We start from the raw sequence: 144179 nt of genomic DNA, 5'->3' as shown, positions 1-144179 counted from the left end.
ACTTTTAAGTTCCTTGAGGTGGTGTTGTCACTTAGCAAGAAATAGTATTTGAGGGCCAAGCTAAGATTTTGAGTGGGAATAGAAATGGCATTTAGAAAAATATTCTGTTAGTGCACATGGTAAAATGTTGACTTTTAATTTCTACATATAAGATGGTAGAGATCGATTGTTTTTACCTGCCATACACTCTTTCCCTCATTTGCAAATAGCATGCCAATTTTCCTTTGGGGAACCACTCCTCCCCCATACTGGACTCTAGTGGTCTCTGAGGGGCCACCTCCATATCCTGGCTTTATGCATAAGCATGTAACCTAGGCCAAGACGACAAGAGTGACACATCCACCTGTTCCAGTGACCTCAGAGAGGAACATGGGTTCCAGTGGGCCAACCACAGTCAATTCAGGACTTTATGCCTGTGCTGTCAGTCAAGAAGGGCTCTCACTTGCAGGGTTGCTCCACTGGGGGGTGTCAGCCTGAGCTCAAGTGGCTACTTTGCCTTGAGGAGGTCAATCCTGGGCAGAGAGAGAGGGAAACACTTGGGTAACGATGACATCATTTGCTCACAGGAGTCCATCTCCACCGGAAGCTATCCCTGGAATTCTCCATCGATGCCAGTTTCAATAGAGGTCCTGTAACTGACAATTGAGAGGCCAGTATCCTTTTAGCAGCTGCAGTAAAAATGCTGTTTCTAGAAAAATAATTGGTGTCGCAGTCATATTTTGTTCATCCTATGTTGAATTTATCAAGATATATGAATATATGAGAGGGCTAGTTCTAAGGAGTCTGAATGATTGACTGTACAAACAATATTTAGAATTTTTAAGCAACAGTTGGGCAAGATAATTAGGAGGAAAGGTGGTTTCCACGTAGTGTCTAAATCATAGGGAGAACACCTTTGGTTCTTTAGACAATTAACTAACTCAACTCTTTAGACCAAAATACAAAAATAAAGGTGGCAAAGAAAGGAAGTCTAGCAGACTGCTGACATGTACATGAAACTGCAGTCAGGAGGAATGCTGCCTTTCCTCACACAGAGCGGGCACGTCGCTGCCAGCTCTTGTCCTGTTGAGGGGCTGTCCACCAGCAGCAGGAGATGGCTTGGCCTGGACTGGCAGGCCAGTTCCACACATCACCTGCCTTTCTTTCCTGAACTCCTGGAGAAATGCCTTCTCTGGTGTGTGTCTCAGTCTGATGTGGTTCTTAAGTCTTCAATGATGGACAAGTGTGACCCAAGCCTCAGACCAGGAGACAGGGAAGCCCAAATTTTAATTTCAGGTATGACACTGAATCCCTGTGTGGCTTTGAAAAAGATACTTACCCTCCTGGCCTCAGTTTCCCTGTCTTCAAAATAAGGCTCATAATCCAAATTTAGATGCCTCACCAGGCTGCTGTGTACATTAATTATTGTTTATAGTGCAAGTGGAAGTTGAGCTGTGTTAATTATTATTATCATTTCTGGGTCTTCTAGCCAAGTTCAAGCCAAGCCCTTGTCTTGCTTTCAGTTCCTGAGATCTGACAAGATACAGCCCTGGGCCATGCAGAGGGCCATAAATCCAGGCTAATCAGCAGATTATGCATATCTCACTGCAAGGGACTGGCCCTAGAAGACTCTGTGAGCCACGGGCAGTCATTTCTGGGGCTCCAGGGCAGCCTGGGGATGCATAGGCTTTATTAGAACCCCATCCTAGCAGCCGGACTTGTGAAGCCGCTGCCACACTCCTGTCCCCTGCCTCTTTGTGTACCTGCCATTTAATTTACTAAGAAGTCTGGAGATCAATAAGAGGAGCTCACCCTGTCATTAGACAAGGCCCTAAATTGCAAGTTACAGGTGGAGAAGCTTCAGAAGTATTGTGATCACTCATGAAGAAAGATGACTAATCGCTTTCTTCTGGTCACTTATTTGGCTTATGACTTTGGTTTCTACTCTCTAAGTACAACAGTTATCAGATTTCCATGTAAGTGGGCAGCTTCATTGAAAACACTTGTGGGTTCTGCCACTTCCCCTAGTCCAACCTGCTTGGTTGTATTTCCCCCACCATCAAGTAAAGTTCAGGAGGCGAGTGAAGGAGAGAAAGCTCACCTCACCAGTTGCCATCTCCATCTCCATCTCCATCAGCATCACTGTTGTGTGTCCAGGAGACACCGTGTGTTTAACCCTTTGCAGGGAGGTTAATCTCTGGGTATACAGTGCAAGTTGGGTAAACAGTTCCAGCAAGTTTGGATCTTGGCCGTACGCAGAACCCCGGACTTTCGAAAACAGCACCCAGATACATGAACATTCTGAAGAGCAGGAAAATCCATATTTTGCAGAAGGTTTCAAGTGAACTGTCCAGGGCACAGAGGCAGCCTGTTTCCTGTATTGGCTCACTTGGAGCCATCTGATTTTAGGGAAATTCTGAGCCCCCTATGAGGCACCATCCTTACCCACCCAGGACTGGAGCCAGTTGTTCAAGGGCAGATTGTGTCCCTGCCTGTGTGCTCGCCATCTTTGTCCAGGAATATAATATATTCACATCTATTTGCCCTAATTCATAACTGTCTCCTTCCAAATTCAGTCCTTGATGTTAATATCCCCCACCAACACACACACACACACACACACACACACACACACACACACACACACACAGCCTTCACCTCACATGCCCTAGCCCTCACTTTCCCCAGCTCTGTAATCCCCTGGCAAACAGTCAGGGCCCGCCTGGCTCTTTTGTCTGCTCAGCACAGCAGGCAGACGGCAGGGGGGGTGTTGGTGAGTGCTAGTTAACTAATTAATGATTGTAGAGCACTTTGAAAACATAAAGAACTAGATAAATGCCAACTATTATTGTTATTAATGATGAGGAGGCTGGTTAGTCACCCTTCGCTGTGAACTCAGCCTGCTGCCTCCTCTGTGGCCGCAGGGTGAGCTGTGAACTAGGATGAGCGCTCTCCCCCTCCCTGCAGGCGCTGTTTCACACTGAGTCAGTGACCAAGGTGAAGGCCAGGGGCCAGGAAACCTCTCCTCGTCTCCCACCTGCTCTCGAAGCACGGCCTGGTTTGTGGCTGTAATGCTAACATTTACCGAAAGCCAGGCTCTGAAACTGCCTATTTCCCATTCACCTGTTTAGTAAGTTCGCTGATGTTTGAGTTCTTAATTACGGTGAATTAGACTGCTCCTATCTCAGCTCAGGAGGAAGCCCACAGCGAAGACCCACTTTTCATTTTGCGTGTGGACTCACTCACACGCACGATCATTATCTCCTTTACAGGCTTTTAGGGCCTCCTCCCTCCCACCCCCACCCCCCAGGGCCCCTATTCACATTTGCTTGTTTGAGGGAGTAATTCAGTTGGCTTAGGGAAGGCAGATGTATTTTCCCCATTTTACAGACGGGAAATCTGAGGCTTAGGGACGTTAGAGACCTTGCCTAAGGCTCCAGGGCATCTAGCATCTGGAGACAGGGCCACAGTTCACCCAGCTCTCCTGTGCCAGGGCTGAGCCGTGCCCTCCAACACACAAGATGATTGCAACAGACTCCAGACACCTGGCAGGATGTGCAGGGAAATGTTAACGAGGCTCTGTGATATATTCAAGTGAAGCAAACGCGCTCAGGAGCACCTGGCCTCTGCACAGTCGTCTGACAGGAAGCCCCGGCCGCTGGCCAGCATCGAGCTCTCCTGTGTCCTGCTTGAGGCTTGCGCTCCTGGGATCTGACATTCTATCAGAGCCAGAACGACCTCAGAATCCATCCGTGTAACACGTTCCCTTCACCGATGATGAAACTTCGATCCAGAGATGTCAAAGTACTCATTCCAGACGACGGAGCAGTCAAGGAATGAGGCTTGAGGCATGCCGTGCCCCTCTGCTGCACGGATTCTTCTCAGTAGCCATCCCTGACTCAGCGCCCGGGGCTCTGTCACCAGACGGCGAAGCTTCAGGCAGCTTCATGCTCTTTGAACCTTTCTGTGTTTTCCAAAATTTCTTCTGAAACAAATGATAGAAATAATCAGAGAACAGATCATTGTTCCGTGTGTATTGAGCATGCACGCAGGTGTGGAGCACTGTACTTTTCTTCCCCAAACACCTAACTCTTCCTTGAATTGATAGATATTCTTATAATGGAGGCTTAGTTTAGGGTTCATCATTGCTGGTTGTCTTAGCTGTTGAAACGGCCGTTACAAAATACCACAGACAAGGTGGGTTATAAACAACAGAAATTCATTGTTTACAGTTCTGGAGGCTGGCAGTCAGAGAGCAGGGTGTCTGCACAGTCGTGAGGCCCTCTTCCAGTTTGCAGAGTTCTGTCCTCGCTGTGGTGGGAGGGGCCAGGGGGCTCTGTGGGGTCTCACTCGTAAGAGCACCGATTCCACCTAAGCCCCTCCCAATACCATCCTAACACCATCACATTGGACATTAGGATTCAACATATGAACTTTGGAGGCCCTGGGGACACAAATATTCAGTCCACACCACTGGTTATGGTCTCCCATTTTAGTTTCTAAAAAGGAGTCATTTTAACAAACCTACAACTTGGTCTAGGTCTAAGTCACCAAAGGTGGGTGACATGGGCCTGGGACAGCTGGTTGGCCTGAACCTCAGCCCTGTCAGTAGCTTCTCTGCCTCAGAAAACATTTCAAGGGCGCTTCAGTGACCATGGGATCTAGCTAACACCACCACAGGCCGTGCACCTTGACCAAGAGCTGGACCTGGCACAGTGGCCCAAGCTGCTGTGGGGTTTCTTTTTTTATGTAGTGAGTTTATGATGTAGCTACATTTAAACAGTGCAGCTTCAAAATACACCAAAGTTCAAACCTGCATCATGAATGAAACCTGGAGTGAAGTTAGAAAGCCCAGTGGTGCTTGTCAGAGCCTCAGTTCTGCCCTCTTTTGCCCTTTCTCAGTTGAGAGCAGCCCCTTGAGCTGCCCCCGTGGCTGCAACGCAGTGGGACCATGGCCCTCCTCAGGGGGGCAGGTGGATGGGCACAGCCAGCAGGTTTCTCTTCATGTACCTTTGAGCAGATGCTTTGTCCTGAAGAATTCTGGAGTGTCTGGAGAGAGCAGAAGAGAAAGAGAATCCAGCAGAGAAACACCACTGGGGAGGGTGAGTCAGTAAGAGGCATCAGACTAGTCAAGTGGACAGTAAGGCAAGCATGTCCCAGAAAAATCAATAGCCCCCCTTTGGGGTTTTCTGGCATGAGTATGGCATAATTCACATGGCCAAGTGATAAAAAAGAAAATTAGCTTCTGAAAGTTAGAATTTTCACCATCACAACCATTCCTGTCTTCCTAACATGGATTGAGCACTTACAGTGTCTCAGGCACTACACAGATAGTCTCTCATTTAAGTCTCATGTCTGCCTAGGAGCTCAATTTTACAGATGAGGAAACTAAGGCCCAGGGAGGTTAAGGGGCTTGCCCAAGGACACACAGCTCCTATATGGTAGAACTGGGATTTGAATTGTGTCGCCCTGATTCCAAAGCCCACGCTCTTCATTTTTTTGGTATTTAGACACCATAATCCCATCACAGTCTCTCTAATCCAGCTGCCCTCTCAGTCTGAGAGCCAAATGAGAGGGAAAAATATTCTGGAATCTCTTGTAATCCTGAAAAAAATTGCCCAAGAGATGTTAGAAAGGTAGAGGTACTGGCTGAGTCACCCGATGGGGAATTTCTTCCCAGGGCTGGTGCTCTTGGTGAAAGAAGGAAACGCGCAGAGGAGCTTTGCTGTTGGTCGAGCGGGATCTGGAGGGAGTCAAGCCGGATCTTGAGTGTGTAAACCACCTGCACAGGAGCGAGAACACCAGGCCTTCTCCACAGGGGGAGAGATTAGCTTACAAGTACTTTAGTTGCCCATGATTTGAACACTGCAGTACGATTTCCATTTCCATCAAAATCCACCTATAGATACTGTTTTAATGAGTCTGACTTTAAGCATAAAGGCGTAGGTGCTGGGAGAAAGGGATTTCAGATACACTACCTCCCTGTTTGAAACGCTTTTGTGTGGGCTGTTGTGTTAATACGCATGTTCTAGCAGCAGACATTGCAGCTCTGCAGAACCCATGCTAAGAATTTGGACTCTGCCCTGAATATTGGTTCTATTTCACAGGCAGCTCAGCAGCGTGGTAACAGTCTTCTCCCCGAAGAGTGGCTGACAGAGTGTGACAAGCAGGAAGCGACAGCCGAAGAGAATCATGCTCGTGACAACACTTGCCCCTGAAAGCCCCTCACCTGTTGCTCGCAAGGCAGCGCTTGGTAAGCGTGGCTGCCTCGTGTTTTACAGATTGGGACGTGGAGGAATGTGGGGCTGTTACATGACTTTCTTCAGGCAGCGCCTCCCCAAAGAGCTGGGACTGAGTGATGGAGGAACCCTCCCTCTACCCTGGGGGAACAGCAGAGAGACTGATGCCAGGTTCAGTGAGCAGAAGTCAGGCCCTTGTCACCTGCCACCTTCCCCTTTCCCTTGCACACGGTCCCCAGTAGCACTAAGTGTGTGTACTAGCAGGGAGAGGTTCTCAAAGACCCAAGAAACCAAAGTGGGGCTGAGAGTAGAAGAGAAAGAATGAAAAGCAATAAATAGCACAGAGGGAGGTTAGAGGTTCTCTCCAACTTCCTGTAAGTATAATCCTCCTGGCCACATGTGAGGGAAACCAAATGTCATGCAAAGCAGTGAAATTGTCACCCTGGGGGGTTTGGGCTTGTAGGCGAAAAGGTCAGAATAATCCCTTCTCAAGCAAAGTAGAAGTCCCAATACTATTTTTAGAAGCTCCTAGAATTTGCCACCTATTTTAGAAACTCCTAGAATTGGCCACCTCAACATGATCTGAGAACTGCCCAAGAACTACACTTCACCACCCTGCAGTGCGGCGTCACGCCTCCCTCCGCCGGGGCTGACTGGCTTCTGAGAAGCCTACGGGACAGATGTTGGGAAAGTGAATCACACCTTGAACGCGCCGGGCTCCCTAATGGTTAGGGCCGGGGTGGAGGATCGGCGCAAACAGTCATCACCCCACCTGCGCAGCTTACGTTTACCCTAGTGGTTAGGAGTGTGGACTTTGAAGTCCTGCACAGCCAAGCTCCAGCCCAGCCCTACCTGCCTCCACAGCCACGTTTCCTGGGCGAGCCTCAGTTTCCTCCTCTGTTAATGAGGGCTAGTTGTCCCCCCCTCCTGCAGTGGTTGTAAGAGCTACGTGAGACAATACTAGTTCCTAATAAGCATTCAGTGACCAGCAGCTGTTGTTACATCCTTAAGTTTTACATATTGGTTTTTCTTTACTGAAAGGGTATCTCTTCCTGATGGCAGGGGATGACCGGAGCACTTGGTTTCCTTAGGGTCTGAAACATACCACCCTGCACGCCGCTTTAGTGCCCTCTCGATCCGTGTCTGGAACACAGCTGACTCTGCCGGGCCTAGAAAGCCCTTGTTTCTCCTTTCCTGGGGAGGAGCACAGGTAGAGATGGCAGCCAGTGCGGTTCTGGGGCTGATGGTTTGTCAAGAGGGCCAGCATTATTTTTCTTTTTTTTCCCCAAGAGAACATATTCACTTTTATTTACTTACTTTTCAGTACCTGTAAATCCATGAGGGGTACAGCATTACACAGATGCTGTGTCCACTGGCCTTAGCAGGAAGGTTGCTTCAGAATTTGGCACGAACCATGCCCCTGTTTCCATGAGCACGAATTACCTTCCCCAGACGGCTCTGGTTTTGTTCCGTTTGCACTGTGTTGTTCTTTGCTTTGCACACATAAGCACATCTCTTGCCTAGACAGAATTCAGTTTCACCTCGAGCATAAACGCCTTCAGTTTTAAGAAGCGCTGCGTGCTCCCTCTGGTTCCGGAGACCCCACTTACAGCCAGCAAAAACGGCCTTGGGCCACAGCCTTCCAGACACGTTTGTCGTCCTAGAGGTCCCGTTCCCAGCAGCCTCCCCAGGCTGCAAGATGGCAGAAAAAGGAAGGCGAGGCCCATTATTTTTGTTCTCTTTCTTTCTTTCTTTTTTATTGTTGACACTATTACAGATGTCCCCCATGTCCCCCTCCTTTGTCCATCTCCACCTAGTCCCCTCCCCACCTCCTCTGCCCCTGGCCTTCATTGCCTGTGCCCATGAGCTATGCATATATGTTCTTTGGCTAATCTCTTCACCTTCTTTCATCCAGTTCCCGCCCTCCTACCCCTCTGCGATCTGTCAGCCTGTTCCATTATTTTCTTAGAAGGTCTGAAGCAATGATAGAACCTTTTTCAATGCCCCTTGAAAATTTGAGAAAAGTCATGGTCCTCTCCCTCTCAAAAAATGCAGACGCATGCCCAGTTCTTGCTGTTTGTGTGGTCATGTTCCATAAAGTCTCTGGGAGGGCTGACTTCACCAATGCTTAGCCACTGCCCCTGGGGAAAACACAGTTAGGTTCCCAGGAGCCTCTGGCCATAGCATTTTCATCAACTAATCAATGCATAACTCTGTGCTACATGTGTCTCTGTTTCAAGACACCCTATTTAATACATATTGTTGATTCTTTAACATTGAACTCACGGCCAACAGCACTGTAATTTATGCCCAAACAAATCTTATCTAACCCAAGTATGTATTCTGTGAGGCGTCACAGCCCTCTTGCACTTAGGAACACCAGACAGCACTTCAGCGGCATGCTCAGGGACTTTTAAACAGTGGAATCACTAACAAAAAGGACAGAGAGACAAATCACATGGAATTAAATAGACTGTGGAGGTCACTTGTTTACAGTGCAGAGCGTTGCCTCGTTCAACCTCAGTTGGGGATGTGCCTTTGGGTGAGTCAAAATTTTCCCTGCTCTGCACATGTGCGTGTCCACAAACGACTGCAAAAGTGCCAGGAGGATTGACTGTGGGATTACAGATAAATTTTAGCAAGTATATGAACTTGCAAATACAGAATCCGCAAATAATGAGGATTGACTGCATGCAAAGCCCATGGAAGCCACTCCGATAGGAGTTAGGCAGAGCAAAGTAGTTTATCTTTTGCGACCCTTTGGAACCTGTCTAACACGGAGCAAGTAAAATATCTTTCTGTAAAAGGGGTGGGCATCCTTTACCAGGCCTTTCAATTCTTTCCTTCTTTAATATTTTAAACCTCTGGTCTTTGCCTGAGGCCCAGCAATTTAAAACCTAGGCAACTGGGGAAAAAATGAGCCTGTTCTTATAAAAACTAAGAATATTTGGTGCTTTCTTACATGTATTATTACTGGCCTTAGCAGTAAAATGTTTGTCTTTCTCAAACAAGCCCGATTATAACTATTTGAAAGAATCTGCTTATGCAGAGAGATTGGAAGGAAACATGAAAAAAAAATAAAAAAATGAAAGCCGTTGTTGGGGTAGCAGAACGTGAAAATATTTTTCCTTCATAATGTGTTCTTCAGTGTTGGTGCTATGTGATCTCAGACATAAATAAACCTAAGGAAACACTTCAATTAAAACAATGTCTGGAAGTAGGAGAGAAGCAGGGGAAATATATTTAAGCACAGGGGGCACATTGGTAAAAAAGATTGAATACTCCAACTTCCCTGCCATTTCTGTTATTTCACGTTATTTCTCCCAGGGATGGGTTTTGACATTCTAAGTCCTTTATATGCTTTTGTTCCTACTGACACATGATGCTAAGACAGGAAATAAAAAAGCATTATAGTCAAGGTGTAAACAGCACAGTTAACTAGAGCGTCCTCAGGTGTCTCTGGGAAACGGGAAACTCAGCAACATGTGATTTTGTGAAAACTACTGAGGAGCAGGTCCAGAGAGAAGTGGCCAGCAGGGGTGCAGGCAAGTGGCTGTAATAAAGCAGACTGGGCACAGGTGGGGACTCCAGGCTTTGGGCACAGAATCTGATGCCATGCATGGGCCCAAATGCCTTAGTAAGACCCCCTCTCGATGACCACAGAAATCGGCCAAGCCGGGGTTTTTTAGTACATTTTATATGTCAGGCTGCGCTATATGTGGCAGGTACCGAGAAAAATCAGACCCAGCCCTTGGCCCCAATTTCCAGTCTGCTTGGGAAGACAGGATTTGGTCATCAAAGAAGCCTCTGCTCTCAATGGGCACACAATGCTGGGCCCCTGTTGGTGCCAGGCCTCTGTCTGGGCTCTTGGGTAAATGAGAGAAAGTCCCTATCTTTAGGTGCTCAGATTCGTGTGAGGGACAGACAATAAACATGGAAACAAATAAGTAAACAAGACCACGTCAGACAGAGATGGAGTGCTCTGACGACAACAAATGGCAATGTGATAAGGAGTGCTTGGCCTCTTTGGGGAGATCGTATTTGAGCCCTGGGCGAGAAAGTGAGCCAACTGTGGTAAGACCTTGGGGGAGGTTTCTGTGGTATGTGGCAGATCAGGAGACTGGTCCAGAGGGAGAGAAAGACACCCGTAAGGAGGGGATCCTTGATTTGATCCTGTAGGTCAGGGATGCACCCACCTCTGTTCCCAAAGCAGACACTGCTAACCTAACCCCGCACTGTCTCCCACCAGGCCCGGGGGCAACCTCTCAAGCAGACACCACCAATCAACTGGAGTTGATGTGTGAGTTAAAGACTATTTGCCTCCTGTACTATAAACAATGGGGAGCCTTTTAAAGGTTTTGAGCAAGAGACTATCAAAATAGAGGGAATGTTTTAAAGAAATGAATCTAACCTAGGTTTTACTACGTGAAATAACTTTATAGCTTTACTCATTTTCATCAACCTCAAAGGTAGGTATTATCTCCTTTGAGCAGATAGAGAAACTGAGGCTCAAAGAATGTAATTCATTCCGTTTCAAAGCCTCAGCTCATTTCTCTATGGAACACTGATGTTTTAATTGTAAGGCAATGGGAATTTGGATGGAAATATTGGACAGATGTGAAAAACATAAAGGAAAAATTAGTGGGAGTTGATGACTAATTGGATAGTAGAAGAAAGGCAAGGGTCGGGTCAAAGGTAATAATCACAACAAAAGAAAATATGTCTTGGTTGCAGAGAGAAAAGTCTAGAATACCACACCCAGACTGTAGCAGTGCTACTTCTGAGGAGTGAGATGGAGAGTGGCGGTGGGGGCAGCACATTTTTGTTACTTTATAAGCTTCTGCATTTTGTTTTGCAATAAGCATGTAATATGTAATTAAAGAATAATTTTAAGGTTTTTTTTTCTCCTGGGTGACTGAGAGATGCCACTGACAGAATTCAGCAGAAGCTAAGTTTGGGCTCAGGAGCAAAGAGAATACATGCTGACAGGCATGTTGAGTGAGTGCTGGTGGCAGAGCCACGTGGCAGCAACTGACAGCATTTAGTCGAAGGACAGATTCAGACGCATTTGTACTTCCAAGCTCTGACTCCAGTCCAGACCATCATGTCTGTCCCAGGCTGTCCCTACTAGGCAGGTCACTTAAGCTACGAGCACCAGGGACCATGCACCAGCTCGGCCCAGTGCACAGGAACAGGGCTGGACCAGAGGTGGAGCTGACACCACTCTGGGCACATTCTTCTTCATCTGCTCGCAGTTCCCAAGACTGGCCCTGGCCCCTGGCGAAACGCTAGCGCCCTGGTCTAGAAAATGAGCCCTTGCCAGGAGAGCCTTCCCGGGGGTGCCTGACCTCTCTGTGCCCCGTATGGGCATCACCCCACACTGTTTACCTCAGAGCAGTGGGGTTGTGAGCAATGGCTAATAAAAAGAGCTACTTGACAACTAGCAGTTAACATAATCACAGCCATAACAAGACCAAAAATAATAACATGTGCAGGAAAAACAACAGTTCACTAAAAATTTGAGAGTAGGTTCCTGAGGCAGGAATGACATGCCCCCATAATCATCTTACTTGAGATGCGTTTTAATAGAAGGTAATAACCAGAAATGAAACCGGCAGCACCATAGGAAATAATTGCCAGCCAGCCAGCCAGGCTGCCTGGAGCGAGCCTTCCTTGGCCTGCGCCTCTGGTCAGCCGTGGACCCCGATTTCCCCCAGCGCTCAGGAGCGGCCTGCCCTCCACATGCAGCCTTTCAGAGCTGGAGCCAAGGGAGCCCACTAAGCCCACACATATTGTCCCAGCTTCCGAGGGGCCAGGAAGCTTTGAACTCCAAGAGTGCGCTGTTTCCTCTGTGGGAGGGAAATGAGTGGGGCAGGCCCAGGACGGACACATTTCCCCCTGTTTGTTTACCATATGTGTGGCTTCGCAGCAATCTGGCCTGGAGTGGGTACACGGCTACCGCCGCCCGGGTGGCCTCTGTGCGGGACCCCCAGCACTGCAAGGCTGCAGAGGCAGTCTCCCTTGGGCTCTCAAGCAGCCTAGAAATGTGTAAAAATTCTCAGGCCTATAGAAATTGGCCTGAGAACAGACAGCTATCCAAATGTACCAGCTGTCCCAAAGTGCTCATGGTCCCCTAGGCACAGGGTGGGGGTGGGGGGACGACACCAGAGGAGTCATGCCCTGTAGGCTGCCCTGCATGTCCTCCTGGCAGTTTCTGGGCTGACATTTGACCCGAGGTGTCTCTGTCCCTGTGGTCAATGCCTCGTGACCCTGGAGCTCTACTTTTGTCGTTAAAGACCTGATCCTAAAGCTTCACTTCACACTTGTGGCTGTTGGCAGGGAAATTCCTCCAAGCGGCAGAAGCAAATCTTGTGGTTGTGGTGTGTGATGCAGCACTTTTACCGGCCTCGAGATCCCTGGCTGAACCTGTGAGATTTGGGAAAGATCTCAGCTCTCTTTAGGAAACGGCAGCCCGAGCGCGGCGGCCCTGCCCTGCATTACTCAGAGTCTCGGAGCTGATTCACGTCAGTGATACAGAGACTGGGGGAATCCACAGCACTCTCTGTTACACACCTGTCGCAGTTAATCACTTGGAATCACCTGACATCAAAGGGATTGTTGTACAATGTGTTTTGTCAAAATTTATTTATGAGAGCTGGAGGGGAGGCTAGACCCCCTTTCCCCTCTCCCCGGGCCTAGTCGCTAGGACAGGGCACTGGGCGTTTTGGCCACTGGCTGCCTGGCTTCACCTGCACCTTTGTGTCTCAGGAAGCCCCTGGGATTGTTCAGTGCATTCCTTTCATCCGTCTGGCGAGTCTCTCCGCGGTGCGGTTGGTGGCTCCTTCCTTTCCTGGCAAGCTCCTGAGCCCAAGGTAGACAGGATCATCCCAAGGGAGGCTCTGGAGTCGGTAATCCCTCCCCCCGTCGTTTCCTCTTCCTCTCCTCATTCTGCCCGGGCCTGCCACCCTCATCCCTGGCTGCCCAGAGTCCCACTAGCATGACTTAGATCCGCAAAACCTCTGAGTCCACAAAGGGCCTTTACCCCTCTTCTTTCCTCCCTCTGCCCCAACACTGTCTCCATTGTTGACCCTTCCCTACTCAAAGAGAGTTTATTCTGCTCAGCTGGTACCAGGAGGGGCAAGTATTGGACATTTCTTCTTATTTTTCTTCCCACTACTAAATTCCTATGGTTAGTGCCAGGAAGTGTGGCTGGCCTGCAATGTTCCTAGCAGAGTGACATGCCAGCCTCTCCCCAGAGGGCTCGGCCTGCACTGTCGCTAATGGCAGTAGTAGCCACACTTGCAAAGTGGCCGCTACACAGAGAAATGCTCTCTATGTGTATAATACCTGCCAGATTTCTATGACTTAGAACTCCAGCAACAAAAGGATCTCAAATATTTTATTAATCATTTTTATATTGATTATATGGTGAAATGATATTTTGGATGTATTAGGTTAAATAAAATATTAAAATTGCTTTACCTGTTTCTTTTGACTTTTTCCAAATTTGGCTACTAGAGAATTTAAAGTTACCTGTGTGGCTTGCTTGTATTCCCATTGGACAGCACTGGTCTAGGGTGAAACACTAGTCATTACTTCCCAGGCTAATTCCACTGTTTAGCCTTTTTGAAATGGCTCCAGAGAACATGGCCTTCAGGCTCAGCCTTCACATGGTGATTTCCACCCACACAGTGAAGATGGGATTAAGGGGCGAAAGTAAAAAAAAAAAAAATTCTTCCTAGTTACCTGAATAGCTTTAGGTTATGTTATTGCTATCAGTGTGGTGGCCCCCAAGAAACATGTTAGTTACTGTGGCTACTGTTAGACCCAATATTTATACCAGCCATAATAATCATCTATTGAGCCAGAGCGAGCAAATATTCCACGAGACTGAAATGTGTACTCTTTAACTCAGCACTGGAGCGTGTGTTTGGAAAATTAGTTCTTCCAGGGACTAAATGGTACCCCAAAGTTCTGAGAGAGTTAATGGGGAAGGAATGCCCTGCCAGGTGATGGCTTCCTTAACTCCAGGTGGCTGTGCAGAGACACTCATCTATGGATATAAAATTGCTGTAAATGTATCTATGAATTTTCTTTGGAGAATCAAAAACAGCTCCAGTATATTATCACTTCCAATGCAGAAGTGGCTACAAACCCACCTGTGTGGCTCACATTCTGTGATAGTTCCTGGAGCGTCAGGCAGGAGTCCCAGGTCAGGGCCTCCCTCCTGGAGTAGCTGCCACTGGCCGCTCTGTCTACAGACCCTCCTTCTTCCGTCCGCAGCCTCACTGCGTGTTCATCTTCCTGAAAGGAGGAAGGCTCCATGTGACTCCCTCGCTCAGAAACTTGCAGCGAGTTTGTTGTCTGCAGGATAAATACCAAAACGTATAGGACTCAACGCCCCAGCACTCTGGCCCCTGATTCTTTCTTTCACTTTCTTTTCCCCCATTTCTATCTCCTGGAGTCTACTGTCTAGTGAGAAAATAACGACACAAACAATTGTTTGGAAACTGCTTGGAGGGAGAAGTCCAGGGGCGGGAGAAGCACACCCTAGCTTTCCTTCAGCCTCTGCTCTCCGCCTGCAGCGGATACTCCTTGATGAGAGTCATGTCTTTGCCTCCCCAGGGGGACGCACATCGTGGGTGCTCAGGGAATTCCAGGCAGAGATGATTGGTGACACAGAATGAGAAGTGGGTAGGCTCCTCCAAGCCGTGTAGTCAGTGTGTTCCATGTCTGTGCCCAGTGGCTCAGGTCTCAGAAGTGCCTGGTGAGCAGCAGAAGCGAGCCAGGGTGTGGGCTGTGCCCCTGCCAGGCTTTGTGCAAGGCCATCAATGGCAGTACCTTCCTGGGAGTTTTACCTGATACTGTAGAGGTGATTTTATTCTGTTCACTTTGATTGAGGAGCAACATGTTTAAAAGACATTTTACATCTTCCTGCAAGACCCTCCCTGCAAATGGAGGGCACTGAAAAGGAAATGATGGCTCTTTCACTTTGTGTGGCTCAGACCCCACCAGGAAGGTGTCCTACCGGGGGAATGTGGTGGGTGATGCCCATCAAAGTCATCGTGTCCCGCCCTCGGGTTGTCAGCCAAGGCGCGTGCAGAGCAAGACCGATGTGACACCATCACCCATCGAGACAGCATTATCTCATCCAAGTTCATGGGGAGTTTCTGTGGAACCAGAACCAGTGAGTTTCTTGCTCACTGCCATGAGGTGTCTCATGAGTGGAAGTGAACACGATCTTATGAAATCATAACTTGCATTTTCTTCCTGTGGACTCACTGGGCCATGTGGCAGTTTTTAAAGTGAGGCCCTCAGGCTACTTTCAGGCTAGAGTCATCTGGGAATTCCTACGCCTCACCTCAAATCTTCCAAACCAGGACTAGGGTGAGCCCCAGGAATCTGCACCCTGCCTAAGCTCCCCAAGGGACTCGTGCAAACTCACCCGTGACCAGCCCCGACCCTGCCCTCAATTCCTACCTCTTGCTTCCCTCGCTGTCAGTGTTGCCTCCGGATCTGCCCTGGACGTGGTGTTTTGCTTTCCGTGCTCCTCAAAAGTTACTGCCTGCCATCAAAGCTGCCCACCCTGCTGTCGCCCCGAACTTTCTAGAGTTGTTGAAGTTGATTGTTGGTAGTAAGTGCCCACACACAGACACACACAAACATACACTGTCACTCCCCCCAGAGTTCCGATGCCAGGCACAGGTTCTAGCCACACTCGTTTTCCCTCGAATGAGACAGACCTGAGTCTGGGTCACTGGTTCAGACTCCTCACTCATGGTGAGTTTTGATGGCCAAGGGTAGGGTGGGCATGGGGTGAATTCTAGGACCCTTCTTCACCAGCTCACCTCAGTCAGGCCTACACAGTCCTTCAGCAGTGTTCTTATGTTGAACCTCAAAGAATAACCGCTAAGAACTCAGCCTCTTTCCTCTTCGGCAGTCCTGACACAGGGTCCACTTCCTGCTGCTCGGACACCCTAAAGTATATGGAGAGGGCCATCTTTGTCAAGCAAAAAAAAAAGGGTTCTACTAACTTATCCCTTTTCACAGAATGCGTGAAAAGGACCACTGGAAGTATTCTTCCTAAAGTCACCGACCAGTTGTCACAGCTACTTAAAAGAGAGGCAGCTGGAAACTTTTGAATATCATCTTAACTAAAAGTTATTAAAAATGGTATGGATTTAAACTCTCTTTAAAAAATGATAAAAGGACTCTCTACCGTGTCCTTTCTACCACTCCCAAATCCTGAATATTGGTAATAAAAATGTTTCAATATAACTTTTTCCCAAGGCAACCTCTTAAAGGAAATACTTCTGAGGCTAATCCTGGCCAGCGCTGTGAATTTGACTTTTTTACCTCCTATTGTTCTGTTCCCTTCCCCTGTTTCAGGCTCTGTCCATCCCCAGGCTACAGGGATGTAGGCTGTCTCTCCCAAGTCTTCTGTTCTTGAAGAAATAATTTGATAAAAACCAACTTACACTGATAAAAAACAACTATTGGCAAGATTTTAGGAATCTTCCAGCAGAATAACATTTTTAAAAGAGCTCTAGAGAGAGCGAGTAATGGTTAACACCAAAAATGAATCACTAATGATGGCATTCATCATCCGTGGGGTAAACAGCTTTGACATACTTCCAATCACATCTTATGTTTGGGTGCCTGGCTGCTCTGCTGGAGGCCAGCCCTGAACACTCCCAGCTTGCTGGAAAATAAAATAGGAGTTTGGTGTGGGCACACTAAGGAATACTATTTAAGACAGACAAATATCCATAATAGTTGAAGCTGGATGATGGGTGCATGGAGGTTCATTATATATTGTCTCTACTTTTGTGGTTGTTCGAAAATTTCCATAATAGAAAGTTTTTAAATGCTCTTTAACCAAAAACTAGTGGTGATTATGTTGGGTTTTTGACTGTGTGTAGGTTGGAAGAGTGAATAAAAAGATTCTGTTGATTTTGATACATATCATTTCAATTAGTCAGCTCATAGCCAACAGGTTCATTTTAAACATGGGGAATTAAGTTAAATCATTGCACAAAAATATGTCACAAATCCAGATTCTTTCTTGTTAGTAAAATATTATTTTTATAATCCAGGAAGTAAGGTTATGCAAAAAGGGAGGGATCTTTGTACACAGTCCAGGCCCTCCAAAAAGATTATGAGAGTCATTGTGTATGCAAAATAACCACAGTCCTAGGTTGGCTACTGCTCTTGCCAGAATCAGTCATGAAACCTGTGCTTGCAAAAATTCAGTGTCTCCTGAAATAGTCATACATGTGTTGAGGTTCATGAAGTTAAAGCTGATGAGTGTGTCATAATCTGAGAACTTGTCACTGGATGATATAAAAGTATGGTTAGCAGAAACTAATAGTGACAGTGTGACTTATCTCTGGGATGACTTGTATGTCAATACACAAAATAAAACTTGGCCATCTAGAAATCTTGGAGAATGAGTCATTTTTGCTATCTTGGGGTTACTGATATTCTTCAGGCAATAAAACTTTAACCATTATTTATAGAAATTCTTTGAAAAAGTTGTGAACCTCTTCATCTTGTCTTGTTACTGTTGATCATGGTCTGTCCTTGTCTTGATGACTTGGGGACAGGGTGATAAACAAGCTGCCGTATTTCTCAATGTCAGGGAAGCTGTGGGTGGGCTGCCTGCTCCCGCACTAACTGCTCTTACACTTGTAAAGCGCTTCTCTCTTTTGTCCAGATACCAGTTACCTATGCTACGCACTCTCCGATGAAGGTTTCCAGCATCTTTTCCTCTGGCTCTGTCTTTTGATTTGTTGCCTCTAGTCTTCTAGGGACTGGAAAGAAGATCCATGACCCTTTTTGAATTGTGTAGAAAGTAAGAATAAATAAAATGGAAATAACTCTGAATGAGGGGCTCAACTAATGAGCCAAGTACTGGATTTTAGGACTGAACTTTTACAATACCCTTTCTGGTGGATCAGAGGCCAGTATTCTGAATGGATAAGGTTTTCTTCGAAATAACTTATATAGTTTTGGTAGGTATAACATTTCTGTGTTATATTTTGAGCTCTATGTCATCTTATTAAAGGGAGTTAATAGTCACAGATCAAAATTACATCAGATGGATTATTTTTTAATTTAAGTGTGTGTGTGTCTTAATTGGCCAAGAAACGATTAGGCAACACATAGGTGGCGAGAGGCAGAGCAGCGCAGTATTAAGAACCAGGCCACCTCCATGGTACTCTGGGGACGAGCATACCGTTGTTGGGTGTTATATGAGTTGGTATTGATAAAGCATTTGGCTGGGAGAAGAATGACCAGGACAGAAGGCTGGTTCACGATCAGAACAAGAATAACCCCCTTCCACCTTGGCCAGTGTGGCTCAGTTTGTTGGGTGTTGTACTGTGCACCAAAAGGTTGTCAGTTCGATTCCCAGTCAGGGCACATGCCCAGGTTTTGGGTTTGGCCCACAGTTGGTATGTGTGCAGGAGGCAGCTGATCGATGTTTCTCTCTCCCCATCTCCTTTCCTCTCTCAAATTAGTAAAAGCACATTTAAAAAATATAATCCCCTTCCCCCCACCTTCTTTCTGCTTCAGGGGAAGAGAGAGAGAGAGAGAGAGAGAGAAGAGGATAGTGAAAATGGAGAAGAAGCCATGGTACTGGTGACTGTGTCTATTTGTAAAATGACCATTACCTAAAACAGAACTATAATGTAAATACTGATGATAACTCGATGATCTGCTCATATCTGGCAAGTAAAAATGTAGAAAAGACAAAGATAGAGTGAGAGGATAGTGAAAATAGTTATGGGGATGAATCAACAAGGACATCCAAAGGTGACAGGTGAGCAGTGAGAACTCGTTGCCCCTTCCAGATGCCTTGTCTACAGGGACATCCTAGAGAGAGGGAGTCAGGAATGAAAGTCATCAGGGTCGGGCCAGGGACAAGGACTGGTGAACAGTGAGCTTGGCAGACTTCTTTAATTTTATGATCTCATGAAACAGAAACTCATCTGCAAGGAAGTGCAGTTTTGAATTGTTAATTAAACACTGATTCAATAAATGAAAGGACAAAGCCTGAAGATTCGGCATAATTGATTGAGTGGCTCTGTTTTTCTCCCCCATCTGTTAGTTGAGTCATTTCCAAAGACAGAGAAGCAGAACCCCTGAGCTGTGGCTGGAAATGAAGAGTGAAAATTAGCTTAGATGCTGACACTTTTTTATCCATCAAGACCTGGACACTGGTCATAGAACAAAACTTTCAAAGCTTTCAATGAAAGCCAAACAATAGTCAAGAAAAGTCTCTTCTCAATAGGAATGGAGAGGCCCTCTCCCTGCTGCTCAGTTTCCGGGATGTCAACACATGAAAAAACAAGATGGTTGGTGGTTTTTGTTGTAAACAGTCAGCTCCAAACAAATACCTTAACTCGTCAAGCAGTCGGACAAGGAGGATGATCCATTTTGACTCATGCTGCCTAGGTGGCGGAAGTCCTGCTGAAAACAGCAGGAGGAATTAGATGAGACTAAATTAACTCAGGTGTCTGGAAATGGGTGGGAAGAAGCAGTGATTCATGGCCAAGACAAAGATAAGCTGCTTCTTGTTCTCATAAACTCCAAGTCCAGAGTCCATTTTCTTAAGTCATTATAAAAAGTAAATTCATTTTAGTAAATAGAAAGTCAAAGATGTCAGAGTGACAGAGTTGAGACTTCAGCTGGGTTAGAGGTCACCAGGAGTGATGACCTCATTTACCAACCTGACCCAGTGAGCTCTGATGCCCAGAGGCTTGATTTGATCCCATAGACATGGGGGACGCACACACATAGCAAAAAGAGAGATGGTATTGAACTTCACCCTTACCTTTTTTGAAAGTTAGGGCAATTACTGAGGTTTTATTATTATCTTACTCTACAGAAAAGAGACAGAAGTTGTCTATCTTCCTTATTGCTTTAGTCCTGAAATATGGTTTCCAGAACTGAGACTGTAGGAGAATTTTTTATAACCCATCACTGATAAAAATTGATATGAGATGCATTTGGGGGTGGAATTTTTGATGCTGAAACTTCTAGGTTGGACTTGATCTATGGTGGGGGTTGGGGTTAGACATCCTGAAGATTACTGGTCCTGGCTGTTTGCTGGGAAGTCTGTGTGATCACCGCCTTCTCTCCAACAGGAGGAGAGAACCACCTAGTCCCCCTGATCCCATCCCAAACTCTGTCTCAGAGTCCTGGACTTAGGGAAGCCCTGAGCTCGACTTATTGACTTTTGCCCTCAGTGTTCAATCACTTTTAGAGGAATAGATGTTATTGCCTTAGTATTGCCCCTACTGAAAATCCAAGGGGACCATGACTATATGTAACATCATAAAAAGAGCACTGGACTCGAGAGTCCAAGGGTATAGTCCCAGCTTTGCACCCAATGCCTGATGTGTCTATGGGCGGGTCACTCTTCCCCGTGGCCTTATGTAAGATGAGGGTGCTGAGGATAATTTCCAGAGTCCTTCCTACATCTAAGATTCTACTGGTCTATGAAGTGCTATCATTGATGGTAACAGAGATCTTGATAAACTGCCATACCGTCTGGGAATGTACAAGGGAGAACTTAGAACCAAGAAAACATGACCCACCTTATGACAAGAGCCGCGTGTCCACATGACAAGAGGACACCCATGAGTGTGACAGAGCCAGCAAGGGATCTCAGGGAAGGAAGAATCTTCTACTCAGTACTTCTGACTTGCTCTCCTGTGTTCCCCAAATCCCCTCCCTCAGTGCTGTCCCACATCCTTTTGAAAACTCATGTTGAAACAGTGACCTAAAACCTCCATCCCAATGTAGTGTGAGGTTATAGAAACCCCCCTTTTGCTCTCCTCCATGTGTCAGAAGCATCAGATTGGAACTGACTTGAAAGGCACAGAATGATTTCGTCCAGTAGAACCATTTCAAAAACCTCTTGCATTGCATTCACTCTAGGTGTGAGACCTCCATGAAAAACTCTATTTTTCTCTCACTTAATGTTTACCAGCCCTCACTGTGGAGAGCTGACCAGAAGATTAAGGCACGTTTCAAATATTATTTTTCATTTAAGAATTTTATAATATAAGTACCTGGCACAAAATTCAAAAGAGACTAGAGAATATTAAAGGTAAAGCAAGTCTTCCTCCTTCCCCATTATTTAGCCTTCCATCTCTTCCCAGATATTCAGTTTTTTCAGATTCTTGTGTATGTGCTCAAGGATATTCAATGCATATGTAAGATTTTGCATACATACTTCTATTCTTTTTCACAAATGGGAGCACAGTGCACACTATTACACACTTGTTTTTCTCTTGAAGCTATATTTTGGAGCTCTTCCATTTTAGGACATGTACAGACACCCCATTCTTTTTTAATAGCTGCATAATATTCCATTGTATAAATGATCACAATGTGTTCAACCAGTCTTCTATTAATAGATGTTTAGATGGTTTCTAAATATCATTATAGCAAACAATGCTGCACTGAATGTCCTGTACAGATAACATGTCTTTTTGGCATCGTCATATATTGTAATGTGCTGTTAGTTTTATTTTCATGTATAAATGTCTATCTTTTCGCCCAGACGGGAGTGGCTCAGCGGTTGACCATCGACCTAGGATCCAGGAGATCGGGGTTCGATTCCCAGTCAGGGTACATGCCCAGGTTGGGGGCTAGGCAGCCGATCAATGACTCTCTCATCATTGACGTTTCTCTCTCTCTCTCTCTGCCCCTTCCTTTCCTCTCTCTGAAATCAATAAAGATATGTTTAAAAAAATAAAAATAAATGTCTATCTTTTCAATTAGGTTGTAAATATCTAGAGAACAGGAACAGATATTGTGCTGTCCTGTGACTCTAGCAACACAAAATGCAACATCATTTGGGTTTCTTAAATACTGGATGAATGAATTAAAGATCCTCAATTGTGCCCATGGTCCTTTAGAAAAAGTAAATGCTAATTTAAAGGTTAAATGACTTACCTAAAATTATATAGAACCAGACAGTCATCGGAAACACCAATAAAATAAAATAGATGAAAATAAAAGCAGGTATTTAGAATATGTTGCAAAAGTAGAATATTTTTCCATGTTTACATGCACACTTAGAGGAGATCATTCCATTGGCTAGTTCTGCAAGGCGAGTAAACAACTCCTCTGAAAATACTGGTCATCTTGGGAGGCAGGCAGATGTCTCCAGCTCTTGGAATTCCACTGGGTAAGTGTTGACTCCAGTTCACCAAACGGCGTCCCAGTGACCTGGAAAAGTTAAGCATCGCCCGAAGTGCCTGACTGGTCAGCAAGGAGACATTTCATTAATGAGGAAATCTAGTTCAGCCCAGAGGAAGAAAATAAAGGAGGAGAAAGAGAAGAAGAAAAAATCAGGGGGAGAAAAAAATGTTCTCCAACCACATGACAGCTCTGGGAAAAATCAGGAAAAAAGAGGGAATGAGTGGATAACTTTAATTGTGCCACCTCAGCTGTCACCAGTGATACATGAAGAGAATGCCCCTTTGTTAGCAAACAAGGAGGGCGTTGTTATCATGATGTTTAATGAACACTCATTAAAACCAGGTAGTACGAAATGTGTGGTCTGATTGGTTGATCTCAAAACAATTATGTCGACATCTCATAGCTTAAAGATTATACAGCTTTGCAGTTTCACAACTTATCACCCCTTAAAAACAAAACAGTTTTCTGTACAAATAAGTGTTCATCTTTACGAAAGTCTTCCAGGATTTCCAAGACCCCTACCTACCTAGAGTGACTCTAATCGGCACCAATGTTTTTGAGGTCGTTAGTTTCACTGGCCCTCAAATTGGGAAGAGTGTTGGATTGCTTGTTTTCTTTGCTCTTTCTTTTCTCTTTAGTGACCTGAAAGAGCAGACCCATTGGCTCCAGAGAAAATATCCCGATTCACTCTTATCCCTACTCCCAACCAATAAAAGCCTTGTCATCAGGGTCATGGGTTGGAAGACAACAAGCCAACTACACAACACCAGGGAATAGGAAGTGTGGATGCCACACAGCACTGAAATGCAAGGATAATTTGAGGAGCATAATTATCCAAGGTGGCAGTTGATGAAGGGATGGAAGTTGACACTCCTAAGCTTGAGTAAAGTGTCTTGGAATCTGAGTGGTTCTAAATGGTCCACATTTCAGGTTCCTGCCTCACCCCAAAGTGCTGGCAGCTCCCTCATAACAAGGCTCACCTGAGCACCTGCAGCCCTGGTCCTCAGGGGACAGAGCCACATGCTGAGTCATCAATACCTCCCAAAGCTCTGAGCCAAGAGCTACAGGGCAAGGCCACCCTGTTTTCCTTTGCCACCCTGACCAAAACATGTGCAGGGCAGAGTGGCTAGAAGGGAGCGTCACCAGCTGAGGCTTCAACAAGGCCTTTTAATGTTAATGCAGCCTTATTAAAATGAGCGACAAGCTTTTGCACTCACTGATTTGTAGAAATGGACTTAGAGGTCATCTGGTTTAACTGCTGCATTTTACAGGTGTGGAAACAGACCCAGAGAGGTTACACCTCTTGCTAAAGTCACTTAGCTGGCTGAACCAGGAATAAACCCAGGACTCTTGATGACCTGTTCCCCCAACCACCCCTCAGTAGAGTGCTCTTTCCATTTCATGACACTAACTGCCCCCCCGCCCCCCATCATTGCTGTTGTTCTGGGAGTGAATTCTTTTGAAATAAAATAATGACCTGACATGATTTTATGAATCCTTATGAGATACTTCGATGGTTAAAGATAAAACCTAGGACATCTTAGCATAGAACGTTTTATATAATGTTAAAAAATACACTTGAGTTCTTTTTGTTTATGATTTTATCCAAAAATTCATATTTCTGAAGAACTTCTTAAGATTTAGATAGAAATGATACTGTAGTCCCACTTCAAGGAACCAACCACCTACTTTTAAATTATCACTGATTTATAACAAAAATTTAAAAATTTTCCTTGCAGGTATAGCTAGACATAACAATGTGTTTTGCTGATACTCTGTTCTAGCCAATCAAATAAATGTAACAACTGAACATAGGATTCTCTATTGGACATTAGATCCCCAAATACAGTCAGAATATACACCTCTTAATTAAATCATCTTGTTGAGCCAAAGGAAAATTATATGCAGAAGAGACCCAAAATACCTGTAAAGTTAAATGCTACAAAATGAAAGCTAGGTATTAATGTTTCTAATTCAACTTGATCCCTCTTAGCAGATAATAATAGAACTAATTTATTTAAAAGAGGCCAATACATAAATTGTACATAGATCTCTCTCTCTACCAGCAAGTAACTCCTTGAGGTCAAGGTCTTGTTCTTATTCATGCCTGAGCCTGGCCCCAGCCTGGCCCAATGTTTGAAGTATAATTGGCAACCAATACATGTTTGTTGAATGAACTAATGAATGAATACATAAGTAAAAATGTTGGTTTTATCTTTCATTATTAGGATGAAAACCCCACAATTTGAGACAAAAAACAACAACACTCCATAAATCTCAGGACTCAGATGTTGGATCAAACTATCCCATGAAGGGATTTAAAAGTAAGAGGAATAGTAGAGAGGACTTCCTAAGCATTTTTTTCCTGGGGGGAAATGGGTCAAAAGAACGTAAGGCTATGTGAATTATACTGAGTGAATCTTCAATAAACTCTCTAATTTTATAGCTAAAATGTAATAACGTGGAGATTCCAGAGTGCAGTTAAAACGCTATCTCTTGTATTTTTGTGGACTAAGGCTGCTACACTGAGGTGGAGAGAGAAGTTATCAGACATGATTTGGGAAGGTTCTGGTCAGAGTTACTAGTTAGGTGACATTAAGCCAATTACTTAAGAATAGTTACTGTCTGGGAGTACCTCCTCTATACTCTGGGTTAAAGGTCTTTTCCTACATTAACTAACTTGTTTGATCTCTCAGGGTCTCTGTTTGCTGGTGTGTAAAATGGGGTAACAGAACCCGATTTGTGAGGATTAAATGAGAGAACGGCCACGACGGGTCATAGTAACTTATACAGTATAAATCAAACGGGAGGCATTATTTTCATAATTTTGGTTGTCTTACCGAAGCACCTGAATCAGTATTTAAGGTAGATTTTTACTTTCTGTTTCTTCTACTGGAACCATGCCATTTAAAATGAACCCCGTAGAGCAAAAATAGACATGACTCATTAATCAGATGTTCTTTGGAACCTTTATCTGTCGCTCTCTTCAATAATGTCATGAAGGAAATGAACCAAAGAAGGAAAAAGTCAAGGTAAGAGTGAGAGAGGACAGAAAGTCACTCTAAGAAGCGCCCAGCTAATTTCTAGAAAGCTTATCTGCAAACAGCCTGGTCAGAGTGTTCGGTGTTTCAGGGCGCCTGCGAGGCCGGGTGCGCTCGCAGCCCATTCCTGCGCTTTCTCCCTCCCCAGCTGCTGCTCTCTCGGCAGGCAGCCCGCAGGAAGTGCGTCGTAAAAGCCTGGCAGCTTTGTTCTGGGCGGGAGAAAATGGTCTCTTGAAAAACAAGGCAACCTCCTTCTGGGCCTTGAAGCTTGACAGTGTCATTTACGGAGTGACACAGTCAGGCTGTAAATGACCAGAGACATTCCAGAGTTCATGACTGCAGTGTAAGAACACTTGAAGGGAGGCCGCAGGCCCCAGGCGCCACCCTCTGCCGTGACTTGCAGAGGGACACGCCCCCTGGAATGTGGCTCCGTGAAGGGAAGGCCTTCCTCCTGTCCCCACACCAAGCGCTGGGGGCGGGAACTGGACAGACTGGAGGGACGACTCTATTTTCGGGGAGTGATGCCCTGACTGTGCTCGTTGGTGAGAGGCCTTACCTGCCCGCCTGTGCGCCAGGACGGCCCTCGGCTTGGGAGTGACTTGTATGAGGAAGCGTCGCGGGGCGACAGAACCCAAACAGCCTGCCACCGAGGCTGCCTGCAAGCCAGGCTCTATTAGAAAATTGGAGGCGAAGGGCCTTCTCCTCCCATAGTCTTGCAGTCAGCAAGTTGCTGGAAAGGACATTCCATCCCGCTGAGAGGGAGAGGAGACAAGATGGCAGCTCTAAATTACATGTGCGACAGGCCGGGAGGCTTGTAAACATCCAGGGAGCTGATTGTTATTTTCATTCCTGACTGGTTGGATGGTGCAAATCACAGCTCCATAAACTGCTGGAGCCCAGCTGGAGTGCTGAGGACATGCATTTGTAAACCAGATCACAGAGAGTGATGAATATTCATGGCAGAGTGAATCTGCTCCCCAAACAGGTCAGCTGGTGCGTGAACTGGAAACAGGTCTGGGTATGGAAATCAAGTTTATAGGTCTAACCAAAGGAAAGCACTCAGGGTTGGTAGCGTGATCAGGAAATGGCACTGCACAGAGGCTGACGGGGAGCAGGGAAAGGGGAGCTCTTCAGTGGGCGTAGAGTTGAGCTTTGCAAGATGAAAATGGTCTAGGGATCAGTGGCGCAAAAATATGCATAGAGCTAATGCTCCTGAATAAAGCAGCATTAACTTAACGCTTAAAAATGGTTAAGATATGGTCAATTTTATTCTTTTAATCACAGTTAAGAAAGAAAAGAGCAGAAATGTCACTTCAGAGACTCCCCTAAAACAGCTCAAACCAAAAATATGGTTGTGTCCCAACCTCTCTCCTTAACCTTGTAACTCGTGGGAACAGGTGCTAAGGAGGCTACACCAAGGTAACTGTGGCCACTCTTCGGGCTTCCCAGAAACACAGAGCTCTTGAACTAAATGTTCTTTCCTTTGTCTAATGATCTCTTCCCCCATCACCATGAAATGATCCGAGGCATAAAAAGATACGCTTTGCTGCTCTGAGGATAGAAGAGTCTGGCTGGGGTGGGTGCCGTGTCTAGGCCAGAGAAGAAACCATAACCATCTCTCCTCTCCCCTCTCCCACTACCCCTTTGCCAGGCCCCCAACACCTTCTACCCCCACAGGCACCATCAAAAGGGACTTTCCCTCTCTAACCACCAGGGTCTCCAGTGGTGAGCGAAGACTATGACAAAAGACGTGATGTGGTTTCTGCTCAGTTAGAAGCACAGGAAAAACTTTCAAACACCCCTTAGAAGGGAGAAAAACCCAACTGCGGAAGGAAGTCTGTGCACCCTTAGTCTCCTTTTTTTTTTTTTTTTTGTCTTGCAGAAACATGCCTTTCTTTTGGAGAAGCCCACTGAGTGCCCATGGACCTCGGTAGATCTCGTGGAAAGCTGGGGATGTGTCTACTGGCAAATGCTCATCTCCACCCTCCCACCTCCAAACTCTCATTTCCCTGATGTGAACAAGATTTGGAGCTGAATTTGAGACACTGCTCTCATTTCTAAGTTATACAGCTAGTTTTAAAAGATTTCTTTCTTCCTTTTCTTTCTTTTTTTTTTTTTTATCCAGCCAATCCTCTTAAGAGCATATAATTCTTCAGACTATATATAGATGAACAATAATATATTATGCTATTACCCTAAAGTTGGAGGGGGGTTGAAACAGCTGTAACCTATCTAAGATGGGCTGAATGGTTTGCTTCAGATAATGTACATTTCAGTCTGGAATCCACGTGTAGGTCAAAACTAGAGAAGACAAAAACTACCAATTTGAAGCAATCCGACTATAAATCTTGCAGGGTTTCTGTTGGTTGCAAAAGCTGTATCGCAGGTGGGCACACTGAAAGGCTACAGATAGTTCTTAGAGGAATCGTGCCTTTTGGGATTACATTGCCCGGGAACAAAAAGGTAGAACAGACTGCTCTTTCTCAACTTTCATCTCTGTCTCCAGGTACACTGGTTAACTATATATGGGCAATATTTAAAACAGAGAACATACCTTCTTAAACTCAAAAGTAAAGTTGGTTTTTTAAAAAAAATGTGCACTTGAAGCAGAAAATATGTCCATTTATACGTTTCCTCTCCTTTGTAGAAAACACAGGCCCTCCATGCTTTAAAGTAGAATGAACTTAAAGCCACTTTATCTAAAATAGCATCTGAATTTTTGCCATTGCCCAATGTCTTCTATCTGAGAATCTCTGTGCCCTTCAGCTGCAGTTGCCAGAGCTCTGAGGCATGCTCTGACAGGGTAGGGTTATCTCTGTGCCTCAGTTTCCTTTCTGGGACACTGCTGACCCGAGGCTAACACAGAACTACTGGAGCCTGACACCCACGCTTTTGCTAACACACACAGAAACACCCAATCTGGTGCTGTGAGGGGGAACTGGCCACCCCCAGAGTGATGAACATCATTCAATGGAGGGTCATCTGGAAGCAGCTCAGCTTCAGAGACCTGAAAGCTGTGTGGAGTTCTAAGCGTGATAGATTCAGAATAATGGGCTCTAGTGGCCACAGTTCTCCAAGACTCCGTCTGCTCCTTGCTCTCTTGAAATGTCTGCAGAATTAGTTAAGAGTCAAGCTCCCGACAGCAAAGACATTAATTTAATGCTATAAAACTGTGCTGTTTTGGCAAGCCTGCCTGCAGTACAAACATCAGTGACTGCTGTGGGCCCTGCCCAGCTCGGCAATAGCAGCATTGTCTGATCTGCTAATGTAGGAAGCAGAGGCAGGAAGCTGGGCTTTGGTTTCTAAGTCCAGCTGGCGCTCATGGGGTGGCTCGGGCATCTGGGCATTTTTCCTGACCTCTCATGTTTTGATATTCCCATTTCTAGGATAGAAATACTTAAAGCCCGACCCTACCTACCTCCTTCAAGAAAAAAATTCAAGAGGGAAAGCATATAGCCTTAAACCTTCTCCCAGCACTAGGCCGGGTACTTTTTGCAGCAACAGCAAGAGCAGATACCAGGGTCTGTTTTGAGGAAAATCTCAGCCCATTGGCCAGATGTACAGATCTACAATCTTACCCTGGTTATTAAAAATGAAACAGATTCATTAAAATGGAACCTCATTCTTTGATTGTACAGCCAGCTGTGTGCATGGGGACTAGCTGCTTCGTGGGTCATTTGGGTCAAATGTTCCCCAGTGGGCCACCTGCCTCCCTGGAGCCTGCCAGAGACAAGGGTGTGCTCAGGGGGGGCGAGTGCTGGCCAACAAAGCACTCCCACACCGATGACCTTGCAGTCTGTGACCACCCATTTTCCACCTCCTTTCTGTTGAAGCGGACAATCAGAACTTAGCTGCGTGCCAGCAGTTCCCACGCAGACGTATGTTCCGCACTAGGAATGGGAAGGGGAGCTACCCTGCAGCGCTGGGCATAGCTTGTACCGTTTGTACCCGCCGTTCCTCATGACGCTTGACCTGCCTTCTGGTGGGTGCCCGAGCACTTCCGCTCCTCGGTGCTGTTCCTGGAGGCTGGGAGGGCGAGGCCCCACTGGGAGGACTGATTCACTTCCCAGTGCTCCCAGTGCTTCCTCAAGTATGGGTGGGGTGGAGGCAGGGCTGCTATGATTGGCATTTTATTTGCTAGCCCTGAGCCCAGATGTTCTCTGAAAAGGGTCTTCTGTCGGCTCTTGGCACAGAAGACCCTGTATGCCTGTGGGAACATACCACCCAGGTGACAAGGAGCGCTGAGCATCAGATCAACATTCTCAATGTCAGAAAAAGGCAGAGGCAGGCCGAGGCTTCAGGCCTCATTAACCGCGCAGCTTCTCCTTCCCCCGGGAGGGCGGCTCACCTTCCCCTGGCCCTACTCCTTGGTTTGTCTGTTTCCTCTATGTCCTCCGGAGGATGTCACCTGCCTTGTGAGTGTCAGCAGGTTGGAGAGACGACCAAGTCCTGGTTTTTGTGTTCAAAGGGGCAAAATGGCCCCATGCGTCTGCGACGCGGGGTAATCACAGTGAAACTGACACTCAAGTAGAAAACGGCGCCGCCCACGGCCCGGCCCGCACCAGCTGCTGCAGGCGGCCTGGCGTGGAGTCGCCGCTCAGGTCAGCCGCTGGCTTCCACGAGCTCGGGGTTCAGTAATAACTGGAAGCACAATTGCTTTTTCACTCACTATTTTTTTAACAGTTTATTCATAAAGCAATTTTTCACTTTTCACTTATTTTCAGCCCCTTTCACATCTATCTACTCATAGTTTCTGTCTTGGTTTAACCTTCCCTCTCTCCTCCTCCCTCTCTTTGCCTCATTTGTCTTTATTCCCTTTTTAAAACTTCGAACCATTAAAACAGTATCGAGGCCTTGATTGCTTTGCTAACCAAGGTGTTTCATTTCAGCATCTTCTTGGGTTCTCTCTTTTGGGTTCTCATTCTCTTCTTTAGCTACCAGAAATATTGTTCCCCCTTTTTTTTTTGTGGTAACAAACTTAAATCTTTCCTAGTCTTCCTATAAGTATGCCTTTGCTTAAAAAAAAAAAAAGTCCCCCCAAGCTCCCCCTTCAGGACCCACTAAACTAAACATCTTAATATTCACCCAGAGCTCTAGCAGAGATTTGACTTAAGCACAACACATTATTTTCATTAAAAGAATCTTGATTCCTTTCATATTAATTCCTAGGGAAAACTCATGGTTCTCACAAATTAGTAGGACCTCTGTGAGCCCAATCTCTTTTGCCAAAAGAAGCCACAATGGTTTTTCCATACAAGCCTGTCCCTCATTTCTATTTTCTATGACATCTCTCTCTGCTTCATCTCTCTAAGTTACAAATATCTACCCATAGCAACAATCAGAGTTCCAAGGAGAACAAACTCAAAGGAAATAAGAGACAACAATGGGATCTTAGCATCTGGAGAGATGTAATACTTTGAAAGAGCAGGAAGATAACCTAGGAACAACCCCTTCCTTTTATGGATCAAGAAATGGAGGCCCAGGGATTTTCTAGGACTTTCTTGAGAGCACACAGGTATCCAGGCGCTGAACCAGAACTAGAACTAAGTGTCTAAACCTTTGGTTCATTGTTCTTTCCACCACAGTGGGAGCTCATGATCTCAGTTTCCACCTCAAGTTGGGTGTATTTTTAAGCTCTGGCCCAGGGAACCAGGGAAGGAGTTAAATGACCCCCATTAATGATCCTTAGTTGGTTGGTCTCACAACAACTCACTATCTGTTACTTGTACTAAAACTGGGGAGGCAAAGAATGGTTGCATGGAAGGGGACCAGTGTTTCCCCTTGCCTGTGTGAATGGGAACAGTACTCAAGGGAGGCCATGCTGATGGGAGGAGGCAAGGTAAAGAGCTCCCTTCCCTTCCCTTCCCTTCCCTTCCCTTCCCTTCCCTTCCCTTCCCTTCCCTTCCCTTCCCTTCCCTTCCCTTCCCTTCCCTTCCCTTCCCTCCCCTCCCCTCCCCTCCCCTCCCCTCCCCTCCCCTCCCCTCCCCTCCCCTCCCCTCCCCTCCCCTTCCCTTCCCTTCCCTGGAAGTTACCTCACTGAAAGGCTGCCAGCCTGGAGGTTGCTCTGCAGAGTGCCAGATGCCAGGTGACAGTGACACCAAGCCCCATTTCAAGATCCTTGGGAAGACCTCAAATATGGAATAAATAAAATAAAATAAAAATTTAATTGATATTTAGAGAGAGGAAGGGAGAGAGAGGGAAACATTGATCAGCTGCCAACTGCACATGCCCCGATCAGGGGATTAAACCTGTAACCTGGCTCTGTGCCCCGACTAGGAATCAAACCAGCAACCTTTTGGTGCATGGGACGGTGTTCCAACCAACTGAGCCACACAGGCCAGGCCTGCAATAAATTTTTAAATATTTTACAAAATATACAGCACAGTTCATTTCATGGTGTCATGGACTCTTCCTCAGAATTAGACATGCTCTCTAGATCTGTGTTTCATATATATATATTACACACACACACAAACATACACACAGTATAGTTATATATATATAGTTTCTTGGCAGAGTCAGAATTTAAGGAAAACTCTCTGCCAAAGCTTATATCTTTCTTGTCCCCAGGTGCATGGTCATTTATAAGGTTGATAGAAATTGTTGAATTATAGACCTAGGGAGGGTTTGCCAGAGCATCTTGTACATCTTGTGCTTCTAAACAACCTGAGTCCTCTCTAAGGCCTCCCAGGAAGGAGCCCTCCTTCTTCTCTCCCATGGAAAGGAACCCGTTGTGTTACAAACCCTAAAGATAGGTGTTAGTGTTTGTGATTTAAACCAAAGCCCCTTCTGCTATGGCTTCGTTTCATTTCCTTTGCTCTGCCTCGCACCAGCAGCATAGGACAGCTGGTTGCCATCATCCGCAAGTGAGTCCTCCAGGTACTTAGGGAGAGGGGAAGTGTCATCATGATTCCATGAGGACACCCTCTTTAGTTAGCACACTGAAGAATTTCTGCCCCAAATCACTCGTTGGCACTTACCTATCACTTCCTCTCTCTTCCTTGTTGGGGTGAGGGACAAACTACAAGGCGACTACATTCACATTTATGTTAAAGAAAAGCTTCTATCTTAAATTCAGAGAGAAGGAAATGTGTACCTGGCCAACTTGGGTTCATTACTTTTAAACCTGGAAGAAAGAGTGAACTAGGAGAGGGTTTGTTAGTTTATAGTATTCTGTGAAGCTGGGCAGAGAGAGTGTTTGCATAAATCAGGTTAAAAATAACTTTGAAATCTTGCTATTTAAAAAAATTTTTTTTTGCTTAAATGACATGACTAAGGCTGTATTGAGATCAGAATCACTTCTCACTTAAGGAGCAGCCCCCAGCAGCACTTTGAACCAATGGACTTGAGGTTCTGAGAACTTGAAGCTTGGAAAAGAATGTGATGGGAGGCTTACCCCTGGGTACGGAAACATTTCTCGCAGCTGCTATGTACCTGTAAGTGGACTCTGAAGAGGTAGCCAGAGTCCAGAATGGTCTGATTCCTCCTGGCCAGAGGTTGGTGATGGACACGTTATGGACAAAGAACTCTATGGTCTCCTACAGGAAAATGAAGGGTCTTCTGAATGGTCCAGTGATCACACTATGTAATCTCTCTGCTAGTCATTAAGTTTTTTAGCTGCCGTCCTCTGTGGTACAGCCTTCCTTTCTATGTCAGATTACCCTGAAGGCCTGGCTTTACATTACTTTCATTTCTCTGGTCTGGCCTTTTCCCCATGAATTCCTTTTAAAAACTCTACAGTCTCCTCCTACCCCCCCTTCCCCCCCAGGATTAAATAAATGAATGAGTCCTATATTGGTTTCCTGACTCCCAAAGGGGGAAAAGAAATCTAGAAATGTGCCCATAAACTCTCATGGAACCATTTATTCTATGTATTTCCTTATGGTGGGGAATTGAATGCATCATTTCTGAACAGAGCTTTTATTTTAAGGAACACTCAGAAAACGATTTTTTCAGCCTTGTCTTTGCCCTACAAACAGCTGCACGAAGCCTTGATCCAACTGTGTGGACACCGGCTAGGCAGACTTGTGCTCCTAGTGAATGTTATCTTTTCATGTAATGTTTCATTAAACAGCCAAGTCCACAAGTGTTCCCAAGATATATAACTCTCAAGAAAGAAAGACATGCTTTGCCAAGTAAAGAACTATGATTTATGACAGTAACTGTTATACTCTGGATCTTATCGGGCTTTGTTTTGAAAAATTATTGCCACAATGGTTCTGTAGAATTTAGTAGTGCAACCAGCACCATTTGGCACGTTTATGACAACAGGGTTCTGGTTTTCTTAACCCCACAGTTACATGTTGGCAGCATTTCAAGTTCTTGGCACAGATGTTTAAGTGAATATAAAGAAGAAACATTAAAAACAAATTGGGCAGTTTCGAGTGTCCACATGTAAGAAGGAGCATTATTTTCTGAGCATGCAGTTCGCGTGGGCATGGAACCATGAACTTGGTAATGGATGACATGGCAAGCATGAAAACCATTTGAAAAGAGCTTTGAGATTTTTTTCTTTTCATTGAGGGCACTAACACTTTTCCAGAATCATCTCCTATTCACATCTATCAACTGAGACTCGACTTTATTTGTGCCTGGGGACAGGTTAGTTTCTGGAGCATCCATGGACAAGCAAGTAGGTCCCTTCCCACCATATGACCCTTGGGGCCACATGGCCACACTGCCACGATCCCTGGGTTTCACACTAACAATGCCCAGCTTCTGGTAAAACAGCAGCTTTCTTGAATTGAAATACACAAGTGGCAAACCTACTTCCCAAGTTGTGAAGAAAAAAAAAATACCCTAAGATATAGGGCAGGAAGACTATGCAGAGCACAAAAGAACTTGTTCTCTGTGGCGCGCTCAGTGCTAACTACTGAAGCAAAAGTGGCGTCATCGATGGGCAAAGTGTTCCTTGACTCAGCCTCCAAGGGCTTCCCCAGGGCTCCCCACCCGGGAGTGAGCTGGGTCTAAACACACACACACACACACACACACACACACACACACATGCACACACATGCGCACACACGCTGGCACAAGGCTAGGAAGGCATTTCTGGAATTAATCCAAATCTTCCTTACCTTCCCACCAACCATGCCTATCAACAAAGTAAAGCAAACAAAAATGTCCGATAAAAGCAAACAAATCTTCCCCCACTTACTAGCTAATGCTTGAAATCTCTCCTGGGAGAACATTTTTGTAGCTCATAGTTGAAGAAAAATCTTACGCTGTTGAGTTATGAGATAACAGAGCAACTCTGAGATTACGCCCACGTGCTGTCCCTGATGGAGGTGGGGAGAGGAAGGAATCATCCGGGGGGGGGGGCAGGAGAGAGACAAATCGTGTTGTGTTCAAAATCTGTTCTGGGGCCACCTTTGTAGTATGGTTAAGATGTCGCTCACTGGCCCCTCACTCAAGACACTGGACAAGCATTGGTAGAGCATGAACATTTATATTTAATTTACATTTTGACAATTTGCACATAAATAACAATGTAAACCAGTACGTAAACATAAGATAGTTTGTTGTTCTAGCAAAGGAAAATGTCAGTAACTTTGGTCAGTTTTGACTTTGAGGGGGAAAAATAGAACCACTGTTGATTGTGGGCCCAACATTCAGATGTAAGAGGCTAGGAGGGCAAGTCGGACGCTACAGAGAAGCAGGAAGTCTCAAGCCGCCATGCAGGTCTTGGTAAAAATTCCCACAGAAAGGGAAAAAGGACAACTGAGCGGTGGGGAATAGGAAGTACTTGGTGTCAATGTCAGTGTGATGCTTTGGTTTATTTACCTATAAATTTAAGGACTGTGTTTGTCAAACAATGATACATAAAAAACTCAGGTTTGCTACAAGAACGGATCAGTAAGGCTCTTGGGCGTCCCTGGATTATCCTAAATTTGTTGTTCTCTTCTGCAGTTGACATTAGTTGCCATGAAAAGAATGCTGCATATATATAAACCAGATCAATTAGTGATCCATCAGCTATTTAGGAAGGAGAGGAAGAGAGAAAAAAAATTACAATAGTAAAGGAGTAATGAAGGGATTTTTATTTCTGTGACTTGGGTGTGACCACATAATGGCGCAAAACAGCAATAAAGCCATCTTAGACTGTCCTTAATAGTAAAAAAGCAACATCTCTTTCTCCCTGGTTGTTGAGATCTCCACCTTTGCACCAAGGTTTTAGGGTCTCTTACAAGGGTGCCCGAGCTCATCAGTATGATTGTGAGGTCACCGAGTGCTAAACAAAGTCTCAGAAAGGGTTTTGTTCTTTTTTTTTTCTTGCCCATAGGAAAAGTAGGTTCTTTTATATGGTTTGGCTCACAATTTAAGTGGTTATAAATATATTATATATACATGGTATAGTGGTATAAATAGATTTATAAATATACATCATTCTTCCATACACCTTGAATGCCAACATGTGATCTTTGGGCTAAGCAGAGTAAGAGCTACAATGGCATCGTGCTTCTTTCTGGAGCACACTTAGTTTCGTCTAGAGTAGCAAATCATCAGATAAGCCATCATTTCCTGCATACTGGACACACTCAATGAGGTAATTATTGTTGAATAACTTTGCAATGCCCTTTCATCTTCAATTAAATTAACCATAAAATGTGAAAACACAAATACTGAGGAAAATTGAGTTTTACAGAAAGAATACAATTGATGTGTTGGGGATAGGAATGCTCATTACCCGCTTTTACCCTAAGATGAGAATACCCGTTTGTTTTTTTGCTTTTTAAGTTTGGTTTGTTTTTTTTAAAGTGTGGCCTGAGCCTGTCTACCTCAAATCCTTCCTGGTAGAGCACCATGTTTGTGCAATTTTGACATAACAAAAACAACAACAAAAACATCACCCAGACTCAAGCCCCCAAACCTCACACACACAAAACCACCTGTGCTTTGGGAACATTTCTCAGTGGTTTTAAACATGCCATTTTGTTTTCTTCACATTTTCAGATAATAAAGTGGGATGCAAAAGTCCATGGCCACTCTGAATGGTCACATGACTTCAGGGTTGGGGTGACCCTGCTTTTTGGAGAGGGAGAGAGGTTGGCAGAGCCTTGTCACCTTTCTAGTAAATCTGTGGCTAGGGGGAAAAAACTGAGCTATCTACAGAAACATACAAGATTCCCTTTCTTGTTTATCCTACTGAAGTTATTATCGGGTAATTCTGTTCACATACCCCCAAGTAATACAATGCTGCTCAAATGATATGCTCCTGTAAATTAACACATCAACTGTCTAACTTTGGCAATACCAAAATCTCATTTTCAAGCCATTACTATAGAGGGAGGTTGACTGAAGTAATGTATTTGAATACTAAATCTTAGTTATTTAAACAGATGTGCAGAAATTGTCTACAAAGAATGGCCACAAGACAAAAATATAACATTTATACTCAAATTACAAGGAATTTTTCCAGGCATTGTAAACTTTTTTTAATTATTGCTTCTTAAGTGGTAAATTGTATAATAAATTATGGAGGATTATCATTGAAAAAAATAATTACGGCTAGGTAATAGTCTTAGCAATGGGAAGGCTATGCAAACATATTCACACAAAATATTCAAAATACACAGGTTCAAATATATATATATATATATGGGGTGTAAATAAGTATATATAATATGTATATATATTGTCTTTGCCTCGTTTATGCCCTGAGATTTCAGTAACTTTGGAAGATCCTTCTTTGATTCCAGACAGGTGGGGGAGAGCTTTGCAGAACCGGGGTCTATGTACAAGTAATTTGCTACAGGCACCCTGACTTGCCAAAGTCATAAGTTAAGAAACAAAACAAAAACACTTCTTTGTTTTCTGAAAATCTTAAGGATCCACTGGTTCAACTGTTTCTTGTTTGACCTTGACAGGTCCCAGAGGTAGTGGGTTGCTGGGAGGCAACTTCATGAGGGACAGGTCTGATGATTCATAGAGGTTACACCCTGAGAGGAGTCCATTCCCCATGTTTCTTTGCAAAGACACTTTGAGGCCAGTTTCTTCTTTCTCCTTCCTGACCACAGCCAGGATCTCCTTCTCCACCACAGAGGTCACATCGATGTTGTCCTCCATGTCCTCGAGCCGGTCGGCATTGTCACTGATGTCGAACTTCTCGATTTCTTCGTTGATCCGGGTCAGGTCCTCCAACGGCAGCCCCGTGGTTGGGGCCACAGGACAGTTCCCCTTCAGGTGGACCTTGAGGCTGCAGAGATGGATGTAGCTCTTGTGGCAATGGGCGCACTTGTGGGGCCGCTCCCGGGTGTGTAGGCGCTTGTGGAGTTTCAGGTGCACAAACTGGGTGAACTTGGCGGGGCACACCTTGCACTGGTAAGGTTTCTCTCCAGAGTGGAGTCGCAGGTGAGTCTTGAGATTGCTGGTGCTGCTAAATCGCTTGTGGCAAACCTGCAGTGTGGGGAAGAGGGCGCCGGAGGGAGAGGGGAAGACCAGAAGGTTAAGAATCGTCAGTGGGAGGGGCAAGCTCACCACCCGACGCCCAGCAGCCCGGGAGGGGAGAAGCCTTCCTGTGGCACCTATGGTGTGGCATTAAGCAAACAGGGCGATGTGGCCACACTGCACACGAGGTGGTGTTTATTTCCCCTACCATTTTCCACCCACTGGAAGCTTGCTGTGTCATCACCTAGCTCACAGCAGGTACAGGCAGCCAGCCCGTGCCAAGGCAGAAGTCTCCTGTTGGCTAATCTATGGGCTACATGACCTGGGGAGGGCACCTCCTCAGACGTTTTCTACAAAGGTCAAAAGTTCTACCCCAAAAATACCGCCCACCTGGCATTCGTGTGGCTTTTCTCCTGTGTGTACCAGGTAGTGTTTCTGCAGGTGCGCGAGCTGAGTAAAGCCTTTGTTGCAAGTCTGGCATTTGAAAGGCCGCTCTCCACTGTGCACTCTGAGGTGGACCTGGGAAGAAGCCGCATGTGTTAGCTCTGCTCTCGGTTGTCTGCAAGACCTAACATTTCTGCTCAAGGACTCAGGCATATACGATGTGGAGATCTTGAGAAAAGCATCAAGATAAAGCCGTAGACAGAACAAACAATGCCCTGAGGTTTTCAGAAGGCCTTGTTCTGTCTGAGCTAAAGGAACAGAAGTCACAGGCTAGCAGGGACTTTCAGCTGGTCTTCCAGCCCAAACCCCATGTTTTTATTCTGCAGAAGAAACTCAGGAGAGGGGAAGTCATTCGTCCAAAGCCACACAGCCACAAGTGGTAAAGGCAAAGGCAAAGGCAAAGCCATGTAACCTATCCCCAGCCCACGGCTCACCCTATTGAAAATGGAATCGATAACCCGTGGGAAGCGGGCTAAATGCAGACACCCGTAAGCGCTGGCGGGGACAGACGCCGGCAGTAGGACAGACTGCCCTGCTCCGAGGCCTACCTTCAGGTTTGAGAGCTGGCCGAAAGTCTTGGAGCAGACATTGCATTCATACTTAATCTTGCCATTCTGCTTCTTCAGGGGGTAGGGAAGCGTCTTGTAGCCAGTCATGTTTCTTTTGTTTTTGATGAGATTCATGGCTTCGTCACTGCTGGGGGCCGCCATCGCCGCTGAGGTAGCTTTGGGCTGCACCACGTGTTCCGCCGAGGCGGCTGTCCCTGCGGTGGGGGACCCGCTGGTGGGGCTGCACACCTTGTCCTTCAGGCTGGCGGCCCCGGGGAGGGAGAAGGCACTGTGGTGCGCCGGGCCCAGCACCTCTCTGGGGTGTTCGGGCTGAAGCAGCCTCCGGGCGCCTTCCGAGGGCAGCGAGCCGGGGAGGGCGGCCGGGTTGAGCATGGGGTGAGGCAGGCTGCCCCCGCCCAGGAGGTTACTGTAGACGGGGTACAGCCTGGGGAACAGGCTGAAGTTGTTGATGCCGCCCACGGTGCTCAGGCCGTTACAGTTCATGCTGTAGGGGGGCAAAAGGAACTTGGGGTAGTGAGCGTTGTAGGAGGGGATGAAGGCTGGCGGGAGGTGGGGGGGAGGCGCGTAGCCGGGGTAGGCGCCCAGGCCTTCGGGGCCGTAGGGCGCGTTCAAGTAGGAGTAAGAGTCCCGCTGTTCTTGAGGGCCGGGGGCCAGGGGCGACACCATGTTCCCCGGGCTGCTGTGCGGGCTGGAGCTTTGGAGACTTTGGTCGGGGCTGCTTCTTGCGGAGGGGCTGGGCGTCGTGGAGGACGGGATGGGGGAGTGAGGGATGTACGTGGGCCTCTCCATCCCGTAGGCCAGGGAAGCTTTCAGAAAGTCTTCCGGGAGAGGGGCCCGGATCGGGTACACCACCCGGGGGTAGAAGGGCATTTCGGGGCTCCCATTTTTCCTGAAGTCGTCGGCGTCCTTTTCTGAAGTGAGGGGTGAAATGTTCGAACGGTAGAAGTCCTTTCCTTTGGAGGGGTTGGAGTCCAATTTTAGGATTTCTCTCACACTGTGCTCTCTCTTTGGGACATTCTTTGGGCAAAGGTCATTTTTCTCAGTGCTCTGCTGCTTTGGGTGGCTCTGTGTTTGTGCTGAAATAGAAAAGAAAGGACGATTACTCAGAGGGGTACAGAGAACTGAAGTGAAATTGCCCAGTGGTTCTCTCCTTGAGAAAACCTGAGCAGCAGCTGGTCACAGCGAGACACCTGGTTTCTCAACGCCTCTGATGCTAGAGGGCCTGGGGCCACTCGAAACACTGCTCCATTTCCTTCCCAGCACAACAGGGCACTGGCAGCGTTGATCGAGCCAACAGCGCCGTTTGGATTGTTTTGTTTCCACTAGCAAAAAAAACCCCTTATGATGGAAAAATGCTGTTCAAGCTAGAACAGGAGAGAGTCTATTAAAATGGGGTGGAAAAATACTGGGGTGGGGGTGTCAGAGATTAATAAATGTCATTCTGAGGAAATCAGCACACCCTGCGAACTAGATGTGAAAGGTTAAGACTCATTTCAAGTAATAAATAGTCATCAATTTTCACCCTCATTCTTGTTTAATATGAATTTGATAAAACCTTGTTCAAACCGCTTGTGCCAAAAAGATTAGAAACGCAGATGCCACCACTTAGCCTCAATCTGCTGACAACACAGAATTTCACCATGGCTTTGTCTGGTCTAACCAGGCTTCCAGCACGGCTGTCCCCTGGAATCACAAGGCATGACACGGTTGTCTCTGCCAAACCACAACAGGCACTTCCCAAGCCAGTTCAATTACTTAGAACACCAAAGAAAACAGGCAGCTGAGATGAAAGCATTTATTCCAAAGGACGGCATATTATTACTTGATAAATATACTATTTAGCAATAGCAGCAACGAAAAAGACATTTCCATTCTCTCCAGGCCATCGCCAGCCCTTGCCGCCCGGAACACACAGCACAAAAGATGCCTTCAGGAAAGCACCAGTGAGAGCAGACACATCCCTGCTGCTTAGCTGGAGCTCAGGCTCTTTATTGGAGGGCACTCACTCCACCGTGAACACCTGCCCTAGCCCTAGGAGGTTGAAGGCATCGGCCACGAGAGGCAGGAGAGCCCTTGGGGATCAGGCTGACGCCTCTGTAAAAATATCATTCGTCGCCTTAGAAAAATGTCCCTGTTTGATTTAACTGAGAAGGAACTCCAGGCTTGATATCCGATCGGTCTAGAAATGAACTCTGTGGAACTCTAGATTCTGAGCTCTCCAAATCCATTCCCTAGGATGACAGGCTGGAGGGATTCAATTCCAGTTGGAGAGCCCTTCGGAGAATGTTATCTGCTGCTGGCTGTTATCAGTTACTCTGGGGTGAGCCAGCAGCTCCAGAATAAACACAGCCGAGACACTATCAGGGAAGATGCTGTTGGGGGCAGTGATGGAAAGCTTGTTGAGGAAGAGGGATTTCTGAAGCCACTAAACCAAAATAAATATCCCCTTATCAGGCCAATATCAGTCTTTCAGTGAGGCCCAGCAGGCAGGAAGTTCAAATTGTCACTTTTGTTTTTTAAAGCTGAAATGGTAAAGGAAGAGAGACAACTAAGTTGGAAAACTGATAGGCAAGACATCTATCTATCTCACAGCCACTGGAAGGAATGCGAGGGAGGTTGAAAAAGATGATTCAGAGGCATCCACACAGGCCCACATTAACAAAAGAAAGTCATCCTAATAAAATGAAAATGCAGACACTTCACCATCATGATTTCCTGCCATTTTTATGTGGCAAATTACATCTAAGTCTCTTAATGTTTCCAGTGGCTTCAATACTCCCTTAATTCTAAAATACAACAAATTAAAGCCGAAAGCAAAAAGTTTAAGCCCATCCATAGATAGCATTGTTCCTCCTCATGAGGTGTTCTTACTAAGCGCATCAGCAATCCATTTATTGAACTGAAACAAAGCTAATGACTGGGCCAACAAATGAGCAAGTTGAAATTCCTATTTTCTACAAAATATTCAGCACAGTGTCCGGCATATAGTAAGTCCACAATAAATGTTTGCTATCTTTTACGCCTTTGTAAAAACAAATTTATGTCTTATTCCAAAACAATATCCAGAGGTAAGTGTTAGTCCTTCCTAAGATGTTCAGAGGTGGAAATCATGCCATCCACATGAAGGTGCATTTTTAAAAATGATCCTCAGCAGCTGAGTAATCAGTGGAGCTGGTGTCATTTCTGACTCTCCCACTCAGCAGCAGCTTGCGTTAACATAAAAAGGAAAATCAAGATCTGTTTTTGTTCTTCAATCTTACATGGCTGTAGGCGGACAGAGTCATTTCAAGAGTGAACTTCTTCTGAAGACTCTGAATGGCTTAATTATGCCGACTCACATTTTCGATCTATAATAAGAACCCCCAAGACTACAAGAAAGAACCTAGAAGTTCTGCAGTAGGCAAAACAAAGTCTGTTTTCAACTGAAACTGAGAAAGCAGATGAACATTTAGAAGTCTATAATTTGGTCAACTGTTTTCTAGATGGGTTAGTAAGATAGATATATAGAAAAAAATATCAAAAAAACTTGGGAGGGGCAGGAGTTAAACTTAATAGCTCCGACTCCTTTTCTTTTGCTTTTAAAAAATTCCAATTTGTGATTTCTGGATACTTATTTTTCTTGACCTCAGTTTGCTTCAAATCTCTTCTCAACACTCTACCTCTACTAGTTGAGCCATCACTGCCATTTAAAGGCCTCATGGAGATTCTGGCACAGACCTTTATTGTGCTTGAAGCATGGAAACCCAACACAACTCACCTAAAGACACAATCTACCTATTAGGCCTGATGAAATAGTGGAAATTTTCCTGATCAGAGTCTCAATCACCAGTTACCACACCTAAGACAACTGGTTTCACAATCAGCAGTAGGAGTCTTGGCTTAATGTGACTGGTATTGTTAACTCTTCATTCTTTACTATGAATACCGGACAATGAAAATGTACTTGGAAGTGTTAAACCACCACTTAGAAAGAAATTCTGCATAAGCAAACAGGGATATTTGAGGGGAGAAAGGTGTCATTTCACAGTTATACAAGAATGCTGCTTCTGAACATAAAGGGCAAACCCTTGAATCTTAAAATACTGTGCAAACCTTTTCACTGGGGGATAAAAATGCAAGACCTTTAAAGCCTTTCTTTGATTGGCAGAGAGTGAGGGACCTATGCAAAAGAACTCTTTTTGTGGTTGGCGCAAAGTCATTGGGATGTATTACCTCAAATGCAGTTACTGTTTAAAAAAAAGAAATCAAGTTCTTTCTCTGATCCATGAATGATTAAGCTCAAGGATTGTAAGGAGACCTCCAAGAGGAAGTGACTTGCTGTGCTGAGAAAGTTAGGAGGAAGCTGCCCATCTCCCCATAAGGTGCCCTGCTGGAATATAAGATGTCTTTTACCACCAGGCTTTGAGCACTGGGCCTGGCACATACAGATGGCGAAATAGGTGAATGGCTCCTGGGATGCTTGGCTCTGGGGACATGATGGAGATTCTTGGGAGCAGTGAAGAGAGGTGAGGAAAAAGAATGGCCACCTTAGGCCAGGACCTGACTATCCCCATCATGCTTATGCCGGAAACCAGTTTATTCCCGAATATTCTAAGACTTCTTCATGAAGCTCAAGGGTGCATTGTGTGTGTCCATGTGAGTGTGTGTATATGGACCACAAACACAAATCTGAAAGACGGTCTTATAGGAGAGATCCTTAATGTTTTATAGTCCCTGTTTTTCAGAAAACTACAAATATAGTCTTGAGATCATAGGGAGATGAAGTAGACACTGTGGGAAGAGCACTAAATAGCTACAGAGTTGGATTATACTTGACTAGGTAAATTGGTCCTAGGGTTGAAGTCAAAATTCTAATTTATGCCAATATTAACATTATTCCAAAAGCCTCAAAGATGAAAGTGTGAACTAAAACAATTTAGCCTTCAGATAAAGCAAATGGGTAAACATCAATGATTGATGAATCTGGGTAAAGGGTACCTGGGAATTCTTTGTACTATTCTTGCAACTCCCCCTTAAGTTTGAAATGATGTCGAAACCAAAAGTTACAAAAGCATTAGCATTCAGATGCTGAAACTTTTAAACCAAAAGGCTTAAAATTTTGCTTTAAAAATTTAAATTTAATTTTAAAAACTGCTTTATTATTTAGCAGTGTAACTGAGAACACACTAGTTACAACAGGTTGGAATGTTAGGGTAATTCTTAAGTCATTCATAGAGGTCACCTGAGACTGACTAAAAGGAAGTAGCCCTTTGCAGACAGGTAAGGACAGCAAGTTTCACTAAGTAAAAAAGTAAAACTTTATAAATCTAAGGAACTGAGAAATTGTTACAATAAATTGATTGGCTACTAGAATACTGATCAGGTGATCAGATGAAGGAAGGAAACTAAGATACAAAATCCTGCAATTCATTCACAACCTTTGAAAAATTATAGCTGCGAGTTTTTCTAGAATCAATCTTCTATGTTCCATATCAGACCATAACTTAATAACCAAACACACATCTCTACAAACAAGGGGGTGGGCAGTTTCCTTGCAAACTCAGCCTGTCAGGACCAATCTCTATTTTACTCTTACCTGCCCCCTTTTGGATAGATTAGAATTGGACATATATTTCTTGTGACTCTCTGAATTAAACACTCAAAGTAGTTCTTAAATATTTTTTAAATGATCAAGTTTTATAATAGGAAATAGGCACTAAAAATTTTCTCCCTTCTTCTTAGTGCCTAGTTTAGCAACCTACTTGGCCCAACAGATGAAGCCATATAATTAAACAACATGTTATTAGCTCATAGGGGCAGAACTGACAGGACTGGCATTTAAAATTTTTTTGTTCTGTAATCCACTTACTGAGATTCATCATTGTCAGCTCTCCAGGATAAGGGTAGTGAAGCCTTTCTGCAAAGTCCCGGCAATACCACACAAGAAGCTCCTGGTTGGCAGGAATGGGCTTAATGGTGTAGAAGTAGATGTTCATCCCGTTCTGACACGCAGCCAGGTTTTGCTCCCGGGCAGAGTGTGCCGGATTCACGTAGCGCATCCAGTTGCTCTTCTCCTCATTAAAGCCATCGATGAAGTGGTGAAGCTCCCCTCTGGAGTAGATCTGTCCAAAAGAGAAGACAGACGGGTTGAAGAGAAATCCGCCCCCGACGCCTCTGAGAATCAACACGGCAAGGCTGCCTGTGACTCTGCTCCCCCCATCGCCTCTCTAGAAAAAGAATCAATCCAATCAGTTTGGCGGGGTAGTCTTGAATCAGCAGAAATAAGGGCGGAAACAGGTGAGGCACACTTTGTCAGTTACCTTTTCCATCTCGGGTTTATCGTCTTTTCACGTGGGGGAAAATAACAGAAGAATGAAACACAAAATTTCATTTAAGGAGCTGCCTCAGGCCAATGAAACCACCGGGAGTCCTACTTTTGCTATGGCAGCGAATGGCAAACGGGTGATGCTATGAACTCGGGTTCCCATTATGCTGACTTTTAATGCTTTGAGTCACTGGGTAGAAGACCGAGCCGGCTGACTACGTCAAACTGAGTCTCTCCACTTTTTCTATGGCCTCTGTACTTGCCATTTCCTACACCCCCGCCCAAGGCTTAAACTATGCAAACATCCTCCACCCCCAAGCTCGAGTCCAGAAGTAACACTTGTTCGTATGAACACTTGGAGCCTGGCCTTTTTGTGGAAGCACTTGGGTGGGGCAAAGGTGAACCTCACCTGCCATAACAAAGTGAGCCCCGGGCCAGAGGCCAGCATCCGACAGCCTACTGAGGAGTCACTTTTCCTCTTGATAAACATGTTCAGCCCTGCCAGAGGAGGGGAGAGGGAACCCTCCTATCTGTGAGGTTGGCTGAAACGTCACTCTCAGAGCCATAGGCATGTGTTTTTGGAAACAGAACAGGAAGATACCATGTCATTCTTTAAAGGCAACACATAATGAAGAACTCAGAGTTTGCCTTGTAGTAATACTTCTGGTTAACAGATGCACACAGGCCACTGGGGAAAAGGCAGAGGTAAGAGCAGGAGAAATGAAAATACACATTCTTCCTGAAACGGCTTCATAAACAATCTCCTTACCCGTCCACAGAAAGTCTCTCTCTCTCACTTTTCAGCATGCACCACCTTTTCTTCAGACCTCAGAAATCTCCTCATACAAACGCATTGACACCTGGCCATCTGCAACTCGTGGTCCCCAAGAACTGGGGCACGGCTCGGAGCAGAAACTGTGCTCTAACTGGAGAGCAGGCTATTGCTTTGTTCTTAGTCACATACTATGTGAGTCTATAAACTGAGTCTATATTTCGCTCCAACGTTATCAGAGACGAAAAGGAACCCTGTCCCTTTAACACAGGCAGTAAACACCAGAATCACTTTCTTTTAAGAGTAACTTCCTGTAAATTGTGAAGGGGGAAATACATGTGGCTTCATCAAAGCAGCTTGTGAGAGCTTTTGCGGTGTGTTTTGTTAAGAGAAAATGGAACAAGGCTGGGTGAATTCTGCTATCAAGAGGGGTTTTCAAGTTTGTTTACTCTGATGTGCAAACTTCCAGGAACATGGGGTTCCATCGCTCTTGCACTCTTGGTTGGGCGGAAACTGCTTTCTAAAGCTACGGGTATATTGATTCCAGTCAGCTTTCCACGGACTACAATTTACTGTATCCTCATTTAAAAACAGAAATAGCAATGCCATGAAGTCACACACTCACACACATGAAAATATGCATACGTCAAATGAACACTGCTCCCTGTCACCTCACTACATTTCCATATATTATCAAGAAGATTAAAAAGTGCTGACTCATAGTACAGTTACAAGAAATGTCACTGGTTTCTCAACTTGAACATCCCTTCTCTTCTTTGACTGTGTAATTTGCATGAAACTTTTTCTTTCCTCAAACAGATGTTCATATTCCTGCCAGCAAAATCAGGATGCTTTTAGCAACATGTGGGACGTTATCTCTTACAATATCCTTTGCATGTGAAAGACTGATTCAAATAAATCCTTCTAAGGACAGCATTTCAGTTACTTATAGTGAATCTTTAATGAACCAGGGAACTGGGACAGAGATAGGAAGTTCTTAGGTATTTCTTGCCTTTGTCAAAATGACCAGGCGTTAATGAGACTTACGCTAGATTGTCTTAATTCAGATCTGCGACTTCAGAATTACACACCTCTAAGGGTCACTTCTGAGAAGATTTTATTGTCAAGGCAAAAATGCACTCATTTACGTTTTGCCTATTATAAGTCATGTATTTTAAGCATGATAAAGTTATTTTTAAAAATTGTGAACACACTATTCTCAGAGCTCTCTTTTGCTTGGAAAATAGAATAACCCATTTCTAAAAACACAAAACGTCCTGACTTTTAAAAAAATCTCGTTTCTTAGGAACAACTTTTGAATGATTCCCAAATATCTTTTATCAAAATACGTGTCCAAAAGGTATAAGCGTTCTAGGTAAGTACTGGCCAAAATAAGTATGATCCAATTTTTGTTGTTACCATGCAGCTGTTTCTGAAAAGAATTCAAATAACGATTCGCCAACAGTTGTGTGCTTTTTATGCATGTATAAAAAATTACTTTTAAATTTTGTAAACAAATCTTTATTTTCTAATTGAGGAAACTGAATATCCTGGAGAGCAGTGGGAAGATATAAAGCAGTCCAATTTTTTCTCTGTTCACTGATAATTCAGGGTCTTTTACTCAAGGAATCCATCTAATTAATTCACCTTTGAGGTGCTTTCTAACCCTGATATTCCAAAGGAAATTGTATTGGCCAGGCTTTTTGACGGGATGGTATAGAAAAGTTTATCGTCTTACATGATTGTAAGCATTTTTCCATGCTATGGATGTAATCTACATACTGTCAAATCCGATAGTTTTATGGTGCAGACAAATTTAAACAGGACTAGTCCTGAAGTCTATCTCCATTTCCCTAGTGCTCTCTTCTACCTAGCCTTCCTGAATGGTACTTTTTTCAAGATAATGATTAGTCTTTCATTCTATTAAAGTTAACTCAGCAAGAAATCAGAAGAGGTGAAATCTAAGGCTTGGTGACTCATTACTACTTCCTTGCAGAGAAATGCAAATGAGCCTACCCTGAAGCAAGTAACAAACTGTTTCCTTTCATCACAAAAGCTCGATGAATTGCAAAAATTAAGATTCACATATAGTCCATATCTCCATCCCTAACCACATATATATAGATAGTGTTTCCAGGGCCAAACATTTAGCCAGTTTCATCACACTTGCTTAGAATTGGCTGTGTCCATGGGGACCCTGGATACTTGTGGTGAGGCCCAGTACAAGTTGAAAAAGGAAGTGACCTAGCAATTCTAGCTCTACTTTTTTTTCTTAATGAATCTGAAAAAACTTTCCATACTTACCCGCCAAAAATATTTCCTGTTGGCATTCTTGGGAACTGTATCATTGGTGTAGATTTCACCTATTAGAGGTCCGAATCGTGTTCCCTTTGGTATATATTCTTTACTCACTACTCCAATAACCTAAAGGAGGTAAAACAGATGAAACAATTACTTTGACTGTAAAACAGTAGCCAGTCTTTTTATTTCAATCAATTGTTTTGTCAAGTGGTAATGCAACTAACAATGACAAAATTGTGATATGGTGCCTACGTAATTAACAATGAGCTTCACCTTAGGGGAAGACCATTTTTAAACTCCCAGATCCTAAACAAATACTCAACCAAGCATTAAAATAATCTAGAGGATTATTCTCCAGTGACTGAGGGTCCTTTATTTTTATTATTACTTTTTACAAGAACAGAGAGGGTAGCCATTCTGTTTTAGAATGAGAATCAGATACTGCAGAATTAGGTGATCAAGGTTAGGCCAATTCGGCCTGCTCCTAGTTTCCTATTTCTCCGTTTCCCTCAAACCATAAACACAGTGTGCTTGAGGGGAATAAAATAGTTTTAACCTCAGAAACCAAAATAATGCTCTTTGGTTGTTCCACAAAGGCCTAAGGAACCAGAAACCAAACACATTCTATTTTTTTCAACCCAGATGAGGGTTGTTTTTTTTTTGTTTTTTTTTTTTCATAGCTTGCAAGTTCTCTTTATAAAAAGAAAAATCTTTCCAGTAACTTTTGTTCTTCTCTAGCATCTTTCTACTCAACAGTGGTCAAAAGCCCTCCTCTGAAATGAAATTTATACTGAGGAGAGTTGTGGGTTCTGAGAGCTGTGGGTTCTAAGGTCTGAGGAAATGACCTTCTCAGACTGGAAGTATCATACATTCTAACTTTGTAGGGCCTTACTAAAGAAACACGTTAACTATGCCAGTTCCTCCTTGATCGTAAATTTCTTTAAGGAGGGTGGAAAAAAAAAATCACCAACCATGAATCAGGAAGCAATTCATCAGTATGGAAAAAACTCCTCTGTAATTAGTCCTTTACAACGTTTTGCAGTTAGTTTTGTTTGGGTTCTTATACACTCACTTTCCCATTTTTATTTTCTTCTCAGTCAAAAGAGCCTACAAATTAGTTACTAAATAGCATACTGAAATGGACCAAGAGGGGAGGTTTAAAAGACAACATTATTTTCCTGTTTTTATTATCCCTGGTGGTTCCTGTGTAATTGTACCTGAAATGGAGACCCAAATATGTAAATCAATTGAATGTTCACAGTGGAATCTAAGATTTGGGTTATGATATGCACTGACACGTCATTAAATCGCATCAAGAATTCAAGCCCGTTTAAATGCATGTAGAATAGGCACACTTATAAAGATAGGGACAGACCAGTCTTTCTCATGTACATTTCTTATCAGCCATTAAATTATTTATTTATTTATTTATTTATTTATTTATTTATTTATTTATTAAAATATATATATTTTTAATTACTCAATATTCAAGTCAATGGAACATACCCAGAAGGGAAAGACAGAAAACATTTTTTTCCTACACCTAATACAAGTTGAAACGAGGTTGGTGAGCTACAGTTTTATTTTTGGTCATTTATGAATTTCTGTCAGACAGGTGAAAAAAGCAGATGTTCATTTCATCTTCTTCCTCTGCCTTCATTTACATCTATCTGACCTTTCAATAGCAGTTTGTCATTATTGGTATTTGTTGGCAGTACAACTATTGGGGGCAAGAGTACCTCAGAATAGTCTTGAGATAAAAATATATACTCGAGAATAAGTGGACTTGCTTATTCAGAAGCTCATTGTTTATGACACAAGAGTGAACCTAATTAATTGGAAAAATTCATGGAATTGACTTCTATGACACACAAACCACTTGGCATTCATGTCTGAGTGATTATTCCATAATATTAAAATGACAAACAGGAAAAACAAATAATGTCATTTGTTGGTGAGCCAATAATTAGCAGTTGATATTTTCAACATATCCACTTTAAAGCAGTAATTTTAAGAAAGGTACTCAACTGGTTCATCAACTTTGTTTTAAATTATAGTCTCTTGCAGACCGTGTCTTAGGAGTCAGAGCTTGATTACCAACAAGGAGCACTGCATTGAGGTCAGGGGTTTTATTCTCAATTGCCATTCTTTTAACCATTGGCTTCTTGGATTTCAGCTACCAATTTTACATTAAGAAAACACACAACATTTTCTTATGGCCAAAAGAAGTCAATTAGAAATTTGAGGAAGCTATAAACCACCCAGCACCTATTTGAGCAATATGGGGAAGCTATAAGGTACTACTGGAGGTAACTCTTCCCATCTGTAATCTTACAAATGCAATACAGCAGGCAAGACAGGGGAACAACTAGAAAGAGGAAGGTCTGTGGTGGAAGAGAGATCTATGAAAATCCTTAAGAGCCCCAAAGATATAAAAGACCTCAATATTAGATTATCTTTACAAGTGAGACAGAAGCTTAATATTTTAAATTCCTATTATACACAAAGCTATAGGATACATATAAACTCATATATATGGAGAGAGACATAAAATCACAGATTTTTTAAGTGGGAAGAAATCGTGTAGCTAATATGCCATCCATATGCATTTCCAGTCTAGTGCTCTAACATACAATAAACACCTTCATCTCAAATCCATGTCTGAGATATTATTCGAAGAGGACATATAATAGCTGCAACTCTAAGATTCCGGTGCTTGGCCAGGTAACTAAGGGGAACAGGAATCAAGGGTTTCTTTAAACGGGAAGTGGGAGACCAGGTCATAGCTCTCACTCTGGCCCTGGAAAGACGCAGCCAGACGTGAACCTTAGCCAACAACATTCCATCCTTGGAGCAAGCACAAGACAGAGGGCACAGGGGAACCTGGTCTGTGCCCTGGGTCTCGCAGTGCCAAACAGCCTAAGAATATGTTCACCTAGCTCGGGAAGGAAACTTCACTGGAACTGACCAGGGTCCTAAAGAATTTCTGCTGGGGACAGGCTGTGCGCCTTCCGTAAACCTTTCAGCGAGACTACACCGGCCGCCACACTCCTTGCCCCTCAGAAGCCCTTCGATGTCATGGGTTATGTGCAGAGCCGGCCCCTCCGCCACGTGGGCAGATCTGTCTCTGTCAGTGGCCTCAGTTTTACGGAGTAGCTACCAGACAGAATGAAGATTTCACAACTTAGGATGGATGGGTGTATGTGGGGGGGGGGCGAAATAAAAATCTGATAGCAAGGAGAATGTAAGTTCTTTGTTTGTTGTTTGTTTTTAAAAGCAATTCCTCCTTTGGGGAATATTCACATACACACACAGCAGTGGGTTTTAACCAGAAACAGCATTCAGATCTAAATGTGCTATGAGCATCCTCTCCCCTAGGTTACATTAAGATCATTTTAATTACTAGCTATCTCTCCCCCTCCTCAACCCCTCCTCCCCTAAAATGGCCCATTCGATGAAAATTACAAGGATTATCTGCAATGAGATGACTAGAACTCGGTTGTGGACCAAGACTTTAGCCGGTAATGCACCCCATTTTTTAAAAAGGGGTGGAGTGAATGGAGATGTTTTTAGAAGGTTTCCTCCTTAATTATCTTTGTATTAAAGGAAATGTGGTAATGCCTCAGTACATGCCTCCCAAATAAAAGGCAGTCGGAAGAAAAGGGAATTGCACGTTGTGGCGAGATACTTTTTACAGATGGCTTGAGTTAATAATGGACTTCAATCAAAGTGGACACTGAGCGAGTCCCCATCACCCGTCTGATGTTTATCACCACATGGCTTTGGGAGGTCAGACTCGGAGCCACAGAGCCTCTAGAGCGCAGCAATTTCAGTGCAGGCTACTGTTTCTAAAATCTAAATGTTTAAATGGATCTTTCTGTATTCAAATAGTCACAGAAAATTATTTCAAGAGGACAAGGGGAAAATCCCCCTAGACGAATAATGCATCAGTTGAAAAAGTTTTAAAAGTTTTGAATACTATGTCTATATTTGGTTTGAGTTCTGGAAATAGGAAGTACGAACAGCCTCATTAAAGGTGCAGAATGATTCTAAACCAAATCTAAAAATGGGGGTCGAGATCAGAAATATGGTTTGTATGTTTTGTTTTTAAACCAAAAGAAAAAAAAAAGGTGCTGACACATAGCACAAATTCATAATGAAAAATGGTCTTGTTAAAAAAAAAATTCCCCAAGTATGTCAGCACAATAGTACATAATGTAACATCTTCTGCTACTTAAATGAAAACATTTAAAGAAGAGCAAGTTAAATCAGTCAAATCAGGCAGATAAAAACTACATGCAGAAAAGCTTTTTTCACCTATTTCCACAGCCTGTGGGCCTGAGAGGACTAACTGAATAATGATAATGTAAACAGTTCATCAATCCTAAAGGTCCCTGTTTGAGAACAGGTTTGCAGCAAGCACGTCCTCAATGGCCCAATTCCACAGCCCTCTTTCATCACCTTAAGGGAGCTGTCCTTCCCCAAAGTTCAAAAAGGAAGGGAGAAACAGAAAAACAGGTATAAATTCCAGAGTAGGCTTCAGACAGTATTACATTTAAGTTGGATCCCTGGTTGCTTTTAAGATTAGGAACTTAAGATGTGCTATTTTAGTCAAGTGTTTCAGTTAAAATACTGGAAAGTATAACAAGAGAGCCCTGATCTCTTACTAGGTTAGGGGCTGAAGGACCCTCTTTAGGAATACAGGCACTGCGTGGTTTTGGCATGCTGAACATACTGAAATAGGGAGTTACACGTTCAGAGAAAAAAGAACCAAGCCCGCTTAATAAAGGATCGGTCTGAAATATGTTCAGACTATAAATAAAGCCACAGTGACACCAAGAGGGGCCAGTGTAGCACAATCAAGAAGCACTGTCTGGGGAAGTTAGTAGAACTTTGCTCCCTCAAAGTCTCTGCTCTAGCTCTAACTATACACCTTGGGTAAGTGACTATCTTTCTGAACCTTGGACTACATGATCTGAATTTAGCTATAATTTTTAAGTAGAATGATGGAAATTGAAAAACGCAAGATGAGTGCTGAACAGAGGATGAGAACATTGTAGAATTGAAAGGCAAAGATGACCCACACAACAGAGACTTTTTTCAGTCCCAAAGGACCGGACAGGGCAATACAGCACAGATGAACCCGGGGAACAGACCAACATTTGGTCAAATCGGGTATGGGATAAAACACACTGCACTGTTTAAAGCCACAGCGTAGCCTTAAACACCCAAACAAATCCTACATTGATTGCAGGGGCCACATTGTAAGAAACTTTCTATTGAGAACAGTGTTACTTGCAAAGAGATAGAATTTAAGGCTGATCTCTTGGGTTAAACTTTTAGTAATGTTCACGTACTGCTACAATTTAAATTTTGCTTTTTATAAAATCTGTCTTCACTCTCCCAACAGGGGGAAGAAAGAAAAAAAGGCCGCTTTATGATGAAACTCAAAGCAAAGATGCTCTATTTAATTTTAGACAGCTGTGTCTCCCCCTCACCAAAAACACTGTCTCTTTCCTGTTTGTGTCTGAGTGCAAAGGATTTCCCAAACAGGCTCCTGGCTCCTTCAAATGCTGTTCCTCAGAGAAGGAAGAGGGTGATTTGCCATGGCTATAGTGAATAGTCCCAATACTGAATTTGGATTCTTATAGCAAAGGATCCCCTTTTCACTACTCTGTGAAGGCAGTAATCGAATTGACAGTGGCTTGTGGTCATGCTGGTGGTGGGAAGTCTGTTGAGCTGTCGATTCCTTCAACTCAGCCCAGCAGACTAGTGAGAGCAACTGCGGTAGCCAAACGCTCAAAACAAGAGGTGGTTCTGCAAGTTATTTCACAGCTAAACATCATGCCTAGCTATAATAGTTATATTAAAGGATAAACACAAATCCCTTGCTCATTCTAAGTTGGGGTTTTCAGCTCCTTTGAAACAACAAAGAGTGTACCCACTTCAGAGGCCAGTAAGGAACAGGCCTGCCAGCCCAGCCAGAGCCAGGGAGCTGCCTCCGATAAACGGTGGTGAGCTCTGAGGTCATCCGGACGGAGGACACTTTTACATGACCCTCTGCTCAGTTTATGCCATCACTTCAGTTCATAAACACCTCAGGGTTTTCAGAATAATTTTAGAAACCCAGCCAATAAAGCTGGCTCGTTAAAAAGAATAAAGCCATCTAATGACCCAAAGGAGACAAAAGAAACATGACAAAGTTTTTTTCTTAGAAAAAGTTTTCTCCCTCAAAAGCTGTTTTACACCTGGGGGGGCCTAGGGCGAGCGGGCCCAGAGTGGCCAGCAGCTCTCTCCAAGACTGCTGACAATTTCGTCTACCCCATGCTGCAGTTGAGCTTTGCCAAGACAAGTTGACTTGCCAAAAGGTTTAACTGTTTACTAATTAGCAGGGAACAGTGGCGGGCTGCAGGAAGTGAGCCAGAACTGACTTAGGGAAAGAGACAGCAATGAAAGAAGTGAACCAAGCGATCAGTTACTTACAGGTCTTCAGAGATCCTCACAGACATAGGAGGCCTCAAGGACTAGTCGGGAGACTTGGTATCAGATGCCAGTCTTCTTTAGCAATAAAGCAGCGACTTACCTCCTCTTTGCTGTTTGTGGCATATTTGAAAAGCAGATTCCTGGGTAAGGATGCCTCTGCCTGAACCGAGGTCCCTCCGTCGACTCCGGAGTCCCAGGGGTGATCCTTCACGATGTATGTACACTTCTCTTCAAACTCAGCCTCTGTCCACAGAGTCATATCCGCATCCTCCATGTCCATTTTCATGGTCCCCTCGATCCCCTCTGCCAATCCTCGAAACCTCACAGAGCTGGAGCTACACTTCGGGGCAGCCTGGAAGAGAAGGGCAAGGCCGTCGAGATCCTCATTAAAATGAGGATTAAAATTCCCATTGTCCTGTGGCTCCCTCCGAGAGGCTATGACTAATACAGTAGTCTGAAGACTTTAAAAGCAGATGCGGAGTGCTTGGTACAGTTGAGTAAGAGCCAAAAAGCAGTATAAAGAAGATTGCCTCGAAGAGGCCGGGTTTTAGAATGCTACTCGAAGTTTAAAAAAAAAAAAAAGTGTGGCAACTTCACGGGGGGGGGGGGGAACAAATTAAAAAAAAAAAAAAAAAAGAACCACCTCTGAACAATCCCTGGCTTTACCTCTCACGGCAGAAAAATGTTGTGGGCGCTCAGTCCTGTGTCCCAGAGCGCCTGGGGTCATGGCTGCCAGACCCTCAGCTCTGTGGAAAAGCTGCCTCAGAAAAGTGTCACAAACAAGGAGAGGAAGAGGAAGGAGCTCTGTCTGCCTGTGAATGAAGCTAAAAATGGAAAGCGCGTGTGGTGCAGGAGCGGAACCGGCCTGCCTTTTCCAAATGGGGAAGACTGAACTTTCCCACCAGCTCCCAACGCAAAACAACTTTCAAAACAACTTGCCCCCCCCTCTGCTGTGTGCTCTTTCATTCTCTGAAGTCTGGAAAGGCTTGCATCCTGCCCGCATCACCGAGGTGCAGCTTTTCAGAAATTGTTTGGACCATGGGAAAAGAGGAGGAAAGATGGGGGGGGGGACAAAGCCCCACAGTGTCTTTAGACTCGTGGGCATCTCACGCCAAAGGGAAAAAGCAAAAAACAAAACATGAAACTGTTCAACAGAATTCCCGGGAGAGAATTCCTTCAGGAGCCCTCGGCTACAAATAGCACTTTCCATTTAAATCTGAAAGTGTACAAATTCCCAGAAGTCGCTGATGTGCTACAGTTTACTGTAACTAAAGTTACAACAAATAGAGGAGACTCAGAGGACTCCCTCTGCTTCCACTTGTAAATGGATCAAGAGATTCCCGCAAGTCTCTCCTCACGCGCGACAGTGTTTTCCAGAGAGAGAGAGGGAGAGAAGGTAAACAACTTCTGAGATGCTTTCCCATATACACATGTTTGATAAAAAGTAGAAACATGCGTATCATTTCCATGTAAGAGCGTGTCCCACTTAGAGTGTACACATAACCCCGCGTGAGTCCTTCAGGGTGGCTTCCACCTTCTCCTATCTCCTTAAGCAGGATGCTTTTTATTAAAAAAAAAAGTCAGATGCGAAGTCATCTTCCCCTCGGTTCCGATTTAAACACTCTTAGCTTGTTATTTAGTTGCAACATGCACAGTCATGATGCCAAATCAACGTTAAAATAAAAACAAAATTTAAAAATCAAGCCAACCCGGAATAGTTACTTTGTTTGACGGGGGTGGGCAGAAGGCACTACTGAAATTTCAGTGCATTGACAATTACGCCTAGAACTGAAAGGGTTAATGATTCATAAGGAAAAAGTCTTATAAATGTTTGACAGTTCTAAGTGCCTTAAAGCAGAAGCCTTTCTGGTTTCTACTGCGACTACGCTAGCCAAAAAAAAAAAAAAAAAGTTTTCGGATCAATTTGAGATTTACAAAGATCAAGTTCCTTACCAAGGTCGTACCCACACGTTTTTCCAAGCAAATATCCAACATCGGAGATAAGTGTCGCTCATCTCTACACAGTCCACATTCCCTCCGCGTCCCCTCGCGGGCTGGGGACCGAAGCGCAGCGCGGGGCTCCCTGGCGGTGGGCGCCCGGCTGGGGCTCGGGCTCGGGCTCGGGCTCGGGCTCGGGCTGCGGCTGCGGCTCCGGCTCCGGCTCGCGGCGGCGGACAGGTGCTGCGCCGCTGTGCCTCCCGCAGCACTGAGGCCGAGTGTCGCCGCGGCACTTTCAGTCTGTGTTAACCAGCGCGGCGCCCGCTCTCCCCTCCCAGCTGCAGATTTCCCATTTGATTGACTCAACCGGGGCCCGAAGTGGGGGCGTGGCCTCACCTGGACCAGCGCAGCCCGGCCCAGCCCAGTGCTTTCCCCGAGCGCGAGCGTCCCACAGCTTCCTCTGCTCGCCTGGGAATTTCAACATTCACTTGGAATCTTCCTTCTTCCCTTGGAAGGCATTTAACCAACACGTTTACTCAGGCTGTATTGTATTCTAAATACTCCAGACCGCCCTCCTTCCTGCTGCGGCTTTTTTTTGGGGGGGGGGGGGCGGGGCGGGGGGCGGCGCGGTGGGGGGGGGCGCGCATATTCCTTAAATTAAGACAAACCTAAAATTTACCTAAAAATGTTTGTAGTTCCTCGGCTGAAACTCACAGTTACAGATTTACCAAAAAAATTAATGAAAAGAGCAAGTGAAATTATTTTTTCATCTAATGTAATAAAATGTAGCCGTCTGGTCCTCAAGCTATTACCTATGAAATAGTCACACACACACACACACACACACACACACGGACCTGTAAGCTTCCATTTCTCCTGCTAACTAAACTGCATTCAAATTTGGCAGGACTAACTTCCCCTTTTCAACTATTTAGTAAATAGGGAAATAGGAAAAAGTTATCATCCTACAGATTAACGTTTCTTTGCCTTTTCTCTCCCCCCAAAACCCACAGCCAGACTTCCGAGAAGTGTGTAAGCCATATAGTGCATTAATCGCTTCCCAGTTAAAGGGAATGTTGAACTGGTCACTCCAAGAGGAGGGCAGACAGAGGCAGTAATTAGTGGGGCTCATTCGGAGCCCTGTCGTTGGGAGCCCTGTCCGGCTTTTCCTCCAGCCCCAGTCAGTCCTTTGTTGAAGGAAGGACATCCTGTGATGATGGCATACAATGTCCTGTTTGTTTATTATTAAGAGCATAGACCTTGCATTCCTGCTTCTCATTACAAAACAAACCAGATGCTTTACTTCCTTCAATGGTCTTGTGCCTTCAGCAAGGAATCCTCTAATTCAGAGAAACAATGATGCATAGGGTCCATTTACAGCAGGCACCCCTTTGCAATTACTGTTTAGGTCACCGGCACAAGTCTCCCACTTTTCCTGCTTGCCTCATATAGGTGGTTGTTTTTAAAGCCATCTCTCCTTCCACCTTAGGCTGCAATGCCTTTTCTAACATTCTAAATACATGTGTGCATACACACCCACGTCTCAACACACACACACCCACGTACACACACCCAGTCTCAACATAATAATACCAAGTTAGTCATACAATGAAGTGGACATCTGAGTATTTGTTTACAGGAAGAAACAAAAACAAGCGAACCAAAATCCCAACTCAGTCATAAAAATATGTCTGTTTATCCTTAAAAGTTCTTTTCTCCTTTTCAGGGTGCTTTTCTAGAATATTTGGGGGGAGGTGGGTCGGAGGCCAAAGATTATGTGCCAGGAAATGTTTCTTGTGTCTAAAGTCCTTCCACAATCTCTGTAGTACAGAACAATGAAATTCCCACTAGGGGACATAAGTAACACACTCTCTGCTCACAGCCTGGTGGCCTGTTATTGCACATTATGCCAGAGGGGACGCTAGCATCAAGAGGAAACAGGACTTTTAGTTGGCAGATGTATAAAACCGAATGAACAGTTCCTAAGAGTTCTCAGAAAGCTCCAAGATGATAATTAAACCAGAGAAACCCAGCCTTCTCGAGAGGGTTTACCAAGTGATGCTGAGTCAGCGCCACAATGGACAGAAAAACAATGTAGTCATCCTGAAGGCCGGCCTGCTGCTTAAACAGTCTCGCCTGCAGATGTGGAAGAGTAGCTCACTTCCCTTTCCGACTCGAACTCTGTTCTTAGGCCACATGTACCAGGCAAGGACCGGTGAGTCAACCCTGACGGAGTAAGGGAAGAGGCAAAGAGTCGGATAGTTGAGGTGGGAAGAGGCTGTTTTAAGCCAAATATTTACTTTAATGACTGGAAGATGCCAGTGAATCAGCTCACTGTTAATTAATATCAGCCTGCACTCACCTTCAGAGGTGGTGAAATGGGCTTGAGTCTAGGGAGGACGCAGACTTCAAATACCCGTGTGGGGCTCAGCCAGGCAACCCTGAAATTAGTTCCAGGTGCTCCAGCTGAGCTGGAGAAGGCCACGAGTGGGACCTCAAGGAAAGGAAATTTGGAGGCACAGAATGCCCGATTATAAAACTCTTCAAATGTTTGCTTCTTGTCTAAAATAATACAAAAAGAAGCACCCCGCCGAACCAAACCACTTCTAAGTTGCAAATCATAGCAGTCAAGGATAATGTAAATTAAAATGGAAGATGCAAAAAAAGGAAGAAGGAATAAAGGAAAGGAAGCCTGCCCCTAATAAGAAAAAAGCATGTTTATCTAGTCACATTTAGGTATTGTCCAGCACAGAAATGTTAAATGTCATCCCTTCTAGAAGGCCCAAGCATCACATTTAGAATGCTGACTAAAGCAGGGCGACACTGGCGCTGGTACAGCTCTGCAGAGAGAGCTCTCTGAGGTTGCCACTGTCTGAAATCTGAAGTCTCAAAATGTTTGTTTTCAAGTAATAATTTGGTGCATTTTTAGTCACTATATGATTTCGCTCCCTGCTAGAACACCGGGGAAAACAACAACCTCAGTTACCTTTATTAATCAGCATTTCTCAGGCAGCGTTCTCTCATTAAGACTGTTCCTAATAGTAGCAAATCATGAATGATCTAAATAACTGGGCTCTCAGAAACCCCCATCTGTTCCCTTTGATGGTATCAACACAACGGCTCAACAAGCCCTTGTCACTCAGTTTCAGCCACTGGTCCCGGCCCAGTCCTCGGCGGGTTGGGAATTGCAAAGTAGGGGGCCAGAAGACTGGAGGAGAAGACTATTGTAGAATGAAAGGAGATTGAGCACCAAGTCTGGAAACCTGACTTCCCTTGGGGAGGGGATTATTTTTTCCTAAGGAAAGTAAAAGATGGGATGAAATGTGCCTAAGATGAAACGTGTTTTCATTTTCTAATTCAACTCCTGCTATAACCAAACAAGGTCAATGACAGACTAACCACATCAAGAGAACACCCCCCCACCCTCTTCTTCCCACTCCCTACCCACCCACCCACCCTCACCCCCCACACCCATTTCCCACTTCCTGTAAGTTAGGCATCTTCATGCTCGTAAACATTTGGGGACCAACTGCAAGCCTGAGCTCTAAGAGAGGGGCACCGCGGCTTTGAAGCGCTCCCACATGTCTCAAAGCCAAGCTGAGAACTAGAGGGACACTTGGTTTTTAAACTTTAACAGCCTTTTGAACTCAAATCATTGGGCTCGGCTTCCTGGCTGCCTTCCTTTTCTAAAGCCGGACAAGAAGAGCGAGTATGTGTAAGTGAGAGAGAATGTATGTATGACACATGCTATGTTACAATGCAGCGTGTGTGTCATTGGTATGATATGTGTATGATATGTTTCAGTGGGTTGCATCAGTTTAAAAATAGCACAAGTCTTCCTTCTGGTGACACAGTTCACCGCCCCAACACTTTTGACATACACAGTCAGGGCCTAAACCTTGGGACGGTGATCCTAGGGGGCTGTGGATGTTTTGGAATGAGGTCAGTGTTTTGACTTCTTAAATAAGGGAAACAAAAACTAAGTAAATTTAAGAACCCAAGTTGAACTTCCTCCCCTCCCTAGGAATCAAGATCTTGTAAGTGCCTCCCAGAGGACTTTATAAACCCCTCACAATGTCTGAGGTCTCAGTATTTACCAGACCACCTGTTATCATCACATCTAAGTGTCTTTTTTTTAGCCCTCTCTTCAAACAGGCATTTGTGTTTTATTGAATTATTTATATAGATTTAAGTTTCATTGAGTTCGACATCCACCAACTTAATAAATAACAACAATTATAATCATTTCCATATAAAGTATGGGGAAACCAAGATTAAATAGCCAAAGAGAGGAATTCAAATTTCTGAAAAGGCTGTGGGGAAGGACATGAGAAGGCAGATCATTTTTAAACCCAGAAAACATTTCCTAATCATACATGGGTGGGAAAAAGGAATAAAATTAAACTAACCAACAGAAGGCAAACTATGGACTATAGATAATAGGGAAAGAGAGCAAAAGGAAAGGTGTATACTCCAAAGCTCAGCTTTCTCTTCCCTCTTCTCTTCATTTAGGGAAGAGGATGGGTAGCTTCCACACAACAGAAGGAAGCCAGGGGGCAAATGTTTGTTTCTCTCACCTTTTAGTGGGAGGAGAGGCCACACGGAAAGAGGGGAGGATTCAGGTGGAAATAAAGAGGGCAGTTATAGATAGGAGCACCTTACTAGAGTAAGATGAAAAAGGGCACGTTCGCTTAAAGACAAAGGTGACCCTGGCCGGGGAGCTCAGTGGTTAGAGCATCGTCCTGCCTGCCAAGGTTTCAGGTTCAGTCTCTGGTCAGGGCACATACAAGAATCAACGAATAATGCATAAATAAGTGGAACAACAAATCGATGTGGGTTTTTGGTGTTTTTTTTCTCTCTTCCTCTCTCCCTTCCTCTCTCTCAAATCAATCAATAAAAAAAATAAAATAAAAACGAAGGTGAAACGAAGAGCAGCTGTGAGGCCGGGAGAGCCAGTGTGGGCCTGAACAGGTTAAAGTGCCCCACATTTGGGCCTGTGTGCTCCCCTGAAATCACAGGATGTTAAACAAAGTTTCAAGGAAGAATTATTTCTTTTTAAAAATGGCACTGCCCTGGCTGGGTGGCTCAGTTGGTTGGAGTGTCATCCTGTACACCAAAAGATTGAGGGTTTGATTCCAGTCAGGGCACATACCTGGGTTGTGGGTTTGATCCCGGGACAGGGCACATACAGGAAGTAACCAATCCGTGTTTCTCTCTCTCTCTGAAATCAGTCAACATATCCTTGGGTGAGAATTTTTTTAAAATGGGACTGACAATTTCTTTTCATCCTTTCTAAGGCAAGATTCAAGATTTCAGTGGCTTGATTTTTATGTGCCAGGATGAGTTTGGAGAGAAGAGACAGAATAAAGGTTAATAGTTGAAATCATCTTAACTCCTCACCAAAGAGAGGAAATGGAGAGAAAAAAAAAAAAAGAGGGCCTTCGTAATTTGCTTAAAGACAGAAAGGCACTCCCCCAATCCCCGCCCCCCAGTTTCCCAGTTCTGCTCCAAAGAACATTTAGTACGGAGCCTGAGTTGAAGACCATAAATCTAGCCCAACACCTCATTTTCCTGCTGAGAAACAGAGGGCCAAATAGGAAGCAGAAAGGGCATCTCTCCCGGCCCCCCTTTTGATATTTGGATCTTACAGACAACTGTAAACCTGGCAGATGCCAGCCCACAGACGTGCCACTGCTCGGGCAGAGGGCAAAACCAGAATTTGGTTCTCCGGATTTCCAGCTGAGAGGCCAGAGTTTTTATATTGAGTCCTTCTGTATTATTAAGCAAACACCTACTGGGCCTACGGTACTGGTAAGCCAAGAAAGGGGAAGGGAGGGGACCTGCCTATTGTAGAGCCTTTTAAATGCTAAACTGGTGGTGACGTGAATAACATTAAACCCACCTAATTCAGTGCCAGACAGAGCCTGGTCCCTTCAATGCCTTCTACTCCACCTGAGGAGCTGAGAGGCAAGAAGGAAAGAGAAGGCAACAGGAATACAATGACAAACCTCGCTTAATAGACACCTTATCTTTTGAAAAACTCTCTCACGTTGACTAAGAATAAGCCAGGAAGCCTTTTAACAAGAAGATAGTGTGAGATTCTGAAGCCATCAGCTCTGGCTTATCCGGTCCCCATCTACAGCCCATTGTTTGCTATGAGTACTTACCGGGGAAGCTGGGGCAGAGGGTTAATGTTCATTAGGCATCTTCCCCCTTAAGGTGCACCCCCTGGGGGCACCCGGGCAGCACTGTATTACCCTAGAATGGGACCAATCACAGAGAAAACCACAGCTGGCTGTTTTTTAGGCTGACTTCCCAACAGCTCCTTTTTAAAACAACAGGCTAAATAAATAAATAAATAATAAAAATAAAAAAATAAAAGAAACAGGACTGTCTTTAGGAGAGATAATCCCACAGGGCACATCCATTAGAGGTATTAGGAGACCGACTGCCACCATGATCCTCGGAGGAGAGCTCTGTCCTGACAATAGACAATTAAAGCTGATAAATCCAAGCTACTTGTTGCTGTTCTAATTCCTCCTAATTGTAGGCCACTTGTCCCGGGTTCCTGCATTCGGGGATGAAGCACGCTCCTCTAATCTCCGAAATACCTGACCTACTTCCTACAGGATCTTTTCAGCATTCGTTTCTTCCCATCTGGACCCCCTTTCCTCCTCTACTTTTCCCTTCTTCCTCAGAGCTCGAGAGGGGGGAGGCGGTGTTGGCGGGGAGGGGGAGGTGGGGGAACAGAAGGCTGCGTCCAAATCAGTAACTCTAACTCGGGCGCCTTAGACAGTTGACTAATCATAACAGCTAATCATGCTCATGGGCACATCAGGGACTAAATCGCACATTGCATTAAGCTCAACAAGTGGCACGGGGCACACTCAGCATCCAACTGTTAGATCATTGCTAGCTGCCAAGTCTGCATGCGCTTCTGCGTGCGGAGTACATGCCTCAGTGATTCTATTTGTAGCTGACGGTGCGCTAATTACACTGCCACCACCAGCGACTCGGAGCAAAGCGTCCATTCTCACCCAGCACCCCAACCCACATAATTCTATCTCAACAACAGAGCTTGAAATGCCAGTTTGGTGCCTGCCTGCATGTGTACGCTTTCCTTCCAGAATTAAGCAAAGGAGCAAAATCTTGCAATTCAATTTTGGCCCCAAGGAGATATATATATTTTTTTTATGCTGAAAAATCTTTTTAGAGCCCTCCCTTCCAAGCCTTCCCCACTCGGTAGCCTAAAGGGTGTGTCCTTAAAAATACACAGCTTTAGAATTAACAGTAATTCCAACCATCAACATGAATGTGTTGTTGGTTGTTGGGGAAAGAAATCCTTGTATTTCAGCTATACATACTAAATATTTATTGATAAAATTTTATGGCTTCTGGGATTTGCTTCAAAATCATCAGAGGTAGGGTTGGGGTAGAGATACAACAACCCGGATCTTGAGTTGATAATGGTTGAACTGGGTAATAGAGTTACACCGTTCTTGTTAGTGTTTTTAAAAATATTTGGTAACAAAAAGTTAAAAAAATAAAACCTTAAAATTCCACTTCACCCACTCAAAGTTCTTATGTTGTTTAACTCAAGTTTATCACCTTTCATGAGCATGAATGAACATTAAACAGAGAAGCATTGGTATAAAATGAATACGGCGCTTGCCTCCTGTCTTACCCCCATCCAAAGAAGCAGTCTCCGGGTTTGCCATCATTTTAGGGAACATGCTTTTTTCAATGCTTGGCAAAGGTAAGGCATTTTCAGTATGAAAATCATTCACAAGTATGATAATAGCCACCAACTAGGTTTAATTTTGCCTCTCTGATAAAATTGAAAACTGTGTCTCATTTGGTGCAATTTCATAGTGACCCTGCCAGGAAATGATTGGGAGCCTGTCTGAAAATGTATGTGCTACAGGAGGTAAAACTCACAGCCATCTGAATCTGTACCCTAGTGGTGCACTTTTCTCTCAACCAGAAGGACTGGGAACAAAATATTGTACCTAACTCACTTTTTCTCCGCAGTAGTCTGAGCAAGTGCTGGCAGCACCCAGCAGGGGCCCAACTGATAAACTGTGTCAAGCTCAAACCATTTGTCAGCTCCAAAGAAAGGAGAACAAGCTGAAAGATGGACTCAGGAAGTTAATTTATCTGGTGCAACACATTTACCAGTATAAATACCACTGGAAAAAAGTAAACACATTTACCTAGCAGGAAAGGACTAATCATAGGTACCTCACTGCTAAACTCAATGTTCTCCCAAAGCTTTTCATTCATCAGACAAGTGACACCAATTCGTCTTGATGTCCTACCCAGAATAAATTTAAACAAATCAAAGGTTTATTTCCTTATTGACCTCTACTTCATTGACAACTAGTTTACACTAATACAAAAAGGTCTGCCAGATTGAAGGAAAGTTTTCTCCAGCGAGCAAGTTCCTCCTTTCCTTAGGAGGGAAGGTTTTTCCAAAATACCATTATGAACAAAACAAGAGTGTGAAATTATACTTCAAATGCATTTACAGTGCATTAAACTTGCACAATCATTCATATGGTTTTGGACATTCTTTGAACATTTTAAATTTCAGAAGTCCCAGCCAGCAAAGGTCAGCACCACAGTCAATATAAAACACTGGGTTATGGAAGTTCGTGCTTTGCTAGGAAGTTTCCTGAAAATGGCAACAGTGTCAGGCAAGACACCTGGCTTTCAGTTCACACCGAGCCTCTGTGCTCCATTTCTTTGTGCATATTTATGGAAGAAGGAGGGACCTACCTCTGATAGCAGCACTTGGAATTAGATTCATCCACTAAAACCAAATGGAACAGTTTTCCATTCAAAGACGATTTGCATAGTTCTGGTGGGGCCTGCCTTGGTCTACTCGCACACATGTGCACATCCCAGTACTGGACCTCTTCCTGAAATTTTCCCCTGCCAGTCTTTGGGCCTTCCTCCCCTTCACAGTCACTCCACCCAACAGTAATTAGGTTTAACAAGAGCAATTAACAAAACAAACTCCTCGCTGCTTAGTGGGCTGATAATTCTGATTGCAAAATTGTTTTAGGATGTGCAAAGCAGTTTAAAACAAAGATAAATAAGTTATGCAACCACTCTGCATATAATACATTTGTTTGTGTATAGGAAACAGAGTTCCACATCTGAAATAATGCAGTCTAAGATCGCCATACATTGTAGCTACATTTTTACCAGCATTATGGCTTCCTCGTATATTAATTCTGATCTAATTAATCTAATTTGGATTATTTTTTCCAGTGTTAGAGTTTTAAATGATTCAGAGACAAATGTCTTAATGTTTTTCTATGAATAAAGTAATAGCTCTTATGTGTTTTTTGAATGGAAGACTGAAGTAAACATAATCAACACCATCCAATCTCCTGAATGCCTACTACATAAAATACTACCATTTCAAGTCTAATTTTCTCACAGTCGCTATTACTAAATTTTTTTTTTCTGTACACAAAAAATGTAGCGCAAGCGCAATGTTTTGCTTATTAGTCAATACTAGTGCCGCACAAGATTTCAAGCATACACTCGGAGTTTTATATGCCCTAATTTGATTTTACCTGGAGTGATTTTTATACCAACTCCCTTGACTTTTGGAATAAGAGCATGGTGATGAAGAAGAAAATGTTCTGCAACTATTCCTGAAAAGGAAGAGTCTACATTCAGTTAGAAGCACTATCTTCTTTTTGCTAGAAGTCCTGATGAGCATCTGACAGTAATGACGTTCTCAGTGTGTTAAAACTGGGATAATCTTACAGGAAAACAAACACAATAGCCTCGAGGGCTAGGGAAGAGACTTATCAGAACCAGGGATATTTAATGGTTAATATAAGGCTGTGTAAAACCCTTTATCTCCTGGATTTCCCCAAAAGCCACTGTTGTTAAGTATTATGTCTTTATTATGAATGATGTAGATCACTGGAAATAAAACCCCAATTGTCTCAAAATACAGAGAACTGGTGAAGAGCCAGAGCCAAAATCATGGCTAGAATATTACTTTAGCTTCTAGAAATCTAAGTTAGTATAGGAAACGAGGACTTCGGGAAATTGTTCATTTCAGAGATGAAGTCACTGAGGGATTCCTTTTCATAGCAAACTGCTGTTGCTATAAAAATTTGGTTTTAGAGAAAATTTCTAAAAATGAGAGTCATTGGTGTATTAAGAGATATTGATAACACACATCCAGTTTTGTAATGATGGTCATAAAATTAATTTTTTTTCAGTTTGATCAGTAGTCAATATAGTTGATGTTTTCTTATTCAATGCAACTGGGACCAACAGTTTTTTATTTCTACAAACAGTTAAATCAAAGGCTTATAAAAATAATAAATACTAAACTTAAATACTGTATTTGAAACCTACAATATACCAATTTCTCTGTCTCTGATACAGGACCAAGGCCTCTGTCTGAGAACGAACCCCCTCTCCTGCAGTCCACAAGGTCTTTTCTGCACAAACCCTCCCATGATGCACGGCCTTCTAGTCCAAGTAGCCTGACCGTAAAATCCTCCTAGATTTATGTCATTTCCCCCACCCCACAATAGTTCATCCTTGTTTCACTCCTATTTCCATTACAGGATTTTTTCCAGCTAGTATTTATCAAGTATTTCGAGTTTTAATGAAGAAAAAATCTTTTACTATTTGTTTCATTGGTTTATATAATATTTAATTAAAGTGCATAATTACAACTAACATTATCAAGCTTGGGAACAGATACAAACAACTCTTGGTAAACATACAAATCAGAAAATACAAAGCAGAAACGCCATGAATATTAGTGAGAAGCCAACTAATAAAAAGCCAGTGTGTTACGCGGAGAGCAGAGAGACTATAAACACACACACAAGCTGGTGAAGCAGAGTTAGCTAAGAGCACTTCTAGGTGATCAGCCAATAACTAAGAATGTAAAGAACCAGGAAGAAGCTGCAATTTAAAAATATTATTCATTTTTTCTTATTGTTCACATTTCTTCTCAACTATAAAATGATATTTTGTAATTAATAAACTTGAAAGATTCACTCCATAAAAGTAACCATTCTGATCTAAAAGGTAAAAGGATATAATACGAGACTATAAAACCCAAGCTTAGTTAAGAGGGTATCATACAAAAGTACGTACTTTTTTTCATATGTAGAGTTATCTGAGACTCATCCATTAAACTTAACAACAAATAGTTACTAGAAGAACTAAAACCAGAAGTAAGATACTTCTTTAATTTCTACTTAGGAATCAATGGTGATGCTGATAAAGGAAATACTCAGAAGTTTTCAAAAATTTCTATTTAAAAATAAATTACTCCTTTATTTTAATACATAAGTAATCAGTGTTAGTGGTAAAATTTCTGTAAATAATGAAGAAATGAATATTTCCTAAAATATCACAGCAGTTTCACTGTATTTACCTTTAGAGGTCCTTGAGATCACTGGTATGCCCAGTACACAAATCCTCAACAAAAGTCTTTCTACGTAAGATGATTTAAGTAGATCTGTTCTTCCCTGCCACCCACTGAACCACAAGAAAACAATAATTGTTAACCATTTCCTATAGATTCTTGAGTCTATCCAAGCATCATTTTGAAAATGGAATGCCATTATAAATAGTGCCTTGTAACCTATTTTTTCCCACTTACTACTACGAACATCATCCCACATGTGTATCATTTTTAATTGCTATAGAGGATTCCATAGAACATATGTCACACCATGCTTTATTTAACCAATGATCAAACACATCACTAACATGCTTTTAAACTATTATACAGAATGCTGTGAGCAATTGGCAAGTTGAGTCTGAAGTTCAGGAGTGTTCAGTCCATGCAAAGTTACAATCCCTAGAAATCTTAAATTCTTCATTTCACAGGGGAAGAAACTAACTCCCAGATAGAGAAAGTCATTTTCTTTTGGTCACCTAGTTACAATATTTTATCTGCGGTCTCCAAATCCAAAGTGCTCTGAAAATTGAAAGTGGTTTCACTTTTTATTGCTAATTGCCATAGGTCAACTCTCATCACTAAGATACTACAATGGTCTTCTAATTGCTTTCTCCATTTCCAGCTCCACTCCTTTGCAACTTTCAGCAACACCACTGCCACTAAAATTATCACTCTGGAGTCAGAGCCCTCCCATGGTCCTTCCCTCCCGAAAGCCTTGCAGGTTCCCATTGCTGCTGACTGGAGACTGTCAACTTTGCCTCAATCAGCGTGAGTCTTTATGCTGTTTTCTGCTGCAGAATCACTAATGTTTGCATAAGAACACCTCCCCAAGCGTATATGCATCAATATTACCTCTCCAAAACCTGAAGAATTCCAAATTCCAAGTCACATGTGGCCCTGAGGGATGCAGACATGGAAGTAGGACCTGCACTGGGGTCAAATCTAAAGCCAGGTCTCCTTCCTCAGGCGTCACCGGGCCTGCAATTCCATGTATAGCGGTTGATTGTGGCCCCACAAAGACATTTGTCGAAATTAATTAAGTTTTAATTCTTTCTCTCCTCACACAATCTTAAAAACCACAAATGGTTTTTAAACAGTGGTAAGGTATTGAGCCACAAAGTATATGGGCAAAACAATAAATGAAAATAATAGTTTCCTAACACTGTTCAGCTGACTAGCAGGGACAATAAAAGAGCTAAATCATCTTTTAGACTGAATAAATATTATGATACACTGTCATTGCCCTTAACATAGGCAATCAAAAGGAAATGGAGAGGTACTGCGGGTTCGGAACGAGATATATTCACCCCAGCACACAGCTCCTTTTATCACTGGGCTTCTGGATGCCCACTCCCGTCGGTTTCTCGTGGGGCAGAGAACAGCCGGCAGCCAGTTCTCGTTTCCAGCGGCCCCTGTGGCACCGCCACTTCCTCTGCCCGGCCAGGGGAGCCACATCTGTCCGCAGCACAGGCCGGGGCTCCCAGGGAAGCTCAAAGGCCCACGGGCATGGCTTCCCTTCGGGGCATCCCCGGAATCTGTGTGGGAGGAGTATTGAAACCACCCCCTTTCCAGGGAACAGCCGGCGGGCCCACCACGTTTTCTGTTCTCATTTCCTCAGGGCTCAGGCCAGCAGTGGCCAGGAGGCCGCCGCGCAGGCCCGTGCCGACGGCAGCGAGGCTGGCAGCACAGGCGCACGGCGCCCGGGCAGAGGCCCCCGACGGGGCACGCTGAGGCGCGGTTATCTGGGCCTGAGTTTTATCAGACCAAGGCTCCAGAGAAACCAGTTCCCTCTCCCTTTGCTCCCCCCCTCTCCCTCCCTGACTGGACCCATCTCCAACTCTGTAAAAAAGAACGCGGGGAATGTGAAAACCTTAGTTGCAGGCGAGGCACACCAATTGTGTGCTGCACTTTAGCGCAGAGAAGGCAAAGAAGGCCACGATTCTCGAAACTACCTCATTTCTGACCTCAAATCCTGCTTAAGGCCTATGGCCTACTCCCCAAATATGCCTGCAGAATAATTTCCAGGTTCGTTTGCTATCTTTCAGAACGTGAAGTGACTCCCAGTTTCCCTCTTCCTTTCCTGCCCTGATTAGCTAAGGAGGGCTTTTCCTCACAGTAGGTAAAGAAAGTTGACGTTGACGGCTTGGTGTAAACATCAATGAATGGTCACAGCAAGATGCTTTCTTCATGTAGATGGTTCAAACCTATCACTGCAAATCATGACTGTTCAAAGAAACAGTCTGGAAGATGTCTTAGGAAAAAATACTTGAAAGTAGCAGAAGTTATTCTCTGGAGTGTGGCAGGACCTAGCACACAGTCAGAGCCCAATGTGTTTGTCAAATGAACAAATGATAGAAACACTACACCGCCACTGGGCAATTTTTCAAGTATTAGTAATGCCACCAATATTTACATAGATAAAAATATAAAAACATAAAAATTCTTGAAATTTTAAGTTAAATCTAAGTGCCCAGATATTTAAAGGCTGTACTTTGTTGGTATGACTTTTCTGGAAAGAAATTTAGCAATATATACCATGAGCTTTAAAGGCTTGTAACCTTTGATCAAATGATTATACTGTGGAAACATATTGACAAATTATTTTGAGCAAAGTTACATAAACATGTTAATTGCAATGTTATATACAATTATGACAAAATGGAAATAGCCTGAATAGTGAAATTGACAGAAATTGCTAAATAGATTATGATATGGCCTCGTGACCTGAGTATGTGATATAAGAGAATGCTCATGATGTGTCGTTGGAGGAAAAATGCCGGATACAACACTATGCTATAATATGATTCCATTTATATTCTTTCTAGATCTACTAAAAATGTCCTGTCTCTTATGTAAAGAAAAACATAGAAAACAATAGAAGAGGATATCCGAATGTTGAATCCTAATTCTATTCCTCTAATTAGTCTTAATGAAGTCAGCAGTTTTGTCATAAATTACAATTAACTATAATCCCCATCTGACACACACCCGCTGGTCCATATGTTGGGCCTCTGAGTAGACCAAATGTAACAGCCTTTGAAAATTGATTTAACTAAAAATCATGCAACAGACACAAAATGACAGCCACCAGGAAATCTGAAAATATAACCATTAAAAACAAATTGAGGGGGATGTGGTGGAAGGGAAGAGAGAAGAATCGCATTCAATCTATTTTCCAATTTTTCTCCTTCCTTCAAGCATAAGCTAATCCCCTTAAAGAGCTTAGAGAAAATTTTTTAAGGTGAAAAAACATGCACAGGGGGTTGGAAGCCAATTCCTACTTTCCTGATTCTCCTCACTAAGGCAACTCTTTCCACTGAAGTCAGGCGACCAGTTAGGAGTGTAGCACACAGGAGTGCATTTTTTATCCAGCAGAAATATTTAGCTTGGCTGTCTGCCAGGGAATGCTGGAAGAATGGACTGAATTAGGGGATTTACCGTCCACGTGTTTGGCACGTGTCATGTAGAGTGTCTGAGAAGCTCCTCTCCCTTTCTCAGGTACCCGAGCCGTGGAGAGGGCTGCCAAACGGAGGAAGGGCGATGGCACTGCCTCCTGTGGTAAGACACAGCGGGATCTGATTTCATAAACTGGGCATTTTACTCAGGTTCCAATCTGCTTTCTTTCCATGCCTGATACGACTATAAAAAGGCATTCTAGGCAGCTATCACTGTGGGAAGAAAAAGCCTACATTATTTTCCCTAAATTCTAAACATGCTTTCTTTTGCCCCCTAACTTCACTTCGGAGTCACATCAGTCTGTAAACAATTTTTGATAACCTTAATTTTTAAAAAAAATTCAGCATCATAAGGCAGTTTTAGCATTTTCATTTATGCATCATGAAGAACTGTTATTTTAAAAAGAGACGTATTGGGAGTTATATGTAATCAAGTCACTGAAGTTGGTCAAAGCTGTATGTTTTAAGGTTTTTAATTGGTTGGACCTGTGCTAAGCTACTAAACATGTAGCAGACTCTAGATGCCAGAAGAGACTCCGCAGATCATCTCCTCCTTCATTTGATGAGAAGCTAAATGAGCTGCCAAAGGTGGTGGCCACTGGAGGCAGAGCCAGTGCCAGATCTAAAGTCTTTACCTCTATGTCCCCATGTGCTTTCTCCAAGTGCGTGGCTCCAGCCCATCAGGCACCAAGATCGGTGAAAAACGGGAAGCCACAGTTGAGGAAGGTTCTGTCCATGCTGACACAGCAACGGCCAGAGAAGGGGGGGGACATATCATAGCCTCCTAGAAACTGCCTGCTTTCATCACAAAACAAACTAGAGAAGATGATGTTAAATCTTTATGCAGGGAAAGAAAATGCCTGTTTGTCTTCTTTGTAGGAGGTGATATGAGGCTATTACTGTATCTAGAGTTGGAAAGGTTACCCCAAACTGCACTACGTTTCCAGACGAGGGTGTCCATCTCTTGGCCCAGAACCCTAGTCAGTACAGGCTGTTTAATAAGAACATTCAATTGTATGACTATGGATGAGAGGGAAAATTTAATCAGGTTTTTAAAAAGTGCATGGGTTGAAGTGGGAGAGGTTTCTATAAATACTGAATTTAAATGTAAGTGAATGCTTTAGGAGATACAATTTCTGTGCAAAGGAAGGAAGGAGAATGTAGAGACTGTGCACTTTTATACACGCGGAAGGCTACATGGGAAGCTGAAAGCGGCTGCTCCCTCTGGAGAAGGGAGCTGGGTGGCTGGGTGTGTGCGCAGTTTTATTGTATACCTTTGGCATCTTTTGAATTTTGTACCATGTGAATATACTGTTTACCTGTGTAAAAGAAATTAAATTTAGATAAATTTAGATAAATATATTTATATATATATTGCTTTAAATTTTAAAAAATAATGTTGCTGAAGACGTGGTACATCTGGATCCAGGGCAATTTGACAAACTTATTATACATTATTTTATTGTGGTAAAATATATATAACATAAAATTTGCCATTTAAATTATTTTTAAGTGTACAATTCAATGGCATTAACTACATTTACACTGATTTACAACCATCACTACTATCTATTTCCAAAACTTTTCTGTCATTTGAAACAGAAATTCTGTACCTTTTCAAAGATATCTACCCATCCTTCCCCCACCTCCCTCCCCACCAGCCCCTGGGACCCTCTACTCTACTTTCTGTCTCTAGAAATTTGCTTGTTCTAGGTTCCTCATAAAAATGAAGACATATGTTTTCACAGAAAACAAATCCTTTCACAGAAGTATTTGTCCTTCTGTGTCTAGCTTATTCCACTTACCATGTTTCCAGGGTTCAGAACTTCATTCCTTTCCATGGCTGACTAATATTTCACTGTATGGCTAGATCACATTTTGTTTATCCATCTGTATATACCATTTTGTTTACTCATCTGTCGATAGACACTCACGCTGTTTCCGTCTTTGGGCTACTGTGCATAATGCTGCTATGAACACTGGCATACAAACATGTGAGTCCCGGACGAGGCTGGGTAGGTCAGTTGGTTAGAGCGTCACCCCAGTACACCAAGGTTGTGGGTTTGAGCCCCAGTCAGAGCACATGCCAAAATCAACCAATGAATGTATAAGTGGAACAACAAATCCATGTATCTCTCTCAAAGAAAAAAAAAATCAATTGAAAACAAAAAGCAAAAGCAAAGTCCCTGTTTTAAGTTCTTTTGAAATATCTAGCAATAAAATTGCTGTGTCATATGCTTTCTCACTTTTTGAGGAAGCAAGCTCACATACATTTTAATACAGAAGTTACACTTGTAGGAATTTTTTTTAGAGAAATAACTGTGGATGCACAAGGTTACTGACCATAAACACTGTTTATAATATAATATTGAAAGATTAGAAATAAGCCAAATGATCAATGATAGAGAATAGTTTAAATGTATTATTTATATAAGCAAATTTTATGAGGCCATTTGAGGTAATGGTTAAGAGAATTGGCTCTGAGGTCATCCTGTTTCTGCTACTTATAAGCTGTCTGACTTTAGGCAAGGTAATTACCTTCTCTACTTCTCACATTCTTCATCAGCAAAATGGAGATAACAATTGCACTAAATTCATCAGGAAATTGTAAACACTAAATCAGTTAATGCATGTGAAACATCCAGAAATCAGTTAATACAGGTGAAACATCCAGAAAAGGACCTGTAACACAGACTGTGCTTTATAAATGTCCACATGTATGGTCTTGCTGCTTTAAAATAAGCATGCTCTAATTTTAAAATGAATAATAGTGTTATAGAAGATACTTAATAATGGAGAAAATACTTGGATTCATAGCTCACTTTATCATAATGATTTTTGGTGAAAATATATAGATACACAAAGAAAAAAGATTAGAAATATATACATAAAATATTAATAATCAATTATACTAGGTGGTGAAAATACTATTCATTTTTTTGTCTTTTCTGCACTTTTTTTTCAAATCTTTAAGAATGAATGTCACTTTTATAATGAGAAAAAAAAAGTTAATGATTAGAAGGGAAGGAGCAGAAGAATGCTGGTTTTTAAGTTGGATTTCTAAAATTAAACAGATTTTGTTGTCCTAACTTTAGAAATGCTAGATTCTAGACTCCAACACACTCTGAGGGAGAATCATGAAGCAGAAATTCTCCTTCATAAAACCGCCTACTTGATTAAAATTATTTTAAAATCTTTATTACAATCTGATAATCATCCTTGATGGTAAAGTTGATGGACCAACGCCCCCCTAACCCCTCGCCGCTCCCTCCTGCCTGTCGCCATGATCAGCTAGTTCCTGTCTATCAGTGTGATGAATTAAATGTATGACAGATATGACAGGTGAGGGGTGCATGGAGGGGCTTAACCAGCAGGGATAAGATAAAGCCCCCGTTTAAGAATAAAGCCCCCACCAAAGCTTGCCCATTAATGACCATGAACAGAATCTCTTCATTTGTCCCCTTTGGAAGGAGCAGGCAGAAACCACAGACAATGTGTGGTTAGGCAGGGCGCCTGTTTCTCCAGGGGCCTCTCAACCAACTAATTGAAAATCCTTGATTTTTTTTTGCTAAACACGTCTGAAAGTCTCAGCTTCCATGGACATGAGTGAGGATGCCTTTCAATGCTATATTAATACAATAGACTTAAATTTGCAGCTGGACTAAGTGGAATTACTGTATATAAACCATAATATCTATCTGGAGGGATCCAGCTAAGCCCTAGAGAGACAAGTCCAGCAGGGCAAATCCAAGGAATTTTGGAAGTCAATCCATTAGGATTACCGGTAGCCCCTGATTTTGGAAGTCATAGGCTCAATCTATAGAAGCAATGAGGTCTCAATCTTCTTTTATCCTAACCTCTTATCTAAAGGCCTGTTGACCCAGTTTTTATTTAAAACAAACTGATAAACTACAAATGACATGATAATCATTTGCTACAATACTGACATGACATTAGTGGGCAGGCAGCCTAGCCACATATGAACTTTTGTGCAGCACTTAAAACATACTTTAAAAAACTACTTGTACAGCAAATATGTAGCCCTCTTAATACACAATTATAATAATCTGGACATTAGTAATAATACATGATGCTAACAATACACAAAAGAAAAGTCGAGCTTTTGGTTACAGTGTCCTCCTTCATGACTTAGCCACCACTCATCTGAGCTTATTAACAACACGAGGCATTGTAAATGGAGCTAAATTATAGAATTCTCTCTGAAAATGCACTGCCATCTCTTGTGGATTGATTTGTGTGGGAGCAGGTCTATACCAAGTAGATAAGAAATACTTGTTGGATAAATAATACATAAGATTGACAAAAATACTTTAAAGACATAGACATCCTCCAGGTACTCTGGAGATATGAAAAATCCAGTGGGTTTCCCTGGCATGCAGCCTATGAGAGGTTAGTCAAATTCCAGCAGCCATGGCTGGCTGAGGGCCTGCTGAGGAACAGGAGCAGCAGGAAACAGTAATTCAGTCAAACAACTGTTCCAAGTTGGAAGAGCAATTCAATGACCGGCTGAAAACCCCGCTCGTATGGGTGAGATACAGAGGCTCTTCCCCCTGCTGTCCGGGCAGTCCCACCCCAGCAGAAAGTTTCCTGATCGATGCTAGCTTCATTTCAGTGCCTGTGAAAACTTTGGCTAAGTGTGCATTCTTTCCTTCTCACTAAGGAGAACCAGCCCTGGGAACATCTGAAACATCAGGACCCAACTTATGCTTACACCTCCAAGAACACTAAAGAGAGAATTTTCCTGCTCATAGAGGTCAAGATGAACTGGCACTGCCTGCTTGCTCTCAGAAGACTGGCACTCAACCTCCCATTGCTTGCTTTCTTCAGTTTCATGCAGGAACAGAATTATTCAGATGTTCTTCAAAACACCAGAGTCAAGTCGCTTGGCAAATACTCTTCAAGTCTCTGTACTTGGATGCATCACAAACCCATCCATCCACCTGTGTTTTAACAGCCCAACAACTTCCTTGATAGCTAAGCAGCCCACCAAGAGCCCATGAAAGCAATCACCGTTGGGGCCCTGTGAACAGGCCTGGCTTTTGTCTGTCTGCAGCTCAACACCCAGACAGGACATTTAGCAGAAGAGCCCAGTAGACGTTGAGGCAAACTTCTTTTGGGCCTTATCTGAATGACAATACTTAACTTTCACCACCTGTGCTGGCTTTGCAGAAGAAACAGTCACACTCAATTATTGTCTCTTTCTCCTAAACAACTACTGTTTAAATCCTGGAGAGCTGATGTTAACTGGTAGAAAACACAATGCTATTTTTCGACAGGGCAGTGATTTCTCTCTTTCATCTATGAAAAATGTACTTCCTCTCTTGCCATCACATCCATCCCAGATGCTGAATTTGGGGTAAAATTTTAATACAAGGGCATTATTACCCTTTGCATGGTGAATGAGCTTTGAACTTTCTAAGACAGTTTTAAATTCAAAGCTACCCTCTATTCTGCTGTGAACACATAGAAGGAAACAGAATATAGGCTAAATCCCTAAAAGCCATACTCTTGACACAATGACAAAAGATCATTTACTTTAAATAAGACTAGCATACGAGGGGGAAATGAACCCACATAACAATGAAAAAGCTTGTTGACACGCTTCTGCTTTCTACCCTTCTCCTCAGCTGTTATCACAACTTTATCTCTTTAATCTCACACTAACAAATGATTTGATCAAGAACTTGATTCAGCATGTAGTAAACTTAAAGTGGAATTTCCAGATTGACCAATAAATGTTTTCGGGATTGATCAGAATGCTGTTTCATATTTTCCTATTTTTCAGAAGTTCTTTTTCAAAGAATAAGGAATTGCTGATGTGACTCATTATCTTCATCTAGGAAGTTATGCTTTAAAGAAAAAATGCATCACAAAGAGCAGGCCATCATATCTGATTCTTAAATACCTGAAAATGAGGAGAACACTCATTGCCTAACATGTTGGTAATTCATGCTCTTGCTTCAAAATGTGACTGCTCATTTCTAGGGGGAGAGGGTGGGAGACGTTTGTAGGTAGAATACAGATTTAGATCAGGAAAACTCTACCAACTTTAGATCACACTATTGGTGCCAAGAGTACCTGCTCTGTAGCTGAGATGTGAAAATGCTAGGAGGCCAAGCACCCGGTGTACAAGGCAGCATTTGAAAACCCAAGCACGTTAACTCCCTCTGCGATTTTTTTTTTGCCACTTGAAGAATGATCTGGAAAGGGGGTGTTGAGTTAGTTTACATTTACCTCGGCCTGACCTGGTGCTAGAGGTTTTAAAAGCTGAGCGGGGGCCACATTCAGGAAGCCCCAGGAAAACAGTACGACCAAAGGACTGCATTTGCGGGGACCCAAGAGTCACCCCGCCATTCTTATTGCAGACAGAGAGCATTCTCTTTGCCCTTTGGGGTGAGGAAATCCATCCATCTTCATTAGGCTTTTGGGGGGGAGTAGAAAGAGAGGACTGCCATTTCCTTTGGCTCTTGAAAACAGAAGCCAGCAGTGATTACTCATTTCAACCCCAGTGCCCCGACCAAACCCTCCTAGCAGGAGGCAAGGGAAGATCAACATGGCCCAACACATTAGCGGCGGGCCTGTTTGTTAACCAAGCGCTGCAAGCTGAGCAGCAGCAAGCCACCACTTAGTCAGAACTTACATTTTTAAAAGGTGTGTGTATTGGGGGAGGGGAGGAGGCACAGGAGAGGCATGGAAAGCGACTCAGGCCTTTTACTCTCCCGGAATGACTCCAGTTAGGGCAATTCCATAATCAAGGCAGTTTCACCCTGTGGACTGGTCAGGTGCAGCCAATGTTTTGTGTGTATGTCACCCTATAGTGACTTCGGTGAGCTTCTGCTTTTCCAGGCTCCCGTCAGCAATGCGCTCGCAGCAGTGTCTGGAGCACTGGAAATGCATCTCAAATTGTTTTGCAGCATAAATCACTGTAGAAACCCCCCACCAGTTTCAAGATAGGAACTTTCGTGTTGTGGATTAACCTCCCGAAGGAAGGGGTTACACGTTTTCCTTCCCTGTGAGAAGAAAAAGAAATCGCTTTCCAAAATGAACTTTACAGGACAAGACAATAGAAAATTACCCTTGGTACTTAGAGCTTTAAAAAGAATACAAAGAAATGCTGTACATCACAGAGATGTGTTTCAATATAGCAGCAAATGTGTGTTTTTAAGATTCTATAGCAAGTTCCAAATTTGAAATGATGAAGGACCTCTGTATCCCAAGAGAGTTATAAAAATAAGATGGGGGAAAGATGTAGACAAAGGGAACTCCCCAGGAGGCTACTGGTGTCTGTTACTTATTTTCAGTTACATCCAAGTGCCATCGCCCTGCTCATTCAGCTTGAGTTTCTGCGCCATGTTTCAGTTTCATTGGCAAGAAGGCTTCCCCAGGATGGGCTAAATGCTCATTAATAGATAATTCGCACTAACAAAAAGGAAGATTCAAACTAATGTGAGAGTGTGCCTCACTAATGCCTTGGAAATTAAGCAGCCTCCGTCTAACTAATCAATGCCAAGTGACTGACCTTCGTGGAGGCTGCAGCTCAGTAATGGAACACACACAGAGGATAACATGCTCAAAGGTATTTAAAACACACGTGAAGAGAACTACACTAATAAGACAACCCTATCCCAAATGTCCATGACTCGGCTCTTGTCCCTATGCTATCTGTATGTCCTTTGGTACATTTGTTTATGAAAATAAATTTGCCTGATAATATCTACAGTTTTCAAATTTCTATGTAGATTACAAATGGTAATCAACATTTATAATAACTTGCTTTCATGAAAGAAGTCTATAGGAAGAATTGACTTATAATAACTGTTTTATTTATTTAGAAACTCATTTATCCAAGGATAATTGCCTTGAGGGAGAAATAGATTCAAAGCCTAATGCAATCAATGTTTATTTGGAGTTGTATCTGACTATTTCTTCTTTTTCTTTCTTGTCAAATGCTTTCTCAAATGCGACCTGTTAATAAATTATTCCATGATCTCCAATGGCCTTGCTGAAGATGTTCATACTGAAATGTTCCATAAATAAGCTTGAGTCCCCCTGACAGCAAGCCAGTAGTGACATCAGAGACAGCATTCTCTAGCTCTCTCCTCATCCCACACTTGCAAAGCTACTGAAAAAGCCCCAAGAGGTAATACATAATATAATTTCTGAATCTTGTGTCTCTTTTTTTTCACTCAGCCAACCTATCGCAAGAAGTAACTTGAAGACTGCAATGAGTTTTAATGACACCAGACTCTCATGTCTTTTATTTACCTTTAAGATGGCCTTTTCTAGTTCATCTCCCTCCTCAGAAATCCCTGGCTCTGGCATCTTCAGTGAAAGCCGTCAGATGAAGTGTTTATCAACTACTAGGGCTTTTTAAAAGTTTTATTTAGATAAGAAGCTCCCTAAGGGGAAGACCTTTACTTCTTATTTGGTGAAGTGCAACATTCGCTCACAGCTCTCTGCCCCTGATAAATAGAATTAGGAAATGTGTCTTGGAGTAGAGCCAAGCACTGCCGCAAGACATCCAGACAGCCTGCTTCCCATGGCCTTTGCTTAGGAGAGTGGAGCTGTGACAGTACAGTGGCCCTAGGTCATTTGTAATTGCTTAAGGTCCAGAGGTAGAAGAATTTAAAAGTGTGTAAAGCAAAGTACAAAATGGAAGTTGGCTCTCTGGTGTATTTCCCCAACCAAGATTGGTAGATTTTAAGATCTGCAAACAGTGGTTACACCTATATTTATTTATCTAACTATAGCTAAACCAATAAAACTGGTAGATAAGTAAGTGAAATGTTTTCTAGGAAATCGTAAATTATGAAAATTGATTCAAGAAAAAAAGGTAACCTTAAATTCATTGCTAGAAATTTTTGAAAAAGTAATGAAGTCACCCATTTAAGAAAAATGGTGCCAAGGATGTTCTGTTTCTGCTTGGGATGTAGAAAGCTGGAGTTTTGTTTTCACTCTAACAACAAGAAAATGTCTGTTAATCTACAAAATCATAATGTTCCTTAAGTCCATCAGATAGCTGAGGTTACAGGGTGAACAAATAGTCTGAAATCTAAGGAATGATAGGAGCCTCCCAGTAACCCTGGGGCGTGGCCCTGGTTCAGCTCTGGGAGAGCACAGGAAGGGCAGGAAGAAGGCACACAGAGGATCACACCAGCTGGGAGGAAGAATTCAGCAAAAAATTTTAGTGAAATGTTACATTCCAAATGAGAGTCCACTGGAGGGACAGACACAAGGGGGGTTTGCACCCACTTCTAGGCTCTTCCCCATGGCCTTCCCCATGGCCTACATAAAAGTCAAAACCCCACCAGAAAGCCATTAAGCTACAGGTTGAAAAGAGAAAGGCAGCAAACCCTCTTTTCCCTGGAGCAGAGGTGAAGAGCCCGTGTGGCTGGGGTAGGGTGGGGAAACCATCCTGAGGCCAGATCATTAGAGGAGACCAGTGCTAGAGAAACGATAGGACCACAGAAAAAGCCCTTACCTCCATGACGCAGGACCGCAGGGCCTGCCTGAGACTGAGGTGGCCCAGAATAACTGAGAAACCCCCGACTCCACTACCCAGCCAGCAGGCAGCAGAGTCCGAGGCTGAGGAGATGGGCAAGCGTGAAGAGTGCTGCCACTCGCACAGGGGAGGGCTAAATTCGAGAGCAGAGGAGAAACATTTTATGAGTGAGTTCTATCAGCTCTTTGAGGAACACATCATTTTGCCATCATTTAAGTTATTCGAGAGTATTAAAAGCTAAGAGGGTGGGAAATTAATATTAAAGGGAATTTCTTGCGGTGGGACACAGGACTCTTTTCACATTTATGTCATTGGCCGTCATGACAACTGGTTTCAACTCAGGCAGTGCAATTCTGCTCTGGCTTGAGGCTTCTGCTCAGATCCACAGTGGCTACAGAAGAATGGTCTCCTTTCAGTTTTCAAAGGATCCACAAAGAAATTAGATCTCTTCTGGTTTATTTGTGGATTAAATTGGAAGCTGACAACAGAATTGTCTTCTTGTTTGGTCCATAGACATGAACAAATTTCCTCACCAAAATTTTATTTACAGAAACAAGGGACAGCCCATGAGCCATAGTTTGCCAACTTGATTTTTAATTTAAGCATTGTTAGAAACCATGGTTTATCCTGATTACTCAGGGTTTTTTGGTGCCCCCATAAGTTTTGCACCCTAGGCAAGTGCCTCGAAGGCCTCATCCAGTTCTGGCCTGCATCTGAGAGACTCACTAGGTTCATTCCTGGGTGAGTGTGAGTCTTGTGTGCTGGTCTATTGTCTTACCCCACAATGCCACACATTTTCTGAGAAGCTGTTTGTCCTCTAGAAATGCCTTCATTTAAATCTTCCGGAGTGAGTGAGGGGAACAGAGAGGTGGGAGCAAAGTTTCAAAGGCAATGAAAAGGAGAGGAGGTGGAAGGCTAATCCAGAAATTGCTCAGTAATCACCATCATAAAATCAGACTGGGGCGGCATTGCTCGCTATGTATTTGCTCACCTTCCCCACATCCCACAAAGCCTCATTTCCTAAACCAAAGTGTCCTTCTGAAATGCAGCCACTTTGCCTCAGTTCTTGGCCCCATCACCCTCCAATGCAACAGCTTCTACATACCATTAGCTTCCTTCCAAAGTCACCATCTATTTCTTGTCCAGAGCAATACACTTTCCTGTTTTTAAGAGAAGAGTGCTGGCCCATGTACCTGAACCAAGAAATATTTTAAGTCCCAGACTGGATGGAGTGGGACAGCGTGAGACTTAATCATGCTACTCAGAATGACAGCATGCAATTTAAAATGTATGAAATTGTTTATTTCTGGAAGTTTCAGTTAATATCCTTGGACCGCAGTTGACTATGGGTAACTTAAACCATGGATAGTGAAACCTCGGATAAAGGGGGACTACTTACTGTTACGTGTTACCACCTGCTACCAAGTCAGGCACTTTTGCTGACTGGTGAGTTTCTAAGAATGATAATAAATAAATAAACTGATTTGAAAGCATTTCTTAGGTGGATCTCCTGTGGAGGGGATGGGAATTGGGATAGGAGGACTTTGGCTTGCTTCCACTGTGTCCCAGAATGTTTCTCTATAGAAGGTGGGCCTTATGTGCATACTCCTCCCGAAGTATCCATTTGCCTATCTGTCCCATGCTGTCTTTACCAGCTCAGGTAAATCCTCAATTTCTCCCACAGTTCCTCCACCTTTAGATAGAATCAGTATTATTGACGCCTTACTCTCCCACTCAGTGTTGGGTAAGTGGTGGACAAAAGCAGGAAAGTTGGCCTGGGAGAGAAGGCAGATCCAGAAGATAGGGCAGAGCCTAAGGAAGTCCAGCCAAAGGCCAGAGGTCTCCTGAAACTGACGCTTTAGGTGATTTTTTGAGTGTTTGGCTCTTTATTAGGTCCTTTTAATTTTTCCCCAGCCTGAGCACTTGGCCTGCTTTTCTCTTCTGCCATCACAACTGCTCTTCTGCTTGGGTTTCTGCCCCTTCAAGACTGATGAAAACCAGGGTGCTTTCTCTCAGTGTTTGCGCTATTTCACCAGCACTGAAGAAAGCGTACATCTACTTTCATTTTTCTTTTAAAAAAATGTTGTCACTGTTAGTGATGGTGGAGAAAGAGACTTTGCCACAACACAAAATTAACAGGAAAGCCACGAGAAATGGGATTTTTAAAAACTGCAAGTCCCTGATTTTAGTTATCCATGGTCATTTTTGAGGCATCAAAAGGGAATCATGCTCATAGTGTAGAGATGCATGTGGCTCAGAACTGAAGCAGTCACAGAAAAAAATTGTAATTGTTTAGTACTTTATGTATTTAATAATAAAAACAGACATGCCAAAGTAACTTCAACCTAAATCCTTCAGTGATATGTCTCAATCATCATGAAGAGACACATGGTTCCCAGCAATACTTCATATTTTTATGGTGATTTTTCCCCCTTTCTCATCTGTTCTCTCCACAGACTACAGATTCTCCTATACTTTCTCCTTGATGCCCCACCTCACCCCAGATAAACTCCTTGAATACTTGGAGTCTAGGAACTTGCCCTTTATTTTATATAAATCTTATGCAAAGTAACTAAGTCCTGTCATTCTCCTGCCACCTCCTGGATCTTGTTCTTTCCTACCCAATTTCTCACCCAAACTAACAAAAACCTAACAATGCACGGCTCTGGAATGACAGGAACCTTCTTATAGGGCGTTGGCAGTAGAGGAGGAACTGGAACTGGAGGGTGGAAGGCATAGATACTCTCCTGGTCAGATAATCGTGTGTTCACAGGAACTATGCTTGACCTGTCCTGATGCCCAGTCTGATTCACTCCCCAGTTTTGGTCTAAAACAAAGAAGCCCAACTCTAGGGGTGGGCGGTTTTCATGGAGAGTCCTATCCCTCCTTACTCTAATATTGTTAGTAACTCTGGGGCTCTTCCATTTACTTGTCCTTGGGACCCAACTCCTTGTGCAGACTCTCAGCTGGGAACCTTGGCCCTTTCCCAGCAGTTTGGAATTACAGCAATAATGATGATACAATAATGGTGAGGATGACTGGAGCTAATTTTGATGGGGCACTTTCTATGCACTGTGTAAACACTTAACACTGATTGTCTCCTCTGGTTTCCAAGTCCCAAAGAACTATTTTAGTTATTTATTGCTGCCTAACAAACTGCTACAAAACTTAGCAGCTTAAAACAATACACATACCTCACAGTTTCTGGGGGTCAGGAGTCTGAGCATGATTGAGCTGGGTTCTTGGCTTCAAGGTCTCTCAGTCAAGGTGTTGCTGGTGGTAGTCATTTCAAGGCTCAACTGGGCAATGATTTGATTCCAAGTTTGCATGGACATTGGCAGGATGCAGTTCCCCACTGGCAGATGGACTAAGGGCCTCAGTTCTTCACTGAATTTTGGCCAGAAGCTGCCCTCAGTTCCTTGTCCTATGGGCCTCTTCAATGTGGCAGCTTCCTCTTTGAAGGGTGCAAGCCATGAGGGCAATAGAGAGTCTGCTAGCAAGATGGCAGTCACAAGCTTTTGTAACCTAATCACAGAAGTGGCGTCTCATCACCTTTGCCATATTCTATTGGTTAGAATCAAGTCATTATGTCCAGCCCACATTCAGGAGGACATGGATTCCAGGAGGCAGGGATCATTGGCGGTCATCTTAGAAATCTGTTAACCTCAAGACCAACTGGGGGAAAGGGTTGTTTTAAGAATGCAAGGATAATATCAAGACTAAAAGATGGAAGTAGTACAGGGTAATGATTGAAGCTAATATAGGTAGAGATTAGGAGGTGGAACAGGAAAGTGCCTTATGTCATTTTTTTTTAATTAAATATATCTTTATTGATTTCAGAGAGAGGAAGGGAGAGGGAGAGAGAGAGAAACATCAATGATGAGAGAGTGATTGATCGGCTGCCTCCTGCACGCCCCCTGCTGGGGATCGAGCCCGCAACCCGGGCATGTGCCCTGACCGGGAATCGAGCCCCAATCTCCTGGACCCTAGGTCGAAGCTCAACCGCTGAGCCACCCCCGGCCAAGCTGCCTTATGTCACTTTTGATCCAGTGTCTTTCTCTCTCCTAACCCATAACATAATGGTATTAGCTGAAGTGATGATTGGTATGTGGCTGAAGGATGTACATGGAATTACAAGGACACTGAACAAAGAGCTGCTTTTCCATTGAGAAAGTAAATGGAAGGTAATAGTAATATATTAGTAGAGTAGAAGAATGGCAAAGAAGATAATCTCTCTAGATAAAAGTGACTCAGAGTCCCAAGAGACTTTTGGCAGGGGCATGTCAAAGCATCAAATGAAAAAGGAAGAAATCGGGGCAATGAACCAGATCTGGAAAGGGAAACCGTAACCAAAGGTAGTCAAGATGGAAGAAACAAAACTGACAGCTGGTTTTGGAAAGATTTTTTGAGGCAATGTTACATAGAGCAATGGTGCAGGGTAGAAGACAGGGAACGTTTTTAGCAGCATCTGCCATAATAAATTTCATTTAATATGTATTTTATGAGAAGAAAAAGACTGCAGGACTTTTCAGAGCCTTTAATACGTTAGTGTGCATTCTGACACCCTAAGGTGTGTGTGAGGGAGGGTGAGGATTGAATAGGCAGCACTTCTCACTGGTATTTGTTTATGGAGGTGGAAGAATGCTACACACTTCAGGGAATGCTCTTTAATCAAATACCTACAGCTTTTTTTTGAGAGCAGAAAAGGAGAGATCTGGTTCAAATATTTCTAGTAACCCAAAAATGGTGTCCAGTGGTTGAACAATAAGCAAAAAATTTTAATGAAATACTTATGTATTAACCAGAAATAACCCTAGGATCTCAACATTTGGGACCAAATGATAGGAAAGATACAAAACCAGAATCAGAGTAGAAGTCTTTTACAACCATACCCAGGAATCCCCCCAAATTTCCAGAGCTCTATTAAAATCCTTCTGTCCAGCACTCTCTTTCCCCCTTCTGCGGACCCCCATCTTCTTATCAACAGAGAAAAAATCTGAGTGTTTACCTCATGGGCTTTTCTCTTGGAATTTTCTCAATATCATGTATAAGGGCCATAAAGGGAGATTCCTTGAGAGAAGCAAGACAGACATGCCTTTTTAGTACAGAGAAAGAAAGAAGAAATCAATAAAGAACTCCTTGCCAAACCACAACTATTGGGCACCATGGCATTTCAAATTGTGTAATTGGACAGACCAAAGCAAACAACTAGGAACCTCAAGATTCAAAACCAGATTCATTGGTGAGTGAAATGGCTGGAATAACACACTGAATACAATATAGTGACTAAATGATTTCTTGAAAAAGAATGCATTGCTGAAATTCTGATGAGACAAGCATTAGAGTAAATTAAATTAGTAAATTATGCAGTTGGAGGAAGGAGCGAATGTTTCTAACATCTCACCATATGATATTTGCTAAGTTCTGCACTAAACAAAAGAGCATACACACATTCTCAACAGTAAATATATTCTTTAATTTTGAAAAATGATAAGCTTTTATGAAAAAACACACAAGTAGAACCACTGGTGGAATTGTACTTTAAGTAGAATATTTAAATTACACACATATATATACATATATACATATTTATGAATGAATAGATAGATACATGATGATAGACAGATAGATATGCAGATAATTCTCATAGAGAGCAAGCAGACAGCTGGGGGTGGGGTGGAGTTGAGGGATTGAGAAAAAAACAGAGAACTCATGGACATGGACAACGGAGTGGTGACTGTGGAGGTGGAGGGGGATGGGTGGAGGTGGTAGAGGGCACAGAGGGGATAAAAGGCGGCGGGAAAAATTAAATTAAATTGAAAAATTAAAAGATACTAGCATCTTAAATATTCCTGATAATGAGATGGGGAGAAAGCATTAAAGTTTTGCACACACAAAGTGCTCGTGGCAAAGCACTTACAAGAGCTGCAGAATTTGGAGACGAGTTCTACATTCTCCTTTCACAGAGACAACAAACAGTCAGGGCTCCCAAGAAGATTTTAAAAATATACATACACACTTAATTTATCCTTTCAAAATAAAGGTAATACTTTAATAATGAGTGGGTAAAGGAGTTCCATTAAAAAAAAAAGGTCACACTTCAGCAAGAATATTCTGGGAACTGATATTTAGAAATTTTTCTAGAATCATGTCCTTTTGATGCCAAGCAAGTGCTCAGTGTGTTAACGATTTCAGAAGCTGTCCTATCCACTCACTTGAACACATTGGAAACAAAATACTTGAACCTGACTACAAAATCTTTCAAAAAGCTTCTGTGATTCTGGGCTCACTTGTTAGAAAATATAAAAGGCAGCACCTTCGGATTAGTTTGTGAGAACGAGTAACTGACTGACACAGAAGCTGAAAACTTTCTACATAAATTGACAAAATTTTGCATAATTGGTGCTTAAAATCAAAATACAGAGGTCCACGGTCAAAATGGTTTTTCTTTCTGAGTGTGCAATGAGAATTTTGAAACTGCTGATCTATATATAGGAACAAGTGGGAAATTATTTCTTCCTACGTCTTCCTTCCTCAGGCTCGATCGCCAATCACTGCATTCAGTTTGCCTTCCTGCTTTGTCCTTCCATTTCATTACGTTACCAGTATTTATAGCTACAGCTATTCGTATTACTACTGATATAGTAATAACATCTGCACCTCATTTCACCATACAAAAGAGAGAGAGAGAATGATTTCCACCATATTTACATCTCAGAACTCTTGCAACAACCAAACAATATTATAGATAGAAAATGACTACGTATGTGGTAAAGTCTCATACAAATACGAGATATTAATACAATGCCCTTGTCTATCTTAAACTGGGTTTACTCTTTTTTCCACAATACTATGAGGCACCACAAGATTTCATTCTTACTCCTTTTTTCCCCCCTGAAAGGTTGCAAAGCAAGTATTTATTCCCAGGAGTTAGGCTTACGGCTCTCAGACAGTCACTCACAGCCTGACTAGTGCAAGGAGAACAGCCTCCCCACTATATATCTGGGGACACTGGCTAAAGCAAAAAAAAAAGGAATGGGGGCGTGACATTGGGGTTGACGCTCTCCTTGCTCCTGTGACTGCTTCTAGATAATTTCTCCCCACCCCCAGTCGCAGTTCTTTTGAAGCGCATGGCACCAGGCACCTGCTACCCCTCTGCTGGTTGCTGTCATCCACAGACCTCCTGGTCTATGCGCCTTACTAACTGAAGTCTTACTTCTCCAAGCCTGCCTTCTCTTCCTCCCCTCCAGTCTTCCCAGCACATTGGCTTTAGTATCCTGACTCCAAAAATTCCTCAAGTCAATCAGATCTTCCAGTCCAGCGACCAGCTGCCCCACTTTTTCACTCTCTGATGTTTATCTCCTGTCCTGCCTTCCCTTCTCACCCAACATTGAATCTATAATCTATGCTCCCTTGCATATAATTTTTAATTACTGGTCCCTTTTCTGTCATACTTCCCCCATTCCCCAATGCTTAAGAGAGTTATTTATGTCTCCAGGCTCTATGTTCTTTCATTCCAATCTCTCTCCAATCCATTGCAATCATTTTCACTTTCACAATTGCCCTAAAATCACGTGGTCACCAGTGAAATCCATCTTGTCAAATAAATGGGCAATTCTCTATTCTCATCTTGTTTATTCCTGAGCAGCACTTGACACAATCATGCTTTCCTGGATAAAATTCTTTGTTTGACTTCTGAGCACTGCACTCTCCTCCTTTCCTCCTACCTCACTGGCCACTGCTTTTAGTCTTCTTAATTGGATCCTCATCTTCCTTCTTAAAAAGGTAGAATAACCTAGGGCTCAGCTGCAGCATCTAATGCTTCAATTTAAATAACCATTTAAATGCTAACTGCTCCCTATTTTAGATTTCCAGCCAGGTACACTCCCCTGAGCACCAGAGTTCTATAACCAGGTTCCCTACTTGACATCTTTATTTGGACATTTTATGGACATGTTCATCTTAATCCAAAATAAAATTGATCGTCTCCCTGTCTTCCAATCTCAGTGAATGGTTCCTTTATTCATCAAGATCAAACATAGAAATCACTGATCATTTATGATTCCCCATTTCTCTCTATCCCCCCCCCCCATCTAATCCATCAGCAAGTATTACTGGTTGTATTTCTCAAATATATCCCAAATCCTCTAACCATATTTCTCCTCTACCAGGACTACCTAGCCCAAGACACTTATCATCTCTTACCTGGACTGTTGAAGAGTCTACTAGCTGGTCTTCTTCCCATCTTGTCCTCTACTATCTAGTCTTTACCCAACATTCAGAGATTCTGTTAAAGCATAAATCAGATCATGCCATTGCAATGATGACACCGCCAAGGGCTTTCCATGGTCCTTAGAATGATATTAAACTACTTACCTACTACCATGGCATACAAGAACTTCCATGTTCTACCTCGCGAATCTCCTCTCCTCTCACTCTACCCATGGCTTTCCAGGCTCCAGCCACAGTGATCTTTTTTTTTTTTTGCTGTTACTCTAACAAACAAGATCATTCTCCCCTTTGAATCTGTGCTCTTCTCCCCCCAGACCTTACATGGATCGCTCATTTCATTATAGTCTATACTCAAATGCCACCTCTTCAGAGAGATCTTTCTTGTCTACCTTTATTTAAATAGCACCCTTTCTCTCATTCTCTATGCACTTATCCTGTTTTAATTTCACTATCATGATAACTATCTCTCAAAAATTGTATTAATTAATTTTTTTGTTCATTGATTTATCTGTTTCTCCCACTAGAATGTGATCTCCGTTGGGGTTACAGAATGTCTTGGTTTTATTTGTTTATTTGTTCTTTGTCTTTTCACCACAATGTCCTTAGCATTTAGAATAGTGATTGGTACCTTTTAGGAGGTAGTCAAGGACTATTTGTTGGATTAGAAAATTACTGAATAAATAGATGGAGAACTTGAATGCTCCAAATTTAAATTTGGTTCATTGAGTAATTATTGGGCACAGTAATGTCTTGAACAGGAATATTGACATTATGAAGATGGAGTGAGAGAAATGTTAGCACTTGTGTGAAAATGCTAAAGTAGAAGCAAATGGGGGCCAAATTAGACACTCTGAGGCTGTTTTAAGAAGCATCTGAGAGTTGAAAAGAATTTTTGCCAAATATTGGTGCAAGGTGGTATGTAATATAATGAAGGGCCAAAAAGGGAAAAATCACAAAGTATTTTAAGAATGTAAATTTATACAACCAAGAGGTGCCCCTTACCCAAACGGGAAAATTAGGAGGAACTGGCATGGTACAAAAGAATAAGACTATAAATTAAATTGCATTGTGTTCTACCTACTTTCAACATAATAGTTGAACTATGAATTTCAGAACATACCTTTCATTACCTACCTATATTTGTTTTTTGTTCATTTGTATTTTAGAGATATAGCAAGGGGGAGAGAGAGGAAAACATCAATTTGTTGTTCCACTTATTTATGCATTTCTTGGTTGATTCTTGTATGTGCCTGACTGGGGATCAAACCCACAACCTTAGCGTATTGGGCCAACACTCTAACCAGCTGAGCTACCTGGCCACACCTGACTTTCCTGCATTTGTATATTTAAAATGAAAATGAATTATCTAAGGCTTAAGGCACATTTTCTTAGAGTAAAATGGGTGTAGGAATGAAATCTGAGCTTTATATAGAGCAAGAACCAAGGACCAAATGATCATTACATCCAGTATCATTTAAAAAGATGATGTATGGTTCTGGTAGGGATCCTGTCACTCCAAATGATTTTAAATGGCTCTTTGATATGCTTTCCTCTGAAACAGTGAATTTGTCATAGATGTACATAAAGTTGACTTATTGAAGAGAAAAATCAGTATTGTGCAGACCAGTAAATTAGCCTACAAATTCAGGAAAGCACACATACACACACACACACTCCTATCAACTTATACTCTATAGAGTATGCATTCCAAACCAATAATTGTGATAAAAAATTAAGAACCGCTACCTCCTCTCAATGTCTACAAGAAAAAGCTGCATTTATGTGAATATATTTGCAGGTGTATGAAATAAAAGGCTTCTTTCACCTTCCTGTACAAATATAACATTAACAAGAGTGCTTGAACATGCTTTTCTCTAAACCACTCATAAAAATTCTTGAGGTTCTTAACCTTACTGGAAAAGAAAACCTCAGATGACTATAAAGTAAATACACAGCATATTCTCAATATCATGGCCATCTTCAAGCAATTTCTCACACTTATAATGCATTTATTTTTATATAAAGCAGATGCGTGTCTTTGGGGCAAACCATGCCTTTTATTCTTATGTTGTGAAAGTCCCTTCTAATTAAAACAGGAAGTACAAATTTCCTTGTCTAGTTCTAAGGATAAACCTTACTTAGCACAAGCAGCTGTCTGCAATTTCTGATGAATCCTTTCTGGCTGTTCCAAACGTGCACTGCACTGCTGAATTCATATTTTATGATTCGCTTTTGAAATCTCCATTTCGAAAACAAAAGGCACACCCAGTGTCCCTGCATTCTCACTAACCAGGGCCTCACATACTTTGGGCACCTCCACAAGCTAAATAACAAACAAGCAGTGTGGCAACTTCAAACGCGTACTGAGAGCTGAGACAGGCTGAATGAATGTGGTTCTGGAGGAGGGATTAAGCAGAAAATGAGGAGGGTATATTTGCAATGAGAAATCATTCAAAGAAAAGGCCAGGGATTGAATGAAGGGGAGAATGTAAACGAATTTTTTTTTAGAAAGATCACTCTTCTTTAAATGCTTGACATTATAGCTCAAATGGCAATTAAGATGACTCTGGTCCCACCCTTCTAATTAAAAAGCACAAGTAGTTTCCTTTACTGACCACAACAAAGGGCAAATAGACTCAAACCCACTTCCTTTGCAGGAGCTTCACTTGCTGCTGAGTGCGGCATATGGGTCTGAGGGATTAAAGCCCGAGCAAGCTTATACACATGGGAGGGGATTAGATATGGTATCTCATGAGTGACACGGTTTTTCCACTGGTGTCAAGCTCAGATTAATATTTCTACTAATTGCATTTTTAAAATGGCCAATTAGTTTAAGTCAAATCACCTGCACAGGAGAGGTGAAAGGAAGGTGGGGAGGCCAGACAGAAACTGCCCTTATCTCCTTAGGGATCTGTGGGTCCCAGTCCAAACTCCCTGTGCTTCCTCCACGTCAGCGCTGAGGGCTCGCTCACACTGGACGGCAGAGTAGGAGGCCAAGGCCCTAAACCCGGCTAGACTGTAACAACAAAGAGTTGGTGATGCAAGTTTGTGCTTAACTAATGAAATAAAACTGCTTTGTAGCTTCATCTGTTAGGAATTATGATATGGAAATTCTTCACTTGAAAGGGTTTGCTTTTAATCTTAAATACCTCAATTTCTACCTTTATATCAGAAACAATGTGTTTTTTCCCTTGAGTAAAAGATTTGATGTCTGTTCTTAAGAATGAACCTCTCTCCCAATCCCCTTCCCATATATACAGCTTTCATTTCATTTGGCCTCTCAGTCAAAACAGTCTTATCATTTAACCCCAATTTGCACATTCAGCAAAATGATGGTTGTGTTCTGAAATAACAACAGGCATAATGGCAACTAAAGTGTCAATAATGACTCTGACCTTTAAAAATCTAGTCCTGGGCCAGGAGTTGCACCCATGATCCTCCAGAAACATGGCAAGAAAGTTAATAAACACCAACTAACTTTTTTCAACTGCAGCAATAAATTGTTCAATTGGTGAGTGTTCACAAATTCTGCTCAAAACACCCTGTGAATTGTTTAATTAGCAAACTCTTACAACACTTGACAAATAGATACAGGCAATTTAGGGAGACACAAGGTCCCTGGAGTATTAGCTGTGCTGATAATCTAATCTGCAGGATTTTCAGAGGGATGCATGTTCCATTCTTTTCTTTTAAAAAAGATTTCAGATACTCAGATGAGAACATTTTCCCTTTAAAATGTCCTAACAAGTAAATAAAACATGAGATGTATAAACAACTAGTTATAATAGTGAACCAGGTTGCTAATCACACACTAGGCTCCAAACATTAATAACACGTCTCGTGTGTATAATAATACAGGCCAAGTATGTGTCCTCCCAAAGCAAGGACAGCATATTGTTCACACAAATATAACAAAATCAAGGAAAAGAATATTTCACTAAAAGCCAAGTCTTCTTTTTGTTTCACCAAACTGCTTATATATTTAAGGCCCCTGCCCAGCTTCCTACAAGCCAAAGTACTAGGGAAGGAAGTTCAATTGGCAGTGATTTTTGTTAAACATGGAGTTTTGACCCAGGAAGCACTGAGTTGGAAGGGTCACCCTTTGCAACAGCGCCTGCAAAGATACCAACAGGGAAGGGTGAGCAGTTTGGGTGTGATGAACCGAGTCCTAACTCATTAGTTACTGGGGAACTCGTGGTGGAACCATGTTTAGTGTAAATGGTTTACTTCCTTGGCTTTGATAACCCAGGACAGACCATGCTGAGAAGTGCTAGTTAGCTGGTGAAACTCCAGCCACAAATCCAATAGCAGTATAGATCATTTCAATATATTCTGTCCCAAAGATATAGACCAAGTGCCAGTGTGCATGGTAGTGATGTTTTGCATAAAATGTTGTGTATGGAAATGTTGAAACCCTATCCTCACTATGCATTCAAAATATATGTCCCTTCTGTCAAAGGAACAGTAGGAAGTACGGTCTTTGCTTATCAAAGAACACATATACACTAGTCCCATAAAAATAAAAGAAAGGTATGCCTTTTCTTGGCATAGAAAAGTTTGAAAAGCATTTCATTAACCTAATCAAGCTTCTCTCCCCTTTCTCCTTAGAAAATACAGCCATGACTCATTATAATCACCATAAAACAATTAAGTTGTGTGTAGCTATTCTTAGGTCTACCAGAAAAAGTTAAAATGCACGTGGTTCTTATCTTCCTCAAGTTTACATATTAATCTGAGGCCAATCTCCTAAGGCTGAAATGTCCAAGTCTTTCTATATTAGTTTGTAAAGCACAAAAGAAAACACATAGAATTTATTATTTTAGCTGAAGAGCTGCTCATGTTAATTAACCATCAAATAGTCTTTTAAATATTGGACATATTCTTGGGGGGAAAAATCTTGAAAGAAATTCTAATACCACCAAAGACTCTTACCTCCTCCAACACACACACACACACACACACTCTCTCTCTCTCTCTCTCTCTCCCTCTCTCTCTCTCTCTCTCTCTCTCTTCAGAATCAGTTTTCAGTGACAGACAGAGAGATGTCACAAGACGCAATCCGGTTCTCAGTACACACCCAGGCACACACCGATTTTAAGAACACTTTTAAGAAGAATAAAAGGCAATTATTTACTTGAAGTCAAAAAAAGCATTTAAAAACCTTTCTGTAAAATGCCTGGGCTGCTCTTTTCCTTCCGTTTCCCTGATATATAAACGTTTGTGTAAAATCTTTGAGATGATCTGGTTCTCTGTCTGCTACAATCAAACAATGACAGCTCCCTGCAGACAGCGCCGGTCTCGGATCAGCCGCCTGCCGGGCAGCAGGCACACCGCTGGCGCCGCCAGTGGCCTGTGAGCCAAGGATTTAGTCTCGTGGAAAAAGGAGGTCAACCCCACGACCATGCTCTGCGGTGAGCCCGGAGGGGCTTTGACTCTGGAAGCTGTTGCCAGTAGCCCATAACCTTTGTACTCGAGACACTCACTCAAACCACCCCGCACTCTGTAGGCCGGGGGCTAAGGGTGCGCCAAGGCATGAGCTTCCTACCCAAACAGAGCATCGTAAACATTTGGGGGGACACAGGGCTCCTGCTAAAATAAACCATAAAAGAGGAATCAGCCAAGATGCTTTTATTCAGGGAGCCTCTCTCCGTTCAGGGAACCCAATTTCCACTTTAGCCCTTTGACTTAAGAGCTGTCCCAATGGAACAAGCAAGCCTCTTTACTCTCGTGGAAGCCAGTCAACATTCTTAGGTGCTAATAAAAAGTATATATTTTTAAAAGAGTCAAAAGAATCGGGATACTATAGAGTAATATATTTATAGATTTATAGCCTCAAAGGTGTTTCTCTTTTTAAAATTATAAATGAAACAAATGAAAAATATATATAAAGGGGAGAATGCTACTCAAAAGAGATTAATTATTAGCTTTTTCTGCTTCATTCTAATTTGGTTGTTTTAATTTTGGACTGAGTTTTAGTTTTCATTAAAAGATTTTTCTATCAGGTTCAAAGATGTTTGGGCTACAAATTCAAATTAAGTACTTGATCCTAGACTGCAAAAAGCCTTTCCTTTTTGGGGAGAGAGGAAGAGTAGAGAAGGGGATTGCCAACGCAAAGCTCACTGACCACACTCCTAAAACCGGTGCAAATAAAATCATTAGGGCAAGCAGGAAGTGAAATTGGGTCCAGTTGGCCTAAACTCAGAATAAATTTATTCTAAATTAAAATTGAATTTGAATATGATTTTACTCTAAAAACTACTCTAAGTTAAGGAGTAAAATTATAGAAAATAATTTTTAAGTTTTCAAAATCTCTGGATAATGACTATGGATTTTTAAAGTTATATGATTTAAACACACATAGTTAAGTAAATTGGTGTAAATCTGCCATCCCATCAAATGCTTCATCAAGTACTAGCAACCAAGAGACAATTTGTCTTCCAACAAAGAATCCAAATAATTGTTGAATTTAATATGCTGTTTATTTTATGCCAGTCTAATGAGGTAAAATACATATTATTAACATCAAGTTAATAATTTTTTTAGAATTATTAGCTAAATGTAAAGCACATAAAGCATAAAAGATACAAAAGTCATCTGTTAACTAGAAATTCAAGACCATGTCTTTAACACACTAGATGTAGAAAACCTTCCATAGAGTAAAAACTATTGTTAAAAATGCTTAGTGCACTTTAAAATAGCACCAAATGGTTATGTCTTCATCATGACAATCTCCAAGTCACTGGACCAAATTTTTACAGGTTTTCTTTGGTAATTCTCATAATAAAAGTGTCTTTGAGTAATATTTATAATAGCTGAGTTTTTAAAATGTGTTAAAATATACACAACATAAAATTTACCATTTTAACCATTTTAAGCGTACAGTTCAGTGGCATTAGGCATATTCACATTGCTGCGGAACCATCACCATGGTCCATCTCCAGAACTTTTTCATCACCCCCAAACGATTAAACAACTCCTCATTCCTTCCTACACTCAATCCTTGGTAACCTCTAGGCTACTTAATGTCTCTAGAAATTGGATTATTCCAGGTACCTCAGATCAAATCACACAATATTTATCCTTTTGTGTCCTCTTATTTCACTCAGCATAATGTTAATTTTTTTAAAAACTGAATCTTAATTATCCAATTTATATATGGAAAAAGAAAACAAACTTGTTACCCAGAAAATATAAAGGCCACACCATTCCCAATATACAGTATAACCATCATATGCCCACTCACCTTTTCAAAAAATAATTTTGGCCTTCTATAAAGAAAACTCAGGTTTCAGCATCATTTCCCCCTTCAAGGGCTCAGACTTCAGAATCTTCCTGGACAAGCCATGCTGTGGTCTACTTCTTGCCCGGAAAAGAAAGTTATGCCAGCTATCCTAAGCAATCCTTTGCTGCACCACACACCTGTTCAGACAACGGGTCAGTTAAACAAGCAAAATAACAGCTGAGAAAGCCAGGTCAGCTACCCTATGATCTGAAAGACATTTACAGAACCAGTCCCCCTTCTCTGCCTTCTTTATGTGAAAATAGCAGTTGAAGTAACATGATTCCTTCCCTTCCTGTTTGAAGAGACAGTGAAAGCCCTCCTGCTGGGAGTCCACTCTCTAAGTTTGGGGAAGAGCTGCCTCAATCCTTCAGCTTAGTCCATAAGCCTGGGTCTACAGGGGAAAGAAAACCCATCCCACTATGGTTATGTTTGTTTAAGGAGCCAGGTCCGACTCAAACAGTTAACGATTAACAAGGGCCATATTACATGGTGCATTTTCTTGTTACCATGCTTTTTACTCCTAGGTATAATTAAGGAGAGTTTTTTGCTTTCTGATCTTTCTTAAGCTTCTCTTCAGTTGGGCCCAAAGGCTCTAAATGCAAAAAACTCATGAACGTTGTGACTTATGACAGGTAAAATCTGACTTTTCTAGAAAGATTAAAAAACAAGACAACACTGATACAGCACTATAGGTATAGCAGCAAAACCAACCAATAAGATATAAAGATTTCATAAGCGTACCTCTTTCAAATATATTTTTACAAAATTTTTTCCAAGTACAACTGATCACTAGAGTATAAATAAGAAAAGTATACAATTATTTCTTTAAGGGTATAACTTTTTAAAATGTTTTCTTGTACTTGTAACTTCTGAATAATGTTTCTCTCAACACCTTAGGTGTGGATATATTGCTTTGCTTTATTTTTACCTCAAGAAAGAAAAGAGAAAAGATGAATGGCCAAAATCCAACTAACTACTGACTCTTAGAAAATACGTTTTGAAGGGGAAACTCCGTAAGACATATAGCGCACAAAACCAGCCAGTCCATGCAGAGCCTTCTTTAGAAAGGAAGCTTTATCTTGAAAGGTGAAATGGGGGAAGGGAGAGAACCTCGAATGCCGGGAAAATTCATATGTGACGCCAGCTCCTTACTCAGTGCCATCTCCTGTGTTGCCCTCCACCAAATCTTAACCATTTGGAATTTCAAATAATTTATTATTTTATACTTGTAGGAGAACTAAAGAAGTGGCACAAAGATTAGCGTGATGGATGAAATGTGTGTTCGAAATTCCCGAGATCACTTACATTTGGGTTATCAAGGCCCAAAAAGACAAGAGAAACAAATTCAGGACAAGGGAAGATCAAATTGAACAGAAGGGTGAAAGCAGCCATCCTGTACTCACTGGCTCAGCAGACAGTTATTACAGACATGGCCCCAGGAACTGAGGAAGCTGCAAGATAAATGATGACTGTTCCTGGGGGCGAGTTTCCAATTTGGCACAGTGCTGCTCAGGTGCGCGCAGTCCCAGGCAGGACGCGATAGATGCCGCAAAAGCGACACAGAGGAAGAGAGGAAAGCACAATCAGGGCAGGTGACAGAGAAGGTGTCATCTGAGCTGAGCCTCAAAGAATGTGGTCAGGCATGGTGGCACGAAGGATGGGTCCCAGCAGCCACCGGGAGCAAGCAAAGGTGGAAGGGAAGAAAAGAGCGCAGGCCTTTCTCCCATCTGCACCGGCTCAAATGAAGGACGCCTACAGGATTGTGGGGGGTATGTCTGGAAAGGTTCCTTTGGTCAGAACTTTGAAACTGACCCCAGTCTATGATGTGGTGAAAAGAAAGGGGCTGGGAGTAAGAGGAGAAGTAGCCAGGAGACAAAGGGAAGGCCAAGGCTTCAGACTGGGGACTGAAAGGAAATGTTTATTTACTGAAAGGATGCATGGAAAACACATCCCTATAGACATAAAATGTGTAAAATTAGGTCAGCCACCTCAGGGTTGTTGGTATAAGAAAGTTCCAGATTTCAACTTTTGTTGCCAAGCTCTTCCCCATAGAAACGGCAGAGGTAACACCACGATCAGCTTTGGGGACTGCAACTCGTTTGCTTTCTAGAATCAGTGTCTTTACAATGCAACCCCACCACGCTCCCCGGCCTCTGCTGCCTCCCAAGGCGCGGCCACGAAGTCGGAAGCATTCCCCCCACGTAGAGAGAAAAGAGCTCTAAAATACGAAGGGCTGGAAAAGGTTAAGTCCGAAGCAAGACACAAGGAGCACCGAAGAAAGAGAAAAGCCTCCCTACCTGGCCTCCAGTCTTCCATAAAACACATTTCTTTCCTGATAAGACCCTGTGCTGACCAGGCAACCACACTTTACTGCAGGTTCACTAACTGAACTAAGCTGTCTTTTTCAAGGATATCAATCCAACCAGAAGAGCCATAAAATTGTGAAATTGCAAGAAAAGGGGGCTAAGTCAAACATAGGCTTGGCTGAGCCTGATCCGCACAGGTGTGGACAGAGCTGAGCTGCTGACGGGACGACAACGCAGTGTGGTCAGCGCTGAGCGCTGAGTCCTGCCCACTGCAGTCTTGCGTTGCTTCATCAAGAGATGTTTGGAGAAATGCAGAGCCCGTGCTGTCAGAAGTCTGGAAAAAGGAGAGGAATTTTTCCAAATTCTAGTTGCTCATACCAAATAAAATTTAGATAGAAAGCACAACACTCATTCACTATTTGCCACTACAGTTTAGAATTTCTGGCATGAGCTGTTTATGAAGTGCCAAATCTGAAGTTTTACAGTTAAAAAAAGAAAATAAATAAATAAAAAATAAAATAATAAAAAAGACTATCCCTCTACTTTGAATCTATTTATTAAAAAAACTTTAGAGCTGTGCAGTTCTTATAGCCAGCCCCTGCATTTTAGCTCTGAGGAAACCAAGGCTCAGGAAGGGATGAGGTTTTCTCTCACTTGGCTAATGAACAGCAAAAACTGACAACCATCCAGGGTTCTCAACTCCTTGTTCTTAACTTTCTCAGTCACCATACATGATTTTCTTATTAGTCTTAAAATTTTAGTGAAAGTCCATGTAATTCTTATTACTTTGGTGCAACCATTAAGAAAGACTGTAACAAAATGTTAACTCTGAAGATAAGGATTCAGGAGAGGGCATTTCAGTGTTGATCCTACCACACATTTCCCTTCGGAAAGTCCTAATCAACTTCCTACAGCAAAGATTTACCTCTTTATATCCTGCTCCTGTTAGCTAAGCTATACACAATGAAAAGGAGATGTGTAATTCTCAAATGTATCTTTTGACCAACTGTTCATGTGTCTTCTGTCTCTCTACAGGCATGTCCACCAAAAACCTATTTCATTGCTAAAGACTATTTTTAAAATACACTGTGCCAATAAAACCCAAATTAACTACGTCTCTCACTGTCCTCAAAACAAAAGAAATTGCATAAACTGAAATTGCTAAGCTGTGACTAAAAATGAGAGGTATAATGCATGCAGTACTTATGATTAAGGAAAAAATTAAGATTCCAAATTCTTCCCTCACCTCCATCATTATTTTTTCTCCTTTCCTAGTATTTGTGATATAGGTGTTAGCAGAGAAATCAAAATACATACAATGTAGCTAAAGGACTATGAAGATCCAGCATACTTGGTTCTAGGTATTTATTAATTTGTCACAGAAACTAAGAGATCATATAAGTCACTTCATATGGTCACTTCATCAACCTCTTAAAAGCCTTACTTTTAGAAGTTCTTAGCAAGTAGAGAAGTAAAAAAATATTTATGATGATCTTACTTGAAATTTCAGAATAACTGTTATTAGGAAAAATGTCATTTTCTTAACATTTCCTAAAAATGTCATATAGGAAAGAATATATTCTCAGGACACAATTAGAAGCTCAGAGAATTTCTTAACTCTAAATTACTTGTCCTTCATTCTTCTTTAATTTGGCTAAAATAAGACTCTCTCCCAATGTCAGTGAAATACTCACTTTTCCACTCAAGCAGCCTGGAATTCTCCTCTGGACCTCTGAGAGAACTGCCCCGAGCACGGGGCTCTCCCTCTCCCCAGTGCAGAACCGAGGCCTGGGCAGAGGCCACACGGCTCTCCCACCCTAGAATGTGGATCCGAAAAAGAGGCCTGTGTCAACAGCACTATCTGGATCACATGACAGGGCCTTTGTCTCCTTCCTGCTGGTGTGTCAGTGGTCATGGCCAAAGACTGCAACAGAGGATTGCCAGGGGGTGAAAAAGGCTCCATCTGTATTTTAGCTGTCAAAGAGGGGAGACAGCAGCCTCTTCCACCGCCTTCCATCGCAGCCCAGAGAGGACCCGCTTCTCCCGCCTGAGCGGTTCAGTATGTGCCAGGAACTAGAGACGCAGGAAACCAGATCTGCTGCCAGGAGCCCACTGTCCTTATTCCATGGAAATGAAAGACAAGTTGCTTTGATCACCTGGGAGACCAACCACCTCCTCTGAAAGCCAACCCCACCTTGGCGGTGACTGCCTCCCCTCCCCCAGGAGCCCCACTCCCTCCGCTCTGGCTTGAGTATCAGGCTAATCAGTTTGATCTGACAGATTTTAATTACATTAATTAGGGCTTTTTCAGAATAGGCCTGATTAGCATCCTACCAAGGGTTTTGTGCTTCTCTAAAGCAGCTCTGCTAGAATTAGGACTTGTACTTTCATTTCCTCTAATAATGATTTTGTGTGTGTCTTGCTCAAGGTAAAAAAAAAATCAGATACTTGGTGTCACTGGGTGTGAGGGTGTATTTTATAATAAAATCACCCATGACGACCTGGAGTAGGCTCTGCACCTATCTAGGGAGCCTCGGTTGGGGAGAAGAGGTTGTCATTTAGAACGTGTGTCCAGAACACAAGCATTGGTTTGGTTTAGGCTTTGCCTGGTAAACTCTACACTTAGCTTGAGTTTTAAAATTCCAAGTTCTTCTAAATCTTTCCCCATACCTTCATCAGACTGAAGCACAGAGAAATAGATTCTTACCTCTATGTATTATTTTATCCATCACATTTCAGAGAGAACTAACGATAGCCACAAAAAAAGCCCTTCATTGTTTCTTAGAATAAAAATACCTTGAATGTCAACAAAGATTTTACTGAAAATATTTAACTACTTTCAGTCACTAATAAAAGAGAATAACATTGATTTTTCAGAACACTGTACAAAGATTAGCATGGCACATATATTCAGCCTTGTTGATCATTTGCACTAAAATTATTGCTTTAAAATATGTTGTTTTGAATAAGCCACAATAAATGAGGGCATAGTTCCAGACACCAGGAAGAAAATCTACCAAACTAAATAAACTTTGTTTGCTTTTTTAAACAGCTTAATATGAAACTAATTTTTTTTAACCACATATCTTAAGGAAAGCAGTAAAAGTGTGGACTTACGACCCTTAATCCACGTTTTGAATCCTACCGACACCCCTATCTCTCTGCTACAATTTGTGCAATAGCTACTTCTCTGGGGATTACTGTTGTTGTTCTTACTCACCTGAGCAATGTCACAATTATGATGGTGTTTTATTGGGATAGTTCCTGAGCTGGTTGAAACTTTGGTAAGACAGCTGAGAAATCACATTCTCTAGCCACTTGTCAGAAAGATAAAAGTAAAGGTTTTTTTAAAGTTACTTAAAATGTATTCTAGTGCCACATTTTCTATTTACAATGCAGCCAATTATCTTTAAAGGTTAACTTGGATTTAATATTTCTAACCATTTGGTTTTTCTAGTCACTTTAAAGTGAAAGCGAAGTTTTTGAAAGTGACTATGTATTCGCTTTTTTTTTCTGTTTTGAGGGGGGAAAAATATCAATAAAAATGGTGCTGACTGCCTTTTTATTATCAGCTGATTTTCACTGGAAGTCAGAGTGATCTTTCCTCCTTTCCTTGGTCTTATCTAGATGGATAGGATGTCCTTCGAGAAGGAAGCTGATTTAACTCTGTCTTGGATGACTACAGAGCTTATACCTGGCTAAACAATCACAAGAATGGGAATGATCCATTCACCTGCATGAGAAGTAGCAGGAATCCAAGCCTTTTAGCTCTGGGTCTTTGATCCACTTTGGATCAGACAATTAAGAATTTCTAGGAAGTATTAGCAAAAGATTAAATGAATTGATAGAAACACGTTATATGATTTGATATCAGTTACTGAACAGTACTGCTCACCCCACACCCAAATGTTTGCCGTGGGTAGGATCTATTTTATGCATTGAAGTGACACTTAACTTCTGGTTTCCTTTGGCAAAAAATACTAATGGACTCAACACAAGAAATATTCTCGTTCTTTTCCCCATTTAATTAGTATATATTCAGATAATACCAGTACATATACACCCAATCCCGGGCCTTGCCTAGTATTATAGGAACTAGCTACCATGACTTTAGTTATCAAGGTCTATTCTGATTTAATTACCCAGCACTGAAAGCAAATTCAAGATGTGTTTCACTTTTAATTAAGCAGAAAAATATATTCCTATGAAGCAAAGTCTAGGTAGTTTTTTCTGGACAGGATTTTGGAAGATGTGGCTTTCAGTGTTCCTACTGCTCTCCCCTCTCAACCCAAACCCAAGTGTGGAGCAACTACTGGGGCTGGGCAGGCCTGGATGGTGAGAGGGAGGCTTTGGGCTCTGCCAGCCTGAAGCTAAGACTTGAATGAAGAGACCTGGGGAAGCCTGGATGGAATTCCTGCCTGACCCCAAGATACTCAATTCCTAGTCCTGAGGCTCCAAACAGAATCCTTGGATATCCCCATGCATCCCCTCAGGAAAAACACAGCCTGAAGGTGTATTTTTTTGTAGTTGTAGGTGTAGTTGTTGTTAATTCTCACCTGAGGATATTTTTTCCAATTGATTTTTAGAAAGAGTGGAAAGGAGGGATGGAGGGAGAGAGAGAGAGAGAGATCGATATGAGAGAGACACATTGATTGGTTGCCTCTGGCTCCAACTCCTGCTGGAGCCCAGGATGGAACTCGCAACCCAGGTACGTGCCTTGACCGGGAATCGAACCCATGACCCTTCAGTCCGTGGGCCCATGCTCTAACCACTGAGCCAAACCAGCCAGGGCCTGGAGATGTATCTTGTCCTCTCCTTCCAACCAGAGATGAACAGTGAGTTGAATTATTTTTGCCCTGAGGCAAGGCAAGTGCTTCAAGTTGCTGCAAAAGTTGGAGAGTGGTATTAAAGGATTCTAATTCAAGCAGTTCGATTTCAGAGTCCATGTTACTATTACTTCTCCTGGAATGTTGTGTTGTTTATAGTGGGGGAAAAACAAGAAACTAAATACCTGTTACAGAGAATGGCTGAATACACTGTAATACAGCCAAACCAATGAATGCCAGGCACAAATTAAACAGAAGTTGGATCTGTTAGAAGGATTTCTATCATCCATTCATTGAGAAAAATGGAATATATATTATGACTCAATTTTTCAAAAACAATGACAGAAAATGTTATATATTTTTATGTTCCTCTATAATTATATGAGCATGGAAGGAGGTAATAGAAGATACACACTATGCTAACATTGAAAATGGAATTTTTATTCTTAATTCATAAAAATGCAAGTTAATAATAATTCTTTCATTAAAAAAGGAAAGAAAGAAAGAACATAGACAACTTTCTGATCTACTACTGTCAGGTATGTATTCAGACAACACCTGAGCCCCAAGGATACAGGTTTGAACTGGAAAGCTTGTTCACACAGAGAAGCTGCAGGCTGCTGCTGAAAGGATTCTTAATCACTGAGAAAGTAGAACAGAAACTACAAGTATATCTCATAAGCAGACTATCTGCAAGCCCTATTCAATCCTTTTCTTAGAGGCTAAGTACAGCCTGGTTTGAGTGTAGAAGGAGGTGATGTGCTTGCATTTGTGTGTGCAGGCACGCATGCACATGTGTATTTATTCTAACACCATTCTCTCCACTGCTCCAGTCTGTTTGGAATGATCCCGGAAAAGAGGGGACAAGTAAATCAGTTCAGCAGGTTACTGTTAGCCTGACGCTCTGATTTCTTCATTAATGTCAAGAAAAGGAGAACAATAGGTCCTAGCCATTAAGGCCCTCTCCGTTCAAGATAAGGAGTTAAACATGATAATCCATGCATTTAGCTGGGTTTCAAACCTTTGGCTGCTTACTCATGTCTTCCTCACTGTGCACTGCCCAAACACACAGAGAATGTTTGGAAAGCCCTGGTCTTAGGGGTGGGGGAAAGGAGAAGGGTTTCTAGATAGGTGTCTGGAGAGGAGGGTAAAAGATGGAGACCGAGAATTCACAGGGGTGGACAAGCCAGAGAGACTTCACAGGAAACCTTTCCTAGGAAATGAAACCATTTCTTAATTGCCACTTGGAAAATAGGCTAAACACAATCTCACTAAGCCTCTAAGGACTAGCTAACTGATTAAGTCAGGGATGTCAGGAAGAAATACTTGTTTCTAATATTATATGACAATTGATTTGTGACTAATCTATTTAGTACTATTGTTTTTGCAAACCAGCTTATTTTAACTTCTTAACTAACATTTTAATCATGTTTCACTGAACACATTAGGAGTCAAATTATACACTTGAATGTAATGGTAAGAATAGATAGAAGGAAGCAAATTCCAGGTGGTCTACATGTCAATCCTTACAAAATAAAAACAATAACTAAAAAGGAAAAATACTGTGGTTGCTTCCTGAAATGAATAGGTTTAAGAATGTAGACTTGTCTGATAAGTTGGCATGATGTTTCAGAAGCATGTAGGAGTAACCACAATAGTAACTACAGGGGACAACTCATTTTCCTATAATCAATATGCAAGCTAGTATGGAAATTTATGAAACTATAACAGGGATTGATTCACTTCTCTCTTAGGTGAAAAAAAACTTAAGACAGACTTCTATGAATACACTGACCAAATAGAATTTCTATTCTTGACATAAAAAATCTATATCCACAACAGTGCTCCCTACCTGTCTCTCTTCTAAAAAATACTCTCTCTTTGAGGAAACCTCTTAGTCTCTCTCCGCCCTTCCGACACAAACTAAAAAGGTAGAGATGACCCCAAGAAATTGATTGTGGGAGGCAACCAACCGATGTGCCTCTCTCACATCGATGTTTCTCTCTCTCTTTCTCTCCCCCTTCCACTCTCTCTGAAAGAGCAATGGGAAAAATATCCTCGGGTGAGAATTAAAAAAAAAAGGAAGAAAATTCTAATATATTGTATAACATAGACAAACTTTAAGGATATTATGTAAGAGTTTCAGGTTTGCAAAATGAAAAGAGTTCTGGAGATAAATGATGGTGATGGTTGCAAAACAGTATGAATGTGCTTAATATCACTTAACTGTACACTAAAAAATGGTTAAGAGGGTAAGTTTTATTTTATGTATGATTTACCACAATAAAAAAAATAGTCCCAAAGTAAATTTAAACAACAACAAAAATTAACCTTTGGGAATTGTTTTAGCCAAGTAATTGGTAAGGCTGGACTAAGACCTAAATAAGAAATTCTCTAGAAGTTGCCAGCTGAAAATCAAGCCTGGGTACAGTATTGGTAGGTTCCCAAAGTGTGGATGGGAAAAAAGCAAGGGCTTTATCAGCTGTATGCCTAGTCTCTATGTTCTGCTTGTATTTTCCTTTTTGTGACCTTTGGAAGATAATAAAATATATTACTCAAACACCAAAAATCAAGGGTGTATGTTTTTCTCACTGATTCTGAAGCAGATTGTTCTTATCCATAGAATCTATCAGAGATTACTGAGGAATGTGTTTGAAAGGAAAGGAAAACAAAGAACAGAAAGTCCTAGGCCGGACTCTTTCTATCTCATTTAGCAGATAGTACGCACATCCTAAACCAAGTTTCCCATGCCCATGTGAGAAGCATGGGTTTCATCTTGTAAACTGGAATTTGAAAATATTTTAATCGCTTGATATTAGCTTTGGTTTGCTCTAATCAATGAAGAAAGCTACTAATGAAAAATGAAAAGTGATTTCAAAGAAGAATGTCAATAAGATTTCTCCTTACCATAGAAATCTGAAATATGCTACCAATGCTTCCTTATTTTGCGCTCCCACTGAACACTCTTAAAGTGATATGCTGACTCTGAGAAATGAGAAGATAATACCTACTAAGAACCATTTCCCTTCCCTTTTTGGAAAATCATTATAAGAGTTTTAAAAACAAATCTCAATGAAAGTTAGACATCACTATCACAAATCAATACTCATGGATGACTTACATTTCCAGTTGTAACTAATTGGTACTGAACCAGTTCTCCAAATAGAACACTGGACAAATATATGATACAAATGTTTTCAGATATAGAATAGGCAACACAGAACTGTGATCCTTGAGAGATGAAAAATCAACAAGGTGAGCTTGACCATCTACTCAGCTTTCTGCCTGCGGGTACCTACCAGACACCAGCAAAGGAAGGGAACCTAAAAAACCTATTGCGATCTCCTTATCCTGAGCTGCCAGATATCAAAGAACAAGCAGGCAGGAGTGGTTGAAATTTGTATGGCAAAAAAACAAAATGTAGGGAGTTATGCAGAGAAAGAGCTAAGAAATCTGCATAAGGATCTCCTTGAGTCTCTGACTGAATATATTTAGTATCTTTAAGGTGAAATTCCATAAGGCCATGAAGCAGATTAAATACCAGGGAGATATAAGTAGAACAATGACCACCAAGAAATGAGCAGACAATGGACTACTACTCAACAACATAAAGGAATGAACTCTTGGTACTTGCAACAACATGGGTGAATCTCAGAATCATTATGCTGAGTTAAAGAAGCTGAAAACGAGCACATCTGCAGGATGCCATTTATATAAAATTCTAGAAAATGCAATTTATAGTAACAGGAAGCAGATCAGTGTTTGTGGGTTGATAAGTGAAAGAAGGGGTGGATTAATGGATTACAAAGAGGCACAAAGAAAGTTTTTTTGGAGAGGGGCTGATAGAATGTATTATTTTGATTGTGGTGATAACTTCGCAGGTGTCTGCAGATGTCAAAACTTATCAAATTATACACTTTAAATATGTGTAGTTTGGTTTACTTCAATTTATACCTCAATACAGTGAAAAAACAAAATCAAACTTAGGTATATAAAATTATACCTATTATTTTTTAACTTAATACGATGTGAACACATTTCTATATTAATGTCTATATTTCTGTACTGTGGTTTTTTTTGTTCTTTTTTAAATATATCTTTATTGATTTCAGAGAGAGGAAACGAGAGGCAGAGAGAGAGAGAAACATCAATGATGAGAGAGTCATTGATCGGCTGCACCCCGCAACCCGGGCATGTGCCCTGACAGGGAATCGAACCCCGACAGCCTAGATCCTAGGTCGATGCTCAACCGCTGAGTCACGCCCGGCTGGGCTGTACTGTGTTTTAGTATTTCATTACAAGAACATACTTTGATTTATTTAACCAAACCCTTGTTATTGGATATTCAAGTTGCTTTCAACTGTCCACAATTACAACCCACAGACAGGAGTATTTTCAATGAGAGGACATGTAGAATTCTTAGTTGCATTACCTTAGTCAGTTAGAATATTACATGACAGGAGGTCCATTACAGTTCTGTTTCATAGCTGTGCACTTGGACTTAACCTTAGTCTTGGACTGCTGTGCTAAAAATATACACAATTGGATCAATAGGCACTGGAACAGCTCAATGTGAGGAAAATTCAACCCCAACAGAAGTGAAAGAAGCATTTGCTAAAATGGAGAATCCACCACATTATGTCTGAATGCAAAGAAAATGTTTAATCAGCCTTCAAAGAAAGACAAAAGAAAACATTTATTACAGGTACTCAATATGTATTCTGGGGTAGAAGAGGGATGCAGAAGAGCTCTCCAATAAAATTCTATCTCAGCTCTGTGGGTGCTGGAAGCTGATCTTGAACTAAGGAAAGTGAATTAATTCAGTATTTGCAAACTCATCCCCAGAGATCATGTGTAATGAGTTGGAATGGCCTAAAACCCAGCAATAAGAGATGGTGAATGGTCAACAAAGCAGCCAAAGACATTTCATTTGGGGGAAGGAGGATGGGAGGAGGGTGGGAAGGAGGAGGAGGGGAGGAGGAGGGGAGGAGGGAGGGAGGAGGGGAGGAGGGGGAAGGGAGGGAGGAGGGAAGGAGGAAGGGAGGAGGGGCGGGAGGGAGGGAGGAGGGGAGGAGGGGGAAGGGAGGGAGGAGGGAAGGAGGAAGGGAGGAGGGGCGGGAGGGAGGAGGAGGGAGGAAGAGAGGAGGAGGGGAGGAGGGAGGGAGGAGGGGAGGAAGGGGAGGGGAGGGGAGGAGGGAAGGGAAGGGAAGGGAAAGGGGAGGGGAGGAGGGGAGGAGAAGAAATGCATTACTTTTTTCTCCCCCAAGCTAGAGGCAATTTTCCCCAAATGATCAACTCAAAAGCACTGTTCTAGGCTAAAAGAATAATACATTATGTGATCCTTACCTGGCACTCCTAAGAAGAAACAATCCGCTCAGCTCTCCCTCCTCCCGCCTCCCGGGCGCACCCCTACTCTCCATGCCTCCCGCTCGGCCTGGGCCCCGCCGGAGCAGGCCTCTCCTTCATGCCAAAGCTGCCCTTTGAAGTCTGCCCTCCCATTAGGGCTCCGGTGTAGGTATTCAGGCTGATCACACAAGCCCAGCGGAATCCCCGGCCCATGCCCGCTCTGTCGTATACAGTTGTTTCATGTGGCCTGTGATTTACAGTCTTAATTAATGCTCAAAAGAAGAAGAGCACATCTTTGGTGGAGCTTTTCCCCCCTTCTTTCTACAAAACAGGACTCTTGGGGTTTCTGTGGACATTGTGCAGGATGGTTTTGCCAAATGGAATGAAGCACACTTAATACTTTTCCTTTATAACCTTTGCCATAAATCAGCTGGCACTCCGTTTGCACAAGTGCAGCGATTAATGTCCTGCCCCTCCCCCAGCACTTCCCGAATTTTAAACAAAGTAGGAATAAACTGAGGGTGAGCAGAACCAGCGGGGCCAGTAAATCAGTTTAATGAGATCCGAATAGATCACATAGGACATATTGTGGAAAAATAAGGTGGGTGGTGGGGATCTGAATTTCAACAGCACGGGAGCGGCGAAGGCCCAGGGAGAGATAGATGGAAGTCACGGGAGGCGATGCTCCAACTCTGACACATGTCTTCGGTAAAAACAGCACATCTTACATTCTCGTTCCCATTTGCTGAAGCTTACTGCTGTGACTCTTGAGCGTTAGCGCTGTTTCCTGTCTGTGGTTTTGCTGTTCCATGTTTTCCCACAGATGGGGAGCTTTCTGTTTGCTGCTCCTCTCCATGAGCGTCTTGATCTGCTTTCATTCTTAGTCTACGTGTCCCTTGCACAAACACTCGTCTTTGTGTGCGCACACGCCTCGTTATGTGAGATGGGAAGAATAAAGACCTGCACATCTAAGGGCTGAGCTAAGTAAGAAGTAAGAGAGTAATTATTAGGTTATCCCCATCTGGTGCGGAGCTGCTCCGTACACCCTTCACTTACTGTCACTAACAGCAGGAAATTTACGCTCCTCCCTCCCCTCCTCGGCATCAGAGAAAAACAGATTGTTCAGTTTTCTGCTCTTTAAATCAAACACACAAACAGGATTCCTCCTATATTGAAAACTACAGTACAGTAAAGAAGAAAGCAACCTTATTTCAAGGAAGTTGTCTGATTACCTATTTCCTTCACGTTGCTCACGAGCAGAAAGATACCATTGTAGGTGCCTGTTAATAGAGCTCTCAGGAGTTACAGAATTTTCAAGGAGATCATTGAAGGAAATAAAGCAAAAGGAATGAGAGAAAATAAAAGAATGCCTTCGTAATGTTTCACTTGCTTTACGAAATGCACAAGGTCTGTTTCAAAACTTCCGAGTCCCGAGTGCCAGTATTTGATTAGCAACTTTTAGTCATGTTTGTTCTCATTACACTTCGTGACTAAACACCAGAAAGACATTAATTTGACGTGTTAGAAGGCCAACTGACTGTGAGAAAACTGCACAAGCAACTTAACTCCCAAAAGAGTACCTACTTGATAGTAAGAAGATGCAAAATAATGCCATGTTATTACACGTTTAAGACTTAGCTATGGAAGGATACAAATCATTCTCTTTCCTTAGGAGAGACATGGAAACTGCTCGTACACACCTCTCTCGTCTCAATGAAGCCTCACCATGCCAAGCAGCCTCTGAGTCACGTACTAAAAAGTTCCTTCTAGGAAGCAGATTCAGGACTTGGCTACTCCAAATCTGCATTTCAACTGGAAAACAATTTTTAAAAGCACAGTCCTTAATTTGCCTCAGCATGGGTAATAAACACTAATTAAATGTTTTTACGCTTAAAAAATTGTCAGCATAATAAACCCGAGGAACGCCAGTGAGCGGAAGTTATGTATCATCTATGGCAAATTCAGTCCTCTCATGCTTCTGCAGTATTTTGTACCATGGATCATGTCAAGCACATGGCATAAAAGTTAATGGATTCAACAACACAAAGGAATACATCTGTGGAAGAGCCTAAATTACACAATAACAATTTTGCATTTTAACATTTAGGCCTTTAGTGTTTTTTAAGCTTAACATAAGGTCTCCATCTCCACTGCTCCTCCCCTTCTTTTCTCCTTTTAAATGGGAAAGAAGTTGATTGATAACATATTTCAGCTTCACCAGATAGCCCAGACTGGGTGTGCTTGTTTAAAAAAGATCTCAACTACATGCAGCATGATTTAGTTTTAAATCATTATTTTTGCATACTCTTTCCTTTCCTGGCAGAGGTCAAAGATGCTCTACCTTGCAGAGTTGTAAGAAACAGAATATGTGGCGGACTGTGAGGTTCACTCCCAAGTGCTAGAGCCTAATCACCTTCCTCTGCACAGAACCATTTCTATTTCCTTTTCTTTCTTTTTTACAAGCATGGAAATATTGCTTTATTACTTAACACATATTCTAACTGCAAATTGGATGGCTAAGAAGGAATAGGGATTTCATTACCTAGAGCATGACAACCGCCTGGAAAGACAAGTTAAACACAGAGTCTGGTGCAGCTGTGCATAAAGCCACTGCTAATTCTCTTCCTTCCCCATGGAAAAACCAGTGCCTTCCTTGGTGCTCTATTGGATAAAAAAGATAGATTCAGATTCGGTGAAATTTAAAAAGCTCCACACCTTCTTATGGGACTTCTGCCAGACAGATGATTAAGAATGCAGAAAATAGTCTGGCAGGAGTGGCTCAGTTGGTGGGAACATCATCCTGTACACCAAAAAGTTCTCAGGTTTGAGTCCCAGTCAGGGCACACGCCTGGGTTGCAGGTTTGATCCCCAGCTGGGAAGCATATGGAAGGCAACCCATTGTTGTTTCTCTCTCACATCAATGTTTCTCTCTTTCTCTTCTCTCCCTTCCTATCTCTAAGCATGTCCTCCTGTGAGGATTTTAAAAAAAAAGTGCAGAAAATAATAGTTTGAATTTACAGTATAATGACATTTTCAAATGTCACATGTCTGTCTCATGAGAAAACTCATTTCCTTTCATAGAAGGGCAGTCTGAGACAATTTTAAAATTTCAATTTCAATCTGTCATTGTTATCATACCATGCAAATAAAATTAAGTGTATGTCCTCTGAATGGGATATAATACTAATTTGGGGGAGGGGTAAATGTTATCTCATTGTAAAAACAGTAAGAGTGTATAACAATTTTTTAAAGGCCAAAGATCCTTGAGACTTTGAAGAAAGCTATAATCATAGCCATAGGCACATGAACTCTTGCATTTAATTTTGGGGGTCTGTGGCCATCCTGAGATAGTCACAGGACCCTGCTCCATAGGGAAATATGGCCTAATTGGCACAAAAGGAATCAAATCGTCTTCAGGAACATGTCCATTGGAGAATATACGTGTAGGCACTTGCCTTGATTTTTCTGAATGTGTTATCAGAGAAAAAGTAAAGACTCACGTCACAGCTGAGATGCGGTAGAAAGACAATTTGCAGTGAGATGCCAGCAGATTACATGAGCAGCAGTCCCAGACCTGCCACAGGCCATGTGGCCTGTGTCATCTTAATTAACCCCAGTTTCCTTGTTTGTAAAATGCGGACAGAAGTATGCAAAGGGTGTCCAAAGGACAGGCTTTTTCAGGTATTAGGTGTGGTTCCCACCTAAAGGAAGAGCTAAGAATCCAGCTTACTTGGCAGAGATGACAAGACGCGGAATTAAGCCAAGTTCTGGCAAGTGAAGGAAAATGACCTCCCTTGCCTATATAAGGAAAGCTTCCTGGAGGAGTGAGGGCTGATCAGAAGTTACTTTAAATCACTAAAATCTAAACCACTATTAAATCCTAAGGTAGCTTTAGTAAAGTGCCAGAATCATAGAAACACTATAGAAAATACAACATAGTAGAGGAAAAGAAAGAAAATAATAATTATGTGCATGGTACATAATGGACCAAATAACCAATAGAGAGGCAACAAAGGTGGTGTCTACAAATCATGGCAATGCTCCACTGCCAGTCATTTACTTACTTACCAAAGACAGTGTTAACAAATTAATGACCAGATTTCCAAGCAGCAAAGCAGAAAATCAGAACAGGCAATCAGAAAGGATAAAGGAAACCACATTAATAACACAAGAGGGGCAGCTGACAGTCTTTCAGTGAGAAAGAAATGCAAAAGCAGAACACATGATGAAGAACCAAAAAAAAGCGCAGCAACCTGAAACCACCTCAGAGAAAACCAACTTTGTCTGTCTTGCTCCGCTCAAGGGGGCAATCTCAGTTACTGGGGGAGGAAATTTCAGCTGAAGGGAGACTGGCTGAAGTCCTGCACTGCCGCCCACCCTGTACACACACAGTCTTTGCTGGGTTTTCCTCCATCTCCCGCATCTTTTGTTGAAATTGGAATGGGAGTAGGGGAGGAGGTCAAGAAGGGAAACCACCCAAACATAGGAAACTGGAAGTACTTTAAAAAGAAAAAAACATAATTAAAGAATCTGATGTCTGTGAGCATGAAGCCTGCTCAGTTTACACTTGGCATCAGATTACACACTCTTGCCAGCGTGATTTAGTGTGCACACTTGTTTTTCTTCGATTATCAAAACCCAAATAAAGCTATCTTTAATAAGTTACTGTTACGAATGGCCTCCATTCCTACTCTGCTTATTAATGCTAGCTAGCCCTTTATAAAAGCCTAAAGCCACACCTTAGAGGGCCTGAAGTCAGAAAAAAAGAGCAAGCATGGGCTGGCCCAGGGGGAAATTCAGGTGAGATTGCTGGGAAGGCACAGTAAGGTGACCTACTCAAAGCTTTTTGCCATTTGGAAACAGATTCAGATGTGAAGGGTGAAGCCCAAATAATTAATGGTCAGCAATCACTTTATATACCATACAAGTCATAGAAGAGTGGTCTTGGGTGGAATGCTAAGAACATGGCTGTAGAATTTTCTCTGAATTGGGGCAAGCCTTCCCTTTGTTTCTATAAAATTCACCGTTAAGGATCAGCACAAGAAACTGGGAGTGAGAGTGCACGGTAGAGTACAAAGAATACTCAGAGGTTTGGCAGACCTGGACGGATCCAGATTAGTAGGTATAAACTTTGGGCAAACTGCTTGATCTCTCCAAGCTTTGGCTTCCTCATCTTGGAAATGGGGAAAATATACTCCAACCGCCCCCCCCCCACTCCTCCAGTCATCTCTCCCAGTTTCTATCCTATAATATAAATGTAAACTGCTGGTACACAAGTAGTACTAAGTAAATGTTGGTTCTCTCTCTCTCCTTATCTTTAATTAAAATTTCAAAAAGAGAAAAGAAAGTAAAAAGGAAAGTAAGCAAGTCAATGAACATAATAAATAATACATTATTTAGGTTCTGAGTCATCAATAAGTGGAATATTCACATCTCTTCTTCTAACCATTCCATTCTATTTTTAGCTAGCTTACTCCTCCCACAGATGAATGAAAATGAAAGTTAATCAAATTGTCTGTTCTAATTTTTAAAAATTGTAGAAGGAAGAAATAATCGAAAGCTATAAACTTACCCGATTTTTGTGATTTTCCTGTGTTTCAATTATTCATGTTATTTTGAGATGCCACCTGAGTGAATTTAGGTGAGTAAAGAACATATAAAAGATCATGCTTTTCTTAGAATATGAAAACCCTCTACACCAAATAATTTGTGTGGATACTCTACTCCCCAGGAGATGGGATATAACTCCGGTCTCCATCAGTATTGGCTGGGCATAATGACTTCCTTTCAAAGAGGGACAGTACAGAGAGGTGGGGGGAAGAGTTCTGTGGAGAAACCTGACAAACATTACCTCAGCCAGGTGATCAAGGTCAACATCTACAGTGATGAGTCATGTTGGTTATGTGTACCCTTGATATGATGTGATAAAATGGCACTTTATTGCTGTGGCCTTCTTCCCTAAAACCCATAACTCCAGTCTGATCATGAAAACATTTTTTTAGACAAATCCCAATTGAGGAACATTCTACAAAATACCTGACCAAGAACTCTTCAAACTGTCAAAGTCATGAAAAATAAGGAAAGTCTTGAGAAACTATCACAGACCCAATGAGCCTAAGGAGACATGACTATTAATGGAATGTGGTGTCCTGAATGGGATCTTGGAATAGAAAGAATATATTAGGTAAAAACTAAGGAAATTTGAAAAAAGTTAAGGACTTCAGTTAACAAAAGGTATCAATACTGGTTCATCAATTGTAACAAATGAATCGTGCTAATGTAAGATTAATAACAGAAGAAACTCCCTTTACTATCTTATTAATTTTTCTCAGATCTAATTCTGTTCTAAGAAAGCCAACCATAATCATTACAGTCTATTGCTAGCAAGGGTATTTTTCTAGGGTCAAATGTTTACTCATTCAAGCTTTGTCAAAAAACACATGGTGTTCTGCGGAAGGAATAGCTATCATTAGAAAATTAAGCTGCTTGATAAAGGCTGAGAAGGTCAAATACAAATGCCTTGGTATCTGCCCAACTTGGCCTCAGAGTACCATGGCCACATACAAGACCTTAGCAACCTTATCTAATAACGTCCTCACCAATAAATCCAATAAGCTGCCCTAGATTATCAGTACAGTTTTTTACAGCTCTACAGGTCCGCCACGTGCGATTTCATTTCTCCACATTCAAAACGACAGAGAACTTTTTTCCCATGCCCACCCCACCCCCCTTTCTTAGCCACCACAGGCTTTATTTCTCACTCCCAAAGTGGACCTGGCCTTCCTTCTGCCCCTGTTTCCATAGCATCACCGTGACTGACAGAGTCAACAGTGAGGGCCAACTCAGAGTCACCTCAGCATCCCTTCAGGGTCCCTTTGCAAGAAGGAAACGAACCCTGGCAGCTGGCCTTGGAAACAGGCTTGTTCAGCTTGGTCAAAGCTGCCGCATCATCCATCACTGAGAGAGAAGGGGACATCTGACGAGGGTCAGGCTGGCCAAGCAACTGCGTGAACTTACCACAAACCCCCTGGCTGCTTCCTCTGGCCTGTTGCTAAACTTAGTGGCAGTCTTCTTACAGGGTGCCCCCGGGCAGGGCAGGGTGGAGGTGCGCGGGTCAGCCTCCGCGGCGGTTCACGGTGGAGTCACAGGCCCACACTCAGGCGCGCAGGGCAGGGGTGTTTTCTATTAGCCCGTGTTCATCAATATTGCCTTCTGCCTGCCACGCTGTGTTTGGAAAATGGCTACATTTCTGCAGCTACTTCCTGTCATCTAAAAACGTGCTTTAACTTAAAATGAATTCCAAATAAACAAGATTGTTGCTTCAAAGTTGGCAGAGCTGAACAAATACCTTCGCATTCTCTTTTGTCCTTTACGAAGTAAACTCAAAACTCGTTTTCAATTCTTTTGTCATCTGACAGACAGATACGTGTTAAGTGCCTATGATATCTCTGCTTGTGACTCTACCCATGCAGGGCATAGAGAGAGAGTAAGACACACAAGACATGACCCTTACTCTCAAAGTTCCCAGTCTAAAAGGGGAGAAAGACAAAATGCAAATTATTACACACCATAAGTTTGTGATGGCATTAAGAAAGCAGTGTTAGTGATAACAGCCAAAAAGTAGAAACAACCCAAATATTCACCAACAGATGAATGGATAAACAAAGTGTGGTGTACGCATACGGTGGAATATTATTTAGCCATAAAAAGGAATGAAATTCTATATATGCAATGCTACAACATTCATGAACCTTGAAGGTATGACACTAAGTGAAAGGATCCAGACACAAGAAGACAAATATTGTACGATTCCACTTACATGAGATGCCTCGGAGTAACCAAATTCATAGAAACAGAAAGCAGAATAGAGGTTACCAGCAGCTGCGAGGGAAAGAGTTGTGGTTCTATGCAGACAGGGCTTCAGTTTGAGATGATGAAAAAGTTGTGGAAATGGATATTGCTGGTGGTTGGACAGCATTATGAATGTAATTAATGCTACTGAATTGCACTCTTAAAAATGGTTAAAATGATAAATTTTGTTATGTGTATTTTACCACAATTTTTTAACCTTTCTCAAAAAAAAGGAAACACTAGAAGAGTAAATGTCAAAGTCAAAATAAGAGTTAGGAATTTAGAAAATATTTATTTTTATTTTATATTTTGGATAGGTTACACAATATATGACTCAAAAATCAGAATAATATAAAAAGATATACAGGGAAGAGTCTCACCCATGGTCCTGTCCCCAACCTTGCCTCCCAGCAGCCCTCACATTCCCATCTGTCCATCCACTGATATGCTCCCTTCTTTATACTTCCAGTGCTTCTTTAGCAAACAGAAGTGAATACGAATAGATAATCTCATCTTTCCCTCTTTCTCACAGGAAAGGTGACATATTTGATTCAGTGTTTAGCACCTTGCTTTTTATTTAAATCTTGAGCATGAAATATTTTAATGCAAACTCAAAGCTGATGATTTTACACATTTGTAGGGGGAAAGAACACAAGATATGTCTCTTTACCAAAGTAGCACTTTTCAGTAAGTGCAGAGAAGTTCACTTTCTACATTGTTAACAAAAGTTTAAAAAAAAAATTGAGAGAAAGGAAAGAAATTTTAACTTCAAGAAGCATTAAGGTTGGCGGACTTGCCCTGGGGGAAAAGTTTACAATGTGTAAAGCTCCTCTTTCAAAGCAGTCTTATTTCCATAGGCAGCTAAGAGATTACCACCTTGTAAAAGAAAGGAAGAAATGAAACCGCCCCACCTTTGAGTTATCCGTCCAGAAAAGGGAACTTTGGGGTGGGGGTTGGGGGGCCGGCCTCTAGATGACCACTACTCTGCCTCCAAGTGCCAGGCTCTGGTCCTTTAAATTTAAGGAAGTTCACTGGGAGTCCCAGGGGACTGTGTCTTGAACTCTATGAACCTATTATGTCCCTGGGCCTCCTTCTCTTCTGTCAACCCAATCTCACAAAAGACAGACAAAACAAGCAAAATCCAGTCCATCATCTTCCCAAACTATTTTGGTCACGACAACTTCGACCAGAGAGAGAGAGAGAAAGAGAGAGAAAGAGAAAGGGAGAGAGAAACCTGTCACCAGAAAACCAACTGCTGCCTAAAATTTAAGATTCTACAAACAAAACAAAAAACAAACAACAACACACACACACACACACAACACCCACTTTCTATCTTCCGGATAAACCTAACACTTAGAAATGTGACAATGGTAAGGATTACGTATTAAAGGTACATAACCTATTTAAATAATCTGGTTTCAAACTTTTAAAAAATCTTAAACACTTCACCATTTGCATCTATTCAAATCATTCATTTATTCATATCTTTTGTTTCAGTATTTCTAGAGCATCTGTTGTATGCCAGGAACCGTTCCGGACGCTGAGGACACAACACTGAGCAAATCAGTAAGTCAGTTCCTCACTAAGTCAGCACTCTGGCTGAAGGGACAGGCAGGAAAGAAGCAAACAAACAGTATACACATCTAGACAGTGGCAAGAGCTATGAAGTGACAAAATAAAGCTCGGTAACAGGACGGGGAAGGAGGAAACTCTCTCAGACAGGAGCAGCAGGAAAGGCTCCTGTGAGGAGGTGGCCAATCCCAATGGGGGGGGGGACCCGGGAGGGAATGGCAGAGGACTGGGCGGCTGGACGGGGCGGGGGGGTGGGGTGGGGGGTAAGAGGTCAGAGAAGCAAGAAGGGGCCAGACAAGTCTGGCGTCACAGGTCAGGGGCTGGCCAACAATGGCCCAGAGGCCAAGTCTGGCCCACTCCTTATTTTGTATGGCCCATGAGCTGAGAATGAGTTTTACATTTTTAAATGGTTATAGAGAAAAAAATCAAAAGAATAATTAACCTGTGACATCTTCACAAGAAAATTCATGACACTCAAACTTCACCATATTTACCGATTTTCTCTTGTTGCTTTTGTGCTATGATGGCGGGGTTGAGATGCTGTGACGGAGATAGCACGGCCCACAGCTGTGGATTGAACTGTGTCCCCTCCGATGTTATATGTTGAAGTCTTAGCCTTCACCCACCGATGTAACGGTATTTGGAGCCCGAGCCTTTGGGAGATAATTCGGTTTAGATTAAGTCCGGAATATGGGGTCCTTGTGAGGGGATTAATGCCTTAGAAGGGATACCAGAGAGCTTGTCCTCCCCCCCCACACCAGCCCATGTGAGAAACAGCCACCCGCAAGCCAGAAAGAGGTCTCTCGCCAGAAACCGACCACGCTGGAAACCCTGATCCAGACCTTGCCAGCCCCCAGAACTGCGAGGAAATGCATTTCTGCTCTTTACTCCCTCCAGTCGACGGTACTTTGCTATGGCCGTCTGAGCAGGCTAAGACACACGGACAACCAGTGTTTCCTCTGTGGCCGTTATAGAAAAAGTATGCCAACTCCTGTTGTAGGCTACAGATTTTTATCCTAAAAAATGGAAAATGACTGGAGGGGCAGATCATGCTCAATGGGCAGATCTAATATTTGCTGTTTAAACCATTCAGAGTGGTTTTGACATTTTTGAGCAACCTGAAGGTCTCTGACAAGTTATTCTCCTGAGGCAGGACTCTGAGTCATTCATTTCAACAGATCTTCACGGGACACCCACAAAGACCCAGGCAGTGGCAAACCCTGCAGCCACTTCAGCATCCATGTCTCTGCTGGTACACACGGGCTCCTCCAAAACTCCTGGCAGCGCGAACAGAGAGGAAAAGTGTTGGTTCTATATGAAAACGACTCTTGAATGGAAGATGAAACTTTGAGGACAGGTCAAAAGGCAGTTTACTTACATGGTAAAGATAAGCTTAGTTAGGACAGGTGCCTATAAAATATTTGTTTCTGAAGGATATGGAAGGATGATGGATATACACTTACAAATATCAAGGATCTATTTATTGTTCAAGAGTAAGTTGTAAAGGGGAGGAAAAAGGAAATGGGCAGATCTTATCCATCTAACTGCATATGCTCACAGAAAACAGAACAAAACAAAAAAGCAGGAAACAAACTCCAAAACTTAAAAAATAAATCAGCATTTTCAAGCATACACAGGAACAAACAATCTTTTCCCTAGAATGTATCACTCAGGTTCGACTGCTCGGATTACTGAATTTTCTGAAGTTGCTCTAGAAAACCATTCCCCTGAATACCTCTCGGGGTGCATGCTGACAGTGAGAAGCCTTGTAAACTGCAAAGCAAGCACAACTCTGGGCTCTTTGAAGGGGGGAAGGGAGGAGGGGGGTCCTCAGCCAGGAGGCTGATTGAGAATTGGGAGTTTTAGCTACCAAGCAGTTTTCATTTGAACTGCATGTTGAGGTGAGCTTGAGGCTTCCGAGTCATCCCTCTTGGTAGCACCACTGCCAAAGAACAGTAGAAATGTCAATTTGTGAAAGGACTTCTGACCCCAACGCTTGCTCTCCCAGGACAGGGGGTGGACCCAGGAGAGAAAGAGGGGGTTCTTGACTTGGATCTGTGGGTACACCTGATCAGGGAGCACGGCATGGCATGCCCTTTTCCTCACACGTACGGGCTTACTCCACACCCCACCTCCCCAGCCTCCTACTTCTAGCTCCGAAAGGTAAGGCCCAAACATTTTTCATGCACTTGTCTAGAGACTAACTGAAAAATTCAGGACTCATGAAAAAAAGCACCAGAGAGACTTTTTAGGTTTCTGATAACATAAGGACATCCCAGTGCAGTGTCAACTTCCCTTTCCGGAGGCCTGACCAAAATCAAGTTTCTCATAGTGTTACCTCTGGGATTGTCTGTTTAAAAAAGTAAGAAATTTCAGCCTTCTGTATATCTTGGGTAATATCTGTAACAATACAACTTAATTCCTTAAAATAAAAAAGCTATACAAAATACACAGAAGAGAGCTACTTCAAGCCAGAAAGATAAAATGAGAGAGCCTAATGAAGAAGAAAAGTCACAGCACACGGGGATTAACAGGGCCTGTACCAGAGCGAGTTTTCAAACGAGGCTTTGCAGGCTGTTTCTGATGCTTTTCTGTGGCTGCAGCTGAAATCCTCAGACGTGTATTCCTGATTAGAAGGCCACTTGCTTCGCATGGGTCTTTTAAAATATGTGTCCCTGAGCAAGTCCATGCATGTGAAGCGATGTGAAGGGACCTCCAGTTCCCACAGGTTGAGCTCCCTGAGATCCCAGGAAAAGCTCGGGGCATTGTCCCATGCAGATTCCCTGCCAAAAGGGAGTTGTGCAATAACAAAGAACTCCTGACACAACCAGCATGTCCTGATAACACAGGTCCGCAGTGGCATGCGGCAGATAGCTACAGCTTTCGCACTTGTGCGTTTTGCGTGCCTTTTGTGACCTTAAAATCAGAAATTAAAAAAGGGAAATTTAAAAAGAAAACCTGATGATAGATATAACAAGATTAATGAGTCTCAAGATAAATTGAAGCAAACTAGGCAATACTTTCCGAGATGGACTGATTGGATAAAGTGAAACACAAAACAATATACAGAAATGAGTTGGATGCCCAGGCAGATGTAAGGCTGTAAATATCACCCATAACTGTAGATTTCATATTTGGGATTCAACCAGAGTTGAATTGATTCATCTCATAATAAATAAATATATACAGGCTTTTCATTTCAATATATATGTTTATATTGTTTGCATATTTCTTGTAATATTAAGCTATCATATATATTTTATTTATTGAGATTCTGAGTAAACTTTTCTTTGAAAAAGGGGTTCTGCTCCTTAAGAAAAAAATAAAGGATCAGAAGTGCCTGCAGGAGAGTGCCCTAAAGATTCTTGAGTAGCTCAAGCTGTGAGACTTAATTATACAAGCTGGATTAGCTTGCAGAGGGCCTACACCAGCCTCACAGTACTCCACTGAGAGGAGCTTGGGCACATTTTGGGACCCCATAGCTTTCTGGAGCCTGTTGGACTTCTGCTGCCTCTGACCTGCCATGTTGGTGACTCAGATATTCAGAAGGGAAAGAAAAGCACATTTCCTCATGACAGATGCTCAGCAACTTTCTCTGGCCTCTGTTCTTTTCTGTTCACTTCTCCTTTAATTTCGGTGTCTCCTTTCCTACATGCATCCCTGACTTATTGATTCATTTGCTCTCCACTTAGATACAGTTATTTCTTTCCTCCATATGTACATATGTAGATATATTTTCTGCACCCTCTCCCCCCTTTACTATAGTTTTGAGTAAAAAAATTGTAGAAAAATCAAAACAAAACATAACCCTAGGTGAGTTGTTTGCCTAAAGGATGCTAATTACTCACCCAACTAAATTTGTAGCTTTCTATTTTTTTTATTTTTCATTGTTCATCTTAGTGTGCTCCAGCTCTCTGGACTAGAAGGAAAAGAAAGTAATCCTAAAAGCCCATGTTAAAGTTTGCTGTACTATAAATTAGAACTAGAATGAATCCACTGTGAAGCATATAAGTAACATTTTAAAACTTCACTGTCAAATACGTAATTCGGGTGGATTTCGTTCCTTTGGAATTTGTCCAATATCCTTGCTTCATATATCTTTTGTCAAAGCGAATTTACTTGACGCTGAGAAGCAAAAGCAAGTTGCGTAACAGCCCTCATGGAAGTGTCCTGGGAGAGATGATCTTGATGCAGATAGTGACTAAGGCAGTGAAGGCAGCTTGACCGAGGGGAGGGCACACACACATTGCAGAATGGTCACAGAATTGCGTTCCGGCTCGGGTCTTCGGGAGGGAAAGATGACGTCTGGCCGTGAACTGGCCCGGAGCTCTGTGGAGAAGGTGGTATTTAATCTGGACCTTGGTAAAAGGCAGGGTCGAAGGGGAGGAAATTCCAGGTGGGAGCGGAAGACAAGGCAAGCTAGATGGAAGAGAGATTGCCAGTAATCACACATCTATTTATTTTTTTCTGGGTTCATGGAAATGCTCGTAAATAATCAGGAGGAACAAAAATTGGTTATGGGACTGAATGAACTGAGAATAATTATTATTTTTATGACTTTGTTCAAAATATTGCTGATTTTAGAATCATTTTGTTTTCCAGGCATAAGGAAACCTATGTTTTGTTTTTTCCCCCTAGAATAATTTGGTAAATGATATTTTCATAAGCAATATTGAGGCATTTATATTTTTCTTCCTACTCAATCCCTCCAGAATTTGGCAACTCTTAATGAGTGAGTATTATTATTTTCTGGGTGACATGTTTGTTTGCATAAATCCAAGAAGAACCTGTTCTCTTTATAACAGGACACATACAGCCAGTTTCCAATTGTGGTTGTATTAACCAAAACTTTGACTGGAACGTCATGATCGAAAGAGACAGGCTTAGACTCTGGATGCCACCAGAAAGCATTAGGGAAGAAAGACGGAGTTTGAAGCTGATAAAAGCCCCTTGGGAAAATGGCCTGGTCCCTCACTTCTTCACATGGTTCGTGGCAGTCTTGCCAGGTAAGGGACGAAGGTTGCTCTTCTGGGAGATGGCAAAGAAAGAACCTCAAGACATTTTGGGAACCTCAAGAACTTAGGGACTCCACCCAAACCTATAGGTATTGCCCACACATCTATTTTAAACAAGCAGCAAGCAAATCTCTGAAGAAGCAGGGATCAGGGAATTAAGAGGCAGTCCCCAGCCCTGCCCTTACTCCAGGAACAGTGCGCTGCCGGGCACCCGCACCCCCCCCCTCCTGCAGGCAGATCTCACCTGACCGGGCCTATCCCTGCCTGCCTGCCATTCAGGGGAGGCAGGAAAACCCTAGAAAGCAGGACCTGCTTGACGTACTTTGTATCCTATACCAGGCACTCAGCAGATATTCGGTAAATGCTTGTTGATGTTAAAAAGAGGACACTAGGGGCAAAATAAATTGCGATTTTGAAAGGGTGGGAACCCAGTGCAGCTGCAGGGAGGCCTCAAGGAGCTAGGTACCTGGCTCTGCACAAGGACAGGAAGGAAGGTAAGCCTGGGAAAGAACTCCCACCAGTGTGAGTTATGTGAGAACTGTTGGGGCATTTCCTAAAAGGCTTTGACAAGAATGCAGGATTAAGGTGCTGGAAGTTTAGTTTGTGTGTAATGTAAAGCCATTAGACGCTCTGGAGATAAAAAGAGAATTCATCAAAATGGTACATTTTTCACTGACAAACACCCCAGTGAGTGAAAGGGGTGCAGTGGGGCAGAGGGCAGGCTTGGCCCCCGGCCTCATAGGGTACAGCATCTGGTTCATTAAGAAGCTTAGGCAGACACCACTGTGGAGGAAGAACTGGCCCTGGGAGACCCTGGAGCTGGAGAAAGTTTTAGCAGTTTAGGAAAATACAAAGAAGGCCGACCAGCATGACACAAAAGGAATGGCCTGGCAAGCCCTGATTTGCTAACCCTCAGGTGAGGAATGACAGTAGGAAAAGGTCTTAAGGAATAAAGAAGTAGGAAAAGTTCAGATAATGTGGGAAATGTATATAACATTCCCTTTATTTAAAAGTCTTAAAAAATTAAGAAGATCAAAAAAGAAGATCAAGAAAATTAGTTTTGCATATAGCTTTTTAATTGCCAGCTCCCCTTTATATTTACTTTCATATAATTTGGAAGTTGTAATAGAGCTGATCACTTTACACAAATAGTATGCTTAAATAGCATTATAATAAAAATGATAGCTGCCTTTGTCTCAAATAATTTTCAGTTCACCTAAATAACACATACCATGGTAATGAAGCAAACTAAAAAAAGTAAAACTCAACCACTCAGGGGGAAATAGGTCAGATCAAATTGTGGCTAGGCCCTAGTGAAACAAACTGGGGAAACTGCAAATAATTCATTTGCGCACAGTGTGTTAACTGTTAGTACACCTTCCAAATTATGTGCAAGTGGCATAAGCAATCCCTGAATGCAGCAGTTAGAAGAAACCTCAGACCTTTAAAACTAGCTATCATACATACAGCCTGGCCAAAGGAACAAGATGACTTTGCTTTGCTGTCCAAGTAGAGACGGCACGGAGGAGTCCTGCCTTCCCGTTTAATACTCTTTCCTGCCACAACACAGTGCCCAAGTGGGAGCAGACAGGCAGCTTCTGAGGGAGAACAGGGGTGGCTGGGGCCAGGACAGGCCTTCACCTCGAGGTGACAGGAGAAGGAGAGTCATTTCTCCATTATGTGTACCACCAGAGCCCAAAGGATGCTTTGGTGATATCTTATTTTCATCCCCCCCCCCTTTTTTTATGGAGGGATGGAGTGGGGATAACGAATGAGAGGATGGGGAAGAAGGAAGGTGTCTTCAAATTACGAACAGGATAAAATGATATCTGAAGTTAAATGACATTTTAAGAGAATCTGTAGCTTCAGTTCAATCCTAGTTTAGGTTCACACCTCATGGCAAATTTATTAAAGACTCATGGCAAGCTCAGTAGGCAGGGGCCCTCTGAGGAGGCAAAGCAGCTCCTTTCCCTTGACAGGTCTTCCCCTCCTGAAGAAGTAAAGATTATGCTAGGGGCCAGTAATCAGCTGCTCAGTTGTTGTGTAGAGAAGCCATCCTTACCAGGGGAGGAAAAGAAAAGAGACAAAAAAAAAAAAAAAAAGACAGGACACCATCAGTCTTGGCTGAGTCTGAACACACCCATAAGGAGAGAGGCTTAAGTGTTTACACACAGCATGTTTGCCTCAATCTAAACAAGAATCTGATCTCCCAGGAATATAGCACTTTCCATGCTCGGAGGAGTCAGACACCTTCACAAGAACGAAGTGGAACCTGTGAGGAAGGAGTAAACAGTTTGGATGAGGACTGTTGTTGTTTCGAACTTAAGAGGCTACAAGTGGCTCATCTGGGGTCACAAAATCCAGTTGGCAACTTACTTCAGGCCTCAGAAGTCTTTAGAAGCCAGAGAAATAACCTTTCTGGAATCCAGAATTATAAACCCCAAGGGAATCTCAATCCTTAAGGATAGCTAGAGCTAAAAAGTCGTCTGGTTTCCAATGTTCAAACTGTATTGAAGATGTTTATGAAAGAACATGTAGCATGATCATCAAGATTTAAATCCACAAGCAGCATGTATTTCAGTAGAGAGAGTCTAAGTATTTTCCTGTAGTGCAATTTTTCTTCTCCCATATTCAATCCCCCCTCAATAAAGGGGACAGGAAATCCTTAAATTTTATATTTCCAGCCAGGCTTGGACTAAATGTTTTAATAAAAATTAATAGTGCAATGTGTAAAAAAAAAAAAAAATTGAATCTAATGGCGAAGCTTCTGAACGCAAAGTTTGGAATTAAAAGTTGCCCCCCCCCCCAACCCCGCAATTTAAAACATTTCTCGTATTGATTTTACTCAAAACCTAACGTCAAAGGAGTCCCTGTGGACAAACAGAAAATCTAAACCTCATTGATTTTGCGAGTTCCTGGTAGATTTGTACAAAATCAGTTCTCTTGAAATTAAACACCTAGTTTGACAGCTTCACTAATTACAGTCTGCTCTACAGAGGAAGGCCAAGTCCTGTGGCCACGCAGACAGATTAGCCACAGTTACTCAATAAAACAACTATTTAGTAGAGACAAACCCTGGGAGAGAAACCTAAGAAGTCATGTGCATATCCAAACAGGCTGCGCCAGTGTAAAGAAATCCCCTTAAGTCACTTTCGGCTTCATTAGCACATGAAAATGGGGTAATTGAACATTCTTTAGCCTTCCATCAAGTGCCAAAATCAATCATTCATGGAAATTAAGTTTTGATAAGAGGTGTTTAAACACTGTCAAAGACTTCTTGAATGTGTCATTCTTTCAGCCCCCAGAAATTCCAGCCAACACTTAACTGTACAAAAGGAAGGAAAATTAAAGGTATCAGTCCTGTTGTAACCCTATGACATTATTAGAAGAACCATAGACCGGAAGACGAAATCTAGAAAGGAGTGTATTGCTTCCACAAAAACATTAATTTTTGGGGGGGGGGTTCTTTTCATAAATATATCATTCCTAACAGTTGTTTTGATAAGCGCATAGGATACATTTTTAACTAAACATCTATTCTAAGAAAAGGTAGTTTTATGCTGACCACATATTTTAAATCATAATGCCAAAATGTATAAAAAACTTTAAAGTGCTTTAATATATTCATAACAACATAATGTGTCATGCTATTACCACTATCAGTAGCCTTCCTGAAAAAAATTTTTTTTCATCCAGGCTTTGTGTTTCCCAAAACCACAAAGCAATAATGCAATAAACCTTCAAGGGAAAGAATGAGGTTTAGAACAATCTATTACTCCCCCACAAGCAAAACCTTCCCTTCTCCCCAGATTAGTTATCTTCTGAATTGTAAGAAAACCAAAAAGTAAACCACTTCAAAATCACTTGGCTCTTTGGTCAAACTATATTCTTTCAACCTGCAAATATTTGCAAAGGGTCAAGAAGTTACTCAGGTTATGCTTACCTTTGATGCCACAAATACCAGTCTTTTAAGCAATATTGATCAATGGTTACATTCATTTTTACTGAACAAAAGGATTCTAAACCAAGGGGATCTGATGAAAGATGAACAATCTGTTTCAATATTTATGTTAGCATGTTGTTATTGTGGGGGGGGTTTTTATGTTTTTTTGTTTGTTTGTTTTTTTACCTCCAATAGCTCAAATTTACCATATCCATATAGAAACACACATTCCATCTCAGAAGCACCTGGAAGGTCGGACCCAGTGGCTTTCTGTCTAGTCGCCTATCAAAAACTTGGTTACAATGAGCGAGTGCTGAGGTCAGGCCGCGGAGAGCTAGTCCACCTCCTTTCCCTTTTCAGGCAGTTTAACCCCCTGGAAAGCTGTGATCTGACTGCCAGCAAACACACGCTCCCATATTTTGTACTGTCAGGTATAGATTTCAGAAAGGGAGGGAGTATTACCCACAAAACAAAATGACTCTTGCTAAAACAGTCCGTACAGCCTACCATCCTGTCTGCTACTAAAAGAAAGGGCAACAGCCCCCCCTCCATCCGCCACCCCCCCCCCCAGCCTTTGAAGAAGAGGCCGCTGTCAAAGCAGCAATGCTGCAATTCAGACGCGTGAGCCTATCGCCTTCAGAGCCACGTGTGCTCGCCCCCCAAAACTGGCGCGATCCAATCTAGATCTGGGGTGAAAGTGCTCTTTACAGTCCACAACACCACCTACAAAACCCGGGACTTCAGCAACTGGACAAGGCATGGAAAGCACAGGCACTGACTACCACCCTGCCTTCTCAAGCGATCAAAAGAAATAACCGATTTTGCCTAGACAATGGTCCAGAAATCTAACTAATCTAAACTATAAAATAAGAAAATAGTGACAAAGACTAGACTACACTTTGTAAACAAAGACCTCTTAGAGCCAGAAGTATGTTAAGGGTCCAAAATTTAAAAAATGCAAAAGATAAAACTAATTTTTAGAAATGTTTACAGTATACTTAAAATAAATACAATGTAATATATCAATTATTATGTCTCAATTTTTTAAAATGTCTAAGAATAATAAGGAAGCCAGGCAGAGACACAATCTCTAGAAAATCAGGACCGAGCAAGCCAGGGTATGTGAATTCAATGAAACTGGCAGATTACAGCCCGGGCACACTTAGCACCCAATAAACCTGCAGTCTCTGGGTGTTTGTTTTATATTAAAAAGCGCAATGACTGTACGGAAGCCTCCCCTTCCTTCTAATCAACTCTTTCCTTTCCTTTCCCATCCTGAGAAAGTTAACTAGGTTATTTTAAAACTTCCGGATTTTAGGAAGCATGATACACAGTGGTCAGCTCCTGATGGTCTGCCAGGGAAGGCCCTATTTGGGGTTTGCTGTTCCTAATGCCCCCTTTCACTCTCAGAAGTGTCTTGCTTATGAGCAACAAATTATGTGGCCCCTCCATTCATAATGTGTATGTAGATGTACGATGAGTTCATGAATAAATGGGCAATTGTCTTCTAGTCTAACTACATGTTTCTGTGTATCTGTAAAGAAATTCTCCGACTAGGCATAATCTTAGTCTTTACTCAACGTGGAATAAAGCACCTAACATAAAAAGAGAAAGAAGGAAAGATAACTGCAAACTTACATTATTGGATTATAAATAAAATAAAGACTTCCAAACACCATAATGTGTAATCCTGCTCCAAAGGTGAATGGCCAAGTCTGTTTTGGGGGTGGTGTTTGTTTGCTTTTTTTCCTCTTGGCCACACACAGCCAAGAAATCTGGCTAAGGAAAGTTCATAACAGAAAATGGCTGAAAATTGGAGAAAAATCAGGACTGTGAACCAGAAATGCACTCTCTATAGGTATACACAGAAGCATCTAGGGCCAAGTTGTAATAAAGTAGAGAATGGAATGAACTGAATGTTTTAAGCATCATTTCTTTTTCGAGTGGACAAAGGCAATGATGTACGTGAGAAAAACCTCAAAATATTTATGAAACACCTATTATGTAAATTCATATTCGATAAGGATAGTATAAGTACTTTCTAAGGTTGTATGAAGTAGAACACATTTAAAAAATCAAAGCCCTAGACATTTTGCTATTTTTTTGACATTAGCATTCATTTACTAAACTAGATGCCTTAAGGGTGAAAGAACGCAAAGTAAACTTCCAACTAAATAAAACTTTGTCAGTCCAATTCTAATCACCCCCCAAAAAACAGGTTGTGAAATCACTTATTGTCACCAACAGACATGATTATCTAACCATTTCCCTGCAGCTCAGCAAGATAAATGTTTCTAAGCAGTTCTCTCTGAAGTTAAACATTAAATTAAAAATTAAAACACCACTAAGAAACGTGTGATGACCTGAAGGCATTTTAAGAGCAGCAAAGGTTAGAAGGGCAGCTCTCAAATAACACCCATTGTTCCATCTCTACTTAATGACAAAAGGAGAAAAGAAAGCGATTACCTGGCCTTACTTCTACATCTCAATTCAAATGCTACTTAAGAAAACAAAAACCTCATTTTTTTGCAACCAAACACTCTTCAGCTTAGTCAAACTTCGGTTCTTAAAAAACGAAATTAACCTTTGCAAATCTTTTCTTGTGCCAGAACTCTTGAGAGCTAAATTCAGCAGCAGATTTGAAGTTGGTTTACTATCAAGTACATAATGCAGTTCAATGAAGATCCAAAAATTAGAGAAAATATTAAATAAGCACAATAATGATAAATAGAAAAAAATATTTCCAGCTTGAAATTCCACAAAAAGTTATGTGTTTATTAGTATCCAAAAAATTTTTATAATCTGTTTTCCACTTTTTAAAAAGTGTATGTATTAGCCCTAAAATCCACATGGAAGAGCAAAGCACCAAGTGTAATCAAGATAATTTTGAAGAACAGTTGGAGAACTCACCCGGCCAGCTATCTAGACATAAAACAATTTTCTTCACTGTAGTGGTACAAAGATAGGCAAATAAACCAATGAAAAGAAAAGAGACACACGGGGGATGGATGAATCTCACGTATGATGGAAGTGGGGTTTTAAATGTATAAGGGAAGGATGGGCTATTTAATAAGTGGTCAATTAGCTATCCGTTTGGGAGGAAAAACAGATTTCTACCTCAGACCAAACACAAAAACACATTTTAGGTGGATTAAAAACAAAGCAAAACTTTATGAAACTTAGAAGAAAATATGGGTAAATATACTTATGACTTCAGGCTAAGGAAAAATTTCTTAAACAAAAGGCAAAAGCACAATTTTTTAAGAAAAAGATTAATACATTTCACTATATTTAAAACAAAACTCTTACTTATGTGTGGAATCTTAAAAAAAACCCACTTCTCATAGATCCAGAAAACAAATTGGCAGCTGCCAGAGGCTGGGTTTTGGGGTGGGCAAAATGGGTGAAGGTGATCACAGGGAAAAACTTCCAATTATAAGATGAATAAGTCCTGGGGATGTAATGTACAGCATGGCGATTATAGTTAAAAAACGATGCATTATATATATGAAAGTTGCTAAGGGAGTAAATCTTAAAAGTTCTCATCACAAGAAAAGAAGTAATTATGTGTGGTGATGGATGTTAACTAAATTATTATGGTAATCATTTCACTGTATATACAAAATAATTATGTTGTACACCTAAAATTAATACAATGTTATATGGCATTAATCAATTAAAAACAAAACAACACAAAATAAAATGTGCATGTTTAAAGACATCATAAATAATGCCTGGCTAAGCCACTAATCAGGAAAATATTTTTACAGCAAACATAACCAATAAGGAATTAAAGCCCAGGATAGAAAAAGAATGAAAATCAGTTAAAAAAAAAATCCATAATAAAAAACAAGCAAAATATAAGAACAAACAATTTAAACCAGAGGAAAGGCGAATATTTAACAATGAAAAGACGCTGAGTCTCACAAGCAGTTAGAGAACTATAATTTAAAACAACAAGTCATCATTTTATACCCTTCTGAAGTGAGAAAATATTTGAAAGTCTGACCTGATCAAGGGCTGGTGACAATATAGTTGCAACAGGAACTGAAGTTGCAATATGTTAGTAGCAATGTAAGCTGGCGCAACCATTTGGGAAAGCAATTTAGTGATACTTATCAAAACTGAGAATGTGCAGAGCCTATGATCCTGCACTGCCATTTCTACGTAGCACTCTAGAGAGACAATTAACCTGTGCACAAGGAGACCTGTACGAGAATTTCACAGCAGCATCATTAGAAATAGCAAACATTACAAATCAGATAAATTAGTGCTCGTTTCAGCAGCATGTACAGTGAAATTGGAAAGATACAGAGAAGATGAGCATGGCCCCTGCGCAAGGATGACACGCAAACGCGATACATTCAATGTTTTAAAAAAGATAAATTAATGATGGTATGTCTGGTTCATGGATACTACAGCACTGACAGTGGAACGGGCCAAAGCAACGTTTATCAACGTGAGTAAATCTCGATGAAACACACCTCAGAACACATAATGCTTAGTTAAAAAGAACACATGTATGCAGCGTGATGCTATTTATGACAGACTTCTAAACAAGCAAAACTACACTGCGAATCCATACCAAGGTACTAAATCTAAAACCCAGAGATGGGAACAGCCGAACTGGAAAGGGCATACAGGAGGTTTTAGCATGAGCAATGTGCCTATTTGTAAAAGCGGAAGAATGACGGCTTTGCTGCATTTTGGAGATGGGTCCATAGAGAGAAGGACCTTGGAGATAGGCATTGGCTATATTATTCCCTCTACTTTTTGGTATAGTCAAAATATACAGGTAAAAGAAGGTCACATATTTTATACTACCTTAAAAAATGATGTAAGGTGCCCGGCCGGCGTGGCTCAGTGGTTGAGCATCAACCTATGATCCAGGAGATCGTGGTTCGATTCCCGGTCAGGGCACATGCCCGGGTTGCGGGCTCGATCCCCAGTGCGGGGTGTGCAGGAGGCAGCCGATCAATGACTCTCACCATTGATGTTTCTGTCTCTCTCTCTCCCTCTTCCTTCCTCTCTCTGAAATCAATAAAGACATATTTTTTAAAAAAATGATGTAAGTTAAAATACTCTGAAACTCTAAGATTTAAGCTGACTATTTTTTTCAAATATCATTTCACCTCATTCCCCATATTGAACCGATAGGGAAACCAAGGCACTGCAGTTAACTCCAAATGTCGCATAAGCTTGTTGGTAAACACTTGGTCCCAGTCTACTTCTACTGCACTCAAGGCCCTGAGTGAGGGCCACACCACTTGAGGAAGGGCAGGCGATTGGAAGTCCTCCTTTTGGACTTGAGCCCGTCACACAATGGCACTCAACTCCCAGAGCGCTGAGCACAAGGCAAGTGCACAGAAGTACCAGTACATGTAATGACGCCCACAGAAGGGCTGGCGCTGACCCAACAAAAGGAATCCCCAGGTGCCACGTCCACTTGGGGCCGTTAGGAGCAGAGCTGGGGAGAAAGATCTGAAGGAGAAAAGTTCGAAATGGAGAAGTGTTTGAAGCATACTGTGTCTGCTGTGTACTTGGGTGCCACTTGTCTCTGGTTCCAAGGTCCAGTGCTCCCACCTAATCACTAACCAGAAACTTTCCGGAAGCTGGAAAGTTTATGTGTCACTTTTGTATACAAATTTTGTTCTAATTCACCCCAATGTATTTTCTAAATTTGGATGGAAGAGTATATATATATATTTATTTATTTAAATCCTAACATAAAACCATAGCCAGGTCAATCTGTAATAATTCAATGAAGGAAGATGGATGATACATACTATCCTAGCAGAGGCAGAATCATCAATGACAAAGTTTCCTTTTGATGACAAAGAAAAGATGTGATAAGAAGGAACAAAGTACTGAGAACATTTGGGAATTAATGTCATTTAATTTTAAACCAGGTGGACTGACTTCCTTGAATTTGACTCATGAAGAGATTGAGACCCCCAAAAATTCTTACCCCTGGACAGGTAAGAATCTAAATAATGTAAAATTAACTTTTAAAGGTACAGAGGGAAACTACTCAGTGTATCCATTTGACACATGGGTTTATTAACAATCTAAACTTCTTATCAACCAAAATGTTGCTTAACTTATGGGTTAACTTATGTTGGGGACAGAAAATATTATCAAGTATAAAGTATTCTAAAATGTCTTTTCAAGCATGTCTCTTCTTATATTTAAAGTACCCTTTTAATAAAAAAATGAAAGAGGGTTAATATTTAGCCGCAAACTTCCAGTTTGATAGATTCAAAATACAATTTACAGATATTTCAAGTGTAAAATGCTGTGAGAGGCAGCAATGTTAATCTGTAATAAGAATGTCAGAAAACCACAGCCAGATCCAAATTAAATTTATAATAAAAATACCTAAAATTCATATATTCCAACTTCTTGCACTTTATAATTACATATATGAATGTAAAATAGAAACCGACCAAAGCACACACAGTTTTCTAATAGAATATTTCTAAACTCTTAACAACCGGTTTACCTTTTAATTGTGCCTGAGCGTCCAGCATCATTTTAACTAAGAGAATTAGAAAACATTGTCTCTCAGTTGTTAGATGGGAATAAATACTACATACAGTGATATTTTTCTTTAAAGCAATGATCCTCACCATTACTAAAGCTTAACGTGTTCCAGTCAAAAGAAACATAATATTTTTCTTCTGCAATGGTAATGTTTCACACACGTGCTTTTGTTCACATATGTATTATTCACATATTGTATTAGAATTCATTAACTATATTTAAAATATCATTGGGGAAAATCCTACAACATATTTTACTCAGGCAACTGTTGAAAGTCATTCCGGTTGGTGTACATAGCCTTCCACTGCTTACACAAGCAACTTTGTCTATGGAACTATTTAAAAGTGACGAGTAAATGTGGCTAAAATCTTGAAGGAAAAATCTCCTTGGAATAAAAGTACACTTTTGAAGGGTAAGAAACCAACATATTTACCCAACAATAAAACTAGGTACTGAAATTGATGGTTTGGTTCCCTTTCTAATACACTCTGGAAGCTCTCCTCCAAATACCCGTTGCAAAGTCCAGTGATCTCTCCTTTTCTTATTTTCCAGTAGTTTGTAATGCCTCCAATTATTTTATAATTTGCAATAAGTAAAGAAATACTTCAAACTCCCTTTTATAAATATGGAGAGTACAAGCTTTCTATGGACAACCTCTCCAACCTAATTCTATTACAAAAGGCCTACAAATGCACTGATAGGCAGTACTTAGGGAACCTTTAGCCCTAAATGCAGTATCATTACCTCTAAGCAGTTAAAGACAAGACTGAACGTTTTCCCAAATACTATGAGACTCTTCATCAACTGCAACTGAGAAATGTCATTAGCTTTAAAAAACAAATAAGTAATTTTGTTTAGAGACGATTAAAATTTTACTATCCATTAAGCAATTATCCTAGTATTAAAAAAAGAGAACACACTGAAAGAACTGATTTTTTAAAAAAATTATAATCCCTGCCCACACTTTCAGGCTTTCCATGAGTACATGACAAAACTCACGAACAATTTCGACAGCCAGATGAAGTTACCAAGTACAAACTTTAAAATACTGCTATTAAAATAATTTTCAGAGAAAGCAACATGATGCGGCCATCCCAGTACCTTATGATTATTTGTGAGGCATTTCTATTTATAAACACTTTTTACTCTACCCCTTACAGTATTTGCTTAGGTTACCCATCAAGAAGGCTTTTACTGCTCAGAATGCCCCAGCAGCCTGTAAGTGTGCGGTATGAAAGTAAAGAGCAGGGCAGATAGGTGAAGGAATCATACAGTCATAAAAGAGGCAGAGAAATAAGCCATAGTGTTTGCAAGGCCAGCATTTGTTTTCTTATTTACTTGGCAGGGGTAACCCAAATCTTGTTGACGTGACTTCAATCCAGGAGACAGTCTATTTCACAGAAACAGCATTTAAATCGTGTCAGAACCACAAGATTCTAGTCCCCTACCAAAGATGATATCAGCTCGATGTCCCCTTCCAAGATGCTATCACTATAAAATGAAATGCACTTATGAGCCCAAGACTCAGATGGACATGGTATCCTAAGAAGATATAGGACTTCGCTTTGTAATAGTCTATCTTGGTATTTACTTTTTAAAAACTTTTTCTTAATAACCATAAAGATCTACTAAAGGATGGTAAGTTATATTGCACAGAGGTTTAAGTTTTGTTCAAAACTAAATAGATTTCAAAACATGGCATATATTAATACAGTCCACCACAGGTCTTATTTTTTGGTCGGGGGAGGAAGTTGAATGTTATAGAATAACTTTCCGTTTCTTCCCAATGCTTAGGAAACAGATAACTTGCGATGACAAATCTTTAATATACCACATACAGAGTTTAGTAGGCACGATACCAGAAGAATTAAGAACTGGATATATCTGGACATCTCATTAATTGTTTGTCTTAATGTGGTATATTCAATAGAAAGGAACAACCATTAATTGACCTCACTTCACTGTGCAGAACCAGTGAGGATCACATTTATATGATATTATAGAGAATTTGATCTTTTTGCTTATCAGTGTACGGGAAGCTTGGCAACATTCATTCAGATTAAATTATGAATATTTTAAAACTATATGTAGATGAACAGCTGTTTAAGCATACTCTCTGTAGCACTTAGGTTATGACAAAAAGAATTGCGTGATCTGGTCAGGACCATGTAGTATTTTAAGGATTTCACCCTGTCTTGATGACTTTTTAGAATTAGGAAATATTTTAAACGTTGAATTTCCTAGGAAGTTTTTGATCAGAAAGAAATCAAGTTTGAAAAGAGGTGTTGGAGTGAGGAAGGAGAGGAGCCATATTCTACTGAAGCCTTTTTCAACAGAGAGCAAGGACATGGTGTCACTACAAAGGCTCTGGAACAATTACCTTTCCCTTTGTTTCCATACTACAGTGTTTAAAAATATTATATTTTAACTTCAGGCCTTATACACTAAAGATGTCCCCCCAAATTAATTCCACTTACTATCTTGGCTCAGATTTTGTGGCTGACTACAAATGTTAGAAACTTCATTGTGCCTCCTAATTAAGAACCAATTCTAGTTGGCTGATTAAAAAAAAAAAAAAAAGTTAAATTCAAAGAGGGATGTAATACTGTGAAAATAACCAAATATTTTTTTTCTCCACAAGGCTTTCAAGGGAAGGATCGCTTCTCAAACATCTGTGTCATGCATCTACTGCACATTTTATTATTTTTTCCCATGTGTGTCTTTCCTGTCATATTACAGCTAAAGGTTTTACTCAACCAGTTCTCTTCGGAAACTCTTCCTCGGCCCCGCACAGCGGTCCTCTTAGCAGCGACTGCTAAGTAAAAATACCGCCAAGTCAGACGTTTTCCTCGTGTTCCCTTCCCCCGTTTTGAAATTTTGTCATTCGTTTCTATGTATATAAAAATGTTTCAAACGTAAAAAAAAAAGTTTTTTCCTCCTAGAAGGTTCTGCTAAGAAGAAAAGTAAAAAAAGAAACAAAACCCCTACGGGACCGTCCTCGGCAGAGCCCACGAGCCTCAGTCCACGTGCCCAGCCGGCGGTTCACTGTCCACAGCGAGAGCGCGACAGCCCCGGGTAGGCGCCCCAAGGTGGCACCTGCCAGACCCTCTTCCGCCCGAAGCCTAACCTACACGTGCCTCGAACCCTGAAAGAAGGTGGGGGGAGGGGGTGCGGCTGGGAGAAGCTCACAGGGTCCTTCCGCAGCCTTGGAGTTTGGCGCATCTCTGGCTTTCAAGACCGGGGAGGCGGCGGCGCGCAGCTGCTGTGCGGTTAGGCGGTGCGCGGGGCGGGAGACGCAGCGCACCCTAATCCTCTCCACCTGGGCCCCCCTTCTCCCGGCCCGAGAGCTCAACCCGAGGTCTGCGAAGGCTCCTGGGACCTGCCCGCTGTCACCCGACTGGGGCGGCGGGAGCGACCCCCGCGCCGGGAGAGCCTTCCCCGCGTAGCCCCAGGCTGCGCGCTGGAAGTTACCGTGCAGCTCAGGCGCCCGGCGCTCCCGCCGCGAAACCTGCTCCAAGGGAGCTGCGCTCAGGCAGCCAGAGTGACCAGCAGGACGCACGCTCGTGGCCGCGGGGGCATCGGGGCGAGGATTCCTCAGCCAGCCCGTCCCGCGCAGCACCCGCCTCCTGAGCCCGCGCGCCCCGAGACTCAGGGATCCACGCTAAGCCTATTTCTAGAGTCCTCCGGCCTGATGTCAGGACCCTAATTCTTCCCTTCTCATCTCGTCCGAACTAACACAACATTTTGGTAATCTCCTCCCCTCCCCCCCTTCCTTTTATTGGGGGGAGGGGTGGGCGACTTTAAAGAAAGGAGCTGGAGCTGAGAGAACAGGGTGAGTAATTGAGAAGCGATCTCCGCTGTCTCACGTCCCAGCTACTCTTGGAGCGGAAGCTGGCGCTGCAGGTTTTTTTGGTGGTTTTTTTTTTTTTTTTAATTACGCAATTTAGGCGAATGTAGTCCCACCGAGAGCTGCTAGCGGCCGACACGCAGAGCTCCGGAGACTCCACTGCGGAATTTCTTTCTTCAGCAGTGGCCCTGGAGGAAAAGTCTGCCCCGAGCCGGATCCCCCCAGGGCGGCGTCTTACCTCGGCCCCCTGGTCTCCCACGACGTCTCCCGTGGAAGATGCGCTCGTCCCGGCGCCTACCGCCCGCCTCCGCCCTGGAGCCACTCGGGCTCCTCGCGCCCTCCCCCACCCCCCGACAGTCCCAGAGCTTTTTAAAACCCTGGGTGCAGTTTTTCTGAGACTGGGGAGCAGCACTTGCTGCTGCCCTCGTTCAGCTAACGTGGGCACCCCTGCTTCCCCTCCCATTGCATCAATTCGAAAAATACACAAAGTGAACGTTCCAAAAATAAGGAGTGTCCGATTCTGCGTCTCATGTCCCTCTACAAGTTGGTGACACGGAATTCTAGCCTTGCAACAAGCGGTAACGGGCCGGCCAGAGTCCCTCTGTCCACCCGGTGCTGAAGCTCAGGCTAATCAATGCCGGGGGAGTAACTGTCAGCGTCGCCTGTGTTTGCAGGTGAAGCAACAGCAGAGCCCTAATCACCGCGCTTCCCACTGCCCCTGGCCCTGGGCGCGATTCTCTTCACTAAAATCCTAGCCCAGATACATACTTTTTTTTTTTTTTTTTTGCAACCACCACAGTCTTGCTTCCTTGAAAATGTATTTACTAAAAATCTCAAAAGTAACGTTTTGAAGACCTTCTAACGTGACCCTCCTCATTGCAACCATGACCCGCACACCTGCTCGGCTCAGCCCGCTCCAGGAAACGTCCCGCAGGACGCCCAGCTGTCTTCCAAGTGGCACGTTCTCTGGTCGCCCAAATAAACCTGGAAAGCCAGCGGCTTCGGTGAACGCAAACTCGGCTTTCCCGGGGAGACGCGGCAGCGCGGCTACAATGGGTCTCCGATTACACAAACACACCTAGGGGCAGGTGGGAGTGTGAAGGAGGGCTTTGGGGTGGGGGTGGGGGGCATCTCCTACCCAGAGGTGGATTAAACCAGTTCTCCCATTGTTACCGAGCTCAGGAAAGCTAGGTGTGTGTTTTCCTGGGGTGGATATTGGGGGTAGAAACCGAGAAGAGATAGTGAAGCCTCCCAGAAGCCTTTGAAAGAGCAAAACTTAGTATCTAAGTCAGGACTTCGGTTCTTTTAAATTGTTTCAGACACTGAATTCATCATAAAGACTCCGGGGGGGGGGGGGGGATCAGTCATTTGAAATATTGTAAAAGAAGGACTGACGCTTGCATCTATCTGTTCTGTGTCCCAGGGGCTCACGGGTCCCCCTCTGTCAACCTGGGAAAGGTGGCGGCGACAGCGGGACTCCCTCGGTCGCCTGTGGGGGCCCAAAGGCTTCAGAGTCGCTCGAATCACCGCTCTGCACTTCTGCTTTGGAGGAACGGGGCGTCCAGTCCCAGCTCCCTCCCCAGCAAACCACCCACGGGGAGCGGACCCCGGACCCCTCCCGGGCGCGCCCGGAGACACACCTAAAAGGAAAGACTCCTTCCCGCCCAGTAAGCGGGGGGAGGCTGACGGGTGCGCGGAGCCCGAGCGCCCCGAGGGAGCGACGCCCGACTCTCGCTTCCACAGGCAGCAGGGATCTGAAGCCGAAGGAGGTGCAAAGCCCTTTCTTTCCCTCCAAGTTTCGGCAGGAACGGCTCAAATGACAACTTTCATTGACCCAGGAGAGCGGCCCGGGCCGGGGCTCCGCGCTGCGAGGCGCCGCGGGGATGCCGCGGCCGCGCGTCACGTGAGGGGCGCGACTCCCCCACGCCCCGCCCCCGTGCCAGTGGCGCGCCGGCTGCGGGGCCCCGCGCCCGCTTTCACTTTCCGCACTAGGGGTTCACGCGCGAGCGTTAGCGTGCGAGGTTTTGAAATAAAAGGAACTTGAGGCGCCGGGGACAGGAGGGAGGTGTTCTAGAGAAGACGGGGGCGCGTGCTTCTGGCGAGGGGCTGCCCCGGGGTCCGCAGTCTGGGAGGAGAGGGTCTGGGAAACGTGTTTGCAGCCCTGCGCGTGTGCAACTCGGGGCTTGCGGGTCCCGCGGCTTACCAGAGCGGCCAGGATCGCCACCAGGAGAAGGCTGTCGGCGTCTCACCGTGGGAGCGCTGCCTTGGTGATTTAGCTTTGAGAAGAGTCCTCCATGTAGTGTATTAGGGTAGAGACAGTAAAGGGCCACCGAAGCTGGCGTGTGCACCCTGGGAAAGAGCGCCGGGCCCGGCCGACCGTCCAACGTGTGTGGTTGGATACTCACCTTCCATTACTACTTACCCGTGATCGCGGCTGGTTAACTGTCTAACCAGTTAAAAGCATTCTCCCCGTAGTCCTAAGTAATACGTTCACCTTTAGAAAAAAAATGTTTCAGGGTGTTGAAAAGTTATATTATTGCCAACACTGTGTGGACAGTTTTCAGATCAACTAACGTGGGCTTAATCCATTCATTTGTTTATTTTATTTATGTAACAAAATTATACATAATACATTTTTTCAAGTGTTTGACTGGCTAGGTTTTGGGTATAGTGGCAACTTGTGAGCCAGTCAGACTGTCTCACATAGGGCGCAGGCATGGATCCCATCTGTATGTAACAGGTCAATGTAAGTTGCAACAATTAATTGAATCTTAGAAAGATGTCTCCACCACTTGATAGCAAAGCGACCTTTAGTGAGTTGCTCAACTGTCTAAGCCCTGTATTGTTGTTATTTTTAATCTGTTCCCTTTAAAGGAAAGAGGAAACCAAGTAAAAAGCTTGGACAATTGCCTAGTACAGTGCCTGGCACAAAGTAAATGCTCAATGAATTATTATTATTATTATTATTGAAGTGAAACAATTTCCACTTCCTCCAACTCATAATTTTATTATTTTTTTAAGGTTTATGAAGGAAATGCAAGTTGACTTATTAGCACAAGTATCCAAGTGTAACTCAGCTTCATTTTCGCTTCACAGATTGCCTTACATGAATATTTTTATAGTGGAAAGTCATCACCTTGCTATTGAGTGTGGCACACTGTGTGCTTTGACTCATGTGGTTTCTTCCGACCTAATCGAAAGGTGTGAGGACACCAGGACACTGCCTGAAATATGGAACCATTCACAAATTTGCGTGTCATCCTTACACAGGGGCCATGCTAATCTTCCCTGTATTGTTCCAATTTCAGTATATGTATTGCTGTATTGAGCTTTTCTTTCATGCCTTATATAACGGTTTGATTAGGGAGAAGGGAAAGCTCAGAAAGCACTTTGCTTCACTCCTAGTTGTGATAGTAACTTCTACTAACTGATTACATGTCTTTTCAAAAGTATTTACTCAGATTTGTTTTGAATACATAATATTGCCTTTGAATTTCTTTAACTTTCCCCTTATACTTTTACAAAATGAAAGGGTATACTCTTTGTATCATATCACTAGCTATTTCACAACCAAACATGGTAACTTCTTTTGGGATAGAGATTAATATTTTTTTTTTCTGGGCAGTTAGCTGAAAATCTCCTAACAAAAAGTGAAGCCTGGAGCAAGAATCCATTAAATCACAAAACAGAACAAAAAAAAACAATCACTCTTTGTGCTCTCTGGGGGAAAACATAAGATACAGGGTGGGGCAAAGGTAGGTTTACAGTTCATATGGAAAATAATACAATACTTAATAATAAATAATAATACAGGAATAAAGTCTGTGTTTCACACACTCACAACTGAAAACCTACTTTTACCCAACCTGTATATATAGTATGCAGATATATGAAATCTCAATTAAGAAACATAGCTATGTTTGAATCCCTATTGTTTTTGGAAGTAAATTTGGATGTTTGAAATGAAAGTGATTTTTCCATTAAAGTTACTGTAATTATCATAGGTTGAAAGAATATTTGCAATCTAAACCTCTCACCTGAGCTCCAGACTTCCCCTTCCACACATGATACTGGGGCCACTACACATGACTATATATGGAGCCCACCTCATCACCTCCCTGTCTCCCCCTCTACCCTCTCCACATTCTAGTCCTCACTCCGTTCAACCTCCCAGTCACCCACACGACAAGCCTAAAAGTCAGTTTTGAGTCTTCTCTCTCTCCCTCCACTTTAAGTCTCCCATCAAATCCTAATTATTCCTTAGGTAGGTCCCCTTCCTTCCTTCCTTATCGCTACTGCTCTAGTTAAGTCTTTCCTGTCTTTCTCTCTGACTCATTTGCTACTGCTGCGGCCTCCTCACTGTAAGGCCCTGCCATTATTACCTTCAAATCTTTTCCCTGAATGACTTATCTAAAACGCAGATCTGAACATGCCACTCACCTTTAATGGCTTCCCCTCACTTACCAGATAAAAATCTAAGCTCTTTACCAGAGCACTCTAAGCTTTCCTGCGTCTCTCCAGCTTCACCTCTCTCCACTTCCTGCCCGACTTTACATTCCAGCCACACTTCCCTCGTTCATTGGACACTACTGGGTGGCAGCCACTGTCCTAGGTATACCTTGGGGAACAAAACAGATCGTTCCCTCCTGGAGCTTATATGGAAGGGGCTGGGTGCTCTCAGGAAATGACAAACAGAATAAGCACATTTTATAGGGTCTGGGGGTATAATTTAAGATAGGCTGGTCAAGGTTGGCTTTATTAGAAGGTAACATTTGAACAAAGACATGAAAGGAGGTGGGACAGTGAGCTATTTGGATAAACAGGAAAAAAATCTAGGTGGAGGGAGAGGCCAGTGCAAAGCCTTAGGATGGGAGTGTGTGTTCAGCACATCAAGTCGAGGAGGGAGCAGAGGGAGATGGGACCAGAGTGAAGACGGGGTGTGTGAGTGTGCTTTTGGACAGGCTCTCATCAGCTGTTGTAGTAAGAGGGGACTCACTTTGCATTCACTGGGCAGCCAACTACTTGTGGTCACCCCCACAAGCCATCGTGTTTAGCCCTTGTTAATCATATGCTCCCTTCTGTTCAGATTGTACCCCTCTCTTCAGTTGAGTTGCTCCCCAAACTTTTTTATTTTTCCTTTTACTGCATTTGCCATATTACTTTTGAGACAGATCTTGAAGAAGGGTTTTGGTTTAACCCATCTTCATATTCCCGGTGCTCAAAGCAGGCATGCAAACATTCAATGAATGAATGCTAACAATGTTTGTGTATAGTTTGCCTACATATGTCAGGTGTTTTATATGTTTATAAATTCTTACAACAACCCTACAAGGTGGGCTTTATTATACTCCTTCTACAGAAGAGGAAATGAGGTGTGGAGACGTTATGTAACTTATCCAAAGTCATACAACTGCTAAGTATCTGAGCTGGGTTTCAAACTCGGGTACCTGGCCAATTGCTACACTGCACTCCTTTCACTCATGAGGCTTCCTCACTAGATTGAATGAAAGGTATTTCTGGTTTTGTTTCTTGCACTTGGCTTCCCTGGGCTTTAAAGAAACCACTTATCAATTCTACTGCCTATTAATTCATTAAATATTTAATAAGTACCCATTGTGTGCCAGGCACTTGGAATACAGTACTGAACATGACAGACATAGTCTCTTCGCCTGTGCAGTTTACACTATCGCAGGGAAGACGAACAATTGCATAAGCGAGGGAAGTAATGTACAGGCCACGCTCTGAGGGAGGAAAAGGTGCCGCTGAGGGAAGCGTAGCAGCAGCTCCTGACCCAGGCAAGCAGCCTGGAGAAAGCTGTAGGATGAGACCATATTTTCTGGAGGAAAATAATTCCAAGTGGAATATACCATGGGCCTTAGGAACACTAAAATTCAGAAAGTAGAGATATATGTCCAGCTGTGAATGAAACAATTCCCTAGGCACAGAGGGGATAAGACGTGATGGGAAAAATTAAATTTTTAAGAAACGCCACCAATTCCCTATAGACTTGTATACAGTACCAGGTATTATATAAAAATCTAAAGAACCTTGCTTTATTTATTTATTTTTTCAACTTCGGCTAATGTGAATGCCCCTTTCCCAAATCTGATTACAATCTTCATGGATACAACCTAAAGCATACACTTTTTAACCTTTGCTTTAAAATTGTTATTTGATGAGTTATTTGACCCATTCGTTTGTAAAGAGATAATGCAATGTGTGTCTTAGTACTTAATAAATTCCAAAACTCTGACATCAAATGGCTTTTTCAAGTTGTTTTGCTCCACTGGAATTTGGTG

At 42.5% G+C, this 144179-nt stretch overlaps 1 protein-coding gene across 6 annotated transcripts; it reads right to left on the bottom strand.

Moving 5' to 3' along the window:
* Window positions 1-34916: 34916 nt before the first annotated feature.
* PRDM1 (PR/SET domain 1) lies at window positions 34917-140180 on the bottom strand (the record flags this gene model as incomplete). 6 transcript variants are annotated; one of them, XM_081140365.1, is made up of 7 exons in its annotated part: window positions 34917-37876; window positions 38258-38386; window positions 38860-39956; window positions 44729-44981; window positions 48261-48380; window positions 54841-55092; window positions 140084-140180. In XM_081140365.1, 6 exons carry the CDS (start codon window positions 55024-55026, stop codon window positions 37304-37306), a joined length of 2358 nt encoding a protein of 785 aa, XP_080996491.1. In that variant the 3' UTR covers window positions 34917-37303. The 6 variants fall into 6 exon arrangements, with proteins under 6 accessions (XP_080996491.1, XP_080996490.1, XP_080996492.1 ...); XM_081140364.1 differs by lacking the exon at window positions 140084-140180 and adding an exon at window positions 56694-57004; XM_081140366.1 differs by lacking the exon at window positions 140084-140180 and adding an exon at window positions 55407-55484.
* Window positions 140181-144179: the final 3999 nt, after the last annotated feature.

The sequence above is a fragment of the Miniopterus schreibersii genome (genome assembly GCF_964146895.1).
Source record: "Miniopterus schreibersii genome assembly, chromosome: 6".
Lineage (NCBI taxonomy): Eukaryota > Metazoa > Chordata > Mammalia > Chiroptera > Miniopteridae > Miniopterus > Miniopterus schreibersii.
Note: the sequence above shows the minus strand (reverse complement) of the source record. Positions and strands in the feature narration are given on the sequence as shown.